The following is a 128,003-nucleotide window of genomic DNA, read 5'->3' on the forward strand; positions in this document are numbered from 1 at the left end:
CGGGTGGCCCACGGGACTGGATTGAGTGTCTTCACCTGTAGTTCACCTGTAGTGCATAAACTCTTGGACATACAGGTTTGGTTAATAAAACAGTTTCTTATTCGTCAAACCAATTAACAACATTTTTTTTTATTAGTTAATTATCCCGTAGGTCACATCCTATTCTAGAACACTATTTACCCATCCCCTTTTGTTACCTGGCTCTGCCCAGGTAACAACCTTGCCTTATTCTTATACAATGACTTAGATAAGATTTAGTGAATTATCCTTATGTCTGAAATTCCATTTAGGAGTGTCCCTTTCATTTTCCACATGTCCAATTCTCACTTTTGTCTCCACTCAGTAACTTATCTACCCACTATGTTATCTTTGCTCGTCCTGGCCCCCTTCTAAAACTTCTCTGCACTCCAACCTTCAAGGTCTCTGCAGTGCGGGGAGGGCTCCTCTGTATGTTTCTCATGTTTTCCAAATTTGAACTACATGTCTCACTGTTTGGCTCCATCCAAACCCATGGACCCTCTTTTAGAAAAAAAAAAAAACATGTCTATGAGCGGCTTTTCTCCAAATTCCTTAATCAATCTATCTTAATCCTAACAATAATCCTAACTCCTCATAGATGTCCTATATTCCTGTTAAATATAATACTATTTAAAAACTTATAATCTAATAAATGCTAACCATATTAAAAATCCTTCCTACACTAACAAGCCCTCTCCTTGGGGACCCTCAGTATTCTATCTGACAATAACATGGATTTAATGTGTTGCAAAGTGTGGAATAAAACTTTGGTCCTGTAAAACAGAGTAAAGCAGAACAAAGCATTCTTATAACCCATCTGGTCCTCTCAGCTATTCTTATCCAGCACCAGGTGGGCACCATGCCACCCTTCACGACAGGGAGAACAAACATACATGGGTCATCCTCAGTCAGTCTTATCCTCCCCTCAAAGCATGCTTCACCTCAGCCTCTCCAACTGGAGCATCAAGCAAAGGCATCATGCCTGAAGCCTTCACCACATCTGTAACAGACTTCTTAAAACACGGTATGATGCAAGCAGCACATCACATCAATAACAAATAATACAAGAATTAGGGTCAGAAATCCAGTAACCACCATACCAGTATACTTACCAAACCAGGCTCCCCACCAAGAGGACAGTCAGACTCCTCTACCCCCGCCATGGTCCTCATTTTAGCAGATCATCAAGCCCATTAAGGCCCTTAGGTATACTACCATCTGGACTGGTGTTATTAGGGATATACGTACAACATTGTTCACCGAACATCTTGCAGACTCCCCCCTGACTAGCAAGAAGCATCCCCTAAGCAAGTCTATTCTGTATAAGACAGCCACAATTTGTCCCTACCATCAAAACCAGTCTCCGTGCCTAATTGATCAATAGCTGAATAGTCTAACATTAATTACCTGAATGGGATTTTTAACACAGTGGTGGCAGGTTCGGTCCAGGGGTGGTAGAGGAGTGTGTCTGGCCCCCTGGCTCGTCTGAGACCTCTGTTTTTGGCAGTACCTTAATAGAAAACACACCCACCGTGTCTGTCCCGGTCCTTTGTAGTCCGGGGTGTAAGTGCCTGCATCAGAGAGCTTAATAGTTTTGATGGTTAGTAGGATTTCATCACCTTTACAAAGTTCAACAGTACTCCCAGGTTTCCCCCATATCATGGGAAACCTATCCACCTTTGTGGGATTCCCTATGCCATAAGGATATCCTCTTCTCCAGTCCCAGAACTGTCCCAAGTTGGTTATCATGTAATCCCCATACGGACACCCTCCCCCATTACACAGGTAATGTCCCCCGTCTTTTGACACTCCTGTACACGGGTGTTAAAATCAAATAAAAATACCTCAATTTCTTCCCTGCCCTGTTGGCTCAAAATATGTTATCTTCCCCTATTTATTCTCAATGATGAATATGACTTTCTCTCTGTTACAATACCAACTCCCCAATAGCCCATTCAAAAAAAAAACTTCACAGCTAATGTTATAAGACAGAATCCTGAACCACTTTCTCATTTGCGGTTCAAACAGTAATTCTAAACCCTCAACCAAAACTGCTTCATTTCTAATGAATTTACCTTAAAACAAGTAACTCAATATGACCCCATTCATTATACAAATGACTCTCCCCTGAGGCTGATCAGACCTCAGAAGCCAGTCATGATAAGGTCAAAAGGCCATACCATATTAGACATAAAGATCCCTTTATCCTTACAATAGAAATAGTCACCTGTATGATTCAAACCCATAAAAAAACATCTCATAAGGTTCCATATGTGAGCGTGCCTCTTTAAAATCTCCTTGCACTAAAACAAATCGTTCTAACAGTTGTTTTATATATATATAATTTGCAGACCTTTTTCAATTTGGTCGTTTAAAGCTGCACTCTCCCCCAAAATTATAATCCCAGGAGGCCTCTAAAAGTGAGCCACCACATCCCTAACTATCATTCACTAATGCTACCTCGAATCAGAAACTCAATAAGTGAACTATAACCTAATGATAATTCCCCTTTGACTCAAATCATTAATCATAAGTTTTAGACATCGTCTACGGATATGTTTACTTAAATGACCATGCTACCTTTAGATACAATTAACCCGATAACATTATTATCCAATGCATTACTCTTTCTCTCTTTTTTTTTTTTTTACCTTTATTTAACCAGGCAAGTCAGTTAAGAACAAATTCTTATTTTCAATGATGGCCTGGAAACAGTGGGTTAACTGCCTGTTCAGGGGCAGAATGACAGATTTGTACCTTGACAGCTGGGGGGTTTGAACTCACAACCTTCCGGTTACTAGTCTAACGCTCTAACCACTAGGCTACCCTGCCGCCCCTACCCTGCCGCAAATGTCGTACATTTCGCAGTGTAAGGAATCCGTCATTTAATCCCCGATATTTAATAAATATGCATTTGCATTCCCTCATGGCTCCTCCTTTAATTTACTTACTTATGGGTAACTTTCATCCGTTCCGGAACAAAGAGTTCTACCTAAAACCGCCAGAACACACTGTTCAACTAAGTTAAATCAAACCCTAAAATTGACTATAACCAATAAACAAATAAACAAAACACTTTTATCTCAACTTCTGAAAGGTTACTCGAAGCCTCGATACACACACTAACAGCCATACAGTTTGCTCCGTTATTCCCAGTCTTTGGTGACAAAAGTGTCTCGCTAGTGACGTCATCATCAAGCGCTCAACCTGCCAATTCGTAGCGACTTCAAATGGATTGTAAATAATTCTTGTTCGATTAACCAAACCTAATTTATCACATCTGTTCTAATCCTGAATTATAATTTACCACCCCAACCAACATCTCTAAATTCGCTAATTTTATAAAAGCTTTTCGATGGGCATAAACCATAATTGTCTTTTTGTTATCATTTAGAATCCATTTTGCTCTAAATACCTGTCTCGTCTTTGACTTAGTATTTTAATTACAACTCTATTCCCAATACGTTATTCACTTGTCTAATTACAACTCAGACCAGCATTAGTGAGTGCTCGCCTTAAAAATGCCTTGTCTCTGGGAACAGGGAAATCACCTTAACCCAAACATTTACTCCTACAATGACACCCAATAATTCTGATGATCCCTTCACGTCGTTCGTTTTAAATCTCTTGATGTATCATGTAACTTATTTTTCTATCTTCGAATTGTCGTCCCACAATATTTTTTCCCACTGTCATACACTCAAACCACTGTGATTACCGTGCACTGTCCCTTTAAGATAAGACTTTTCATTTGTTCCCCGCAACGAGAACGGAAATCAGATCATTTTTAGAATACGTTACTTTTTGTTCAAATTCACTGGTGTTACCTTAACCAAAAATCAATAATCAGAAAAACAATCACAACTTCTTACGATTCAACTATTCTTACCTAATTTATAGTCCAAAGCGTTGCACTATATAGCCCCATTGAGTGTCTAGCAATTCCGTTGCTTGGCTATAGACACAAATCTGCCCGCCTTTGTAAAATATATATTCCCTATTCAGATTGAGTTCAGTTTTAAATTCTAATCATCAGAGTAAACCCAACCGAACTTCTCAATGTACTATACCCTAACATTAAACGTACCATGTTTTTGTGTTAAACTTCTCATGTCAATTGATTCATAATTAGCCGTAACGTCCAGGCAGGCTGGAATTGTATTGTATCTCTCCGTTATCCCCTCCATTTAACTTTAGGTAACTCTCTTCTATGATACATCTATTTAAATACGACTCCCATCTCAATACATTATTCCACCAGATCATTTTGGGCGAAATAGCGTTTTACATCGGAATTGTTTCGCCGTTATTTTTAATGACTTCTTTTATCAATTCTATCTGGAACACATAATATCCGTTCAGTTATATCTTTTGCAAACACTGGCGACCGTATTTTTCAGGCAAAACATGCAAGTAGGTCGATTACGATCTAAAATCAATTTTAGTTAAACGGGAACCGAACCATGGATTACCGTTGGTGAAACTGCCGCGCTCACCACTCCCCTACCAGCACAATGGAATTTGACTGAGACTCTCCGCAAATATACACATTTTCACAGTTATCTGTATTTGTTACTCCGACATCTAGACAACAGAAAATAGCCCAAATTTAAACGCCCATATCTCTTTTATTGGAATCCTCATCTACTAAAGTCTGACATTAAGTCTCACCCGTATACAATACATTACTGTTCCTTTAGGACTTTTACTAAGATTGTCGCTCCAAATCAGCCTACTTGTAGGGTTGACCGAAGACAAATAGACCGAGTCTCAAGAGTCTCCGTCCACTCATCGTTCAATCTGATATTAGTTTTCACCCGTATACAGCGATCACTGCAGTAATATACAGTAATCCCTATTCCTATAGGACTTTGAACTAAAATATCGCCCCAAATATAGCTTAATCTGTAGAGTTGATTGAAAATGACCAACGGAAAAGCAACTCAATTGTTCCCCATAATCTAAATAAAGACCACCAACCTGCAGTATCTATTACCAAGATCTATATATCTATGGGGTCACTTGTTCTGTCTCTCCGCTGGATACTTTGTTCAATCTGACATTTAACTCACCCACACGATCACTTTTCACTATCAAGAACACTGACTACTAAAAACCGGGAAAGACCCCCCCATACATACATCGCTCGATCTCCCGTCAGTTCTGGGGCCTCTTTCGAGGCATTTCTCCCCATTCTTAATCCTCACCGTTACTAGTAGCTATGGTCTTTAAACACTTATCTATGCCTTTCTATATAATTTTAAATTCTATGTGCGTGCAGTTCTATAAATTTGTAATTTACCGTTACTTAGTTACTTCTAGTTACTATTCTGCTTGCCTATGTGTGTGTCCCTTTAAAAATAATCAGTATGTATTTTCCATCTGGTCGGGTGCGTTTCTCATGATTTAAGTTTAGCTCTTTTATGGAAATCTTACGAATAGCTTTGACTTTTGAATCAGATTTTTAGGTCTAACCTAACAACTATAAGCCCAGGGTTTGTAAGGCCCTAGTTAAAATCTTATTTTCCGGTTGTGTCAGTAAAGAACTCTAATAATCGTTATCTCACGCCGCTAATTGTTAGATTTCCCTCTCGCATTAGATTTAAGTTACACTCTCCTCCTTATTCGGCTAAACAATCCTTCCTTTTCTGTCTTAATCTCTCATGATTAAGTTTAGCTCTTTTATGGAAATCTTACCAATAGTTTTGACTTTTGAATCAGACTTTTAGGTCTAACCTAACAACTATAAGCCCAGGGTTTGTAAGGCCCTAGTTAAAATCTTATTTTCCGGTTGTGTCAGTAAAGAACTCTAATAATCGTTATCTCACGCCACTAATTGTTAGATTTTCCCTCTCGCCTGGAAACATCATGTCTACAAATATGGCTTTTATCTCATTTCTTTAGATTTAAGTTTCCCTCTCCTCATTTGGATATTTTCCGTAGTATTAGTTGAATCGGGACGGTGATCAATACTGCCACTATTCACATGACCAATCCAGTTATCTTGCGCTTGCCGTCTCTCTACGCCCAGTATTTGTACAAAATAACCGTCCTATCTCCCAGTAGCTATTTAATATCCCTTCTTAATCTCGGGCTGGTGTGCCACTCATGACTAAGTTTTAGTTTATTTTCGGTAGTGCACATTACCACAGGTTATTTTCGAACCTGCTTCCGTGTATATCGGTTCTACAAAACCCATTGTATGATGATCATACACCCTTGTGGGGATAGCAAAGTTCTCACTATTGATGAATTCTCAGAACATCAATTAAAGAACTCAAATCCCCCCAAAATCAAGAATAAAGGCTACTTTACCTGCTGCCGGCTGGGAAAACATTGTTCGTTTGAATCTAGTCACCCTCTCTGTCCTCTGTGATAATACGCAGGCCTGTTTCAATTTTAACCTCAATTCAGAGGTCAGGTCTTTAGTAAAACAAGTCAAAACTCGTCCGTGCACGATTTTCCAGCGTACTACCTACAGGCACAGAGAGGGATATTTTAGATCCGGCTCTTCGAAGGACCAAATTGATAGAGGAATTCTAAATTCCTTTATGCTTGAATTGCCAAAATCAATTAGCACTCATTTCTAATTCATTAATGAATTGTAAGTTCATTAATTATGCATGAAGTAGAGCGTTTATTACGAGAGAGTACTGAATGCTTACACACATTTCCACAGGTTATAAACTGAAAATGACGTCAGCGTTTTCCAAACGTTCCGTTTCACAAACAGAGGGCCCCTCTTAACTCTCAAGCCTCCACGTTATCAGCACGAAGTCAAGGCCAGTCAGCATAAATCAACATTCCCGACCATTTGGAGATGGCCCGTTCCCACCACCTGGAGATTTGTACAACTGAATGAACTAAGGAACAGACCTATATTGTTACTAACTCCTGACTACATTATATACAATTGGGAAATGGAGCAAGAGGGAAAACTCACATGTACCGTACATTATAGCATTTGGACTAGTCAGTTTCTGATTGGAATGTATACATAATTAGTCATTTCAACCATATTTTCCTCTATCAATGAGACAAAAATACACATACCACCCTCGTCACACCCTGGCCTAACCAAAATATATAAAGAAAACAAAGAATACTCAGGTCAGGGCGTGACAGCGCATGTGACAGATGAAATTTGATTTGACTTGATCCCCCTATGTGAATGTACTACACTATTACAGCCCCTTCCTAGATGTCCAGAATTTTGTGGTACAATTGATGCTCTCAACCATGAACCCCTGGATTACTGGATTAAGCCCCAGTCCATCTGTTCATAGTTTGTGGAGAGGCGAATGGTATTAAATGTTTTTCTAAAAATGTGGTGCATGCTTCCTCAGGTTTTGTCCCTTTTCAGTCATTTGAAATGTTTTTGTATTTTAACAAATTTAAGCAAGCTCAGTTGATCCAATGATGGCCTATAGACAATAGTGTGCAACTGCAGCCCTTAATTCGGGGCATTCCTGCATCTGCATGAACGCCCACCCCCCCCCTCGAGCATCCCATTGGTTTCTGAATGAAAGCACCGAATTAAGGGATGGAATTTTTTCGCCCCTGCCTAGACAGTGTCCTTCGCTCCTGCCTGCCGAACACCTGCCCTCACTGTCATTAAAAGAACTGCGGGAAAACAGTGCCCGACAGGTGTGGGCGAAGGACACTGTCTACCGGTGAAAGGAGCCTAGCCTCCGCCCCTTCTGTGGGGCTTATTGGAGGTTGGCATCCAATGTTATTGTGCATTAATGACACCTATTGTACTGGAGCGCCACCGCCTCCTGCCTGTCCTAATTTTATTATTATATTTTTTTTTACTTAGGGGGTAGATCAGCTTTAATATTGCAGATAGATTGTAGCTTCCATCAATGTAATTGTCTGCCTCATGTAAAAATCATGTAAAAATCATGTAAAAATATATATTTTTAAAAGTATATACAGTATCAGTCAAAGGTTTGGACACACCTACTCATTCCAGGGTCTTTCTTTGTTTTTACTATTTTGCCAGATGGTCCTAAGGAGGAGGACATGACGCACTCCCCTCATATCTTTCCCAGGCACAGGCAGGAACCAAGGATTGTTTATGACACAAAGACTGTTTCTTCACAAAGTCAAATTTCCTTCACATTCCACCCTTTTATCACTTGTGTGACAATAATCATTACATTTTAAGGTAGGCATTAAGATTTTAACTTCAATATCCTATTTCTATTCAAGTAAGGGAAATCAACACAAAAAACCAGACACTTCATCATTTCAGGCCCTTCATTCTGGGTTATACAATGTAATTAGTATGGTAATATTATCATCATAATAAAGGTTATACTTCTATTAATGAATGTGAATTCATCAAAAATGCACACACATATACAACATGTTAAGTAACATTGTTTAGACAAACTAAGAAAAAAAACACGCTGCAGCCCATTTGGAAATATGGGATCCCCAACTTCCAAACAGGGATTCCAACCAAGTCGCAGGCATCCACTCTGTTTGTGGGGAATTATTCATAGCAACAGCGGCAATGTATTCGGCGAGATCAGTCATATTAGAAGAGTGATCTGAGACAAAAGTGTAACTTTCATTGCTAATTATTGCACAAGTGCCCCCCTTAACCTGCTAAAAGAGAGTCAAGAGCCTCTTTGTTTTGCAGAGCCAATTTACGCAATTCTTTGAGCATTTCCAATTTCCTCTATGTCTCTAGAGATCACTTGAATTTGGTCTAGGGCACATGCATATTGACTTTCACAGGGAAGAGAGAGAGGACACAAGTAATAACAGTTTCAACCTTGCTACAATCTGATGGCTCTCCTCATAATTTAGGGACACAGCTCTGTCTCTAGAAGCCACGCCTTTCCAAATCATAATTAGAACTATTGATAAGTTATCCAACTCAAATTTAGAATGACAGTCCTTAGTGCTTCACGTTGGTTCTATCACTTTAATTTAAGACCCTCCACTTAGTACACGCCGATACTGGCAGAATGTACATTTACATTTACATACAGTATATTCATCTTGTATTTCTAGCATTAACTATTCTCATCACTTCCGGTAATGACATATTGGTATCTCAATGCACTCTTAGTCTAACTTACTATACATTTTGCAGTGTGCAGACCTCCACAATCAACCTGATACCCCAAATATTTTTGGGGGGTTAGGCCTAAATCAATTACAGGCACAGTTGACCACCCCACTTCCTCCGGGCACTTATCCTTCTGGCATTTATTCATTTCATTCTTCAGATAGTGTTTCAGTTTGTCCTCCCCATTGCACATGTTCAAAGTGGATGGCCCTTGATAATGTCTCTCACCTGAGCCGCCACTGTCCTTTACAGTCCATTAAGTCTTGTCTATTTTCCTACCAGTACACCAGCAAGTTTGGACGGGATTTCTCTCTCCATGCTCACTCCACGTGGACTCATGTCGCACTCCTGAGCGAAAAGGCATGAGAGAAAAGGCAGTTGATAGCTTCGACTGGATGCTATGTGCAGGTTGCTGGCTTGGGCTCAGGTCTCACGGTAGAAGTGGTGAAGGACCATACTGAACGCCATTGTCGCCATTACTTAAGCCGGTCGAGGTTCACACTGTTCTTGGTCAAATGATACCTTCCATGCATCTAGATACCATCTGAGGTCACCTTCGCCATTAACCCAGAGAGAGGACAGACCAGAACAACAGTTTAGTTTAGGGCATTTCTGATTCAGGAAATCCAGACAAATTATTACTACTACCTGGTTGAGTAAATCCAGAGAAATGATTTACTGTATGACAAATTAGTATTACTACCAATATTCTTAAAATACAATTTTCTAAAACCAATGTCAAAGAGAATAACAACACACAGTTGAAACCATTTTTTTATACTCCCCTATCATCTTGGCGATCTCACCGCAGAGTTACAGGGTCAGGGAGTCAGAGGGATAATCCTTAGGGAGAAATCCTGACCATCCAGCAGACACAATCTGGTGAGATTTGTTATTGAAGCCTGACAAAAACAAAGAAAACCAAACAACAACAGCAATACACCATGTATCACTCGAGGTGGGGAATACTTCAATCCATTTAGAGTAACTGTAAAACATGAACAACATCTTTTTCCTGAAAAACAATTAGCATATTTACCAAAGGCTATGGGTACCAAAGGCTATGGGTACCTTTTTATGCATTACTCGCCTTAAATTATTTTTTAAATAATTTATTTTAATTTTATTCAGATCAATTTAAATTGACTTACTGAAATCAGTTGCCGTCCCTCAATTGTTTGCGGATGATGTGTCTCCTCCTGGGCAGCTCATAGTAAGGGTCTGGTCTGGGCGGGTCTCATCCTCTTTTGGTCAGACAGGAATTTCCCCCATGCTTTATAAAATGTGCCACCGGTTTTCCTCTCAGACCACCAATGGAAAGCTCCTCAAGCAGAATCAATCATCCTATTCGTGATTCCCAATTGTTGTGGATATTCTTACACAGGGACACTCGAAGTCAATCTTAAATGAATCATTGTTTATTATCAGTACGCTGGAGAGGTTCCAACCAACTCAATGCACCAAGTACACATGTCGATCAGGAGCTCTACCGGGGAAGACACGTTAGTTCCCTTATATACTGGTTACAGACATGTTACATAGGCATAATTCATAGGGTTAGTTCCGGCATGTGTCTGGCACCGTGTCCTATCTTAACTTGAAGAACTTGGGCTTCCGAGTGGCACAGCAGTCTAAAGCACTGCATCTCAGTGCTAGGGGCGTCACTACAGACACCCTGGTTAGATTCCAGGCTGTATCACAACCGGCCTTGATTGGGTGTCCCATAGGGTGACGCACAATTGGCCCAGCATCGTCCGTGTTTGGCCGGTGTAGGCCGTCATTGTAAATAAGAATTTGTTCTTAACTGACTTGCCTAGTTAAATAAAGATAAAAAATGAATCATTTAAGAACATATTCTCGGTGATCTGCCAGATAAGGAGGAGGGTCATGACAGCCCCCCCTCATATCTTTACCAGCACAGGCAGGAACCAAGGGTTGTTTTTTGACACCAAAGCCAAGATGAACCCAAGGGGCATGAATTTTCGAGCTCTACCCATAGATTTTACGGTGACGTAGTGTCCCCATGAGTGACAGAACACTGTGCCATTCACGGCACAACGAGAGAGCATTACCAACCCCTATGCTTCGTATTTTTCGCTGGCTGCCCCACCACCACCACAGAAAGCACTGGGCTAGGCTGAAACACCTGCATTTTGAGGCTGCCTTACTCAAGAAAGCAAAAAAGAGACCAAGTTTGTATTCTTTCTTTTTTTAACGTTGTTGGCAAACTGATATGTGATACACATTACTATATACAGTATAAATTCCAGTCATAGTTTATCAAAAGCCTTTTCAAAGTCAGCTATGAAAACCAGGCCTGGTTTCCCAGATTTGTCAGTGTTCTATTGTTTCCAGAACTTGTCATATTATCTCCAATGTACACTGATCCAAAAAATAAAGGGAACACTTAAACAACACAATGTAACTCCAAGTCAATCACACTTCTGTGAAATCAAACTGTCCACTTAGGAAGCAACACTGATTGACAATAAATTTCATATGCTGTTGTGCAAATGGAATAGACAACAGGTGGAAATCATAGGCAATTAGCAAGACACCCCCAATAAAGGAGTGGTTCTGCAGGTGGTAACCACAGACCACTTCTCAGTTCCTATGCTTCCTGGCTGATGTTTTGGTCACTTTTGAATGCTGGCGGTGCTTTCACTCTAGTGGTAGCATGAGACGGAGTCTACAACCCACACAAGTGGCTCAGGTAGTGCAGCTCATCCAGGATGGCACATCTGTGGCAAGAAGGTTTGCTTTGTCTGTCAGCGTAGTCTCCAGAGCATGGAGGCTCTACCAGGAGACAGGTCAGTACATCAGGAGACGTGGAGGAGGCCGTAGGAGGGCAACAACCCAGCAGCAGGACCGCTACCTCCGCCTTTGTGCAAGGAGGAGCAGGAGCAGCACTGCCAGAGCCCTGCAAAATGACCTCCAGCAGGCCACAAATGTGCATGTGTCTGCTCAAACGGTCAGAAACATGAGGGTGGTATGGGGACTCCATGAGGGTGGTATGAGGGCCCGACGTCCACAGGTGGGGGTCCTGCTTTACAGCCCAACACCGTGCAGGACGTTTGGCATTTGCCAGAGAACACCAAGATTGGCAAATTCGCCACCGGCGCCCTGTGCTCTTCACAGATGAAAGCAGGTTCACACTGAGCACATGTGACAGACGTGACAGAGTCTGGAGACGCCGTGGAGAACGTTCTGCTGCCTGCAACATCCTCCAGCATGACCGGTTTGGCGGTGGGTCAGTCATGGTGTGGGGTGGCATTTCTTTGGGGGGCCGCACAGCCCTCCATGTGCTCGCCAGAGGTAGCCTGACTGCCATTAGGTACCGAGATGAGATCCTCAGACCCCTTGTGAGACCATATGCTGGTGCGGTTGGCCCAGGGTTCCTCCTAATGCAAAAGACAATGCTAGACCTCATGTTGCTGGAGTGTGTCAGCAGCTCCTGCAAGAGGAAGGCATTGATGCTATGGACTGGCCCGCCCGTTCCCCAGACCTGAATCCAATTGAGCACATCTGGGACATCATGTCTCGCTCCATCCACCAACGCCACGTTGCACCACAGACTGTCCAGGAGTTGGCGGATGCTTTAGTCCAGGTCTGGGAGGAGATCCCTCAGGAGACCATCCGCCACCTCATCAGGAGCATGCCCAGGCGTTGTAGGGAGGTCATACAGGCACGTGGAGGCCACACACACTACTGGGCCTCATTTTGACTTGTTTTAAGGACATTACATCAAAGTTGGATCAGCCTGTAGTGTGGTTTTCCACTTTAATTTTGAGTGTCACTCCAAATCCAGACCTCCATAGGTTGATAAATTTGATTTCCATTGATAATTTTTGTGTGATTTTGTTGTCAGCACATTCAACTATGTAAAGAAAAAAGTATTTAATAAGAATATTTCATTCATTCAGATCTAGGATGTGTTATTTTAGTGTTCCCTTTATTTTTTTGAGCAGTGTATTATACATGTAAAAAAAACCTGTCTGATTAGGATGAATAATATCCGACAATACTTTTTAATTCTATGCACTATGCATTTTACTAGAATTGACACTGAAGTGTAAGGGCCTCCATTTTTTTTTAAATGGACAGAATCTTTATATTTACCACTTGGATCCTGTTTCAGTAGTAATGAAATCAGGCTTTCTTGTTAAGTATCTGATAATCTGCCATTTTCATATGAGTGGTTAAAACATGCTAATAACAGTCATCTGAGTACAGCAAAAAATGTTTGGTATACCTCAACTGGTATTCCTTCCAGCCCAGGAGTTGTCCTGGACTTAAAGGCTTTAATTGCATCAAAATGTTCCTGCTCTGTAATTTGGCCTTCACACGAGTCTTTCTGTACAGCTGTTAATTTTACACTATTAATAGAACAATTAACTTTGGTTTGTGGAGACAGAAACATATGCTTAAAGTACTTTCCTTCGTTTTTCAAAATATAGCTTGGTGAATCATGGGTGACTCCGTCATTTGTAACAAGTTTCAGTAAATAATTTTTGTTAGCATGCAGTTTGCTTAATTTTTAAAATATATTACACTTAATATTTCTTGAATAAATTCCTACATTTCTTTTTTTTCTTGCTATCTATCTGTACTGTTAGTCCTTCTATTTCCTTTGTTAACTATGGACTCTTTTGACCTAAAGTGATTTTGTTTTAAAGATGAGTATTGAATTGCATGGCCTCGAAGGCACATTTAAAAGTGTCCTATACAATAAGAGGATCTGCTGTATCTATATTATTTCGGAAAAAAGTCTGTTATAAATCCTTTTGTCCTAGTTAAAAACAAGTTTTTTTTTAAATTTCCAATATTCTAACCCAAGTGGATATTCTGTAAGTCTAAAGTATATGCCAATGATTTGATGGTCCAACTACATTCTGTCCCCTATCAACTCTTTTTTCACTTTTGGTGCCAGCAAGAATGACATACAGTTGAAGTCAGACGTTTACATACACTTAGGTTGGAGTCATTGAAACTCGTTTTTCAACCAATCCACAAATTTCGTTAACAAAAAATTGTTTTGGCAAGTCGGATAGGACATCTACTTTGTGCATGACGCAAGTAATTTTTCCAACAATTGTTTACAGACAGATTATTTCACTTGTAATTCACTGTATCACAATTCCAGTGGGTCAGACGTTTACATACACTAAGTGTAACGATTGTCTGTGGTGGAAGAAGAGGAGGACCAAAGCGCAGCGTGGTATGTGTTCATGATGTAAATATTTAATGACTCAAACTGACCACTGACATACAAAACAACAAAGTGAAAGAACGACCCTACAATGAAACAGTCCTGTCTGGTGAAGACACACAACAGAAAATAATCACGCACAACTCAAGGGTGAAAACAGGCTACCTAAGTATGGTTCTCAATCAGGGACAACGATTGACAGCTGCCTCTGATTGAGAACCATACCAGTCCAAACACAGAAATCCCAAATCATAGAAAAAAGAACATAGACTGCCCACCCCAACTCACGCCCTGACCATACTAAAACAAAGACAAAACAAAGGAACTAAGGTCAGAACGTGACACTAAGTTGACTGTGCCTTTAAACAGCTTGGAAAATTCCAGAAAATTATGTCATGGCTTTAGAAGCTTCTGATAGGCCAATTGACATAATTTGAGATAATTGGAGGTGTACCTGTGGGTGCATTTCAAGACATACCTTCAAACTTAGTGTATCTTTGCTTGACATCATGGGGAAATCAAAAGAAATCAGCCAAGACCTCAGAAAAAAACTGTAGACCTCCACAGGTCTGGTTCATCCTTGGGAGCAATTTCAAAATGCCTGAAGGGACCATGTTCATCTGTACAAACAATAGTACTCAAGTATAAACACCACGAGACCATCCAGGAAGGAGATGCGTTCTGTCTCCTAGAGATGAACATACTTTGGTGCGAAAAGTGCAAATCAATCCCAGAACAACAGCAAAGGACCTTGTGAAGATGCTGGAGGAAACAGGTACAAAGTATCTATATCCACACTGAAACGAGTTCTATATCGACATAACCTGAAAGGTCACTCAGCAAGGAAGAAGCCACTGTTCCTAACCTGCCTTAAAAAAGCCAGACTACGGTTTGCAACTGCACATGGGGACAAAGATCGTACTTTCCTCTGGTCTGATGAACCAAAAAATAACTGTTTGGCCATTATGACCATTGTTATGTTTGGAGGAAAAAGGGGGAGGCTTGCAAGCCAAAGAACACCATCCCACCCGTGAAGCACAGGGGTGGCAGCATCATGTTGTGGGGGTGCTTTGCTGCAGGAGGGACTGGTGCACTTCACAAAATAGATGGCATCATGAGGGAGGAAAATTACGTGGATATATTGAAGCAACATCTCAAGACATCAGTCAGGAAGTTAAAGCTTGGTTGAAAATGGGTCTTCCAAATGGACAAATGACGCCAAGCATACTTTCAAAGTTGTGGTAAAATGGCTTAAGGACAACAAGGTCAAGGTATTGGAGTGGCCATCACAAAGCCCTGACCTCAATCCTATAGAACATTTGAGGGGAGAGAGCGAAGAGGCCTACAAACCTGACTCAGACTCTGTCAGGAGGAATGGGCCAAAATCCACCCAACTTATTGTGGGAAGCTTGTGGAAGGCTACCCAAAACGTTTGACCCAAATTAAACAATTTAAAGGCAATGCTACCAAATACTAATGGAGTGTATGTAAACTTCTGACCCCCTGGAAATGTGATGAAAGAAATAAAAGCAGAAATAAATCATTCTCTCTACTATTATTCTGACATTTCACATTCTTAAAATAAAGTGTTGATCCTAACTAACTTTTTACTAGGATTAGGATTAGGATTTACTAGGATTACAATTCAGGAATTGTGAAAAACGGAGTTTAAATGTATTTGGCTCAGGTGCATGTAAACTTCCTACTTCAACTGTATATACTGCATTTCATACTATTCTGCTGCATCTTAGTCTATGCCGCTCTGACATTGCTCGTCCATATATTCATATTTTCTTAATTCCATTCATTTATTTAGATTTGTGTGTATTGGGTATATGTTGTGAAATTGTTATGATATTGCTTATTAGATATTGTTGCATTGTCGGAACTAGAAGCACAAGCATTTCGCTACACTCGCAATAACATCTGCAAAACACTTGTATGTGACGAATACATTTTTTTAAATTGTCCTTCACAGTCCATTGATGTATTTAAATCCGTATTATCTGCCACCATAATAATATAGTCTTGTATTACTTGAAGGTTTGATAAATTAGTATATATGTATATACGTATATATACACAAAGAGGCGAGGATCATCATTATTTGGACCATATAGATTAATGAGGCAAATCTGTTTAAGGTCCAGTAACGTATTTGAAATATTCCATCTACCTTGGGGATCGTTTTGGACAATTTGCACATTCGGATTAAAATGATTGTTAATTAATATCATCACCCCTTTTGAGTGTCTTTGCCTGTAAACAATATATATTATATTCCTTCTCTTTTAGCTAGGTAAACACATCGTATTTTCTTATTATCTGCTAAGTCATTACAATTATAACTGACTATACTTATTTCACCATTTACCATAATGAGATACAAGTTTCAATTATATTTATCATAAGATATGTTTGGAAGCTTATTACTAAAAAGTCATGACTGGGTGACCATATAGCTGTACCATGATATTTGCCTTGCTACTAAGTAAACCTCCAATTGTTCTCCACTTTTGCATATGCTAAAACCTCCTCCCAAATGGGTTGTCATCCCAGCGACCGGTACACCAGCCCATCCCCCCGGAACCCAGGGCCCCCGAGAGACTGGGACCCATCCTTCAAAAAGAGCACACAGTGCCACCCACAGAATGCCTGTCCTAACTTAATAATGGACCAATAAAAGTATAAAGAGTGGTTTTTGCAGATGCAGGAATGGCAACATGCAGGAACGCCCCCCAAATTGCAGTCCACAATTGCACCCTTCTCCCAACAGATGGCCTGCCATACCATAATCAGTTGCATACCCAACCAAAAAACTCACTTTGATCAGAACCCTCATATACAGCCAAAGCAGTAGGTGGCGGCATGCACCTGTAGAATTTGTTTGCCGACACACATAATATCAAAGAAGAAGACCCCGTAATGTAGGTGGCGGCAATATGGAATGTTTTTTTGTTGTTTTTCTTATTCAACATCCCGTCCAGCTGGTGACGGTAATGCACCATTAACATTGGATGCCAACCGCCGTTAAACCCCATCGAAGAAGAAGAAGAAGAAGAAGAAGAAGAAGAAGTGGCGGCGGCAATACACCAGTCGGTGTAGTCTGCCATAAAACTTTGAAGGAGAAGAAGAAGAGCACGAGCACTCCTCAGGGTGTATAGTTCTTTTCTTTTAATGTTTTATCAAGACAAGCAAGTTGAAAATGACCTTTGCCTTTCCTCTACGAATGAATGTTTTTATAGATGAAGACCTAGACTAAAACTTTGAATAGCTGATGTCTTGAAAAGATAGAACATGTACCTGTTGCGCTTCTCTATTGCCATCATTCTTGGGTTTGTGTGGTATTTATTTGACCGCGGACAAGTAGCGGCTCAAATTGCTTTATGTTTACTATTTTGGCAATCAACCCCAAATGTTTTAATAAAGACCAGACGGGAAAGCGGAACTCAGACAGACGATGTGGCGGAAGAACATTTATTCCAGGTAATTTAAATATTCTATACATTTGTCATGACTGACTATTCAATTGCAGTAAGGTGTTACTGTTTCATCTGCACGAGAGATTATCATTGCTACAATTTAACGCTCATAATGAGATTCAATGTAACAGGGCAAGTGAGCCATGCACGTTACTTTTGTTTACATAATGACAGAAACAATGTAACCAGTTCATGATTCATGTCAGTGATGTCAATGTTCACTCATTAATACCACCAAACATTTTAATATTTCAACTGATTGCCTGTCTGCAATCTATTAAGTCGTTAGCCAATGAAACATTGCGGTTGTGGGGTCAAATGAAACGCATAAAATTAAAATGGAAAGTTATTGACATGGACCTCCTCATGTCCTATATATAGCTGGTGACAAATTGCCCATATTTTTACAAGTGGAGGGGAAAATAAGGTGATACATGGGTGATGAAAGGAGCGCAATGATTACACCCGCGAAATAATGGTGTGTCCCCTAGCCCAGTAATCTTTGTACCATCTAAATCGCTGTGAAATATATTTTCAATAACACCACCTGTTTTAAGGTGGTGGGTGGTTTTGGTCCACCAGCTTCAAACATCTGTGAAAACTATTTTGCGATTTAGATGGTTCAGTGCTTTTTTTTCAGTTGAAATTGAGCCAACAGTATTTTAGCAATCAGGAAATGACAGAGCGATTTCCGCTAGATAACACAACCACAAAGTCAGAACATTTTGACCTTAGATGCCGCTCCAGAGAATATTGATAAAAGTCCCCTTGTCCGAGAGATTTACATGGTTATCAAAATGTCACACCAGGGTAAGCCTACAAGAAACACAGCCCTTATTTTAAGTGTTTGTAAAATCTCCTATGGAAAAAATGAATGGTGAAAACCGATTGGAATCATTTAAATATTTGACCGCTAGGTGTTATGACACCTCCACTGTTGGACTTTATTAGCGCCCGGTATATTATGGACAAATAAATATAAGTCCTATGTGTAGCAACTTTAAACTTCGCTAAGTGAAGTGGACTGACACCTGGTAATAGATTTGCGGAAATGTAATTTCACCATGGGTCCCTGATGTGTACTACACAGAAATGCATAATTATGGATACGAAAGTCGTTCTCTTCATTGTGATGTATCCAAAACTTCTACCTGTTAAGCAAAGGTTGAAATATGCAATATCCTTCTTTGCCTATTTAGGTATTATTCTACAGACTGGCTATTATTTTAAAGCTGCACTATGCAAAAATAGCATAGCGTAGAAATAGCACACAGAACAGATCTACCGGTTCTTAAACTTGCTTTCAATGAGAATGACAGATCTATAACATACATTTCTATGTGAATTTGGTCAGGTCTCCAAAAAAGTGACACATTGCAGCTTTATTTGAGCTCTGCCACCAAACAAGAACAAATGATGTTGGTCCGGACTGGGCCAAGTCTTAACCTATCATAGACTATCATGTTTCACAAGTCTTAAAATCAAAGTAAAGCTCAGTAGGGTATTGTACAGTAAAGTAGAGCATAGTAGAGTACAGTACATTGTAGTGTATTCAACTGAAGTGTTCTCTACTGTGCACTGTACTGAACTCTATTCTACTCTACTGAACTCTATTGTACTATACGGTGCTGCCCAAACTTGTGAAACATAGACGTCTATGGTTGGTTCAGATTTACCGAACCAAATCTGAACCTATCATGGACGTCTATGTTAGGGCCAAATGTATGCCGGTCCAGGCGTCTGTGGGTGTTGAAATCTGCTTGTCAGTGTCCATGGATGTCCGGCGTTGACTACTATGATTTCCCATTGTAGCTCAATTGCAGAGATTCCATTACAGATTTTTCCAAAATTCTGTTAGCGATTTGGTAAACAGAATTTCTAGTTTTAATCATTTAATAAATTATCAACAAAATTGATATCAGTAACAACACTATAACTAATTGATAGGTCTACCTTGTTACTTCTGTGAACTTTCATTATCCTCCCTCATGAAGGAGAGAAATTAGAAAATACCTTGAAGGTATGTGGGTTTTTGGTAACAGAATTTCAAGGCACAAGGCAACGTGTCTTAAACATACAGAAGGCAGATTTTTTTTTTTCCCCCTGCTCGATGTTTTCTAAGACCCCTTTTTTAAATCAGTTTTACAAGAAGTCAAACTGACACCCAGTCATTTGACACCCAACTTCACATGTTAGTGCTCATGGGTCCTTTTACATTGAAAATGAACTTATGCCATCTTTCTACTTAAGCTACATGGTAAGGAATTAATGATGTCCAAACACTATAATCACCTCTTTACTGTGCCCTGAACTGTACTCTTTACTGTACTGAACTCTACTGTAATGTATCTGAAATGTCTTACAGGAAACCACTGACCATTTAGGTTGCGATGTGACTGATACAACAAGCACTAAAGCTGAAACATCACAGGAGACACAGTTTCCCCATGTGAAGAGATCTCTTCAGCAAGGTGTGCAATTTGGCTCTGCATAATTTGAGATCCTGCCAGAATGTTCCTAGACATTTTTTTGAAAGTAATCCTGTCAGGCTTTCTGCCAGGGTAAGAGATTTGTAAAGCGGAGTCTATTGTTAAGATCAAGGATGAAATAACGAAAACATTCTGCCCTTTTCCTTAGTGTACTTGGTCAGCCACATGTAGTTCTTCTGTATTCTGTGACACAGTTGAATAGGATAGCAAATGCAGCTGCAGACATATCTCATGTTACATGATCTGGGGCTTGGGTGACAAAGATGTTGAGGCAATAGACACAAAAATAACTCTGTCAATGTGCTGTGGATTATGGAAAGCGGGTGTTGCTTTACCAAAGCTCTGCTTGGAACGAGTTGGTTGGCATATTTTGTATAAGGCATGCTCAGACCAGTTTGGACTGTTTTCTGTCGGGAAGTGTTTTTGATAATCCTGCTAAAATGAATTTCCCAGCTCACTTCAACCTACACCTTTGAATAAATCATAAGTACCAAATGTAGCCTTTCACTTACAATACTCAGGGCTCTTTTGAAGTGTGTTCAGAAAGTATTCAGATCCCTTCACTTTTTCCACATTTTGTTACGTTACAGCCTTATTTTAAATTGTATTAAATTGGTCTCCCCCCCTCAAACTACACACAATTCCCCATAATGACAAAGCAAAAACAGGTTTATAGAAATTGTTGCAAATGTATATAAAAACAAAACCTGCAATATCACATTTACATGAGTATTCTTTACTCAGTACTTTGTTGAAGCACCTTTGGCAGCAGTTACAGCCTCGGGTGTTCTTGGGTATGACACTACAAGCTTGGCACACCTGTATTTGGGGAGTTAATTCCATTCTTCTCTGCAGATCCTCTCAAGCTCTGTCAGGTTAAATGGATAGCGTGGCTGCACAGCTATTTTCAGGTCTCTCCAGAGATGTTCGATCAGTTTCAAGTCCGGGCTCTGGCTGGGCCACTCAACGACATTCAGAGATTTGTCCTGAAGCCACTTCTGCCCTGTCTTGGCTGTGTGCTTTGGGTTGTTGTCCTGTTGGAAGGTGAACCTTTGCCCCAGTCTGAGGTCCTGAGTGCTCTGGAGCAGGTTTTCATCAAGGATCTCTATGTACTTTGCTCCATTCATCTTTCCCTCCATCCTGACAAGTCTCCCTGCTGCTGAAAAACATCCCCACAGCAGGATGCTGCCACCACCATGTGTCACCGTAGGGATGGATTGGCCAGGTGATGAGTTTTGCCTGGTTTCCTCCAGACGTGACACTTGGCATTCAGGCAAAAGTGTTCAATCTTTGTTTCATCAGACCAGAGAATCTTTTTTCTCATGGTCTGAGAGTCCTTTAGGTTCCTTTTGCCACACTCCAAGCGGGCTTTCATGTGCCTTTTACTGAGGAGTAGCATCCGTCTGGCCACTCTACCATAAAGGCCTGATTGGTGGAGTGCTGCAGAGATTGGTTGTCCTTCTGGAAAGTTCTCCCATCTCCACAGAGGAACTCTGGAGCTCTGTCAGACTAACCATCGGGTTCTTGGTCACCTCCCTGACCAAGGCCCTTCTCCCCGATTGCTCAGTTTGGCCAGGCGGCCAGCTCTAGGAAGAGTCTTGGTGGTTCCAAACTTCTATTTAAGAATGGAGGCCACCATGTTCGTGGGGACCTTCAATTCTGCAGAATGTTTTTTGGTTCCCTTCCCCAGATCTGTGCCTCGACACAATCCTGTCTCGGAGCTCAAGGTATAATTCTTTTGACCTCGCAGCTTCATTTTTGCTCTGACATGCACTGTCAACTGTGGGACCTTTTTATATAGACAGGTGTGTGCCTTTCCAAATCATGTCCAATCAATTGAATTTACCACAGGTGGACTTCAAGTTGTAGAAACATCTCAAGGATGATCAATGGAAACCTAATGCACCTGAGCCAAATTTCGAGTCTCAAAGCAAAGGGTCTGAATACTTATGCAAATAAGGTATTTCTGTTTTTTATTTTTAATACATATGCAAAAATGTCTCAACCAGTTTTGGCTTCGTCATTATGGGCTATTGTGTGTAGATTGATGACGCATAAACAGTAAAATAATCAAATTTAGAATAAGGCTGTAATGTATCAAAATGTGGAAAAAGTGAAGGGGTCTGAATACTTTCCGAATGCACTCTAAATGTACAATTTTCTTTTTGTCTTCGCCAACTATTTTGCCTTTGTTGATTTTGAATGTACGTTTTCCCCAGTGTTTGACTGTGCCTACGCCCAGCTAGTCCTCCCCTGGTACAGCGTCCCTGAGCCCTGTGACAGTCAGCTCCTGCACCAGGTGCTGTGGAAGGAGTTTGACCAAGTCATCGATCAAGTCATCAGCAAAGGCAAAGACTTTGATGTCTGTGCTGCAAGTGTGGGCTGCATTCACATCCTGACCCAGCACCTCCAAAATGCCAAACAGTCTCATAGGTAATACAGCTCTCCTGCAGTCCCTAGTAGAATATCAATAGAAGCAATAGATTATGGCATCACCCATATTGAGTTGCCGTTCTACAGCTGTATCGCTTGCCTATACTGTTGAAGTGGTTTATGTATATGTGATTGTTTTGGATAAATCATTAACATCCTCAGTTCTGAATTTCAAACATAAAAAAAAAAAGATTTAATGTGACCTAGGGTACTATGCAAGTTGTCACATGATGGAAGAATGGCCTGTATGAAGTATTGCGGTGATAGAATGTCTCGCTTATCAATGTGTTATGCTCTGTCCTGATATCATCAATCTAGGTATTGTTGCTCACTTTGTCATTATTCCAAATAGACTATTTTTATTAATTTTGTCTGTCTGTTTTGTTCTCTCTCTCTCTGTGTGTCAGAAAACCATTGTTCCGCTCTAGAGGAGAGGAGGTTGAAGTTCTCCGAGTGTTCTCTGAAGCACTGGTGCGAAACCTTTTACCCCAGTCCCTATGGGGACTGGCAGTCAGCCACTGTGCCTTAAATGAGATAGTTGCCTTAAAAGGTAAGCCCCACAATATAGGCCTATCAGTGCCTCATGTAAATCTCTCAGCACATTGCAGAAGTTTTGAAAAAAATTAGCATGAAACCATTGTTTCTTATCATTCTATCATGATGAGTAAAGGATAGAGGTTAGAAATACTGCACATACTGTTACTAAACTGGGGCTCTCCTTAGAGGAAAGCTAACACAATGTGTTGTTGAAACCTGCAGATAATGTAGAACACATTTCACTGCACCTATGTGACAATAAAACATATATTTTTTTTTATAATGGTCAGTGGCTCTGATCACAGGAGCCAGTGAAATGGCTTGGATAATTTACATTTATGGCTTTGTAATGGTAAGGGATTTTACTGTTGTAGATAAAACATTTAACTTCTGTCTTCTGCACCTGTAACCTTAATTGAGTCTCAATAATGTTCAGTGAAACTTGACCGTTAACACCATTTTTTTAAACCTGGAAGATGTGGATACTGGAGGTGGCCATTGGTATAAAAGTGAAACAAGTTGGAAAGGTTCTCCGTAATGGTCTGTTATTCTGAGCCAAAGTGTGTCTGCTTTTTACCTATATATACTGAGCAAAAATAGAAACGCAACATGCAACAATTTCAAAGATTTTACTGAGTTACAGTTCATATAAGGAAATCAGTCAAATGAAATAAATTCATTAGGGCCTAATTTAGGGATTTCACTTGACTGAGAATACAGATATGCATCTGTTGGTCACAGATACCTCAAACAAAATGTAGGGACGTGGATCAGAAAACGAGTTCGTATCTGGTGTGACCATGCCGCCTCATGCAGCGTGACGCATCCCCTTCACATAGAGTTGATCAGGCTTTTGATTGTGGCCTGTGGAAGGTTGTTCTCTTCAATGGCTGTGCAAAGTTGCTTGGTATTGGCGGGAACTGGAACACACTGTTGTACACCGCGATCCACAACATTCTCAATGGCAGACATGTCTGGTGAGTATGCAGGCCATGAAAGAACTGGGACATTTTCAGCTTCCAGAAATGATGTACAGATCCTAGCGACATGGGGCCGTGCATTATCATTCTGAAACATGAGGTGATGGTGGCGGATGAATGGCACGACAATTGGCCTCAGGATCTCGTCATGACATCTCTGTGGATTTAAATTGCCATCGATAAAATGCAATTGTGTTCATTGTCTGTAACTTATGCCTGCCCATACCTTAATCCCACTGCCACCATTGGGCACTCTTTTCACAATGTTGACATCAGCAAACCGCTCGCCCACACAATGCCATACTAGTAGTTTGCGGTTGTGAATCCAGATGGACATATTGCCAAATTCTCTAAAACAACGTTGGAGGCGGCTTATGTTAAGAAATGTACATTTAATTCTCTGGCAACAGCTCTATTGGACATTCCTCCAGTCAGTATGCCAATTGCATGCTCCCCTAATTTGAGACATCTGTCATTTGTTCCTTTTGCTTATTTTCGGAATAACTGTAAGATGTAAATATTGTGTCGTTCCTGGAAGCTGTTGCCTTAGTGATAACCAAAAGATACCTATGTGAGACAACTGCACATTTTAGAATGGCCTTTTATTGTCCCAAGCACAAGGTGCATCTGTGTAATTACCATTCTGTTTAATCTGCTTCTCGAAATGCCACACCAGTCAGGTGGATTGATTATCTTAGCAAGGAGAAATGCTCACTAACAGGGATGTAAACTAATTTGTGCACAAGATTTAAGAGAAATAAGCTTCCCAAATTAGATATTTGATTTCAGCTCATGAAACATGGGGCAGTTTATACTTTTGTTTAGTATTTATTGAACATGGTTTTGTCCCAGTACTATGTGGTTTTACTCTGTAGTAGGTATCCCATCACATTGACTTTGTCATCCATGCCCTCAGTACTGGACCTGCTGGTGCGTTGGCTCTCAGACCCTGACAACCTCAACCAGCTGGTGGTGAGTCAGCTGGATGGAGCGACCCGTAAAAGCTCTGTGGCGGAGCTGTGTGAGTCCCACTCTGACAGGGCCTCTCCAGCATCCCTGGAGAGCCAGGCCAGTGGAGCGTGAGTGGACCTTTTCCTACCAGGCTGCCTCTCTTGTCTTTAATGAACACACTTCAGTGCTGCAAGGGTGCAGAGAACACAGAAAGAAATTGTGCTTTGGTTTTGTTTGGTGGCCTTTTTAGGACTCAGGAAGAAACAGAGGATGCGCAAACCAGTGACAGCAAGTCCAAAAAGAAAGGTGAGGGTATTTGTGTATTTGAAACCATCACTAGGCTAATTAAAATGTCCAGTTTATTCTGTGTGTTTTCTTTCCCCTGCCTTAGAGTTATCACAGTTTGCAGTCAACTTGTGACATAGAAAAGGGCAATGAAAAAGGTTGACACTTAGCTAATCGGATATGGGTGTTTTTCCAGCTAACAAATTGAAGGAAGGCTGGTCTAAATTCCTTGACAAGATGAGATTGAAGAATGCTAAAAGGGAGAAGATGAAGAAAAGGGAGCAGGCGCTGGTTGTCACGGCCATGTCTATCCAGGGTCGTCCATCAAACGAAACTGAAGGGAGTAGCCGGGAGGGCTCCATCCGGAACCAGCAGGACTCTGACAGTGTAAGGACACTGCACCAGAAAGAGCAGCTCTGCAGTCATCACTGCACTATTCACCCTGTTCTAGCCTTTTTTTAATAGAAATTCAATCGATTTCTAAAGACCGTGCTGAAGACAGTGCATACGTACAGACAGTACATGTTTTGCCATCTATCCAATAGAAGATTATTTCATATTATTTCTGAATGTCCTCTCTCCTCCCCAAACATTGTTCTATTTATAGTCTGGTAACATTAAGTATCAAACTGATGATGAAATATAACACTGCTGACATTTTTATTTTGTCATTCATTTAGTCTTGTTTCACCAGGAGGACAGTGTTCTGGAGAGCTACTGGAACAGTGTACAAGAGGATATGATGGAATTCAATCTGTCGTATGAGCTGTGGCGGGTTGGCCACTGGGCTGTCAGCGTCCCTTGTGTAAAGTCACTAATTGCACACAAGTCACTTTGGAATGCTTTGAATGCAACTACTGTTAGTTATGAAACTGAGCTGTGTGAAGACATGTCCTTGGCCATTCTGTTACCTGTTTGTGCCAGAATGGTGTGTAAAGTAAGATGTTACTGTCTGTAGGTGGAGAGGGAAAACGAGGAACTGTGTTTTACAGTTCACCTGGAGGAGAGGGACAACCCTGAAAACCTTCACTGGAACGTGAGGAAGACCCAAACAGACATCATCCACTTCCGCAACCTATGGCAGGTTAGGGAATTATGAAGAGGGAGATTGTATTGTTGCTATTGTGTTGCACAAGGTACCATTTCACTATGTAACCTCATGGCCAATGAAATGATGTAAAGCCGCTATGCTGTTTGGTATTGAATTCATTCAGTGTAAAAGGTTTTTGAGAAATGAGACCAATGGTAACTTCCTTATTTTGTTGGGTCTCAAGATGACAAAACCACAGCACTGTTGTCAAAACAGACCGCTGCAGGACTTGTGAATGTAACAGATACCGTACTGTTTCATTTATCTCTGACATCGTATGGATGTTGCACAATTAGATACAACCAATGCTAATAGTCTGAGTGTATAGTCTCTTCTGACACTGGTCTCCCTTTTGCATCCTCAATATGGGTCCAGATTTACATTTGAGTCATTTAGCAGACGCTCTTATCTACAGATCATACAATTGATATTTTATTATAATTTTTCCCTTGTTTGGATTGTTTGTTTTAGGACTCTGCTACTTTACCCTCCCTATCCGTGTTAGAAGAGAGCACTAAGGTGAACATCAGTGAGGATTTTAAAGAAGCCAAAAAGTCCATCAAGCACTTCTTACAGGTACACTGGCATACTTCAGGCATGAGCATAAATGAACACAGATAGGTGATCTGATATGATAAAAATAAATGTCCTCTCCAGGAGCTGGTGTCTGATGATCTAGTGGGCCACACTCAGCCAGTGTTTCAGTTTCTGTGTCCTCTGGACAAGCTGCTGGTTGAAGAGGATCATGTGGGGGAGGTGTGGGGCCTCTTCAGTGGCCTGGCCTACTTCCTGACTCCGGGCCAAGAGGAAGATGAGGTAGGCATTTTAACAACCTGTTGAGCAAGGCCTGCAAGCCAGGTCGTCTTGTATCATGTCAGTGTCACCACAAATGGCAAATGATGCCCTCTGCTGGTGGATTAATAAACCAAACCAGTTGTGAGTCTAGCAGTCAGTCAGTATTTGTGATAGTGTTTCAATGCACAACTTTCAAAGACATTTGAAAGTAAGTATTAGGGTATTTATATATATTTTTTAAACTAAATACCTGGCCTCCTAAGGCACTGCATTGCGGTGCTAGAGGTGTCACTACAGACCTGGGTTCGATCCCAGGCTGTGTTGCAGCTGGCCGCAACTTTGGTCGCCAGCTGTACAGTGTTTCATCCTACACATTTGTGCGGCTGGCTTCCGGGTTAAGCAAGCAGTGTGTCAAGAAGCAGTGCGGCTTGATGGGGTTGTTTTTTGGACAATGCATGGCTCTAGACCTTCGCCTCTCCCGAGTCCGTACAGGAGTTGCAGCGATGGGACAAGACTGGAACTACCAATTGGATACCACGAAATTGGGAAGAAAAAAGGGGTAAAAAGTTTAAGAAAAACAAAATACCCTGTATTTTCAAATAATCTCATGCATTTGAAAGCAGGTCTGTTTGGTATTTGAAATAATGTATTTGGAAATATTTTCTAATAGTAGGCTTTTTATGGGAAATTATTAGAAAATACTTCAAAACACCTGGAACAGAAGTAGTAGCTAGTTGATTTGGGCCACATTATTTAAACATACTCATACCAAAAACAAGAATTTTAATAATCAAATGTACATGTATGTGAACCCAGGTCTGCAATGCACATTGAATTTTTCAGGACAAGCACAACAGCCTTGGAAGAGGGCCCAAACCAGATGATTCCAACACAACGGAGGCTGCAGACCCAACTGCAACTGAGAACCTGGATGGCGATACAAGGGATGACCTGGCCCGGGGCCCATGTATCATCATCTCCCAATGTGATGAGGATTCTCCTCCAGAACCCAGTTCCATTGAGTGCTGCAGAGATGATGAAACCGAACCAATAGAGAAATCTGACATTTTGGTTAATGCAGACAAAACCGAGGAATCTGAGAACCCCATAACTTCTCACCTAAAGATGGCAATCAAGAGGCTATCTAGATCAGAGGAGTGTCTGGCCCAAACAAAATCAGACACCCCTGAAGACCAGACTGACTCTTTCTGTAGACTGCGACGTTCCAGTGAAAATGGAAGCTCGCAATTTGACCTCGCTGGCAGTCCAACACATCCTTTTGGTGGAAAGTCGAATAAAAAGGAGAAACTCACTTTCAAAATGTCAGGAGGGATGCCCACGAGTAAAGGAAATGAAATGGGGAGTCAGCCAAAATTAGAAGACTCACCGTGTTTGAAAAAGGAACAATCCAGCTGGGAGCAAATGGAAGCAACCAAAGCCCTTTTTGATTTGTTGAAAGCAATATCTGGTTAGTTCTAACTTCCTAATTTGTTTGAAATTGTATACTGGGTTTGAGTCCAGGCTCTGTTGCAGCAGACCGCGACTGGGAGACCCATGGGATGGCGCACAATTGGCCCAGCGTTGTCCTGGTTAGGAGAGGGTTTGGCCGGCAGGGATGTCCTTGTCCCATCGCGCACTAGCGACTCCTGTGGCGGGCCGGGCGCAGTGCACGCTGACACGGTTGCCAGGTGCACTGTTTCCTCAGACACATTGGTGAGGCTGGCATCTGGGTTAAGTAGGCATTGTGTCAAGAAGCAGTGGGGCTTGGTTGGGTTGTGTTTCGGAGGACGCACGGCTCTCGACCTTCGCCTCTCCCGAGTCCATACGGGAGTTGCAGCGATGAGACAAGACTAACTACCAATTGGATATCATGAAATTGGGGAGAAAAATTGTTACATTTTTTAAAATAAAAAATGGTATACTGAACAAAAATATAAATACAAAAATATAAGTGCAACATGTAGTGTTGGTTTCATGAGCTGAAATAAATGCTCCCAGACATTTTCCATATGCACAAAAAGGTTATTTTTCTCTCAAATTTGTTTACATCCCTGTTAGTGAATATTTCTCCTTTGCCAAGATAATCAATCCACCTGACAGGTGTGGCATTTCAAGATGCTGATTAAATGGTATGGTCATTACACAGGTGCACCTTGTGAGAGGACAATAAAAGGCTACTTTAAAATGTGCCGTTTCGTCACACAACACAGTGCCACAGATGTCAACATTTTTGAGGGAGTGAGCAATTGGCATGCTGACTGCAGGAATGTCCACCAGAGCTGTTGCCAGAGAATTTAATGTTAACTTCTCTACCATAAGCTGCCTCCAATGGCACTTTAGAGAATTTGGCAGTACGTCTAAGCGGCCGCACAACCGAAGACCACTTGTAATCACACAAGCCCGGGACCTCCACATCTGGCTTTTTTACCTGAGGGATAGTCTGAGACCAGCCACCCAGACAGCTGATGAAACTGTAGTTTTGCACAACTGAAGAAATTCTGCACAAACTGTCTGAAACGTCTCAGGGAAGCTCATCTGCGTGCTTGTCGTCCTCACCAGGGTCTTTTTGACTGCAGTTCAGTATCGTAACCGACTTCAGGGGGCAAATACTCACCTTCGAATGGCCACTGGCAAGCTGGAGAAGTGTGCTCTTCACAGATGAATCCTGGTTTCAACTGTACCGGGCAGATGGTAGGCAACATGTATTGTGTCGTGTGGGTGTGTTTGCTGATGTCAACGTTGTGAACAGAGTGCCTCATGGTGGCGGTGGGGTTATGGTATGTGCATGCATATGCTTCGGACAATGAACACAATTAGCATTTTATCAATGATGATTTGAACACACAGAGATACCGTGATGAGATCCTGAGGCCCATTGTCGTGCCATTCATCCGCCGCCATCACCTCATGTTTCAGCATGATAATGAATGGCCCCATGTTGCAAGGATCTGTACATAATTCCTGGAGGCTGAAAATGTCCCAGTCCTTCTATGGCCAGCATACTCACCAGACGTGTCACCCATTCTGTATGTTTGGGACGCTCTGAATCGACTTGTATGACAGTGTTTTCCAGTTTCCGCCAATATCCAGCGACGACACACAGCCATTGAAGAGGAGTGGGGCAACGTTCCACAGGCCACAATCAACAGCCTGATCAACTCTATGTGAAGGAGATGTGTCGTACTGCATGAGGCAAATGTTGGTCACACCAGATACTGACTGGGTTTCTGATCCACACCCCTATTTAAAACAAAACAAAAAGTAAATGGTGTCTGTGACCAACAGATGCATATCTGTATTCCCAGTCATGTAAAATCCATAGATTAGGGCCTAATTAATTTATTTCAATTGACTGATTTCTTATATGAACTGTAACTCAGTAAAAAGAAAAATATTGGTGCATGTTGCGTTTATATTTTTGTTCAATGTCATTTTATATGTTTATATTTTAATTACGGTAGTCACCTTTTTGAGGATGGTTATGAATATTAATTACATTTTAATAGTGTGTAATAATCAGCGCCCTACTTTGCCCTCCAGGCAATTCCATCCTTCTGAACATATTTGATGCGATTCTGAAACCCGTCATGCCGATATTGAAAAAGTAAGAAGTGTGAAATATTCTCCCATTTTTCCACTGCAGTCCTGGTTTGTCATACTGACAGAGTAATAGGATGATCTACATTTGTCCTTTTGAGAATCCCAGCATGACGTTTTATAATATTCTCTAGGAAAGTGAACAGCTTCTTGAATAATATGAACCCAACGGAAGCACAGATTGCCTCCTATATCGACAACCTGCGTGAGAAACAGTGGCCCGGGGGCTTGCCGGAGGTGACATGCCCTATACCCCATCGCAGCAGTGAGGAGAAGCATGAAACCAAAGACAGAGCTCACCACCTCATCAATGCCAGATGTATGTGATACACAGTGTTTTTTTTTCCTTCTATCTAAATGTTTGGAATTCTGCTTTTCATGCTTGGACAGAAATTCGAGAAGTTTGTCACAGTTCACTAACAACATGTTCTCATTTTAGATTCAAACTATTTAATCTTGAAGAAGACCGATATGGAGTCAGCATTTAAGCTCTTCCAGGACTGTGAAGAAAACAAGAAGCTGGTCTATGTACGTATCTAGCCTCTTGAGTTTCTGTAGAGAGCACTGGAAGAGAGAACTCTGGCGTCAAGATCCTAATGTCCTCTCATCAATGTTGCAGTTCTGTCTCTCTATATTTGATATCTGTCAAATGTTCTAAAAATATACAGTACCAGTCAAATTTTTAGACACCTACTCATTCCAGGGTTTTTCTTTATTTTTACTATTTTCTACACTGTAGAATAGTAGGGAAGACATCAAAACTATGAAATAACACATATGGAATCATGTAGTAACCAAAAAAGTGTTAAACAAATCAAAATATATTTTAGATTCTTCAAAGTAGCATTGATGACAGCTTTGTACACTCTTGGCATTCTCTCAAATAGCTTCACCTGGAATGCTTTTCCGACAGTCTTGAAGCAGTTCCCACAAATGCTGAGCACTTGTTGGCTGCTTTTCCTTCACTCTGTGGTCCCAACTCATCCCAAACCATCTAAATTGGGTTGAGGTCGGGTGATTGTGGAGGCCAGGTCATCTGATGCAGCACTCCATCACTCTCCTTGGTCAAATAGCCCTTACACAGCCTGGAGCTGTGTTTTGGATCATTGTCCTGTTGAAAAACAAATGATAGTCCCACTAAGCGCAAACTAGATGGGATGGCGTATCGCTGCAGAATGCTGTGGTAGCCATGCTGGTTAAGTATGCCTTGAATTTTAAATTAATTACATGCAGTGTCACCAGCAAAGCACCATCACACCACCTCTTCCATGCTTCACGACGGTAACCACATATGCGGAGATCATCCGTTCACCTACTCTACATCTCACAAAGAACCAAAAATCTCAAATTTGGACAGATTTCCACCGGTCTAATGTCCATTGCTCGTGTTTCTTGGCTCAAACAAGTCTCTTCTTCTTACTGGTGTCCTTCAGTAGTGGTTTCTTTGCAGCAATTCGACCACAAAGGCCTGATTTCACACAGTCTCCTCTGAACAGTTGATGTTGAGATGTCTGTTACTTGAACTCTGAGTAATTTATTTGGGCTGCAATCTGAGGTGCAGTTAACTCCTCTAATGAACGTATTCTCTGCAGCAGAGGTAATTCTGGGTTTTCCTTTCCCGTGGCGGTCCTTTGAGAGCCAGTTTCATCATAGCGCTTGATGGTTTTTGCGACTGCATTTGAAGAAACATTCAAAGTTCTTGAAATTTTCCGTATTGACTGACCTTTATGTCTTAAAGTACTGCCATTTGTCTTTGCTTATTTGAGCTGTTCTTGCCATAATATGGACTTGGTCTTTTACCAAATAGGGCTATCTTCTGTATACCACCTCTACCATGATACAACACAACTGATTGGCTCAAATGCATTAGGAAGGAAAATTCCACAAATTAACTTTTAACAAGGCACACCTGTTAATTGAAATGCATTCCAGGTTGAGAGAATGCCAGAAATGTGCAAAGATGTCATCGAGGCAAAGGGTGGCTACTTTATAAAATATATTTTGATTTGTTTAACACTTTTTTTTCTTCGATTACTACATGATTCCATGTGTGTTATTTCATAGTTTTGACGTCTTCACTATTATTCTATAATGTAAGAAAAACCCTTGAATGAGTGGGTGTGTCCAAACTTTTGACTGGTACTGTATGTCTAGACTTTCTTGTACAGTTATGTTGATTCACCTTTTGCTTCCCTTTCTTTTCAATAGATGCTGCTTTCATTCCTATTGAGAGAGCTTCTGCCGGGTGAGGATGCCCTTAATGTGAGTGCCATAACCCTGCAGAAAGTCAACACCAACTAACTCATTTTTAGATGTTCTCAGGTGAATCATGCTTTTTAAATTAGCTTTAGTTCAGTGAACTTTCGTTCTGATGTTTTAGAAAATGTTCATATTTATTTGATTGGTTGTCAGGCCTTACAACAGTCCCATTTAGTAGCATTTAATCCATATGTCTACACTTGATTGGAGTATTATAATGAATACATCTTATGATACAATTCCAGGAAAACATATTTTACCTCATGCATTAAACATGCTGTGAATCATGCCTATTATTTAAAATGTATCATATGTTGACTATGAAATAAGTTGATCTTGATATGTATTTAGCAACATGGGCAAATTATGAGTGGTATAAAAATGTGTGGTTATTCAAGTTCAAGTGTCCTTTACCAGTGTAGAAAATGTAAATATTTGCTATCAAGATGGTAACAATGTACTCCCATTGTCAAACTCAGAGGGACCATAAATGCACTTTTATTTCGAAAAACATTACTGGTAGGGACAAACAGAGCACTGTGAATAAAATGTTAAAGTTTTGTCCAAAACGATTATAATCACGTTCAGAGTTGATGGGGAGATGTGTTAAATGATCAGAATCATTTGACTGAAGTTGTTCATATTGTGTTTGGTTTGGAGAATAGCCAGTAATTACACATGCGATCTAGGTTTTACCATGACTTCCGAAGCAACTGAATGTGATGTTTTCGGTGTTGATGTGCCTTCTTAATAAAGTAATTTACATTTTTCTTGCTTTTTTGACATATGCCTGTTATGCTTTCATTTTTTAAATTTAAATAGGCAAGTCAGTTAAGAACAAATTCTTATTTACAATGACAGCCTGGGAACAATGGGTTAACTGCCTTGTTCAGGGGCAGAACGACAGATTTTTACCTTGTCAGCTCTGGGATTTGATCTAGCAACCTTTCAGTTACTGGCACAACGCTCTAACCACTAGGTTACTGCTGCCCCTTTAGATTGTGTGGTAAATATATTCTGTCTTTTGAATATGGATTCATCCAGTCCAATGGGATTACTGAGTTTTAACTGTCTTTCTCTATGTTGATCATTATTAAAGTGGCAATATGTAACTTTTTGGGCGACCTGACTAAATTTACATAGAAATGTGAGCTATAGATTTATCATTCTACTTGAAAGCGAAATGATTTCGGCATAGTGCAGTTTTAAGAGATTAACGACTAATTTGGATTTTGTAGCTGTGCTTAAGGATACCCAAGATAATCGATGCTGGTGGGAGGAGCTATAAAACAGACTGATTGTAATGGCTGGAATGGAGCTAGATGCAGACACCAACCCCTGGACCTTCTGGCAAAAAATCTAAACAATCAACAGAGACAAAACCAATAACATCATACCTGTGCTAAAGTCTCAAAACCAACTCATCGAAGACAACGAAACAAAAGCAATCCCATTCAGAAACCACCTACAAAATGTTCATTCTTGTCCCAACGATCCTCTCTTTGACAAAGACTGGAAAACCATCATCAACAGAGAAATGCAGAAAACCGTGTACACCTCAAATCCGACACCAGTAGACCATCCCCTCACCCGCTCTGTTAGCATTGAAGAAATCAATGCTAAAAAAACAAAGCACCAGGGGAAGACAACATTGACAGCACACTCATCAAACAAGCACCTGATGAATACCTGCACCTCCTTTCCAACCTCTTCACAGAATGTCTCACGGAAGGCTACTTTCCCCTACCTTGGAAATCTGCAGTTGTCACAATGATCCACAAACCTGGCAAAGACCCATACAACGTCACAAGTTATAGACCAATCAGCCTCCTCAGTCATGTCGGGAAGCTGTTTGAGAGAGTAATCACCCAAAGACTGAGCGGACACACCGAGGAAATGGGCCTCCTTGGAATCCACCAAGCTGGCTTCAGGAAAGCAAGATCAACCACCGATAAAATTCTAAGACTGTCAGAGGACATCCTTCGGAACTTCAAGAAAAAAAAACTTACCCTGGCAGTTTTCTTTGACATAGAGAAAGCATTTGACAAGATGTGGCACAATGGACTGTGTTACCGGCTCGCAGACTCCAATCTCAAACTACCGCTCTCCATCAGAAACATCATCACCAGCTTTCTCCATAACCGTACAATTAAAGTGAAGGTCTCCACAGCAATATCCTCACCTTTCACCCCGGAGGCAGGTGTCCCACAGGGGGCAGTTCTAAGCCAGCTACTCTTTCTACTATACATATCAGATATCTACTACCATCCACCCACCATAGGTCAAGTCTCACAGTTTGCCGATGACCTCTGCTACTGGTCCAGCTCCAAATGTCCTCAACTTGCTGCAAAAAAACTCCAGAAGTCTATTGAAAGGATCGAGTCATGGTCTAACATGTGGCGAGTAAAATTGAACCCACAAAAGACCCAATGTGTCCTCTTCACAAGAAGCACCAGCAAAAAAACAGGAAACCCATAGATCTCAAACTCTACGGTGAAACAATAAAAGTAGAAAAAGAAGCAAAATTCCTTGGAGTTACCTTCCAGAAGAACATGCACTGGACAATCCATATAGCGAACATAGAGCGAGAGAGGGACGAAAAAGACTAAACCACCTAAAAACGCTGTGCGGAAGAAAATATGGAGCCTCACCTCAGACAGTGATGGAAGTCTACATCAGCTACATCTGATCCCTCTTTGAATACGCCCTGCCAGCCTGGATAACAGCTTCACCTCACAGTGCTGAAATTCTACATCAGCTACATCTGATCCCTCTTTGAATACGCCCTGCCAGCCTGGATAACAGCTTCACCTCAGACAGTGCTGAAAGTCTACATCAGCTACATCCGACCCCTCTTTGAATACGCCCTGCCAGCCTGGATAACAGCTTCACCTCAGACAGTGCTGAAAGTCTGCATCAGCTACATCCGACCCCTCTTTGAATACGCCCTGCCAGCCTGGATAACAGCTTCACCTCAGACAGTGCTGAAAGTCTGCATCAGCTACATCCGACCCCTCTTTGAATACGCCCTGCCAGCCTTGATAACAGCTTCACCGCAGCAGATGAATCGGCTACAGATAGTCCTAAACATGGCAATAAAAATGGCTTACAGACTACCAAGATACATCCGCAACCACTATGTTAACAGCATATCTGGACTGACATCAATAAACATTAGACAGTCAATCATTGGCCAGAAGTTAATCAACAGAGCCACTCACAACACATCATTGAAGGAAGCCGTGGGACAGGCCAAATGGACCACAGATACACCCATGTCCATAATGCTGAAACTGACCTAGAAGAGGGGAAGAAAAAAAAAAGAAAAAAATATATATCACAACAACAAAAAAATAATCATTTGTGTATGTATGAACATGTGTAGATATATGTGAATGCACTCCTTAGCGCCCCCACCCCTCTCCCCATGCACAGTTGTGAGCTATAATTTTAATTATGTTTTTTTATCCCTTATTTTTTACTTTTTTATTTTATTTTAGATATTTTTTTTACTTCTATTTTTAAAGCAAAACACCACAAACTCATGTCGGGGAAAGCAAAAAGGCGAAACTGACCACACCCTCCTTCCTTGCTCCTGGCCTGCCCTGCCTCTTCCACCAATCCAATTGTTTCTTATGGACAGAAAAGAGCAGAGGCTCTGAGCTGTCCGATCAGGTCCATTGTCTACTTACTTACTGGAATGGAATTCTTGGAACTGAGTCAAATGTGGTTTCCATGTTTGTTTTTGATAACTTTCTAATTATTCCATTCAATACCAGCAATTACAATGAGCCCATTCGCCTATCAAATTCTATTAGTCATATACACATGTTAAGCAGATATTATTGCGGATGTAGCGAAATGCTTGTGTTTCTAGCCCAAACAGTGCAGTAATTTCTGTAACTATATCCTATAGTTATTCTTTGAATGAGCATGTATATGAAAATACTTATATATTCTTGATTTGATAGCATGTATTGTTGAGCTCAGTGATTTTGCTCAGCTCAAAGTAACACGTTTTTAGCGTTCCTCTGCTCTGCTGAAAGCTCTTGCCTGCAATGCGATTCTTCAGTTTCACTCCAACACATTAGGTGGCAGCATTGTTGGTGGCGCGCTCACACCAGTGAGTGTTTCGGTTTAATTCAAAATGGCTGCGCCCTGAGCATTAGTTGAAGGTGTCTGCTTTGAGCATTGAATAACGGGAAGGTACGGTAAAGGGGACTTTTTTCTTTCTTACATCTGTGTCTGCTAGCTAGCTTAGTCTTTGCAGTTTGTCATCTTGTTTTAATGTGTATACATACTATTTATCTAACGTTAGCTAGCAAACGATAGCTCCTATTCTGCAATGTACCTAGCAAAAAGAGGATATTAGCTAAATGTTGTGTGCGTCTTTGCACTGATGCTCAAACTGTTTTGTAATCACCTTTTCTATGGTTGGTGTCATGTGCCGGCCAGGAATTAGCAGGACCACAGTGTTTCAATTGTTTTGACGAGTAGATATGTGCATGGTTTGTCAATAATAAAATAAAACACACTTTACAGACGTCAAATCTTCAATCACAGTGACGTCACTCGAACTCTCCAGTACAGCAATGTACTAGTTATGTCTTCCGTCTATGAAGAGCTGAAGGGAATACAGAATGGCATTTGCACAAGAACGAACCACCTCTCCCGTCTCAGTAACTGTCTTCTTTCCTTCATTCTGCACTCATCTGATAACACTGGCAATGGTGGATGCCTATTGGGAATGAGCTTTTCTCTGCTTCCATGCACATTCTCATCAGTGTATATGAGGCAAAGGAGACGAGGAAGCCTGCGGTGTTTCCATTAGTTAGATTCCATAAAAAACATTTGGTCTGTTAAACGTTTTGCAACGGAAATCGTTTACCATTTTAGGGAGCAAACGAAACGGGGAGGGACCTACCTGAATTTGTCCTATAGAAACTTATTTGCTAAAGGTTTTCCGTTTGGAGTAAACTGTTTCAAGTGAAAAACATTTTGCAACAGAATCCGGCTAATGAATACACGTATAATGTGCACCCCTATTTATAATATTAGGTCTGAACAGGACCCCATGGGCTTGTTCATGTAATTGAAACAACATGCGCTGCAGATGTCAACTGGAGCTGCCCCTGAGGCCTCATTTTATAACCGCTGAGTACATTTCACACTAAACTTCTGCGTGCACCTTTTCAGAAAAGTCTGCGCACCTACCAAAATATTGAGGTTTATTAACTTGGTGCACGCCATTCATACGCATGTTTCCCGTAATAAACCAGTCATGTTGTAAAACTGTGCGTGGAAACGAGCATTGATACTCCACCTTTTATGGTGACAACGCCTTTATTTGCTGTATAATTTGGAACTATTGACGTTATGCCATGACACGCAAAATACGAATGAAATATTTCCGGGACCTTCACATTTTGTTGTGGTGCAGCTTGCATAACATTTTATTTCGTCCATGTACACCCAATACCCCACAATGACAGGGAAAATTTGTTTTGAAAGAAATGCAGATCTCATTTACATAAGTTTTCACACCACTGAGTCTGAACTTTGTAGAAGCACTTTTGTCGGCAATTACAGCTAGGTCTCTATGAACTTGCCACATCTTTTCAAAAATGTTCAAGCTCTGTTAAATTGGTGGTTGTTCATTGCTAGACTACAATTTTCAGGTCTTGCTATAGATTTTCATGTAGATTTTAAGTCAATTGTAACTCGGCCACTCAGGAACGTTCACTGTCTTCTTGGTAATCAACTCCATTGTAGATTTGTTCTTGTGTTTTAGGTTACTGTCTTGCTGTAACATTAATTAATCTCCCAGTGTCTGGTGGAAAGCACACTGAACCAGGTTTCCCTCTAGGTTTTTGCCTGTACTTAGCTCCATTCAGTTTATTTTTTTATCCTGAAAAACTTCCCGGTCCTTAACAATTACAATCATACCCATAACATGATGCAGCCACCACTATGCTTGAAAATATAGAGTGGCACTCAGTAATGTGTTTTATTGGATTTGCCCCAAACATACAACTTTGTATTCAGGACAAAAGCGTGAATTGCTTTGCCACATTTTTTGCAGTGCCTTGTTACAAACAGGATGCATTTTCTGGATTTAAAAAAATGATGTACAGGCTTCCTCCTCTTCACTCTGTCAATTAGTATTGTGGAGTAACTACAATGTTGTTGATCCATCCTCAGGTTAAAACTATCACAGCCATTTAAGTTCTAACTGTTTTAATCATCATTGGCCTCATGTTGAAATCCCTGAGCGGTTTCCTTCCTCTTCGGCAACTGAGTTGGGAAGGACGCCTGTGTCTTTGTTGTGACTGGGTGTATTGATGCACTATCCAAAGTGTAATTTAATAACTTCACCATGCTCAAAGGGATATTCAATGTCTGCTTTTTATTTTATTTTCATCCAACTACCAATAGGTGCAAGTCTTTGATAGGTATTGGAAAACCTCCCAGGTCTTTTTGGTTGAATCGGTTTTAAATTCACTGCTTGACTGAGGGTCTCGACAGAGAATTGTATGTGTGGAGTACAACAATTTTAGGTAGTCGTAAAAAAATATCATGTTAAACACTTGAGTCCATGCAACTTGTTAAGTACATTTTTATTCCTGAACTTATTTACGCTTGCCATTACAAAGCGTTTGAAAACTTATTGACTTAAGACATTTCCACTTTCTGTGTGTGTGTGAGAGAATCTTTATCAGTAATTTATGCTGTATCTGGATGAGGACTGTTTCTCTTTCAGACACTGACAATGGACCTGAATTAGAGGTCGACCAGTTATGATTTTTCATCGCCGATACCGATTATTGGAGGACCAAAAAATGCCGCTACCGATTTAATCAGACGATTTTAAAATTTGTAATAATGACAATTACAACAATACTGAATGAACACTAATTTGAATTTAATATAATGCATCAATAAAATCAATTTAGCCTCAAATAAATAATGAAACGTGTTCAATTTGGTTTACATAATGCAAAAACAAAGTGTTGGAAAAGAAAGTAAAAGTTTAATGCCAGCTAGCAACTTACCTTGGCTTACTGCATTCGTGTAACAGGCAGGCTCCTCGTGAGGCAGGTGGTTAGAGCGTTGGACTAGTTAACTGTAAGTTTGCAAGATTGAATCCCCGAGCTGACAAGGTAAAAATCTGTTCTGCCCCTGAACGAGGCAGTTAACCCACCGTTCCTAGGCCGTCATTGAAAATAAAAATGTGTTCTTAACTGACTTGCCTAGTTAAATAAAGATGAAATAATGGTAGAATTTTTGGGGGGCAAATCGGTGTCCACAAATACAGATTTCCGATTGTAATAACTTGAAATTGGCCCTAATTAATCGGCCATTCTGATTAATCAGTCGACCTCTACTATGCATTCATGCAGGTAGCGTTATCCTGGCATCCGTCAAACCCAGATTCATCTATCTGACTGCCAGATGGTGAAGAGTGATTCTTCACTCCAGAGAACGCGTTTCCACTGCTCCAGAGTCCAATGGTGGCGTGCTTTTTACCGCCCCAGCCGATGCTTGGCATTGCTCATGGTAATTTTATGCCTGTGTGCAAGTGCGGCTGCTCGACTATGGAAACCAATTTCATGAAGTTCCTGACGAACAGTTCTTGTATTAACGTTACTTCCAGAGGCAGTTTGGAACTCGGTGGTGAGTGTTGCAACCGAGGACAGACGATTTTTACGCACTGCACGCTTCAGCACTCGGCGGTCCCGTTCTGTGAGCTTGTGAGGCCTACCACTTCGCGGCTGAGCCGTTGTTGTTCTTAGACGTTTCCACTTCAATAACAGCACTTACAGTTGAAAGTCACTGAGCTCTTCAGTAAAGCCATTCTACTGCCAATGTTTGTCTATGGAGTTTGCATGGCTGTGTGCTCGATTTGATATACGTCAGCAATGGGTGCGGTTGAATCCACTAATTTTGAACGGATGTCCACATACTTCTGTGTGAGATTTATTTATATATATATATGTGTGTTTTTGTTCAGTATAGATCAGCTGTTAAATTCAACTGTATATCGGTATTATAAACTGCTGCTTATGATAGTAAATATAGGCTAGACGTATTTACTAGGCTACTAGGGTCCAATTAAATGAGATGCACATGGTCATTTGTTGAAGGCTATGGCTTCTTTGGGAATATGAACCTATCACAACCAGAAAAGGTGAGGAATATATTCTGCAATGGTTATGAAAATTAAAGGAAAAAGATTCTTATGTCAAATTATTTTGGATTTTTGCTCTTCTCACTAGTGGTATATTGCTGCGTTCTGTTTGTTTTTTGTATGAATAAGCTTTTATAACCCCATTTTTGCACAAAATACTTACTTTCCAGCTTGCAATACAATATTTCAACCACTAGCAGATGTGAGTACGCATGGTCTAAAGTTTGCTGTGAGGTGAGCACATTCTTACGTCAAGTAAAATTTGTATAAATGCCAACTTTTGCATGAACTTGCGCGCACACACATTTTGGGGTATATTTGTACTTAAGCATGGTTTTATAAATGAGGCCCCTGAAAATGATCAGAGGCCCGTCAGCCCAGTTTCTAGCCAGTCTTAGCAGCAGCTGCCTGACATGATCACTATTTTGAGATTTCAGCTTTATCAATATTACGTTTGGGCTTGGTAGAGTGATCTACTGTATAGCCTTGTCTAGACATTGTCAGTTAGCATTTTGTGAGCATTTCTCCAAGACTTTACTTATTGAGTTCTTTGTCTGGCCTTGAGAATTGTTGGCAAATCTGATGGCCGAATGGTAAATAACATCTAGCCCCTCGAGAGCACCCTTACCTGCCGATCTATAAATGATGTCTGCGTAATCTAGCATGGGTAGGATGGTCATCTGAATCAGGGTTAGTTTGGCAGCTGGGGTCAAAGAGGAGCAATTACGATAGAGGAAACCAAGCCTAGATTTAACTTTAGCCTGCAGCTTTGATATGTGCTGAAAGGAGGACAGTGCACCGTCTAGCCGTACTTGTATGAGGTGATTACCTCAAGCTCTCAACCCTCAGAGGTAGTAATAACACCTGTGGGAAGAGGGGCATTCTTCTTACCAAACCACATGTTCGAAACACCTCCAAAACAAAGGTTAAGGGTAGAGAATGCTTGTTGGACACTAAGAAAGCTTTGTTGCAAAGCAGGCAGGCAGTGACTGAGACAACAGATTTTCTGACTTTATACACTGCACTCTTTGAGAGAGGTAGTTAGCAAACCAGGCCAAAGACCCCTCCGACACCAATACTCCTTCGCCGGCCCACAAGCATGGAATAGTCTATCGTATCAAAAGCTTTGGCCAAGTCCATAAAAATAGCTGCACAATATAGCCTAGAGGGGCAATGGTGACATCATTGACGACCTTTAAGGTTGCAGTGACACATCCACAACCTGAGCGGGAACCAGATTGCATACCAGAGAGATTACCAGAGGTGGGACCAAGTCAATGTTTTTCAAGTCACAAGTAAGTCTCAAGTCTTAGCATTCAAGTCAAGACAGGCAAGTCCGAGTCATCTCAAGTCCTAAACAAGTCATAATGTGCTCTTCACCAAATGTAATACCATTTCTTATTTAACAAGAGTAATAGTATATTACATTTATGCAAATCATGAATGCTTTTATAAATATGTATTACTTCCCAAAAACATTATTTCCATGGAAATACATGGGTAGCCATGAGAAGAGAAAACAAAATATTGTAGGTCTCTCTCTCTCTCCAGATATACTCTAGACACCTAAAATAATCCTGCCGTAAAGTTACAATCATTTACTAAAAGGTACATCTAAACAACTGATACTGAACTTCAAGTAGGCCTACAATTTGAACACTGGCCTGAATGTCTGAGAAAAAAATACAGATCCCAAAGATGGGAGATAAAACCTAGAACATGGAGACGTGTGTGTGTAATGCATAAACAGTTTCATTTTTTCTCTTATCTCCGGGCCCTATGATGCATTGCATTTGCAAAAGACCAAATTCGATAAAAGTCTGTCAGTCATTTGTGCACGATGAGGCCGCGGTATGATGCCACCATGGCTGAAGACACGCTCCACCGGAGCACTGGAGGCACTGCCAAGACCCTGATGGCCGCTCGGGACAGTGAAGGAAGAGCCTTCCTGTTCATTGCCCAGAAAAAAGAGGACATTCTGTCCTTCGCATATGTCAAGGTAGTGACTTAACTGTAGTGCTGGAGTTATCCCAACAGTTTCCTTCTGCCTCTTACAGTATGCTGCAAACGGCCCTTCTTCTTGTCTAAGACTATGGTCCTCTCGCTCTTCCTCATCAACAAGCTTGCTCAGTCCCTGTAGCATCTTGCAGAATCAGTTCTGGCAAAACATGTAAAAGCAGAAACAAAAAGGCCAGTATTAGAGTATTGGTGATGCAGTGGGTTAAACTGAAAAAGTATTATTGTTGCAGTCAATTGGATTAAATTATGAGAAGTTACATTAAACTCAATATTTACCTTTCACTCTTTGTGCCACCTCCTCCTTGACCAGCACATGGTGGTCCACCCACATCAGAGAAAAAGCCAGATCCAAGGCAGCTGCTTTGAGGTAGACTGGATCTGAAAAGGGGGCAGTGATTCCATCTTGTGTCCTGGCCATTTTCACATGGAAGATTCCAAGAAATATTTTGTTCATGGATGCCTGGAGACTTCTGACCATGCCGCTCAGGAAATGGACTTGAGGCTTCCGCTGCTCCAGGTGGTGATTCAGGGATAGGACCGAGGGAACCCCCTCCCCCTGTGTCATATCTGTTGCTTCTCCAAATGGCCTCAGGATGTCCACCAACTCCTTCAACTTATTCCACTCCCATACTGTGAACAACAACTCTGTGTGCCCAGCCTTTTCTAGAACATGACTGAGCTTTTGATGGTCACATGTCTGTGTTGAGTTCCACCTTGTGTTGACAGCAGCAGGGATGCCTCTTTCCCCAAATTCAGCCTCAAACACCTCTTTGAATGTTGTACTTGTATGTAGCAGTGAGCTGATTTTTGATAACTTTGAAAGAGAGAGTCATCACTTTTGTTTCTTTCAAGCAGTCTCCCACCACCAGCTGGAGAGTGTGGGCTAAACACTGCAAGCACAGTTTTTTTTTTTGCAATAGCAGCAGCAACTGTTTGCTGGTCTTCCAGGTTTGGGTCATTCCAGAGCTCTGGGTCATCAAGGTGACCTTCGTCATGTACTTCATCTTCTTGTTCAATGGGGAAGCACAACGTGAATCCTTTTCTCATGTTGGTAGCATTGTCACTAATGATATAGTCCTAATTTATCTTTAATGCTGTACTCACCACATATGGCCTCAAATTTCTCACAGATTATTTTGGCCTTGTGTGGTCACAGGAAGCAGTCACGGGCCAAGCGATTGAACTTGAGCTGTATCCTCTCTCCATCTTTCTCCATACAGTTCAGTGACACCAAGGAACCCCCTCGTCTTTCAGTGGACATTTGTCCACTGTCACTGAAACATGGTCGGTGTTCAGTTTTGAACATCTCTCTGTAACGAGGTTCTCTACTTTTTGATGTCAATGTTCTACGACATACTGGGCTGTGCTTACTGTCAACCACTGACAGAAAGTGACAAACTCTTGTTTTCCACAATAGACAGAGGCAAATTGCAATCGATAACCAGGTCGGACATTATTGCATTGTTGAAAGCTTTCTGCTGTTCATGATTCATGCTGTACTGCCCTACACGGGTCTCCATGAACTGTGAGATTGGAGACTGTTGGTTCACTTGTGACATGTTTGTTCATCTGGTTTTGTTCAAATCTGTAAGCATAACAAAACAAAAAAAAGTTGAGCGGGGCAGTAGCACAATCTTGCCTGGTCTCAATCTTGGGTGTAATGATCACGTTCCTGCACTGGCTGACTCTGGAGGCTCATTGATTTAATGTTATGTTAGCCTACATGCTATACTAGCAAAGTTAGATATAGCTGTTGGCTATATTAGCCACGACTTACCGTTCTTTGTGCAGCATCAAATGTCAAACAAAGCTGGAAGTTGTTGCGCCTCACTCTGTAATTTTCTTCCCGCATGTTTTGCAAGTTGCAATCTGTGTTTTGTTGACTACAGCGTAGTCTGTTGATAGCCAAAATGATTATTTTCGGATAATCTTTCTAATGGCTCAATCTGAATTGACCCGCTGACGTTCCTCTGCACTGCCACGCACAACTTTTTCTCCGCTCAAACTTAAATCCGTTAAAGGAAGAGTTGATACACTGCACACTTTTTTTCCCCCTCTTTTTTTTTCTTAACGGCATCATTTTTTATATTTGGGCTTGGAGGGTATCAAGTCAGGTCTAGTCATAAGGCTCAAGTCCAAGTCAAGTCACGAGTCATTGGTGTTAGTCTAGTTGCAAGTCATCATATTTGGGACTCTAGTCCAACCTCTGGAGAATACTATAGACATCAAGAAAGCCAGTCAGTTGTTTATTGACAAGTTTTTCCAACTCTTTTGATAAACAGGGCAAACTAGAAATAGGCCTATAACAGTTAGGATCAGCTTGATCTCCCCCTTTAAATAAGGGTTGAACTGTGGCTGCCTTCCAAGCAATGGGAACCTCCCCAGAAAGGAGAGAGAGGCTTGGCGTTGATAGGAGCGGCAACCTTGAAGAAGAAAGGGTCTAAACCATCTGACCCAGATTGATTTTTTTGGGTCAAGTTTAAAGAGCTCCTTTAGCACCTCGGACTCAGTGACTGCCTGCAGGGAGAAACTTTGTAGCGGGGCAGGGTGAGAAGCATCGGGGATAGTCGCATTAGAAGGGGTGGGAGATGAGGATATGTTGGACGTGCAAGGAGGCATGGCTGAGTCAAATGGGAATCCTGACTTAATGAAGTTGTGATTTAAAGAGCTCAGCCATGTGCTTCTTGTCAGTAACAATCACATCATCAACATTAAGGGACATGGGCAGCTGTGAGGAAGAGGGTTTATTCTCCAGGTCTTTAACCGTTTTCCAGAACTTCTTGGGGTTAGATCCACAGAGCGAGAACTGCTCCTTAAAGTAACTAACTTTGGCCTTCCGGATAACGTGAGTGCACTTATTTCTCATTTGCCTGAACGATAGCCAGTTCATGAAGGAAGGCATACTCATGAAAGTTTTTTAGCAAGCGTCTATGACAAATCAGGACAGGTAGTTTCACTGAGCCATTACGAACACAGGCTGTAAAACAGTGATCACTAAGGTCATTACAGAAAACACCAGACTGATACCTATCAGGATTATCTTGGACTTCGCCATCAATTGTCATCTGAAGTTTTGGCATCTTCCATAAATTGTGGCCATGAATCGGCCATAGAAATAGTTAGAAAGAATAAGATGACCCTCCGCACGGAAATTTGGATAACTATTGGAAGATGGTGTATATGCGTTTTTCTATTGTTATGGAAACAGTGCAGCCTCTGGTAGGTAGGCGGCTGGCAGGCTTCAGCTGCGGTACAGCAAAGCCAAGTCAGCCCGTGCTTATGGGGGAAGTGAAATGATGAGCAAAATCGTTGTAGCCTATGAACATGCACGCTGCAAATTCATGCACGCTGCATTTTCCTTATCTGGATAGACACTTGTGGTTTCTAGCTAACGTTACACCAATCAACGCAGTGGCGTGTGTAGTGAAGCAATTTTAGTGGTCAAAACCATTCCTCTGTGGGCAATGGGGGGGGAGTAGGTTAACAAAATGCTATCATATCACACAATTATACCATTTATAAAATGGTCATATACAAACATTGCCACATCCCACGAATCCCAGTTCCTGTTGCGTCATGATGATGGCAAAGTCAGGATTTGGTGTAAACAGCATGAGCCCATGGCCCCATCCTGCGTGATGTCAATTGTTTCAGCTGGTGGCGTAATGGCACACGTTAGGGTCCCTTAATACCAATTTAGCAACGTCTGAATTCCACACCGTATCAAAGTCGTTGCTGACCAGATGCATCCCTTCATGGCTACATGGGGGTTCGACACAGTACTAGATGGGTGTACTTAATAAACTGGCCACTTGAGTGTTTTTTTTAAAGTATTTTTGTAAATAATTCCTCTTAAGGATAGGCCCCCTTTTTAAATTTTCGCCTAAAATGACATACCCAAATCTAACTGCCTGTAGCTCAGGCCCTGAAGCAAAGATATGCATATTCTTGATACCATTTGAAACGAAACACTTTGAAGTTTTTCAAAAAATGTGAAATGAATGTAGGAGAATATAACACATTAGATCTGGTCTGGTACAAAGAAAAAAACTGCCGTTTGTATTTTTTCTTGTACCATCTTTGAAATGCAAGAGAAAGGCCATAATGTATTTTATTTTTCTGTTATTTTACCAGGTAAGTTGACTGAGAACACATTCTCATTTGCAGCAACAACCTGGGGAATAGTTACAGGGGAGAGGGGGATGAATGAGCCAATTGTAAACTGGGGATTATTAGGTGAACGTGATGGTTTGAGAGCCAGATTGGGAATTTAGCCAGGACACCAGGGTTAACACCCCTACTCTTACGATAAGTGCCATGGGATCTTTAATGACCTCAGCGAGTCAGGACACCCGTTTAACGTCCCATCCGAAAGTCTGCACCCTACACAGGGCAGTGTCCCCAATCCCCCTGGGGCATTGGGATATTTTTTTAGACCAGAGGAAAGAGTGCCTCCTACTGGCCCTCCAACACCACTTCCAGCAGCATCTGGTCTCCCATCCAGGGACTGACCAGGACCCAACCCTGCTTAGCTTCAGAAGCCAGCCAGCAGTGGTATGCAGGGTGGTATGCCAGCCCAGGTGCAGTTTAGATTTTGTCCTCTAGATTGCAGCAGTGTATGTGCAAAGTTTAAGACTGATCCAATGAAGCATTGCATTTCTGATCAAAATGTTGTATCAAGACTTCCCAAATATGCCTAATTTGTTTATTAATAACTTTTCATGTTCAAAACTGTGCACTCTCCTCAAACAATAGCATGCTATTCTTTCACTGTAATAGCTACTGTAAATTGGACAGTGCAGTTGGATTAACAATAATTTAAGTTTTCTGCCAATATCAGATATGTCCATGTCGTGGGAAATGTTCTTGTTACTTACAACCTCATACTAATTGCATTAGCCTACATTAGCTCAACCGCAGGGGACTCACCCGTCCTTTAGAAGTTTTAGCTAGGCAAGTCAGGTAAGAACACATTTTTGTTTACAATAACTGCCTACCCCGGCCAAACCCTAACCCGGACTATGCTGGGCCAATTGTGCACCACCCTATGGGACTCCCAATCACGGCCGGTTGTGATACAGCCTGGAATCGAACCAAGGTCTGTAGTGACGCCTCTAGCACTGAGATGCAGTACCTTTGACAGCTGAGCCGTGTGTGTGTGTGTGTGTGTGTGTGTGCGCACATTATATAAATAAAAATAGACTGGCAAAAAATAAGTCAACATTGACAAATGTTCGGGTAAAAAAAAAAACAAGTGGAGGTGCAGAAACACAAGTTTGACCCCCGTTTTTAATTTTCTCCAGGCAGCCAAGTGAACACAAGGCTTTGGCTCATCTCAGTTGCGTAGAGTAATAACTTTGCAGCTGTTTCTGATTAATAAACATGCTGGTGTGTGGTAACGTTTCAACTAAAACCCAGCCCTGAAACAAAATTTAGGCAGAAAAATAATTTGTATGCCGTATCATAGGAAAAGACACTGCATACACACGGATTTGCATGAAGTGAGCAGTTTGGATTTCTCACTTCATGCCCAAATATATCATACTTTGACTAAAACGAAGAATCGTTGATTTAAACCGTTGTGCAACCTCATGGGTAAGCTCTGGCCATAGTCTTTCAGTTTGAAAAGGGGAATTTGTAAGTCAAATTTTCTCTGTGAACGTGTCTGCTTTAATTGACATGTTTAGTTTTGTTCTTCATCTTGTCTATGTTCCTATCAGTATCGATCAGAACTTCAAGACCTCCTTTGCATTTGATTGACAGGCTAAACTATATTAATCTCATCCAGACCTATGGTGTGATTCATTGGGGTTCTATTGACTTTGGTGACAATTCATTGCTGTGCATAACATCACAATGTTTGACAGAGGACATGTAAGGCCTGTGTCCCTTGACTGATTACGAAGGCTGAGGGTACAAGGCCCCAAGCCTCTGTGTGTTTGCAGAAATATCTTCAAATTATGTCCCAATTTGACTGTTGTTCAATAAGAGGTTGATGCTTTCTTTTGTGATCAATGTTTGGCTAGGAAAAGAAAGTCGATTCCTAATTTGTTATTGATTATCCAGTCTCAAGTGTTTTAGCATGCTCATCAATGGTAGGTTGGCTCTAGAAGCACAGCAGGTGCAGAAATAGCAATACACATATCACCTCCCAATAATGTATCAGCTACATGTCTCCTAGAGAATATTGAGTTACAAAGAGCGGTATGATTTAGGAATGCAAAATGCAGTATTGTGAAATGTTGTCAGTTGTTGCCGTTATCTAGGTCAGTACTTCACGGCACTCTGTGCTTGGCCTTCTGATGAACAATTGAATTTTTAGCGGGAACTGCTGTTTTCATTATTCATACTCGGGCTTGGGTCGTGGTGCATTAAAGCATGACACGGTCACTTCCTCACTCTGCAAATGTTATTCCCGAACTCCCATATTTGGAGTACTAACTCCACATTTGCTGCCATTTCAAATGATTGTCTAGTGTATTTTACCATAATTCCACATCTTGCCTTGCATGTCTGCGTTTGTGTTAGGATGATGGTCCATTTATATATAAAAAAAGAGAGAAAAAAGGAATATAACTCCTAAGGCAGTTTGTCAGTTTCCTCAGTTTTTTGTTAATTTATTTTAATTTCTCTGTACTTTTTCTTTTATCGTTGCTTTTTCCCCCCACCTGAAATTGGGCAGATTACCCTGCTCATCTATGAATGCTGGACTCCTCTCTTTCTGACTCGCTCCCTAATCAATTTGAACTGCTACATGATTATTTTACAGTGGAATTACACGTTATGTGAGTAGCATGAAATTGACTGCCGAAATGTAGTGGCTGACCTGAGTAACATTTTCAAGGGCTAGAGTAGAGTTCTTAAAACCAAAATAATATTTGTGTTGCCCCACATTTAGCGACCCAGTTTGAATTCCGTTAACATTCTTACTAAGCCTCAAAATTGCTTTTAATTTAAGGACGATTCTGTGGAAAAGTCAACCTAGGCATCCCCAAATAAGGTTAGCATTTTCCGAATGATACCACGTTCATAATTGTCCTTAAGGTACAGTTAGAGTTCAGGCTTTATTTTAAATGTTTAAGTAGGACATTTTATGGATTTTGACTGTTAAGGATTAGGATGCCAAGTCTCAAAGGCGCCTCAGATTTTTTTGTGTTTTACAGTCTTGTAAAGGTGACTGGGACAGGCAGTCTAACATCCATGTTTTGGAGGATATATATATTTTTATTTTTATTTTACGTGCTCCTTACTTTCAATCATCTTGAAACTTTCTATGTAAAGCTGGCTTTCATCAATGTTTTAATATGGTCTATAATTGTTTTCTCTCTCTTCATAAAAAATGTCCATTCACCACATTTTGTGTGCTTGTTCTGAAATGTATTCGTCAGGCTTTTACTGACGCAACTGATAATGTTATTTTGGAAAATGTATGCTGAAATGAATTTCTCATACGTGGCAGTACTAGATAAGTGTTTATCAACGATTTGTGAATAGTCCTGGAGTGTCTTTTTCAACTGAAAGCTCCCCAAAATATACTGACTTCATCCAGTGTCCAGAAAAGTGAATTGGTAGTGTACAGTAGGCACATGTATAGTGGGTTGAAATTAGGGACACCCTTAACAAAGATGCGCAATAATGATTGTATAAAATAAATGATTCCAATACTGAGCTATATTGTATGGTCAACATTTTGGGGAAATTATGTTATGCTAATACATTTGCTCAGAAAGAGATTTTGTTTAACAAGTAATACTTTTTTTCCTCAAAGGTAGGGGTCAAAAATGATTAACACCCCTAAAAGTTGAAAAGTAGTCAAGTTTACTATTTGGTCCCATATTCCTGTAACGCAATGACTACATCCATACAGAGGGTCAAAGATCATACCCCCAAGACATGCTAATCTCCCCTGTTATTGGTAATGGTGAGAGGTTAGCATGTTTTGGGGGGTATGACCTTTTGAGCCTCTAACTTTCTCACTCATCTGTAATCATTGTAGCATCCACATTAATGTAGAGGTGTTTAGAAATAGCCTGTTTATAATAAAAGTCATTCCAAAATGACACTACATTATTTTTCAATTCTATTGGGCACAAATGATCTGAAACGCAACCAAAACAAGCTGCAAATTCTTCCAGCAAGTTTGCAGTCACACGCTTGATGTTGTCCTTGCACGTTACTGTAGGAATATGGGACCAAATACTAAATATTTTCTTATTTTCTAAGAATCTTTCAGGGGTGACCCCTACATTTTTGAGGAAAAGTATTACTTGTTCAACAAAATCTCTTACTCTGAGCAATTGTTTTAGTATGAAAAGAATGGGAAAATATTTCTCAGTATTTGAATTATTTTATACAGTCATTATTGCTCATCTTTATCACGGGTGTGAATAATTTAGGATCCCGCTATATTGTCTAATTTGGGTAATTTGTTACAATATTTCAGAAAAATCGTCATGCAAAAAAGTTGTATTTGTGTCTAGCTTCAACTGGTAAAGGTTCATTTTTATATGTATAAAGATAGAAAAATGAATACTTGTAAGGGTGTGGTGTATGGCCTTGTATACTATTCCGGCTGCCTGTAATTATGCAATTCTAGGTACTATACCATCTGCTGACATTTTTAAAAACCTTCCAAATGACAAATGTGTTATGATATATTTTGACCAAGACATTTGAATGTCCATTCCTTCTAAAATTGCTATCCATGATTTGATCTAAGACTTACAACCTCAGACGTTTGCTAATGTGTTCAGTCTCCCCAAAAAGCTTGTCCGTTTCATGTAACGTCCATAACACTTCTTATTTGCTTAATTTCTCAAATATTTAGAAGTCTGCTTATTTGGGTATACTGTACACAGTGCCTTCAGAAAGAATTCACACGCCTTGACTTTTTCCACATTTGGTAGTCTTACAGCCTGAATTTAAAATGGATCAAGTAACAAAAAAATGTGCCCGGCCTACACACAATACTCCATGACAAAGTGGCATTATGTCGTTTTGAAGTTTTTACAGATTAATAAACAATGAAAAGTTTAAATATCTTGAGTCAAGTTCAGGAGTAATTACGTGCATAACAAGTCTCATAATAAGTTCCATGGACACACAGTGTGCAATAAGTGTTTGACATGATTTTTGAATGTCTACCTCATCTCTGTACCACACACACACACAATTATCTGTAAGGTCCTTCAGTCCAGCATTGAAATTCCAACACAGATTCAATTATAAAGACCAGGAAGGTTTTCCAATACCTCGCAAAGAAGGTCACCTATTGGTAGATGTGTAAAAAAATATATATATATTATTGTGTGTGTATAAAAATAGGTATGTCTGTCCTCTGTTGCAACACTCACTCCGAAGTTCCAAATGACCTCTGGAAGCAACGTTAGCACAATAACTGTTTGTCGGGAGCTTCATGAAATAGGTTTCCATGGCCGAGCAGCCACACACAAGCCTAAAATCCCAATGCCAATGCCAACGTTGGTTAGAGTGGTGTACAGCTCGCCGCCATTGGACTCTGGAGCAGTGGAAACACGTTCTCTGGAGTGACGAATCACGCTTCACCCTCTGGCAGTCCTACAGACAAATCTTGGATTGGTGGATGCCAGGAGAACGCTACCTGCCCGAATGCATAGTGCAAACTGTAAAGTTTGGTGGAGGAGGAATAATGGTTTGGGGCTGTTTTTTCATGTTTTGGGCAAGGCCCCTTAGTTCCAGTGAAGGGAAATCTTCACGCTATAGCATACAATCATATTTACATTCCATACGATTCTGTGCTTCCAACATTGTGGCAACAGTTTGGGGAAGGCCCATTCCTGTTTCAGCATGACAATGCTCCCGTGCACAAAGCGAGGTCCATACAGACATGGTTTGTCGGAATCGGTGTGGAAGAACTTGACTGGCCTGCACAGAGCCCTGACCTCAACCCCATCAAACACCTTTGGGATGAATTGGAATGCCGACTGCGAGCCAGGCCTAATTCTCGTGTGGCTGAATGGAAGCGAATCCCTGCAACACTTCCAACATTAGTGGAAAGCCTCCCAGAAGAGTGGATGGGGGCTGTTATAGCAGTAAATGGGAGGGTTCAACTCCATATTAATACCCATGATTTTGGAATGAGATGTTCTATGAGCAGGTGTCCACATACTCTTGGTCATGTAGTGTATATTAGTGTTTTTCTTTTTATCAAATGTTTAGAATTTTTCTTCCACTTTGACATTAGAGTATTTTGTGTAGATCGTTGACAAGAAGACAATTAAATCCATTTTAATCCCACTTTGTAACAACAGAATGTGGAAAAAGTCAATAGGTGTGAATACTTCCTGAAGGCACGGTACACTTCCCTCAAGGGGTACTATCGACACACATCAGTTTTAATTTCTATTTTGCTTAACCATTCCGTGAGACATTAAAGTTTAGATTTTGCGTGCAAATGTGAAGTCCATAACGCTGAAATTGCCCTTAAACAAACCCAGCTGCAGTATATAGAACAACAACTTCACATTGGTAACTTCTTCTTTGGATCACCAAAAGTGCCCCGCTATGTCTTTTTAGGTTGGGCAAAAAATTTGATCAACAAGAGCAGACCCAAACGGAATTGTTTTTACGTCTCCTCTCCACTCCTTCGAAGTTCTAACTTTTATTGAATGCAGGTCTCACCCAATTCCACCCGGCTAAACCTTAGCTCCCTACTTGTCTCTTGTGTACACCCATTGATCTTTGGGTTTTACACCTGTGGTCTTTTCCAAGTGGGCATTACAGTCTACAGGCTTGCTATTTATGTGTTCTGGCTCTTTCTGCGGAGCAGGGCAAAGAGTTCAGCCCACTCTCCCCACTCCGCTAATTGACTGGTAATTTGGTAAATGCATTTGAAGGTGGAATGAAAAAGAAGACCCCTCTCTGCCCTTACTGTAGAGTGACGATGCTTATCCACCTGACCTTGCCTTGGCTAGGTTCCAAATGACCCCTTTACCTCTGCTGATGGGATCAGTACAGAGACATATGATGGAACTGAGTCCTACAGCTTACTATGGTTCTGTACTGGTTCGGTGATGGTATCAGATTAGATACAGTGGAGACATTTGGACTGCAACCCATGTTTAATCTCAGAATCCCTCAATCCAGCGAGTACTAAGGGTCCTTCTCCCAAGGCCTTGCTTTTCACCTAGACACACTGATCCACACAACGCCCTCCAGGTGACTTGCAGGGAGATCGAAGGCAAATTCCTTTTTAAATTACTAGACTGCTATGAAATAGAAACCCTCGGGCTAAACCCGGGTTGTCTTCTATCGATTAGACTGTGTGATATTTTAATGAGCCCATCATGTTTGTAAATTAGTTGTTTTAAGGTGATGTCTTTTGAAGTTAATAGCTTTTGTCTGCTCAAATTTCTTACACTGTAGTTTCTCTCTGCTTACAGACGGACGGATAGACGGCGTTCCATACAGAACGGGATGTCCAAGATCTCCAAGGCCGTGAAGAAGGTGGACATGGAGGGCGTGATCCGGGCCATCGTGAGGTTAGGACAGGCGGCTCCCGGACCTCCTCCTGGGTCCTGTCCTGGGACAGGTAAACTTACTGCTCAGACTCCACTTCCTGTCTCACCTATTCTATTTCCCTTCAAACAAGAAGAGAAACTCTGTGTCAGATCCTTAACATGTCTTCTCTTGAATGTCTTGGAGTGTCAGGCTCTTGTGCATCAGTTGGTGGTTGCTCTTGAAATATACTTTGGAAGTTCCTGCCAAAAAGAAAGTGTTGGGTCCTTTTGAGGGTTGAGCTATGATGAATGATTTAGGCTTCCTTCTGTTAAGTTTCTCCCTCTCCCACACTGTGGGGGTTGGAGAGCTCAGGAAAATATGCCTTTGTGTGGTAGAGAGAGCTGTAATGAGGTGGGATGAGTTGCATCCAGGCAAAGCCGAGCCGTATGTTTGTCTAAAGGTACTCTCTTAGTGGTTTCGTATGCCATATGTCAGTGTTGCGGCATGCCATGCCAGTGTTTTTCTTTACTCCCTTGCTCCATCAAGCGCTGTGTGTGTGTGTGTGTGTGTGTGTGTGTGTGTGTGTGTGTGTGTGTGTGTGTAAACGGTAAATGAGTGCCAGTCGGCAGCCACTAGGCTTTAGGCACCGGCCTTGGCCCTTAAATTTCCCTCTCTCCTCTTTCCCTGCCCTTCTGACTAACCACCCCTGACAGGGGAAGCGCAGAGAGGTAGGCTGTCGGCTGCGGGGCAAATTTAAACAAACGAGAGAAATAAAAGGGGACGCAAGATACAAAAGGGAAGAACTGACAGCTTTGGTGGGGGAGAATAATTACAGTCCATAGTGAAATTAGCACACTCCAATGAGGGAGGGAAAAGAGCGTGACCACTAATATCTCTTCAGGACCTCAGGAAGATGCTGAGGATTGTACATGGGGCTTAACAGGTGTAACAAATTCAAGGAAGTAGTCATTTTCTGCAGCTGTTTCCGATGCAGTTACTGCTTTTTATATCAGAAATATGAGAGACTTGGCCAACTGGGAGTGCATCCAGAATGCGTAGTTTAGAAATGGAGAGAGAGTAAGGGAGCGAGAGATGAAAGAGCGAGAGAGCGAAGCGGACTCCCGGTCTACTGAACTGAACACATCTCCGACGTTTCCCCGTCTCTCTCAAAACTACAGAGAAACTCCCTGGAGGAATGGCTTTACTGGTAACTGTGTGTGTGTGTGTGTGTGTGTGTGTGTGTGTGTGTGTGTGTGTTCAGTCTCTTAGCGCATCCTGTAAATCAAGCATAAAGCTGTGTGTATAAGCTCTTAGCATTTAGACAAATGGGTCCCAATTTCAGTGAATAGGAGCATTAATGGTTAGAGGGGAGGCAGAAGCGGTGCGGAGTGCATTAGGAACCACTGATGGAGATTGAATAGACCCTTTCCTATCCTAAAAACAGCACTTCCTCTCTCTCTCTCACACTAGTGCTGAGCGATTAGTGCTTTTTGAGGTCGGTTTCGGTTCGATCGTTTAAAAAAAAAAAAAAAAAAAACATGAAATGCATTACAAAATAATGTCGTTACTATGATTTCAGAGTTGATTAATTAATGGAACTTCCAAAGCCCCAAATGGTGAGCATTCAAAATATTATATTGTCTCTGATCAGGTAGACCTCTAGGATATTACTATGACATTCAATATTTCAGTTTATATTAGTTTGTTTTATTTGACTGCTTTATTCTTTTTAATTCCTTTCATTTTTAATCTCTGCTCAGGCAATAGCAGTCAGCCAGCCAGGCCATCTGTTATGTTCTCCTCATACTGGACTGTCTGTAGTCATCCTATTTAGCTTGCCTGCCTAAGTATGCTGTAGAGGTGCCTGTCAATCATTTGACTACTTCTTCAAAGTAGATGAGGCATACTTTCCAGAACTGTCTCTGTCCCTCGTTGTGTACATTCCTCTCTCATACGGTCTGTGTATATCTAAACCTAACATAGCAGGCGTAAAATTGTATCCGTCCAGAGATATGTATATAATGTTGATATGCTCATGTCGCTGCCCTAACAAGGGGTGTTGTCCCAAAGGCGGGAAGGCAGGTTGCAAGTTTAGCTTCAAAATAAGCCCATAGAAATGCATTGGGCTGATTTTTGGCGAGTGAAAAAGCTGGCGCAGTGGATTATGGTCATTGTAGTTAATTCAGCACAGAAATGTGGTAATTAAGTTGAATATTTGCTTAGTGAACACTACAACACCCTTCAGCCTAGCATCCCACATAGTTCTTGACTTGATTTCCTTCGTGAATGATTTGAGAAACAGCGTGTTGGGCTCACACAAAAAAATAAATGGAATTCAAGTAATTGAACCGACATCGTTCAATTAGTTGTTTAATAATTGAAAAAAATAAAATATGATGATTAATCGCTCAGCACACACACACACACAAACTTTAGCACATCTGCAGGCTCTACTGTTGAAACCTTAAAGCCGGACCAGCAGCCAGACGGCTGGCTGAAGGATCACTGCATGCCTATCAGGCTGGTGCTGCTGGTCTAATTGTGATAAATGATAGCTGTTCCGCTGTCTGTCACTCTCGCTTCTCACATTGCACTGCCTGCTTCAGATGTGTGGAGGGCTTCACCCCAGCAGCTCCCGATCCATAACATCGGCCTGTATCTTCAACAAAGAAATGCTGAAGTTTTCACTGAATATGTAAAGGGTAAACACATTTGCTTTGATGCAGTGGATGTTTTGAAAGTTAGTGACATCTAGTATACCCCTGAGGCCCTCTAACTGTGAATGGTCAGCCTCTGATCCTGTCTTCTCCAATGTTGTGGTGACAGGCTGCCAATACCCTCCCACACATGGCCAATAAAGTGTCCGAGCCTGTGAGTATGAAACACTTTATTAAAGTTTAGAAGCTGTCCTGGAGGTGTAGCTGACAAGAGCTGTGGAAGAGCTTTCACAGTACACACACTGACTCATACCATGGTATTATGTCTGAGTCCCATATGACGCAAATCATGTCTGTGTGGAACCAGTACTGAGGATTGTAGCTCCTTGAAAAGCGAGACACTTCTTCGCTGTACATCTCTCACTCTGCCCCAGCCCTGAGCCTTCTCTCTCCCTCGGATAACCAAATACTACAGGCTGCCAGGACCCAGGGGTGGATAAATCATCCCTTTAACCAAAGTGAGCTAATTGAATGAGTTACTGATGTGATTGCCTTGGCTGGTCCACAGAGCATGGGGTGTACGTGTTGTTTTTAGTTGGTCTGTGTGAGGCCAACGGTCTTCACTCTTCAGTGCTAAATGCTTCCCTAACTGGGGAGTTCCGATAGCTCGACTTCAGCTGTTAAGCTGTCTGTCTGGACAGTTTCTAGAGTTCATGGGAGATGAAGGAAGGGCCCAGAGAGGTCTCTGTGGGATCCAGACTGATGTGTGACACGGAGTGGCCGTGGCTGTGGGAGCGGGACATTGCGTGGTTGCGAGAGGGCGGCCTGGGGGTGGTTTTGCCTTGGGCTTGGACTTCTGTCTGCTCTGAGCTCTGGGTTGCCAGGGTGGAGTCCATACTTGACTCTACTCCCGCCCCGGCCCCCATCCCTGTCCCCCTGCTCCCACCTTGCTTGTGCCTCTCCCAGGCAGAGCTCAGCTTCACAGCCAGGGCCAGCAGGTTCTTCCCCAGGAACACTGTCGAGACCCGGGGGTCCCTGTACCACAGCATGCCTGTGCCCCTGAGGGCCATTGTGAACACGTTGATGGTGACCAGGCTAAGCCAGGGGTACAGGGCCTCCTTACGGGGCCCCCTCTGTCCCGGCAGGGCTGCGGCCCCCAGCTCTGTGAGGGCCACGCAGGGCAGCAGCAGCAGCAGGGCGTAACAATAGAAGAACACCAGGCCTTCGGCCCACAGGGGTACCCCCAGGTCAGTGGCCCCTGTGTGGGCTTCCCACAGCCCTGCCTGCAGGTCCAGAACATCCAGCAGGTCCACCACCACCCAGAGCAGCCTCCCCCGCACTTCCTGTTTCCTTCGCAGGGGCGTCATGTTGTCAGCCCCAGTCAGGATGAGGAACAGGGAGGGCAGGCAGACTGACAGCAGCAAGGTGAGCGTCTTCCTGGCCAGGGGGTCGGGCGGTCGGCGTTCCATTCGGTAGTTCTGGCAGACGAAGAAGAGTTTGAGCTGGAGCAGGGACAGGAAGAGGAACCAGAGTGCGTTGGCAAAGCCTCGGCGAGGCGAGTGCGCTTCAGACACCACTCCCGCCGACACGAAACGCAGAGCCAGCAGGAAGCCCAGGTCACCTAGCAACACAGCGGCGCACGGCCACACGCCGGGCCCGGCCTTGCCACGGGCTCCCAGCATGCTCTGTTCCAGCAGGTAGAGGTCGACCACTGCCATGGTGCTCACCGTGACCAGGGTTGATACGCACACCTGGGGCGTAGGCACCATGCCTGGGAGAGGAACACAGAAACATGACAAAGCTGAGAGAAGGGAAATAATACAAAATAGAGGAACTGTTTTGTTCCCGTCTAGACTCTGACCTCATTTATTTGCCAAAGTGAATTTCCCTTGCATGATAGACAAAAGCTTTCTTCACGACTCTTGTCTACTTAAGTGATGTTAGTCATTATTTTTTGCTTGTTGCTATGGATAAAGATAATTTTGATGCCAGTTCAGCAGTGAGCTTTGGGTCAGAGACCGTTCTTCCCTGGTCATACATCCTGAGGGGTGTTAGTTCTCACTCCTCTGCGGCTTTTTAATTTAAATGGGTCTCTTCGGCGATGAAAGTTTCAACCCCTCCCGGGGCCTTGGCTAAAACTCTTGAGTATGACACAGGTTTCCTTCCATGGTGTTTTACTTGGGTGGTCTTACCTTATTCATTATTAATGAATTGTGTTAAAGTGCAGTAAATCACTTTTTTCTCCTTCCTGTTTACTCGGCCTGTTTGATTCTCATTGTTGCTGCCTGCCGCAGTCTTAAATTGGCAGAAAATTGCCTTCTCATTTGGGCTGAATATTAATAACGTCTCTTATTAATATTTGTTCTGAGATGTTTTTGACGGTAATTGCTTGTGTGTTCATGAACACGTGTGTGTGTGTGCCATTCTAATTGGCTAATTTTGTGCCATATTTCAGCAGTGAACAGTATAAAACCTCAGTATTGATTGGGAGTGTGAAATTGTCAGACTTTACGGTGCAAACACTCCTCTCCTTATCGTATTGAGGAGCCAGGAGAGCTGAGGAGGGTTGTCGGCCATCTGACTAGCACCGTCGAGGGTGTCAACACCGCCATGAGATCTGGCATTTCAATATGAAATCGTTACCACCTCATATATCCCATAATGGCAACATTTGAGTGTGTGATCGAGCGAAACGATTGTGGGCTCCGCGGCCATAAGGGAACAAATGAACAGCGCTGATAACGTGTGTTTATGTCTGCTTCTGACTGACGACAGGCATCAATCTTTTCAATGCACCGCTCATCTGAGCCCTGTCATCCACTGAGCGAGAGGGACTGTCAAAGGGTCTGCAGGAGAGACTTGTGAGAGGGGATTGAAAGTAAGATATATGCTCTTGGCTGTCTACATGCCTAATAAAGTATTACTGCATGATGGTAATAGTTCATAAATTAACTCTGCTTGGAGAGAGTTGGAGGGGAGATGAGATGAAAGCCAAAAGTGATGAAGAGGAAGCTGCAGACATAAAGATGTTGACGCAGGCAGCTAAAGGAGACATGGGATCTTACGCCTGCTCTGTATATGAATAGATTTAAATGTATTCATCGCCAGGGATCAGAAGAAATTAAACACTTTAATATCTGGAACAGAGGAGTGAAAAATGTAATGGGTGAGAAAAAGACCTAGACTGACTGACTAATCCTCCTAGGGGCATGGTGAGGAAACGAAGAGGAGGGACACAAATGTCAGCTTCACTAATATCTGATTATCATACAGGGCTTTTTTTGTTTCACTGCGTCCTGATTATCAGTGCTGGAATTGAATGGATTCTAGTGTACCAAGCCGCTGACTGTGAGAATATTGGAATAGAAAAATGGTGTTTTATCTGAACAAACCCCCCAAACTGCAGTCAGTGGAAGGAGAAAGGTAGTCTGCCACCCCAGACAGTGTGTTTGCCTTTCTCATTCCCAACACGCCTGTTGGCAATTCTATGTGCGTCTTAAATTGTACCCTGGAACCCTGGCATTCCTCTGTCAGCCTGTGTTTTGTGTTGTGACGGCTTGTCAAAGCACATTGATTTTGTTCTGAGTGAGCGGCCTAGATGACTGCCGTGTGTCCACTCTGCTCATCAATAATGACCAGATTCATCATCCCTATCATTAGAAAGCTGTACTGTTACTGACAGGCTGATTCAGGCTATTCCGCTGCAAGTGTAAGGAATGGGGCCTGTAAAGGTGGACAGGTAAACAATTTGTTTGTGATTTTTCAGCCGACGGTGTACAAGGACAGAAAGACTTCCTTCTTGTTTGTTATGCGTGTCGTGTGTATTGTGAAGAAAGGAGTGTTTTTGCCAATCACCCAGGTAATCTGTTATGGTTTTCAAATGAGCTCCCCTACACACATGGAGACACACACACATACCTCGTCTGTTTTCCTCTCTAATATTGGTGGTCTGCCAGGTGCGCTGGGAGGCAGGTAAAAGGAAGATTAATTGCTCTGGACTTATAATTCATATAAAAACACCCCCAGGATATTTGTCTTACTACAAACTAAATCCAATGTAATCTTCCCCAGCAGGAGGGGAGATAGCTCAGTCTAGCCTAAGTTGTACAAGGAAGGGGTATATGGGGCTATGTGAAAGCCTGAGGGGCTTGCTTGTTAGAGAGGAAAAGGGATTTCTCTTCAATTAAATTAATTTATGGAGGTGTAACGTGGAGGGGAAAAAAAGATCCAACTAATGGAATAGTATTGGCAAATCGCGTCTCATCCAGGTGACTGAGTTGCCATCCAGCAGTAATATCTGATGTCTCATGAGGCATTTGTACGCCTATGGGAACAGCTATTACATGTGTAGGGGTTATAGGTATTGGAGCATGTACCCCAAATGATCATTTCAACAGAAATCTGTTTAAATGCCTTCTATATGGGCGATTTTGTCTACCATTATGTTGGTGCCACACACTTAACACCTAGTCACTCATTTATTTATGGTACATTTTAATGATGCACCACCTGTTACATAATCACTCTTTATTAATACGTGCATACATAATTCAACTCTTTCAAAGTAGTGGATAGCTAGTTACCCAAAGCATGCGTTCTTCGCTGCTCCTCTTGGCTTGATTGAGATCCACGTCGCCTATTAGTCGTACTAGAACGGTCCCTGGATTAACATTAAAGGTCAAAAATGATCATCTGTGATTCCTAAATTAGTCTTTACATCGGTTGCTTTGTGTTAGTCCTATAATGCTGTGTGTCTGTCGGGAATATTTGAACAAACTCCCACTCTGCTATGACGATCTTATCATACTGATAAAATAGGGGAAAAGTAATTGTCCATCTTCGAGTTTGTAAGATTTAAAACGCCAAGCCGCTTTTGCTTTTTCGGTCATCAGATAAACGTGTCATTTTGCACAGTTATCCCACAGTCATCGTGGGCGCAGAATTATCCATCTCTTGGTATGTCCGTATTGAATTTGACACCTTGGCTCTCCGGTCTGGCAGCCGAAGATCCAGTTATTCGGGAAAGAGCTGTGCGGGCTTGTTCGCCGGGCTCCGTATTCTGTGAGCTATCGAAGTCGCTCAGAAGTAGACGGCTGCTTGACGCGGAATAATGATCAGGAATAGACGGCAAGATAAGTATCGACAGTAAAGCAAACCTCGAGGACACGAGAGAGAAACATGAGGAAACTCGCCGCTAGAGTTTATGATTGCGGTGTTAATTTGTAGGCAGGTTACATACTCTCGGCTCCCCGCCTCGTTCTCTCTCACTGGGTGAGTTCGTTTTGCATCGCCCAGTGCCCCGGGTAGGCGGAGTTTAAAAAAAAAATATATATATATATATATATATTTTTTTAGACCATTCCATTGGTCCTTAAGTGAAATCTTAACACACCGAGGGTACCGCTGCATAAATATAGTTGCCCACAGTTATGTCCATCGGTTATGGTAATTATCATTATGCCACTTTGATGAAAACTAGCGTAATGGATTGGTATTAGATGGAAGTAGGTTACAGCCTTGATTGCCCTGCCAGTGCCGTACCCTAATGAAATTTATACGGAACCAAGTAGAGCGAGAGATGCCTGTAGCCTATGGACACATCTCAAAACGCAGATGTTACTACTTTAATTAGACCCCTTCTGTTTCTTACCGTCTTTAGTTACACAACAAAACCATCCTGTTTCTTGTTGTACTGTAGATTTAAAACAGTCCCAGCTGGCTGCCTTATGGCTAAAAGGGTTTAGGAATGGATGATTTTGATAGTCAAGGAGCATGCATTGCTTCACCTTGTCATTGTGTGTTCCGTTAAGTGAAATGCATATGCATATCAATCTCCACCTTCTCAGCATCACATCTAAACTCAAAGGCTTTCTCATTTAACCATCTCCCTTTTTATTATCTCGTCTCTGTGTGTGAGACAGGGGAAGGAGAGTCATCATTCTTGTCACAATCAGCTTCTCGCTCCACTGGCTTCCAGAGGTTTTCCATTCCCTTGGTTCAATTTGTTTGTTTTTCTCTCAGCTCTCCTCTTTCTCTCCCTTCTCATGCCTTCCAGTTTCATTCTCTCTGTCTCTCTTCTGCCTTTTTCCTTTGGTTCCCTGTGGGTGTGGTTGAAGGTCACTCTGCACTGGCTCTCTTTCAGCATGAAAAGGGGGAGCAGACATAGCGGGGGAGAGAGAGGGTGACAGAGGGAGGGAGAAAGGGAAGGCAGACTGTCCACAGCAGTGCATAGTCATCGCTTTCCCTCCTAAACATGAGGAAGTTTGGAAGGACGTGGGGTAAGAGACCATCCAAGAATGCTAAGGACTGATTGGTTCCAATCTGATGTCCACCAGTGGCAGAGGCCAACCACCACAGAGCCAGAATAGAATAGCAATCTCCTCTCCACCATCTGCTCTCACTAGTCTACTTTCCGTCACATGTATCAGAGCTCTACCCTCTGCTGCTATTCATGCACTGCTTTACCTACCACACTGAATAATTTAGTTTAATGTGGCAATTGGAATGCTTTCTAAATTGCACAAATGAGAAAGTCACTTTAACTCTAACTACATGTACATACAACTAACCGGTGCCCCCTCACATTGACTCTGTACCGGCACACCCCTGTATATATTGTTATTTTTTACTGCTGCTCTTTAATTACTTGCTACTTTTATCTCTTATTCTTACCTGTATTTTTTTTAACTGCACTGTTGGTTTGGGTCTCGTAAGTAAGCATTTCACTGTAAGGTCTACACCTGTTTTATTCAGCATTTCACTGTAAGGTCTACACCTGTTTTATTCAGCATTTCACTAAGGTCTACACCTGTTTTATTCAGCATTTCACTAAGGTCTACACCTGTTTTATTCAGCATTTCACTAAGGTCTACACCTGTTTTATTCAGCATTTCACTAAGGTCTACACCTGTTTTATTCAGCATTTCACTGTAAGGTCTACACCTGTTTTATTCAGCATTTCACTAAGGTCTTTTTTATTCAGCATTTCACTGTAAGGTCTACACCTGTTTTATTCAGCATTTCACTAAGGTCTACACCTGTTTTATTCAGCATTTCACTGTACTGGTCTACACCTGTTTTATTCAGCATTTCACTAAGGTCTACACCTGTTTTATTTCAGGTCTACACCTGTTTTATTCACTTTCACTGTAAGGTCTACACCTGTTTTATTCAGCATTTCACTGTAAGGTCTACACCTGTTTTATTCAGCATTTCACTAAGGTCTACACCTGTTTTATTCAGCATTTCACTGTAAGGTCTACACCTGTTTTATTCAGCATTTCACTGTAAGGTCTACACCTGTTTTATTCAGCATTTCACTGTAAGGTCTACACCTGTTTTATTCAGCATTTCACTGTAAGGTCTACACCTGTTTTATTCAGCATTTCACTGTAAGGTCTACACCCGTTTTTATTCGGCACATGTGACTAATAAAATTTGATTTGAAATTAAATGACAGAACCTTTCACAACCATAATACCTCACTACTTTTCTGTTGCTGCTACTACAGCTGCTACGACTACTACTGATGCACTCCAATGCAACACTACCAAATCAATACCCATGTGATACAGTTCCTGGCTCTCCCACTAGCTCCACCAGTTCCTGAGGCATCTTGTTGATGCCTCCAGTAGGCCATTCAGCTGCTGCTGCCTCTACACATGATTAATCATGAAGCACAACACTGTCGACAGTGTGAAGGGAACTTAATGGAGTCGAAAATACCATGTTTTCTTTGATATGGTGTAATCACTTGTTTTCCTGCCCTGCTTGCTGATCTGATTGGGCAGGTTCTCTGCTGTGTAGACTCAGATGGAGCCAGTATACGCCCTTGGAGCAGAGCTGTGCTGCTGGTTGTTGCTCGCCCGTTTCACTTGTTATGGAAAGGAGTTCTTTGGGAGTTTGGCCGTCACTGTCCGTCGTCATCATCCTGGTCATTTGGAAAATGTGCTTGAAGTACACTTATTTTAGTACAATATGTGAGAGTTGACTGTGGGCTTAGAGGACCTGAGCTGACCTGCTATTCTCTGTGGCAGACTGCCGTGTACCTACCCCCTCTCTAGGCGTGCCATGCAGGGGTAAGACGGGTCAACCCAATCAGCTGAATGACGTCCTGATAGGGATGAGTGATAAAACGGCAACATGGCAGCAGATTAAATGAACACGATAACGAATGAGTGTTTCACCGGAGTTTAATTAACCCCCAGCCGCATCCTACCCCCCCTCTCATGGCACACACCCCTCTGTAACTCCTCCCTTCTCCCTATCCCACCCAACCACCACACTGCCTGCCAGAGCAATTTATCCCCTGTCCTTCTTGTGTGCCCGGGGCAATTAATCCTGCCCCAAGGCCCCCTCCTATGTCTGTGTCCTCTACCTGCATGTCTGCCACACTTGCTTACACACATTCTGTTTTTCTTGCTGTCTCGCTCTCTCACGCACACAGGCTTCTAAGACACCTGTGAACTGGAGGACCCGTGCACTTCAATTATCAAACATTTTAGCAATATGCATAGAATTGAAAAAGTTATCGTCGGATATTATTCATCCTAATCAGACAGGTTTTTTAAATGGAAGATATGTAAGAGATAATAGAAAACAAGTATTAGAAACAATAGAACACTATGAAGAATCTGGGAACCCAGGCCTGGTATTCATAGCTGATTTTGAAAAAGGCATTCGATAAAGTATGACTAGAATTTATATATATATAATAAATGAATGAATACCTGACTATTTTAATTTATACAATGGGTTAAAGTTGTGTGGTAAATAATGAATACTTCTCAGAAAGTCTTCAACTGTCGGAGTAAAACGATGTTGTCCACTATCGGCATATATATCTGTTATGGTCATCGACATAACAAATAGCTATTAAAATGAGCTTCAACAATAACATCAAGGGGCTGGAAATCCAGGGCTTAAAATCAAAGGTGTCAATGTATGTGGATAATTAATGTTTTCTTTTATATCCACAACTTGTATCCCTGCACAACCTCATTAAAGGATCTAGATGATTTGTCTAACTTCTGGGATACAACCAAATTATGATGTACCATATTACATATTGGATCGCTAAAAAATGAAATAATTTTACCAATAAAATGGTCTGACGGTGAAGTGGTCATATTCTGTATTCATATCCCAAAATACACTCTCACAATACATTTAATCAGAAAGTTTGCAAAAATAGATAAGCTGATGCTACCATGGAAAGGGAAATACCTGTTTTTTTTAATGGAAAATCGACCTGCTTTTAATTGAGTCATATCCCAGTTTACCCATTTTTACTTATGGCCCTGCAAACACCGAATTACTTGTTTAAAAAAATATATATGCGCAAAACATATTCCACATTATTTGGAATGGCAAGCCAGACAATATTAAACAGGGTTATTTATATAATGAATATTAATTCGGAGGGCTGAAATGATTAAATATGAAAGTCTTGAACCTCTCACTAAAGGTTTCAGTCATACAAAAGTTAATTCCAAACTTATTAAAAGTGCCTTTTCCCCTTTATTCCAATTACAACCTTTCACTTTAAGTTATTTGAAAATGAAATGCGACCGACCGGCTCGATTTGGTATAATGTAACAAATTTTGAAATTGTGTTTTTTACATTGGATGAATGTATAGACTCTGAGCTAGAAAATTGAATATGATATACTACAATTGCAGAAAAATGGGAAAGTAATTCTGCATTGAAAGTTGATAAACTTGTAACTCCGCTTTTGGCTCTTGAATGTTTTGGTACACCTACTGGAGAGCTCTTCTTTGTCTACACCCATTCTGTAAGTGAGGACTTGGTGGACTGTATATTCTTTAGGTTAGGTTTTTACTTTGTGTTCCCTCCCATGTGCTGGTAAAGGCACAGATGACAGACAGGTAGGATTCAAATTGAGGTGGTTTAATAACGCTGAAGATGCACAGGCACGGAACAGCACTGCACAGTGTATGTAGTATGGATCTGCTAAAGTACTTAGTGGTCTGGCAACTTGCTTTAACGTGTGTGTGTGTGTGTGTGTGTGTGTGTGTGTAAAGAGAGAAATAAAGATGGTGAATGACAGAATACAATCTCTTATAAACAATATGCATGGCAATAACATACAGCGCAATAAAACAAATAAGTGTATTAATTTAAGATCAAAAGGGTGCTGCCGCACGTGTACTACAAAGCATAGGACCATCTTCAGTACAGGGCTACAATGAACTTGAATACCTCTAAACAGTGAAATGCAATGTTATACCCATATAATGATTTACCCTACACGTATACAATTACAGGGCATATAAACAACGCACTTGGGGACATTATCCTATACAAATACAAGGTTAAATGTCCAAAATTATATGGGGGAAAGGGGGATACCTAGATAGTTGTACAACTGAATGCCTTCAACTGAAATGTGTCTTCCGCATTTAACCCAACCCCTCTGAATCAGAGAGGTCCGAAGGGCTGCCATAATCGACATCCGCGTCTTCGGGGAACAGTGGGTTATCTGCCTTGCTCAGGGGCAGAATGACAGATTTTTACCTTGTCAGCTCGGGGTTTCGATCCAGCAACCTTTCAGTTACTGGCGCAATGCTCTAACCACCATAACAGAGCTTGCCAGCTCACAGTAGCTAGCTCGCAGTAGAAACGACTAATTAGTGTAACCATAAATAGGACATTGTCGCAGAGACAAAAACACCTGAAAGATATGAAATATGCAATCAGGACGCACACTGGCCTTGGCTAACACAATGAAAGCCAACTGGTGGGAAAACACAGGTGGCTGGAGCTTTCTCTCACTTGACTTCTCTAGAGCTGATCTTCTCTGAGCTAGAGATCGCCCAGCATGCTTTGCTCCACTTCACCAGTGGGCGGAGCTACATCTCAGATATGGTGAACTAACATTACTGATAACGGTTAACTACAAATACTTAACAGCGTTTTGTACACGTTCAGCATTGTTCACACCCTCTTAAGCCTTAGCCCCACCCATCTCTTTTTAAGGAGTCACATGTGAGGCCATGTGCTAAACAGAATGAGTACAGTAGTGTATTAAACAACCAAAGATTAAAAGCTGGTTTATACTGCGTCCATCGACATGTCTGTAGACAGTTGTTGTTCATGATGTCACTGCATTCTATTGTCGTCCGACATCAAACTTGTCATTGTTGTTATGAAAAAGTATAAACACAACTACAGGCTGCATGATATCAGCAGCCTGGTGGTCCAAAATAGCATCGCTGGTGTATTTTAACACCAACTGTTTAGAGTAGTACACAGCATTGTACGAGATCTTCAGTGTTTTGGCTATTCCATGTGAGAAACTGCCTTCATTTCTCAGAACAAGAATAGACTGAAGAGTTTCAGAAGAAAGGTCTTTGTTTCTGACCATTTTGAGCCTGTAATCGAACCCATAAATGCTGGTGCTCCAGATACTCAACTAGTCCAAAGAAGGACAATTTTTTTTGATTGCTTCTTTAATCAGGACAACAGTTTTCAGCCATGCTAACAAAATTGCAAAAGGGTTTTCTAATGAAACATTAGCCTTTTGAAAATTATAAACTTGGATTAGGTCATTTGTAAGTCGCTCTGGATAAGAGCGTCTGCTAAATGACTTAAATGTAATGTAAATGTAATACAACGTGCCATTGGAACACAGGAGTGATGGTTGCTGCCTATGTAGATATTCAATTTTTTAAAATCAGCTGTTTCCAGCCACAATAGTAATTTACAACATTAGCGATGTCTACACTGTATTTGACCAATTTGATGTTATTTTAATGGACAAAAAAATTCATTTTCTTTCAAATGCAAGGACATTTCTAAGTGACCCCAAACTTGAACGGTAGTGTATGTCTGTCTATTTCGCCAAATATCTCACAATGTGTAATTTAGTCGGACACCATTTTTAATCATGAGAATCTCCTCTTTCTAATTATGTAAGGCTGGGCAGTGTATTCCATTGTCATCAAACGCTAGTCAACTTCTGACTATTTCTGGACTTTTTTCCCCCTACTTCCTTGTTATGCAGACATAAGCACACTTGGCACCATTGAGGTACATTTACATTTAAGTCATTTAGCAGACGCTCTTATCCAGAGCGACTTACGGATGTTTTACTTCCAACACAAGTTATTTTTCAGTTTCGTCCTAAGAACAGATGGTAGTGGTAAAAAGAAAGGGATACAAAATGTTGGTGCCATGAAGGCAAAATGGAATTCTAAGTGTCACTCCAGTCAAAACAGGCTTTGCGAAGGTTTGATTCCATTAATTTGCTATGGGCTTGTGCTAGTGTTCCAGCTTAGGCAACGTTCTTTTGCCATTTTTCAGCCTTGGGTTAATTTTGACGCATTCTATTGTCCAGCCTTTCATAATCCCAACTCATAACTTTAATACCCTGCATGAATCTACAGGTAGCTCAAGCTAACCAACTAGCAATGCAGAGCCACTGAGATACAAATACTATTATACACAAGCTAACAGTACGCTTTAACTTGCAATAACTTTCTGACCAAAATTAGAAACGTATAATGCCCTAGACCACTGCGCCACCCGGGGCCGTCAAATCAAATTTTATTGGTCACATATACACATGGTTAGCAGATGTTAATGCGAGGTTTAGCGAAATGCTTGTGCTTCTAGTTCCAACAGTGCAGTAATATCTAACAATTAATCTAACAATTCCCCAACAACTACCGAATACACACATCTAAAGGGGTAAATGAGAATATGTACATATAAGTATATGGATGAGCGATGGCCAAGCGGCATAGGCAAGGTGCAGTACATGATATAAAATACACTATGTAATATGAGTAATGTAAGACATGTAAACATTATTAATTAGAGCTACCCCCTACTTTGTGCAATGAAGACCTACCCAAATCTAACAGCCTGTAGCTCAGGCACAGAACCAAGGATATGCATATTCTTGGTACCATTTGAAAGAAAACACACTGAAGTTTGTGTAAATGTGAATTGAATGTAGGAGAATATAACACAATAGATCTGGTTTATATAAAACAATGGAAAAAAACATACAATTTTTTTTTTCTTTTTGTATCATCATCTTTAACATGAACAAGATAAAACAAACATTCAGATAGAATGATGGGGACAATTTCAGTGAAAAATATAAGTGGCAACAGTACTTGTGCAAAGTTTCAGAATGATAACTTCCAAAATGAGTGTGCTACATGACATTTATCATGAAGTCACCCAGGTGTCCCACACAAGTAGCCAAAATGTACCCAAGTGTCCAAATTGGTAAAGGTATACATTTTGAAACAAATAACTATATACAAAATACCAAAATGGTATTCTAACACCCCCATGGGGAAAAAAATAATTATTTATAAAAATATATATACACTGCTCAAAAAAATAAAAGGAACACTAAAATAACACATCCTAGATCTGAATGAATGAAATATTCTTATTAAATACTTTTTTCTTTACATAGTTGAATGTGCTGACAACAAAATCACACAAATTATTAATGGAAATTAAATTTATTAACCCATGGAGGTCTGAATTTGGAGTCACACTCAAAATTAAAGTGAAAAACCACACTACAGGCTGATCCAACTTTGATGTAATGTCCTTAAAACAAGTCAAAATGAGGCTCAGTAGGGTGTGTCTGGCCTGTATGACCTCCCTACAACACCTGGGCATGCTCCTGATGAGGTGGCGGATGGTCTCCTGAGGGATCTCCTCCCAGACCTGGACTAAAGCATCTGCCAACTCCTGGACAGTCTGTGGTGCAACGTGGCGTTGGTGGATGGAGCGAGACATGATGTCCCAGATGTGCTCAATTGGATTCAGGTCTGGGGAACGAGCGGGCCAGTCCATGGCATCAATGCCTTCCTCTTGCAGGAACTGCTGACACACTCCAGCCACATGAGGCCAAACTGGTCATGCTGGAGGATGTTGCAGGCAGCAGAATGTTCTCCACGGCGTCTCCAGACTCTGTCACGTCTGTCACATGTGCTCAGTGTGAACCTGCTTTCATCTGTGAAGAGCACAGGGCACCAGTGGCGAATTTGCCAATCTTGGTGTTCTGCCAAACATCCTGCACGGTGTTGGGCTGTATAAGCACAACCCCCACCTGTGGACGTCGGGCCCTCACCACCCTCATGGAGTCTGTTTCTGACCGTTTGAGTAGACACATGCACATTTGTGGCCTGCTGGAGGTAATTTTGCAGGGCTCCTCCTTGCACAAAGGCGGAGGTAGTGGTCCTGCTGCTGGGTTGTTGCCCTCCTACGGCCTCCTCCACGTCTCCTGATGTACTGGCCTGTCTCCTGGTAGCGCCTCCATGCTCTGGACACTACGCTGACAGACACAGCAAACCTTCTTGCCACAGCTCGCATTGATGTGCCATCCTGGATGAGCTGCACTACCTGAGCCACTTGTGTGGGTTGTAGACTCCGTCTCATGCTACCACTAGAGTGAAAGCACCGCCAGCATTCAAAAGTGACCAAAACATCAGCCAGGAAGCATAGGAACTGAGAAGTGGTCTGTGGTCACCACCTGCAGAACCACTCCTTTATTGGGGGTGTCTTGCTAATTGCCTATAATTTCCACCTGTTGTCTATTCCATTTGCACAACAGCATGTGACATTTATTGTCAATCAGTGTTGCTTCCTAAGTGGACAGTTTGATTTCACAGAAGTGTGATTGATTTGGAGTTACATTGTGTTGTTTAAGTGTTCCCTTTTATTTTTTTGAGCAGTGTATATAGATTTACAAAATAACATGGGTAACTATTTACACACTTTCAATATTTGGAAGACCCTCCGTCCTCTATCAAATCAAATCTATTTCTATAGCCCCAGCCTAAAACCCCAAACAGCAAGCAATGCAGGTGTAGAAGCACGGTGGCTAGGAAACACTCCCTAGAAAGGCAAAAACCTAAGAAGAAACCTAGAGGAACCAGGCTATGAGGGGTGGCCAGTCCTCTTCTGGCTGTGCCGGGTGGAGATCAGTGGTTGTAGAGGGTGCAACAGGACAGCACCTCAAGAGAAAAAATGAACAGTTTAGGGTTCCATAGCCGCAGGCAGAACAGTTGAAACTGGAACAGCAGCGAGGCCATGTGGACTGGGGACAGCAAGGAGGAGTCATGCCAGGTAGTCCTGACGCATGGTCCTAGGGCTCAGGTCCTCCGAGAGAGAGAATTAGAGAGCATACTTAAATTCACACAGGACACCGGATAAGACAGAAGAAGTACTCCAGATATAACAAACTGACCCTAGCCCCCCGACACAAACTACTGCAGCATAAATACTGGAGGCTGAGTCAGGAGGGGTCAGGAGACACTGTGGCCCCATCCAATGAGAGCCCCGGACAGGGCCAAACAGAAAGGATATAACCCCACCCCCTTTGCCAAAGCTCTACACAATATTGTGCTGCTGATGCCAGGTGCCATAGCAGTCTCTTTCTGCTGTAAAGCAGAGGGTCACCAAGCATGTGGCGCAGGTGATGGGGGACTTAATTTAGCAAAGAACACAGAGACGCCTCCATGCTGTGCCCTTTTGGCCCGAGGCACATCCATGCCTGCAAAAATACATTTGGGCAGATGAACACCACTTGTGGCAGGAGCTGGATGAACCAGCTTCAGTGGGGGATGGAAACCTTGGTCCTGGGGGCTGCCATTCGGAGTCAGTGTCACTGTGAAAGAAAATGTTCAGTTAGAATAGTTTCACATATGAGCCCTGTATCAACAGGTATTATAAACATATATATATATATATATACATACACACAAGTACAGGGAACATGAGGTTGAATATATTATTATGACCTGCTAGATCTACTGTCTTTATTATATTACAACAGACCATCTGTATCTACTGTCTCCATTTCACTTTGGCCATTGTTGTGGGCCTGCCCTCCCCTCAACAGCCTCAAATAGGCTATTTCATGTGGGTTGGGGTGGGGCGGCAGACACAAGTAATGTCATGAAATGTGAGATGCATGTTTATATATTGCTTCTAAAATTTAAAAAAAAAATCACAAATAATATTTTATATTATTAATTTCAAACAAGGGCATTCGCATGATAAGAATTTACCCGTCCAAAACAATGTCCTCTCCCGTTCAAAAAATATTCCTCCACAATCGCTAAATGAATCGTCCTACAACAATCTGTCTCACTTAGATTTAGCTTTCCCTGCCATAATGATTGATATATAAACAGCTGAATCTGCGCATTTACCAAACAATGCAGTGCGTAATATGTTTCTCCTTCCGGTATGAAACTTCAATAGCGAATTACTCTCTTTTCGCTGGAGCTTACTACATGGGTTGGTCTTGCAACACATAAACATGACCTATTGCCGTTTACCTCAGCTCATTGGCTATCTACCCAGCTATATTTCAAGACGATCAGTGGTCATTGGGTTAGAATACAGTCAATCAACGAAACACCGGGCAAATCATTGGTGCACAATGATGTCATGACTTGTTGTCTTCAAATTGGTTTCTTTCAGTCAATACGTCCTGCGAAATGACCCATCAGGTTTGATTGTGTTACAAACAAACCAGTTGATTGCAGTGAAACCAAACATGACTGGAAAAGTCACGTTCTGTGTGGGTCATTTACCTGGAATGTGTCGTCGAAAATGGAATGAGACGGAATTCACGACACAAGCGGTTCACAAAATGTTTCGTGTTAGGCTATAAAAACGGATTTTATCAAACAGAAGATCATTCATTGTGTAACAATGAGCATTGGAATTGCAAACAGACGAAGATCGTCAGTTTGTGATTATGTTACGTCTGTGCTTGTTGAAATAGTTGTTTTTTATGGGGCTATATGCTCAGATAATCGTATTCTTTCGCAGTAAATCATTTTTTAAATCTGACAACGCAGTTGGATTAGCAAGATTCTAGGCTTTCGATACATGTGAGACACTTGTATTTTCATGAATGTTTAATATGACTATTTATGTAGCGATCACTGTATGTTGTGGAATTTCAGCCCGCTAGCGGGTTCCGTGCTCAGAGTGATTAGTGGCATTGTTTAAAGTGACTGGTGATCCATTTATTAAAGTGTCCAGTGATTGCGTCTCAAGCATAGTTTCCTAAGAACACGAAGCGAGGAGACCATCCCTGTCGGCACCATCTATCATAAATGGGACGGGGGGAGTTGTCACACATGCAGCTAACAAAACTATATGGAAATGTCTACTCTATAAAGAATTACAACCAAGTGATTGCAGCATTACTGGAAAAATGGAAAAGGCAAGTGGAAGGGGGAAAAAGTAAGGAACTTATGTTGGACCTACATTAAATACCAAAATTGGTTAAAGAAACATTATGATCAATGAAACCAGTATACTACTTGTTTTATTTAACTTCTTTGGGACTGGGGGCAATATTGAGTAGCTTGGATAAAAAGGTGCCCAGAGTAAACTGCCTGCTACTCAGGCCCAAAAGCTAGAATATGCATACAATTAGTAGATTTGGATAGAGAATACTGAAGTTTCTAAAACTGTTTGAATGATGTCTGTGAGTATAACATAACTCATGTTAGGCAAAAGCCTGAGAAAAAATCCAACCAGGAAGTGGGAAATCTGAGGTTTGTAGTTTTTCAAGTCATTGCCTATTGAATATACAGTGTCTATGGGGTCATATTGCACTTCCTAAGGCTTCCACTAGATGTAAACAGTCTTTAGAACCTTGTTTCAGGCTTCTACTGTGAAGGAGGAGAGAATGAGAGCTGTTTGAGCCAGAGGTCTGGCAGAGTTCCATGAGCTGATCAAGCGAGCGCCCGTGAGAGGTAGCTGTGTTCCATTGCATTTCTAAAGACGCAGGAATTCTCCGGTTGGAACATTATTGAAGATTTATGATAAAAACATCCTAAGATAGATTCTATACATCGTTTGACATGTTTCTTCGAACTGTAATATAACTTTTTTGACATTTCGTCTGAACAAGTGATTGTGCATTTGGATTACTGTGCTGAATGCGCAAACAAAAAGGAGGTATTTGGACATAAATGATGGACTTTATCGAACAAAACAAACATCTATTGTGGAACTGATCAAGATCATCAAAGGTAAGTGAATATTTATAATGCTATTTCTGACCTTTCTGACACTTCTCCTTCTTTGGAAAATGGCTGGGTGTTTTTCTGTGACTAGCGCTGACCTAACATAATCGCAAGGTGTGCTTTCGCCGTAAAGCGTTTTTGAAATCTGACACAGCGGTTGCAGTAAGGAGAAGTTTGTTTATATTTCCATGCATAACACTTGTATCTTTTATCACTGTTTTTATCATGAGTATTTCTGTAATTTGATGTGGCTCTCTGCACTTTCACCAGATGTTTGTTTGAGACAATGCATTTCTGATCATAACACACCAATTTCAAATGAAGTTTTTGGACATAAAGATTAACTTTATCAAACAAAACACACATTTATTGTGTAACATGAAGTCCTGTGAGTGCCATCTGATGAAGATCAAAGGTTAGTGATTAATTTAATCGCTATTTCTGATTTTTGTGAGCCCTCTCCTTGGCTGGAAAATGGCTGTATGGTTTTCTGTGACTAGGTGCTGACCTAACATAATCATTTGGTGTGCTTTTGCCTTAATGCCAATTTGAAATCGGACACTGTGGCTGGATTTACAAGAAGTTTATCATTAAAATGGTGTAAAATACTTGTATGTTTGAGGAATTTTAATTATGGTATTTCTGTTGTTTTGAATTTTGCGCCATGCAATTTCACTGGCTGTTAGCGAGGTGGGACGCTACCGTCCCACATATCCCAGAGAGGTTTTAAGGACCCAAAAATTGGCAGCTGCACCATACAGGTTACAAAATAGTTGAAGAGATTTTTGATGTGCCGATTCTACAGCACATACAGTTGAAGTCGGAAGTTTACATACACCTTAGCCAAATACATTTAATCTCAGTTTTTCACAATTCCTGACATTTAATCCGAGTAAAGATTCCCTGTCCTAGGTAAATTAGGATCACCACTTTATTTTAAGAAAGTGAAATGTCAGAATAATAGAGTGATTTATTTCTGCTTTTATTTCTTTCATCACATTCCCAGTGGGTCAGAAGTTTACATACACTCAATTAGTATTTGGTAGCATTGCCTTTAAATTGTTTAACCTGTTATGGCTGCAATCCCGATACCGGGATCGATATGACAACTACCAGTGAAAATCGAGGGCGCCAAAATTCAAACCACAGAAATTCCTAAAACATACATGTCTTATATCATTTTAAATCTACTTTCGTTATTAATCCCACCAAAGTGTCCGATTTTCAAATAGGCTTTTCAGAGAAAGCACTACAAACGAATGTTAGTTATCCACCAAACCACAATAAGCACAGCCATTTTCCAGCAAAATATAGCCTTCACAAAAACCAGAAATAAAGATAATTCAAGGTTAGTGATTAATTTTATCTTCATCAGATGACACTCATAGGACTTCATGTTACACAATACATGCATGTTTTGTTTGATAAAGTACATATTTATATAAAAAGTTTACATTGGCGCGTTAGATTCTGCATAGCCACATCATTCAACAGAAATACTCATCATAAATGTAGATGATAATATAGTTATACACATGGAATCGTAGATATACCTCTCCTTAATGCAACCGCGGTGTCAGATTTCAAAAAAACTTTACGGAAAAAGAAACGCATGCAATAATTTGAGACGGCACTCAATTTAAAAACACCACAGCCGCAAAGATGGCGTCTACATGATAAATATTCCCTTCTACATCAGAAAGCACTCCAGGAATCCCAGGTCCACAATAAATGTTTGTTTTGTTCAAAAATGTCCAAATACCTTCTTTTGTTAGAGCATTTGCTATACATATCCAAACGCTAATTCTGGTCAGCGTTATATCAGACAAAAACTTCAAAAAGTGATCTTACCGGTCAAAGAAACATTTCAAACTAAGTACAGAATCAATCATTAGGATGTTTTTAACATATAGCTTCAATAAAGTTCCAACCGGAGTACTCCTTCTTGTCTTCGTGAGCAATGGAACGCAAGTGACTACCATGAGGAAAAAGTGGGATCACAAAATGGCTGCTTGATGGACAGCTGATATATTCTGCTCTCATTCACTCCCACAACAACATAGAAGCCTCATTATAATTTCTATTGATGGTTGACGTCTAGTGGAACCCCTAGGCAGTGCAACATCATTCATATCTCAAGGGGATTTCATTGGGGACTCTGGTGAATACATACAAGCTCAGATTTCTGACTTCCTGTTTTGATTTCAACTCAGGATTTTGCCTGCCAATATGAGTTCTGTTATACTCACAGACATCATTCAAACAGTTTTAGAATCTTCAGAGTGTTTTCTTTCCAATACTAACAATAATATACAAATATTAGCGTCTATGACTGAGGTGTAGGCCGTTTGATATGGGCACCTTTTTATCCAAGCTACTCAATACTGCCCCTGCAGCCATAAAAAGTTAACTTGGGTCAAACGTTTCGGGTAGCCTTTCACAAGCTTCCCACAATAAGTTGGGTGGATTTTGGCCCATTCCTCCTGACAGAGCTGGTGTAACTGAGTCAGGTTTGTAGGTCTCCTTAAAATGCAGACTCTTTTTCAGTTCTGCTCTCAAATTTTCTATATGATTGAGGTCAGTGCTTTGTGATGGCCACTCCAATACCTTGACTTTGTTGTCCTTAAGCCATTTTGCCACAACTTTGGAAGTATGCTTGGGGTCATTGTCCATTATGGAAGACCCATTTGCGACCAAGCTTTAACTTCCTGACTGATGTCTTGAGATATTGCTTCAATATATCCACATCATTTTCCTTCCTCGTGATGCCATCTATTTTGTGAAGTGCACCAGTCCCTCCTGCAGCAAAGCATCCCCACAACATGATGCTGCCACCCTCGTGTTTCACGGTTGGGATGGTGTTCTTCGGCTTTCAAGCCTCACCCTTTTTTCCTCCAAACAGAACGATGGTCATAATGGCCAAACATATCTATTTTTGCTTCATCAGACCAGAGAACAATTCTCCAAAAAGTATGATATTTGTCCCCATGTGCAGTTGCAACCTGTAGTCTGGCTTTTTTTACGGCGGTTTTGGAGCAGTGGCTTCTTCCTTGTTGAGCGGCCTTTCAGGTTATGTCGATATAGGACTCGTTTTAGTGTGGATATAGATACTTTTGTACCTGTTTCCTCCAGCATCTTCACACGGTCCTTTGCTGCTGTTCTGGGATTGATTTGCACTTTTCGCACCAAAGTATGCTCATCTCTAGGAGACCGAACGCGTCTCTTTCATGAGCAGTGTGGCGGCTGCGTGGTCCCATGGCGTTTATACTTGCGTACTATTGTTTGTACAGATGAACGTGGTACCTTAAGTCGTTTGGAAATTGCTCCCATGGATGAACCAGACGTGTGGAGGTCTACAATTTTTTTCTGAGGTCTTTGCTGATTTCATTTGATTTTCCCATGATGTCAAGCAAAGAGACACTGAGTTTGTACAGAAACCCAGCCTAAAACCCCAAACAGCAAGCAATGCAGGTGTAGAAGCACGGTGGCTAGGAAAAACTCCCTAGAAAGGCCAGAACCTAGGAAGAAACCTAGAGAGGAACCAGGCTATGAGGCGTGGCCAGTCCTCTTCTGGCTGGGCTGGTGGAGATTATAACAGAACATGGCCAAGATGTTCAAATGTTCATAGATGACCAGCAGGGTCAAATAATAATAATAATCACAGTGGTTGTCGAGGGTGCAACAGGTCAGCACCTCAGGAGTAAATGTCAGTTGGCTTTTCATAGCCGATCATTGAGTATCTCTACCGCTCCTGCTGTCTCTAGAGAGTTGAAAACAGCAGGTCAGGGTCCGGTGAACAGGTCAGGGTTCCATAACCGTAGGCAGAACAGTTGAAACTGGAGCAGCAGCACAGCAAGGAGTCGTCAGGTAGTCCCGAGGCATGGTCCTAGGGCTCAGGTCCTCCAAGAGAAAGAGAGAAAGAAAGATAATTAGAGTTAACATACTTAAATTCACACAGGACACCGGATAAGACAGGAGAAATACTCCAGATATAACAGATTGACCCTAGACCCCCGACACACTAAATACTGGAGGCTGAGACATTGGAGACACTGTGGCCCCATCCAACGATACCCCCAGACAGGGCCAAACAGGCTGTATATAACCTCACCCACTTTGCCAATGCACAGCCCCCACACCACTAGAGGGATATCTTCAACCACCAACCTACCATCCTGAGACCAGGCCGAGTATAGCCCACAAAGATCTCCGCCACTGCACAACCCAATGGGGTGCGCCAACCAGGAGAGGAAGACCACGTCAGTGACTCAACCCACTCAACTGATGCACCCCTCCTAGGGACGGCATGGAAGAGCACCAGTAAGCCAGTGGCTCAGCCCCTGTAATAGGGTTAGAGGCAGAGAATCCCAGTGGAGAGAGGGGAACCGGCCAGGCAGAGACAGCAAGGGCAGTTCATTGCTCCAGTGCCTTTCTGTTCACCTTCACACTGGGCCAGACTACACTCAATCATAGGACCTAATGAAGAAATTAGTCTTCAATAAAGACTTAACTTCTTGGCGCACCCATCCCTTTAGCGGGATCATTTTCGTCAACATCCGCTGAATTGCAGAGCACCAAATTCAAATTAAATTACTTTTTTTTTTTTTACATTTTCATGAAATCACAAGTGCAATATAGCAAAACACAGCTTCGCTTGTTGTTAATCCACCTGGCATGTCAGATTTCAAAAAAGCTTTTTGGCAAAAGCAAACCAAGCATTTATGTAAGGACATCTCTCTCAGCAGACAAAACATTACAAACAGCTAGCAGCAAAGTAGATTGGTCACGAAAGTCAGAAAAGCAATAAAATGAATCGCTTACCTTTGATCTTTGGATGTTTGCCCTCATGAGACTCCCCGTTTAACAATAAATGTTCCTTTTGTTCCATAAAGATTATTTTTATATCCAAAATACCTCCATTTGGTTGGCGCGTTATGTTCAGAAATCCACAGGCTCGAGCGGTCACGACGGGGCAGACATTCCAAATAGTATCCGTAAAGTTTGTAGAAACATGTCAAACGTTTTTTATAATCAATCCTCAGGTTGTTTTTACAATAAATAATCGATAATATTTCAACCGGACCGTAGAATTTTCAATAGGAGAGAGAAAATGTCTGCTCCAAGCTGCTCGCTCATACAAAACTCTGCTGGCACCCAGCCATCCACTGACGCGATGTGATCTTTCTCGCTCATTTTCCAGAATATATCCCTTTTAACCTGTTGCTCCTACCCTCTACTTTTTTGAACATTTTGTTAAAAATCGCGCAACATTTCAGCGCCCTGCTACTCATGCCAGGAATATAGTACGTTCATATGGTTAGAATGTGTGTATAGGAAACCCTCGGACGTTTTTAAAACTGGTTAAATCACAACTGTGGCTATTACATAACGTGCGTTACATCGGAAAGCGCAGGAAAACCTGATCACAGAAAATGGAAATAAATATCCTTGCGCCACTTCCAGCAATTGTTAACAGTGAGCCGAATTAGATAAGACCGAGCATTCAACTCCCACAGCATCCCCATGTAGTCGAGTATCTTGTGAATTTAATCATCTTTGATTCTTGGTTGAACCGAAAGAGGGGCACCGCTTACCTCCGGTCTCCGCCCAGATCATTCCGGAAGAGCTCTCTCCTGAAATTTTTTTCCAAGACGACAGCTAATGATATATACATCGCCTACGGATGATTTTTATCGCTTATTAACGTTTACTAATACCTAAAGTAGCATTACAAACGTATTTCGAAGTGTTTTGTGAAAGTTTATCGTCTACTTTTTGAATTAAAAAAATGACGTTACGTTGTGAAATCGCTGTTTTTTCGTTTATCACACAGTCTACATATAACGATATCTTGGCTTTATATGGCCCGATTTAATCGAAATAAAGACCCAATAGTGTTTATGGGACATCTAGGAGTGCCAACAAAGAAGATGGTGAAAGGTAATGACTGTTTTCTATTTTATTGTGCGGTTTGTGTAACGCCGAAATGCTAATTATTTTGTTTACGTCCCCTGCTGTGCTTTTCTGTTGTAGTGTATTGGTGCATGCTATCAGATAATAGCTTCTCATGCTGTCGCCGAAAAGCATTTTAAAAATCTGACTTGTTGCCTGGATTCACAATGAGTGTAGCTTTAATTTGATACCCTGCATGTGTATTTTAATGAACTTTTGAGTTTTAACTAATACTATTAGCATTTAGCGTAGCGCATTTGCATTTCCAGAGCTCTAGTTGGGACGCAAGCGTCCCAGGTAGAGGTAAGAGGTTAAATGGAGGGAAGGCATGCAATGGAACAGGGAGCTTTCAAAATAGAAGACACTACCTCTTTGGGTTTTCCTCAGGTTTTCGCCTGCAATATCAGTTCTGTTGTACTTATGTTATAGTGTGAGTGTTTTCTATCCTAATCTGAATTATATGCATATTCTAGATTCTGGGCCTGAGAAATAGGCAGTTTCATTTGGGTACATTTTTCATACAAACATCAAAATACTGCCCCCTACACTCAAGAGGTTAAAGGTTGAGACCGAGTCTGCGTCTCTCACATGGTTTGGCAGACCATTCCATAAAAGTGGAGCTCTATAGGAGAAAGCCCTGCCTCCAGCTGTTTGCTTAGAAATTCTAGGGACAGTAAGGAGGCCTGCGTCTTGTGACCTTAGCGTACATGTAGGTATGTACGGCAGGACCAAATCGGAAAGATATTTAGGAGCAAGCCCATGTAATGCTTTGTAGGTTAGCAGTAAAACCTTCACATCAGCCCCAGCCTTAACAGGAAGCCAGTGTAGAGAGGCTAGCACTGGAGTAATATTGATCAAAGTTTGGAGTTCAAGTCAAGATTCTCGCAGCCGTGTTTAGCACTAATTGAAGTTTATTTAGTGCTTTATCCGGGTAGCCGGAAAGTAGAGCATTGTAGTAGTCTAATCTAGAAGTGACAAAAGCATGGATTACTTTTTCTGCATCCTTTTTGGACAGAAAGTTTCTGATTTTTGCAATGTTACATAGATGGGGAAAAAAGCGGTCCTTGAAACAGTCTTGATATGCTCGTCAAAAGAGATCAGGGTCCAGAGTAACGCCCGAGGTCCTTCAGTTTTATTTGAGACTACTGTACAACCATCAAGATAATTGTCAGATTCAAAAGAAGATCTCTTTGTTTCTTGGGACCTGGAACAAGCATCTCTGTTTTGTGAACTTCTGACCCAGTGAAATAATCTGTCTGTAAACAATTGTTGGAAAAATTACTTGTGTCATGCACAAAGTAGATGTCTTAACTGACTTGCCAAAAGTATAGTTTTTTAACAAGACATTTGGGCAGTGGTTGAAACACTTAGTGTGGAGTCATTAAAACGAATTTATGTAAACTTCCGACTTCAACTGAACTGATGCACAAAACAACGGTGAAATTCAGAACTTTGTTTTTCAGTTGAAATTATTATACAAAATTCTTGCCACCAATTGAATGTTATGTACAGTGGCAAAAACAAGTATGTAAACCCTTTGGAATTACCTGGATTTCTGCTTAAATTAGTCATAAAATTTGATCTGATCTTCATCTTAGTCACAACAATAGACACACCGTGTGCTTAAACTAATAACACACAAATTATTGTATTTTTCTTGACTATATTGAATACACAATTTAAACATTCACAGTGTAGGTTGGAACAAGTATTTGAACCCCTTGGCTAATGACTTCTCCAAAAGCTAATTGGAGTCAGGAGTCAGCTAACCTGGAGTCCAATCAATGAGAAGAGATTGGAGATGTTGGTTAGAGCTGCCCTGCGCTATAAAAAAACTCACAGCATTTGCTATTCACAAGAACCGTTGCCTGATGTGAACCATGTCTCGAACAAAAGAGATCTCAGAAGACCTAATATTAAGAAATGTTGACTTGCATAAAGCTGGAAAGGGTTACAAAAGTATCTCTAAAAGCCTTGATGTTCATCAGTCCACGGTAAGACAAATTGTCTATGGAGAAAGTTCAGCACTGTTGCTACTCTCCCTAGGAGTGGGCGTCCTGCAAAGATGACTGCAAGAGCACAGCGCAGAATGCTCAATGAGGTTAAGAGGAATCCTGGAGTGTCAGCTAAAGACTTACAGAAATCTCTGGAACATGCTAACATCTCTGTTGACGAGTCTACGATAGGTAAAACACTAAACAAGAATGGTGTTCATGGAGGACACCACGGAAGAATCCACTGCTGTCCAAAAAAACATTGCTGCACTTCTGAAGTTCGCAAAAGAGCACCTGGATGTTCCACAGCGCTTCTGGCAATATATTCTGTGGACAGATGAAACTACAGTTGACTTGTTTGGAATAAACACACAACACTCACTATGTGGAGAAAAAAAGACACAGCACATCAACCTCATCCCATCTGTAAAATATGGTGAAGGGAGCATCATGGTTTGGGGCTGCTTTGCTGCCTCAGCGCCTGGACAGCTTGCTATCATTGACGGAAAAACATTTTTCAGGAGAATGTAAAGCTATCTGTCTGCCAATTGAAGCTCAACATCAGTTGGGGGATGCAACAGGACAACGACCCAAAACACAGAAGTAAATCAACAACAAAATGGCTTCAACAGAAGAAAATACGCCTTCAGGAGTCCTGACCTCAACCCGATTTTAAAATGCTGTGGGACGACTTCGAGAGCGGTTCACACCAGACCTCCTAAGAATATTGCTGAACTGAAACAGTTTTGTGAAGATGAATGGTCAAAAATTCCTCCTGACTGTTGTGCAGGTCTGATCCGCAACTGCAGAAAAGTTTGGTTGAGGTTATTTCTGCTAAAGGAGGGGTCAACCAGTTATTAAATCCAAATGGTTCCCACCCTAAACTGTCAATGTTTACACGGTGTTCAATAAAGACTTGAAAATGTATAATTATTTGTTATTAGTTTAAGCAGACTGTTGTATATTGTTGTGACTTAGATGAAGATCAGATCAAAGTTTATGACCGATTTAATTTAAAAAAATGCTAGCTTTATTTAACCAGGTAGGCCAGTTAAGAATAAGTTCTCATTTACAACTGCGACCTGGCCAAGAGAAATCAAAGAAAAATCTATATACAGTGTGTGCAAATGAAGTAAGGAGGTACGGCAATAAATAGGCCATAGTGGCAAAGTAATTACAATTTATCAATTAACACTGGAGTGATAGATGTGCAGATGAAGATGTGCAAGTAGAAATACTGGTGTGTAAAAGAGCAGAAAAGCAAATATGGGATGAGGTAGGTAGTTGGTTGGATGGGCTATTTATGCATAAATCCAGGTAATTCCAAAGGGTTCACATACTTTTTCTTGCCACTGTATATGGGGGGGGACAACCATCCCAGCTTTGCAGATTTTGCTGCGAGGAGACCAAATCATTAGATCACTTGTTTTGGTACTGCCCATGTACTGCCCATGTGTCGCTTGTTTTTGGTCGCAGGTTCAGGAATGGCTGAAGAATTGCAACATTTACCTGGAGCTAACTCTTGAAAAGCATTAGTCAATCGATCAATAATGTAATAATATTTTTTGTAAAAATGTTTCTTTAAATTACAATCTGTAGAAACAATGAGAATAGAAAGATTCAGAACTTTTGTGAAAAAATACAGCAGAGTTGAAAAATATATGGCAATTATCAAAACTGGATGTTTACAGTGATAGATGGGAAGGGTTGAGGGTAGCTCATGGGTGGGACTAAAAACAAAATAAATGTATAAAAGATAACTGTAAAATGTGTGTGTATAAGCTGGAAGTAAAAGCCTAAGTATTATTGTCCATTATTTTACTCCAATTAGGGGAAGGGTGGTAGTGTTATGGGAACATTTCTAATTATATTTGAAAAAAATATATGTGGGGAATTGGAAATGATGCAGCAATTACATTGATGGAACCCACAATCTATGTGCGGTATTAAAGCTGGTCTACCCCCTAACAAAGGGAGAGGGGAGACGGAACACACACACCCCGCAGAGCCTCACTCCTCAGTATCTTTTCATGTCAACGTTTTGTTTCTGAAAGAAAACATGTGTTTCCATATTCTATCTCCATCTGACATTCTTGTCAGACTTAAATGTCTGTTTGCTTGCGCACACTTGATTGAGGATCTCCTGTGGTGCCTCTCTGTACTTCTGTTTTCTCCCCTTGTTCACCTTGGTCAAATGAACCTTTCCGTTGTTCAAATATTAATCCTGATGATCACGGTTCACGCTGAACACTCAAATCTACCTCCCGGCGATCTCTCCCTCTTCGCTTTCTCTCTTCTTTCATTCTCTGTCCATACACATTTGCAGTTACCCTTTCTCTCTCGCCCATGTCAGTGCTCGCTATATCTTGTTAAAAAGAGTTAGTGAAGCTGAAAGGCCAATCACATTAACATGAGGAGTGACAAGCACAGTGGAGAGAATATGGTGTGAGGGTCAAGTCAGGCGGACACTTCCAAGATTTTAATTGCATATGCCTAATTGCGCTCTTAATTATTATATATAATAACCCTCGGATCTGGAAATAAATTGGAGCAATTACTCACTACTGTCGCTGTGGCGTCTGACAGCTAAAATATCGCCAAAGATTAGCACTTAATCCTGATGCACAGACAGGATCTCAGAGAAACTCTTTGAAGATGAGGGAGTTAAATATCCCCTTCACTCGACAATGTGTAGGCCCGCCTTGGGTGATGGGTTCCAGCCATTTTGCGCTCTGGAGTCTAATCAGTCATGGTACAGGAGGAGAGAGAGAGAGCCGGCCGCTCATCTCGGACTGTGGGATGATTTGAATGTTCAGATGGAGAGGGAGCGTGGGGCAGGGTTGGCTATTTGGCCAGGGTGCAAATGCTCAGCGTCGCTCGCTCTCACTCTCTCTGCTCTAAATGTCCTGGGAAGTCAGGGAGCCGAGTTAACCTTGCTTTCATGGCATGCCAGCCTCCACTGCCAGTTTAAAGAGTCTCATTTACAATTACCAACACGGCTCAATCCAAATAATGACTTCAATTAGGCTATTAAAAAGGACCGGGGTGACAAGGAGACTCACCCTGTCATCTTCAAACGCCCCAATGACTGGCACCCTCAGGTAATGTTTTAATTAAAACGGTGGGGACTAGTCTGTTTGCCTGATATAGGTTGTGTTTTTTTCTTTGTGCCCACGTTCACTGTCTGGCATGTCATTGTCTGTTCACTGCTCTGCATCTCGCACTCTCTCTCTGCAACTCTCGCTCTGCATCTCTTGTGCGCTCTCTCAAAATTCAGTTCAAAGGGCTTTATTGGCATGGCAAACATGTTTTACATTGCCAAAGCAAGTGAAATAGATAACAAACAAAAGTTAAATAAAAACCGAACAGTAAAATTTATACACACAAGTTCCAAAAGAATAAAGACATTTCAAATGTCATTGTCTATATAGTGTTGTAATGATGTGCAAATAGTTCAAGTACAAAACATACATATAGGTTGTAGTTACAATGGTGTTTGTTCTTCACTGGTTGCCCTTTTTCTCGTGGCTACAGGTCACAAATCCTGCTGCTATGATGGCGTACTGTGGTATTTCACCCAATAGATATGGGAGTTTATCAAAATTGGATTTGTTTTCAAATTATTTGTGGGCCTGTGTAATCTGAGAGAAATACAGTTGAAGTCGGAAGTTTCCATACACCTTAGCCAAATACATTTAAACTCTGTTTTTCACAATTCCTGACATTTAATCCTAGTTCAAATTCCCTGTCCTAGGTCAGTTAGGATCACCACTTTATTTTAAGAATGTGAAATGTCAGAATAATAGTAGAGAGAATGATTGATTTATTTCAGCTTTTATTTATTTCATCACATTCCCAGTGGGTCAGAAGTTTACATACACTCAATTAGTATTTGGTAGCATTCCCTTCGGGTAGCCTTCCACAAGCTTCCCACAGTAAGTTGGGTGGATTTTGGCCCATTCCTCATTTTGGCCTCCTTGCTCGCATGCGCTTTTTCAGTTCTGCCCTCAAATTTTCAATAGGATTTTGAGGTCAGGACTTTGTGATGGACACTCCAATACCTTGACTTTGTTGTCCTTAAGCCATTTTGCCACAACTTGGAAGTATGCTTGGGGTCATTTGTCCATTAGGAATACCCATTTGCGACCAAGCTTTAACTTCCTGACTGATGTCTTGAGATGTTGCTTCAATATATCCACATCGTTTTCCTCCCTCATGATGCCATCTATTGTGAAGTGCACCAGTCCCTCCTGCAGCAAAGCACCCCCACAACATGATGCTGCCACCCTCGTGTTTCACGGTTGGGATGGTGTTCTTTGGCTTGCAAGCCTCACCCTTTTTCCTCCAAACATAACGATGGTCTTTATGGCCAAACAGTTCTATTTTTGTTTTATCAGACCAGAAGACATTTCTCCAAAAAGTACGATCTTTGTCCCTATGTGCAGTTGCAAACCGTAGTCTGGCTTTTTTATGGCGGTTTTGGAGCAGTGGCTTCTTCCTTGCTGAGCGGCCTTTCAAGTTATGTCGATATAGTACTCGTTTTAGTGTGGATATAGATACTTTTGTACCTGTTTCCTCCAGCATCTTCACATGGTCCTTTGCTGCTGTTCTAGGATTGATTTGTACTTTTCGCACCACAGTATGTTCATCTATAGGAGACACAACGCGTCTCCTTCCTGAGCGGTATGACGGCTGCGTGGTCCCATGGTGTTTATACTTGCGTACTATTGTTTGTACAGATGAACGTGGTACCTTCAGGTGTTTGGAAATTGCTCCCAAGGATGAACCAGACTTGTGGAGGTCTACCATTTTCTGAGGTCTTAGTTGATATCTTTTGATTTTCCCATGATGTCAAGCAAAGAGGCACTGAGTTTGAAGGTAGGCCTTGAAATGCATCCACAGGTACACATCCAATTGACTAAAATTATCAATTAGCCTATCAGAAGCTTCTAAAGCCATGACATCATTTTCTGGAATTTTCCAAGCTGTTTAAAGGCACAGTCAACTTAGTGTATGTAAACTTCTGACCCACTGGAATTGTGATACAGTGAATTATAAGTGAAATAATCAATTGTTGGAAAAATGACTTGTCATGCACGAAGTAGATGTCCTAACTAGAGGTCGACCGATATGATTTTTCAATACCGATACCGATTATTGGAGGACCTGAAAAGCCGATACCGATTAATCGGCCGATTTTTAAAATAAATTATTTTATAAATTATTATATATATATATTTGTGTTAAGGACATTTACAACAATACTGAATGAACACTTGTTTTAACTTAATATAATACATCAATAAACTCAATTTAAACTCAAATAAATAATAAACATGTTCAATTCGGTTTAAATAATGCAAAAACAAAGTGTTGGAGAAGAAAGTAAAAGTGCAATATGTGCTATGTAAGAAAGCTAACGTTTCAGTTCCTTGCTCAGAACATGAAAACATATGAAAGCTGGTAGTTCCTTTTAACATGAGTCTTCAATATTCCCAGGTAAGAAGTTTTAGGTTGTAATTATTATTGGAATTATAGGACCATTTCCCACTATACCATTTGTATTTCATATACCTTTGACTATAGGATGTTCTTATAGGCACTTTAGTATTGCCAGTGTAACAGTATAGCTTCCGTCCCTCTCCTCGTTCCTCCCTGGGCTCGAACCAGGAACACAACGACAACAGCAACTCTCGAAGCAGCGTTACCCATGCAGAGTAAGGGAAACAACGACTCCAAGTTTCAGAGCGAGTGACGTTTGAAACGCTATTAGCGCGTGCTAACTAGCTAGCCATTTCACTTCGGTTACACCAGCCTCATCTCGGGAGTTGATAGGCTTGAAGTCATAAACAGTGCAATGCTTGACGCACAACAAAGAGCTGCTGGCAAAACGCACGAAAGTGCTGTTTGAATGAATGTTTACGCGCCTGCTTCTGCCTACCACCGCTCAGTCAGATACTTAGATACTTGTATGCTCAGTCAGATTATATGCAACGCAGGACACGCTAGATAATATCTAGTGAAATCAAATGTTATTTGTCACATACACATGGTTAGCAGATGTTAATGCGAGTGTAGCGAAATGCTTGTGCTTCCCAGAGCGCTAAGAACCTTGGCGTGATCCTGGACAACACCCTGTCGTTCTCAACTAACATCAAGGCGGTGGCCCGTTCCTGTAGGTTCATGCTCTACAACATCCGCAGAGTACGACCCTGCCTCACACAGGAAGCGGCGCAGGTCCTAATCCAGGCACTTGTCATCTCCCGTCTGGATTACTGCAACTCGCTGTTGGCTGGGCTCCCTGCCTGTGCCATTAAACCCCTACAACTCATCCAGAACGCCGCAGCCCGTCTGGTGTTCAACCTTCCCAAGTTCTCTCACGTCACCCCACTCCTCCGCTCTCTCCACTGGCTTCCAGTTGAAGCTCGCATCCGCTACAAGACCATGGTGCTTGCCTACGGAGCTGTGAGGGAACGGCACCTCAGTACCTCCAGGCTCTGATCAGGCCCTACACCCAAACAAGGGCACTGCGTTCATCCACCTCTGGCCTGCTCGCCTCCCTACCACTGAGGAAGTACAGTTCCCGCTCAGCCCAGTCAAAACTGTTCGCTGCTCTGGCCCCCCAATGGTGGAACAAACTCCCTCACGACGCCAGGACAGGGGAGTCAATCACCACCTTCCGGAGACACCTGAAACCCCACCTCTTTAAGGAATACCTAGGATAGGATAAAGTAATCCCTCTCACCCCCTTAAAAGATTTAGATGCACTACTGTTCCACTGGATGTCATAAGGTGAATGCACCAATTTGTAAGTCGCTCTGGATAAGAGCGTCTGCTAAATGACTTAAATGTCATGTAAATGTAGTTCCGACAATGCAGTGATAACCAACAAGTAATCTAACTAACAATTCCAAAACTACTGTCTTATACACAGTGTAAGGGGATAAAGAATATGTACATAAGGATATATGAATGAGTGATGGTACAGAGCAGCATACAGTAGATGGTATCGAGTACAGTATATACATATGAGTATGTAGACAAAGTAAACAAAGTGGCATAGTTAAAGTGGCTAGTGATACATGTATTACATAAGGATGCAGTCGATGATGTAGAGTACAGTATATACGTATGCATATGAGATGAATAATGTAGGGTAAGTAACATTATATAAGGTAGCATTGTTTAAAGTGGCTAGTGATATATTTACATCATTTCCCATCAATTCCCATTATTAAAGTGGCTGGAGTTGGGTCAGTGTCAATGACAGTGTGTTGGCAGCAGCCACTCAATGTTAGTGGTGGCTGTTTAACAGTCTGATGGCCTTGAGATAGAAGCTGTTTTTCAGTCTCTCGGTCCCAGCTTTGATGCACCTGTACTGACCTCGCCTTCTGGATGATAGCGGGGTGAACAGGCAGTGGTTTGGGTGGTTGATGTCCTTGATGATTACATTTACATTTACATTTAAGTCATTTAGCAGACGCTCTTATCCAGAGCGACTTACAGATTGGTGCTTTCACCTTATGACATCCAGTGGAACAGCCACTTTACAATAGTGCATCTAGGTCTTTTAAGGGGGGAGGGGAGAAGGATTACTTTATCCTATCCTAGGTATTCCTTAAAGAGGTGGGGTTTCAGGTGTCTCCGGAAGGTGGTGATTGACTCCGCTGTCCTGGCGTCGTGAGGGAGTTTGTTCCACCATTGGGGGGCCAGAGCAGCGAACAGTTTTGACTGGGCTGAGCGGGAACTGTACTTCCTCAGTGGTAGGGAGGCGAGCAGGCCAGAGGTGGATGAACGCAGTGCCCTTGTTTGGGTGTAGGGCCTGATCAGAGCCTGGAGGTAGTGAGGTGCCATTCCCCTCACAGCTCCGTAGGCAAGCACCATGGTCTTGTAGCGGATGCGAGCTTCAACTGGAAGCCAGTGGAGAGAGCGGAGGAGTGGGGTGACGTGAGAGAACTTGGGAAGGTTGAACACCAGACGGGCTGCGGCGTTCTGGATGAGTTGTAGGGGTTTAATGGCACAGGCAGGGAGCCCAGCCAACAGCGAGTTGCAGTAATCCAGACGGGAGATGACAAGTGCCTGGATTAGGACCTGCGCCGCTTCCTGTGTGAGGCAGGGTCGTACTCTGCGGATGTTGTAGAGCATGAACCTACAGGAACGGGCCACCGCCTTGATGTTATTTGAGAACGACAGGGTGTTGTCCAGGATCACGCCAAGGTTCTTAGCGCTCTGGGACGAGGACACAATGGAGTTGTCAACCGTGATGGCGAGATCATGGAACGGGCAGTCCTTCCCCGGGAGGAAGAGCAGCTCCGTCTTGCCGAGGTTCAGCTTGAGGTGATGATCCGTCATCCACACTGATATGTCTGCCAGACATACAGAGATGCGATTCGCCACCTGGTCGTCAGAAGGGGGAAAGGAGAAGATTAATTGTGTGTCGTCTGCATAGCAATGATAGGAGAGACCATGTGAGGTTATGACAGAGCCAAGTGACTTGATCTTTATGGCCTTCCTGTAACATCGGGTGGTGTAGGTGTCCTGGAGGGCAGGTAGTTTGCCCCCGGTGATGCGTTGTGCAGACCTCACTACCCTCTGGAGAGCCTTACGGTTGAGGGCAGAGCAGTTGCCGTACCAGGCGGTGATACAGCCCGCCAGGATGCTCTCGATTGTGCATCTGTAGAAGTTTGTGAGTGCTTTTGGTGACAAGCCGAATTTCTTCAGCCTCCTGAGGTTGAAGAGGCGCTGCTGCGCCTTCTTCACGACGCTGTCAGTGTGAGTGGACCAATTCAGTTTGTCTGTGATGTGTATGCCGAGGAACTTAAAACTTGCTACCCTCTCCACTACTGTTCCATCGATGTGGATAGGGGGGTGTTCCCTCTGCTGTTTCCTGAAGTCCACAATCATCTCCTTAGTTTTGTTGACGTTGAGTGTGAGGTTATTTTCCTGACATCACACTCCGAGGGCCCTCACCTCCTCCCTGTAGGCCGTCTCGTCGTTGTTGGTAATCAAGCCTACCACTGTTGTGTCGTCCGCAAACTTGATGATTGAGTTGGAGGCGTGCGTGGCCACGCAGTCGTGGGTGAACAGGGAGTATCATCAACCATGCGTAGTTAACCAGTGAATATGTTTGATTGATTTGTTTTTTTATAAGATAAGTTTAATGCTAGCTAGCAACTTACCTTGGCTTACTGCATTCGTGTAACAGGCAGTCTCCTTGTGTAGTGCAACGAGAGAGAGGCAGGTAGTTATTGCGTTGGACTAGTTAACTGTAAGATTGGATCCCCGAGCTGACAAGGTTAAAATTTGTCATTCTGCCCCTGAATGAGGCAGTTATTAACCCACCGTTTCTAGGCCGTCATTGAAAATAAGAATGTGTTCTTAACTGACTTGCCTAGTTAAATAAAGATTAAATAAAGGTGTAAAAAATATATTTTAAAAAATCTGCAAAATCCGTGTCCAAAAAAATACCGATTGTTATGAAAACTTGAAATCAGCCCTAATTAATCGGCCATTCCAATTAATCGGTCGACCTCTAGTCCTAACTGACTTGCCAAAACTATAGTTTGTTAACAAGAAAGTTGTGGAGTGGTTGAAAAATGAGTTTTAATGAGTTCAACCTTAACTTAAGTGTATGTAAACTTCTGACTTCAACTGTGTGCGTCTCTGTGGTCATACATCTAGCAGGAGGTTAGGAAGTGCAGCTCAGTTTCCACCTCATTTTGTGAGCAGTGTGCACATAGCAGGTCTAATCTTGAGAGCCAGGTCTGCCTTCGGCGGCCTTTCTCAATAGCAAGGCTATGCTCACTGAGTCTTTACATAGTCAAACATTTCCTTAATTTTGGGTCAGTCACAGTGGTCAGGTATTCTGCCACTGTGTACTCTCTGTTTAGGGCCAAATAGCATTCTAGTTTGTTCTGTTTTTTGGCTAATTCTTTCCAATGTGTCAAGTAATTATCTTCTTGTTTTCTCATGATTTGGTTGGGTCAAATTGTTTTGCTGTCCTGGGGCTCTGTGGGGTCTGTCTGTGTTTGTGAACAGAGCCCCAGGACCAGCTTGCTTAGGGGGCTCTTCTCCAGGTTTATTTCTCTGGAGGTGATGGCTTTGTTATGGAGGTTTGGGAATAGCTTCCTTTTAGGTGGTTGTAGAATTTAACGGCTCTTTTCTGGATTTTGATCATTAGCGGGTATTGGCCTAATTCTGCTCTGCATGCGTTATTTGGTGTTTATGGCATAGAAGGCCCTTGTCTCTCAGATCATTCACAGCTTTGTCGAGGTTACCTGTGGCGTTGATGTTTAGGCTGAGGTATATATTGTTTTTTGTGTACTCTAGATGGAATTTGTTGTCCTGGCAATGGGACCTTTTTTGGAACACCATTATTTTTGTCTTACTGAGATTCACTGTCAGGGCCCAGGTCTGACAGAATCTGTGCAGAAGATCTAGGTGGTGCTGTAGGCCTTCCTTGGTTGGGGACAGAAGCACCAGATCATCAGCAAAAAGTAGACATTTGACTTCTGATTCTAGTATGGTGAGGCCGGATGCTGCAGACTGTTCTAGTGCCCTCGCCAATTTGTTGATATATACAGTACCTGTTAAAAGTTTGGACACACCTACTCATTCAAGGGTTTTTCTTTATTTTTACTATTTTCTACATCGTCAAAAAGTAGTGAAGACCTCAACTATGAAATAACACATATGGAATCATGTAGTAACCCAAAAAGTGTTCAACAAATAAAAATATATTTTAGATTCTATAAAGTAGCCACCCTTTGCCTTGATGACAGCTTTGCACACTCTTGGCATTCTCTCAACCAGCTTCACCTGGAATGCTTTTACAGTCTTGGAGGAGTTTCCACATATGCTGAGCACTTGTTGGCTGCTTTATGGTTCCAACACGGCGGCTGGAACTAAAGATCTCCAATTTGGACTCCTGATTAAAGGACAGATTTCCACGATCTAATGTTCATTGCTCGTGTTTTTTTACCTAAACAAGTCTCTTCTTCTAATTGGAGTCCTTTAGTAGTGGTTTCTTTGCAGCAATTCGACCATGAAGGCCTGATTCACGCAGTCTCCTCTGAACAGTTGATGTAGAGATGTCTGTTACTTAAACTCTGTGAAGCATTTATTTGGGCTGCAATAGCTGATGCTGGTACCTCTAATGAACTTATCCTCTGCAGCAGAGGTAACTCTGGATCTTCCTTTCCTGTGGCGTTCCTCATGAGAGCCAGTTTCATCATAGCGCTTGATGGTTTCTGCGACTGCACTTGAAGAAACTTTGAAGTCTTAAAGTAATGATGGACTGTCGTTTCGCTTTGCTTATTTGAGCTGTTCTTGCCATAACATGGACTTGGTCTTTTACCAAATAGGGCTATCTTCTGTATACCACCCCTACCTTGTCACAACACAACTGATTGGCTCAAACGCATTAAGAAGGAAAGAAATTCCATTATTTAACTTTTAACAAGGCACATCGGTTAATTGAAATGCATTCCTCATAAAGCTTGGTTGAGAGCTGGCTAAGAGTGTGAAAAACGGTCATCAAGGCAAAGGGTGGCTACTTTGAAAAATCGCAAATGTTTTGATTGGTTTAACACTTTTTAGTTTACCGTAATTGCTGGACTATTAAGCGCACCTGAATATAAACCGCACCCACTGAATTATTAAAAAATATGTATTTTGTACATAAATAAGCCGCACATGTCTATAAGCCGCAGGTGCCTACCAGTACATTGAAACAATGAACTTTACACAGCCTTTAAACGAAACACGGCTTGTAACAAAAATTCCACAGTAGCCTACCAAGAAAGTCATTGGTCACTATCTTCCTCCTCCTGTGCACTGAAACCACTGAAGTCATCTCCTTCGGTGTCGGAGTTGAATAGCCTCAGAATTGTTTCATCCGATGTTGGATCGCTGCCCTCTTCAACACGCAGCAGTCCAGCCTTTCGAAACCCGTTGATGATAGTGGATTTTTTTGACAATGCTCCATGCTGTCAGCAGCTCTATTTCCTTTTCCAACAGATTGATCGCCTTCAACTTGAAAGCTGCATCATATGCATTTCTCCGTTTCTTTGCCATGATGAGGGTGACAAAATGACTACCGTAATCAGAATGATGGGAAGTTTGAACGCGCTCGATTTACGTCACATTATGTGACGGTGCTCAGTTTTTTAGCGGCATGAATCTTGTGAAAGCGGGAAAAATCCATAAATTAGCCGCATCATTGTATAAACCGCGAGGTTCAAAGCGTGGGAAAAAAGTAGCGGCTTATAGTCCGGAAATTACGGTACTACATGATTCATGGGTTATTTCATCGTTTTGATATCTTCACCATTATTCTACTATGTAGAAAATAGTAAAAATAAAGAAAAACCCTTGAATGAACAGGTGTCCACACTTTTGACTTGGTACTGTATGTTGAAGAGGGTGGGGCTTAAGCTGCATCCTTGTCTCACCCCACGGCTCTGTGGGAAGGAATGTGTTTTTTGCCAATTTTAACCGCACTCTTGTTTGTACATGGATTTTTTATGTTGGATTTTTTCCCCTAACACCACTTTCCATCAATTTGTATAGCAGACCCTCATGCCAAATTGAGTCAAGCTTTTTTGAAGTCAGTGAAGCATGATAAGACTTTGTTTGTCAATTAGGGTGTGCAGGGTGAATACGTGGTCTGTTGTACGGTAATTTGATAAAAAGCCCAATTTGACATTTGCTCAGTACATTGTTTTTGCTGAGGAAATGTACGAGTCTGTAGTTATTGGGGTCAATTTTGTCTCCACTTTTGTGGTTTGGGGTGAGCAGTCCTTGGTTCCAAATATTGTGGAATATGCCAGAGCTGAGGATGATAAAACGTTTAAGGATAGCCAATTTGAATTTGTGGTCTGTATATTTTATCATTTCATTTAGGATACCATCAAACCCACAGGCCTTTTGGGGTTGGAGGGTTTGTATTTTGTCCTGTAGTTCATTCACTATAATTGGAGAATCCAGTGGGTTCTGGTGGTCTTTAATAGTTGATTCGAAGATTTTTAATATGTTTTTGCTGTTTGTTCTTTGTCATCGAGCCAAAAAGATTTGAGAAGTGGTTTATCCATACATCTCCGTTTTCCAATTTTCCCAGAAGTGGTTAGATTCTATGGATTCTTCAATTACATTGAGCTGATTTCTGACGTGCTGTTCCCTTTTCCGTAGTGTATTTCTGTATTGTTTTAGTGATTCACCATAGTGAAGGCTGCGGTTTTCTGGGTCTTTTTGGTTTCTCAATTTGTTTCTTTATGTTTTTACATTTTTCATCAATTCATTTGTTGTTAATTTTCTTAGGTTGTCTGCTTTAAATGTTTAGATTTGATAGGGAAGCTGAGAGGTCAAATATACTGTTTAAGTTTTCTACTGCCAAATTTACACCTTCACTATTACAGTGAAACATTTTCCAGGAAATCTAATAGTTTTTTTGGTAGATTTCAACACTGCTTTCCTTCCATCTATAGCATTTCTTAATATTCCTTTGGCTTTAATGCCTCGTGATTGAGCAAAGCTCTGTTCAAGTATAGTGTGATTTTGCTGTGGTCTAATAGTGGTGTCAGTGGACTGACTGTGAACTGACTCTGGGTTGAGGTCAGTGCTAAAGTTTTCTACAGTACTACTGCCTTAGAGATGAGCTATAGGTGTACCTACCATAGGAGTTCCCTCAGCATACCATTAACAATAAACATACCGTTGTTGATAAAAGGATATTAGAAGGGTGAGCCGGTTAAGGATCGATTCAGACCAGGTGTTAAAATTGTACGACAAGCGACAGTTTATTTCAGAGGGAGAATATCTGGTACACGTAAATACGGCTCTTCCGTTAGTTCGTGTTGGAACAGCAGGCAGAGAGAGCGTAAACAGTCAGCACAGCCCTTATATACGTCACAGAAAGTAGGTTGACCCTAGGAAGATCGGATCTCCGGATTGGTTCAGCTGGTTGTAGTCTGTAGTCTTCCGCCATTGGCTCAGTTGTCTGTCCGTCATCGTAGGATCTTCTTCGGGCACACAGTGTTCGGTTACATAGGAGATTATGTGTGTAATGTGGGAGCTATCCTGTAGGGGACCCCACAGGCTTTACTGTGAGTTGTAGCCATGTAATTAGCAGTAAGTTAGTCACCTGCATACGAAATAGCAATTCCTTACAAAACCCTCTCTTCACGTCTCACCAGAGACGTGACACAACCTAACTGGATCCAGACACAAAGAGAAACTTCTCCCAAAAGGACTATGAAATAAGGCACGGTATTAAACAGAAATAGATATTTATGTATTACCATCATGTTCTCCATTCAATCCCACTATGTACTAAATTGGCTTACAACCCTCATTTAACAGAGCAGAGAACAGCTCAAAATAAAAGTTAAATGATTGTCCACATTAGCCCACTTTTTCCAGCAGGAAAAAGTTTCTGATACCCTCTCTTCACATCTCCTAAGAGATGTGATATAGTCCAGATACATTACTCCAAGCTAAAACGAAGACATAATCCAAAAAGGAAAAATATCCTAAACTAGGTATGTCTATCCGGAAATGGCCCACAAAGAAAAATAATTTCCCCCTCTTCCCATCCCAGATGGGACACGACATACAATGGAGAAGCTTAATCAATAAAAGCAACTGGATCCCCCTTTTTACTCCTGCTAGGGTGTCACTCAATTATCCTTTATTTCAGCAGTCATAGCATTTCATGAAAATAATAAAAAGTTTATTATTAATAACAAGTTATATATGCCTTTGTTGTATGCCTTTGTTCCCCCCAAGGGTGTCACTTATCAAAAACAGGATAAAACTTTATTGTTATTGACATGTAAGATGTAGGATAAAACTTTGGTCATGGAAAACAGAGTAAAGAATTATTAGAAACCATCTGGTCCTCTCAGCTACTCCTATCCTGTACCAGGTGGTACCAGTCCCATCCTCCCCTGAAAGCATGCGTCCGTATCAGCATCGCCAACTGGAGCATCAAGCAAAGGCATATGCCTGAAGCCCTCACCACATCTGTAACAGATTTCTCAAAACACAGTATGATGCGAGCAGCACATCACATCAATAACAAATAATACAAGAATTAGGGTCAGAAATCCAGTAACCATCCTACCAGTGCACTTACCAAACCAGGCCAAGAGAACAGACTCCTCCACCCCCCCGTGGACCTCATCTTAGCAGATCGTGCATCAACCCCGCCTTAGATTGTGAAGTTTAAAAACTATCATCTGGACTGGTATTAGGAATATACGTGCAACATTGTTTACCGAACATCTTGCAGACGTCCCCCTGACTGGCAAGAAGCATATCCAAGGCAAGTCTGTCTGGAAACCCCAAATGTGGCCTCAAGCTGTTCAGACATACTAGTGAGTGCATCACGGGAGTAATTCACAAAACGCTGTTGATCATAGTAGATATAATTAATCCATGCAGTCTGTCCAGCATCCACCATGGCTGGACCCATAGTAGGTAGTAAGTGCCAGAGTCCATCATTCCTACCCAAGGCCTGAAACTCATGAGGAATCCCCACTGGCACTCCCAACAGGTTAGTGTATGTCAACTACATCCTCTGTCCATGGAGCACTACTACATCTGTCTCCCATGGGATGGAATGTTTTCAGGTCCCCTGGTTACAGAACTCAGCAGCTGTTCAGCAACAACATCAACAATGGTCCGTGGAATTATCAAACTGGTCAGACCACACGTACCTTGCCATTCTCCTCTAAGAATGGGTCTCAGCCCTCTTTTTGGCTCCACTCATCCAACATACATCAGCCAGACCACTAGTTTGGTTTAGGCCTGTAACTGGCCAAGTGGAATTAATGGTTATGTTACTCCTGCAATCAGCTTCAGGCAATCTCCCATAATCAATGCCATTACCTGTACCCGTGATGCACTCGTAATTGCCCCCATATGCCTCAACACCCCAAGAGGCCCGATGAGGAGGTACTGCAGGAAACACAAGGCTCAAAGAGGAACAGAGGGTTGAATTGGGCTTAACCTGGTAAAAACTTCTCAAAATACACAACCACCCCTCTCCTTCTCCTACAGCAAATGGGTGTAGCCAGAACAGGTCTAGCATAACTTCAAATAATACAGTCCTTTCCTCTCAGGGTTTTAGCTGTGTACCTCATATAAGACAGCCACAAATTGTCCCTACTATCAAAACCAGTCTCAGTTTCTAATTGATCAATAGCCGAATAGTCTCTAACATTAATTACCTGAATGGTATTTTTTAACACAGTGGTGGTAGAGGAGTGTGTCCGGTTACCTCTGGTCTTGGCAGTACCTTGATAGAAAACACACCCATCATGTCTGTCCTCGTCCTTTGTAGTCCGAGGGTGTGAGTGCCTGCATCAGAGAGCTTAATAGTTTTGATGGTTAGTAGGATTTCATCACCTTTACAAAGTTCAACATTGCTCCCAGGTTTCCCCATATCATGGAAAACCTATCCACCCTTGTGGGATCCTCCATGCTATAAGGATACCCTCTTCTCCAATCCTAGAACTGTCCGAAGTCGGTTATCATGTAATCTCTACTCTAACTTCTTGTCTACCCAGATCTAGGGATTTCTTATGCTTATTTTGGAACAAAATACACATCACTTAGCCAGAGCCAGACACATCTTCACTTCTATGAACAAAAACAGGGGTGATAGGACAGGTAGGGTTACTTCATTCGAGAGTTGGCCCCCGGAATTCTGTTAATTCCAGTTCTTCTCCCGAACTCTGTTTATTGTCCGACAGTGAAAAAAGTGTCTTACCCTTCCGCCGTGCGATATGAATCTGGGTAGCTCTTTCAGCTAGCTGTCACCGGGGGTCTTCTATGGTCCCCAAGCCTCTGGGACTGGATTGAGTGACTTCACCTGTAGTTCACCTGTAATGCATAAAATCCTGGACATACAGGCTTGGTTAACAAACCATTTCTCATATGTTTTATCTGATTATATCTTTAACTTCTATTCCCAATTGTTAGCTTACATTTTTTTAGTTTCCTATCCAATAAGCCCCATCCTATCCTAGACCACAATTTACCCATCCCCCTTTTGATACCTGACTCTGCCCAGGTATCAACCTTACCTACTCTAAATAATGACTTAGGTAAGATTAGTATATTATCTTTATGTCTGACATCATGAAGGAGCCCTTTTAGTTTTCCACATGTCCAATTCTCCCTTGGGCGTCAATCCAGTACCAATTCCCTGTCAAGTTTCTTATCTACTTAAGAACTATCTGCGCTACTTATATATTTTCTTAAATATATATTTACCAATTTAAACCTTTTCTCTCATATTTCTCAAATACCACTAAGCTTCTAACTGTTTGACTTTATCCAAAATCATGTCTATGAGTGTCAATCTCTAAAGTCCTTACATTTCCTTAATCAACCTAACAATAATCCTAAATCATCACAGATGTCCTATATACCTGTTAAATTTAATACTATTTTTTTTTTTTTTTTTTAAACCCCTAATGGTAAAAAAAAAAAATTCAAAACAAATGCTTATCATATCAAAATCCTTCCTTCAAGGACTCTCAGTATTCTATCTGACAATAACATGAATTTAATATATGTTGCAGAGTGCAGAATTCCTTGTCTACAGTGATTTATCACCCCTAAGAACTGAAACTTATTTTTCTATGTAATTCCCTGCCCTATGGCTTAATATATATCCTATCCTAACCTCATAACCTAAACTCCTTTATAATGAATTTACCTTAAAACTAGTACTCAATATGACCACATTCATTATACCAATGACTCTCCCCCAAGGCTGATCAGACCTTAGAAGACAGTCATGATAAGGTCCATGAGTCAACCCACCCTTTTATAGTCAAGTTCTATACTACACTAGACATATTAAAGAACCCTTTATCCTTAAAATCCAAATTCATGTGTAATTTAAAACTCATAAAATAAAAACTCATAAAGTTCCATATTTGAGCGTCTCTTTAAAATACCTTTGCACCAAAACAAATAGTCCTAACAAATGTTTTATGTGTATATATTTGCAAACCTTAATGATTAATCAAAACTTCCAGGCCTTTCCAATTTGGTCGTTTATGGCCTCATTTTCCCCAATATTATAATCCCTGATATTTAATAAAAATAACGTATTTTCCCTTGGCTCCTTCAACTCACATTTACATCTCAATAAAACAAAACACCATCTGCGTGTTCCTCAAGGAAAAACAACTTGCCCCTGTTACGTATGTCTACGTATCAAGGGAAATGTTCAAATAACCAAATTCAACCTCGCTAGTTTACCGAAACATGTACAATTATGTTTTACCATAGAGGTTGCTTTTCACCATTAATACCCTGACACCGTTCCACATAATGGAAACAGTGCTCAAATTCACTGGTGCTATTCAAACGATCAAACCAAAAATCAACAACCATCAGAATCCACCATCACGATGTTTTATGACTCAGACATCCAATCCCTCTCTCTCACGGCCCAATTACAGTCCAAATAAACGCCACAAATCAATGATACCCACCCAGCGAATCAGCTGCTAGTTTTTAGCATCTTTCCTGACGATTTACATACTCCTTTTAAAGGACACTAACCATTTTCTCTGTCACCCCCAGTCAAGACATTTCCGTGGCGACGGAAACCTCGCTAGTGATGTCATCAACAAGCGCTCAATCTTGACTCATTTCACAACGATTTTCAACTCATTGTAAATAATGGTTGGCTTTCTGCAACAGTATTTCGGGTTCGATAAACCAAACCTAATTTATCCCATCTGTTGAATCCTGATTTAGAGTTTACAACATCAATCAACATCTCTCAATTCGCTAATCTTATAAAAACATTTCGATGGACACAAATCTATCGTAATTGTTCCCCCGTTATTATTCAGAATTAATTTGATTTAAGTTACTGTCTCGTCTTTGCATTAGCATTTTTAATTACGACTCTTTTCCCAATGTATTATTCCCAACAAATCATTTAGTGAACAGACATCGCCTTGCATCAAAATCTCCGTTCTTATATTAAGTTGAATGAATTAGTCTTTCAATTTGAACCAAACAAACTATTTAAAACGTTCAGTTTATATCTTATACCAATACTAGTGACTATAACTTTCTCTGCAAAACAACCAGTTCAATTACAACCAAAGACTCAGACATATATAACTATTCTTTACACCTCAGCTGGGAACCGAACCCCGGCCTCCCACGTGGCAGGCGAGAACTCCACCACTGAACCACCAATGCTATGGAACTGAGATTCTCCGCAAATAGACCCAATTTACAGTTATCTGTATTTGTTACTCCGGCATCTGAACAACAGAAAATAGCACTAATTTAAACGCCCAAAGTTTTCCCTCAATTAGGATTCTCATTAATCTCGCTCCCTTCGTATCTGACTCTTCTTTCTTAAATACTTGAATTTTGTTCTTTTCTGCCTCTTTCTCTCTTAACCCACATTCCATTGTTTTCAACTGGACCCCGGTTGGCAGTCCCCCTCCTAGGTAACCTGCTTGCGTCCATCTTAACTTTACTCCCTCCCAGACTTTCTTTATATCCTTCCACTGTCCCTTTCCCCCTGACCTATATTCCATTTTTTTCTAGGAACTCATTAAACTTCAGCTTTGGAGTATTGGGGGTCGCCATTGTGAATTTTTAATCGTGATTCAATTTAATTCAATCGGAAATTAATCGTAACTTAATCGGAATTTTACCAGACTACTTGAATATAATTAGAATATACTTAGCCCGTCGTTAGTTAATAACAACGATGTATTCGAGGAGACACTATTGCTCACACTCTGCCTTATAGCTTTTCCTTGTATATTCAGTTCGAGAAAACGATTGGGTTGGTATAGCTTTCGTGGAGCGCGCAACCAAGGGATCTATTCGACTATATAGTCGCAATATTAAATATTATATTCAGATCTTATTTCAATTATACATCAGTCATTTTGTTCCTGATTATACATTTTACACAGAAGTTATAGATACACACAACATGGAAGTTTACATACAACACAGAATTTTCGGATTTATTCAATAACCCTTCTTGAGTTCTCTCTCTCTCTCTGTCTCTCAAACCATCAACAATCTTAATGGAGACGATTACAACCACATTACATTTTAATATAAACCGTTACAAATACACGTCATCTCTCTGACCCCTATCAGCTTATCTTTATCATTGGACCTCTTATCAGACTGGACTTCGACCGAGCCGCGGGACAACCTCGGCGCCAGGTTTAATGAATAGCAATTTGCTATCCCCTTACTGATATCTATCCCTAATCATTGGACCTCTTATCAGACTGGACTTCGACCGAGCCGCGGGACAACCTCGGCGCCAGGTTTAATGAATAGCAATTTGCTATCCCCTTACTGATATCTATCCCTAATCTCTATCGTGCTGATCCCTTATCAAAATTGTACACATGTCCGACCCCTATCGGAACTACAGGCCTCAAAAGTGATCCCTCATCATTGAAAGCTATCAGACTGCGCTGACCGGGTCACGGGACAAAATTACACAATCTATCCCCTCGGCGCCAGATTTAATGAATAGTAATCAGCTATCCCCTTACTGATATCTCATCAATGATTTAATCACCCGGCCGTCGCCGGTTCGTACCATATATGTTCACTCTACTGTTCTTTGACTCGTCAGCAAATTATAAATTTACACAAGAATTCATACTTACTCGGAAATACTGATCAGAATTTAGACAGACTATACGACAATATGCAAAGTTTGATTTAACAGGTTTTGCTTACCTTGTTTATGGTGCACCTTTTAGATCAGTTTCCCGAGTTGAGCAGAATTATTGTCCTCCCCCGAATTTCTTTCACCCGTCTCTTTTTTGGAACCGTCCTTCCGTCACTCTCCTTCTCACACCCAATCAACTCACTTCGACCGGACCGTTATTCAACCATCCTCTGGCTACCATGTTTTGTTGATAAAAGGATATTAGAAGGGTGAGCCGGTTAAGGATCGATTCAGACCAGGTTTTAAAATTGTACGACAAGCGACAGTTTATTTCAGAGGGAGAATATCTGGTACACGTAAATACGGCTCTTCCGTTAGTTCGTGTTGGAACAGCAGGCAGAGAGAGCGTAAACAGTCAGCACAGCCCTTATATACGTCACAGAAAGTAGGTTGACCCTAGGAAGATCGGATCTCCGGATTGGTTCAGCTGGTTGTAGTCTGTAGTCTTCCGCCATTGGCTCAGTTGTCTGTCCGTCATCGTAGGATCTTCTTCGGGCACACAGTGTTCGGTTACATAGGAGATTATGTGTGTAATGTGGGAGCTATCCTGTAGGGGACCCCACAGGCTTTACTGTGAGTTGTAGCCATGTAATTAGCAGTAAGTTAGTCACCTGCATACGAAATAGCAATTCCTTACACCGTCCAACAGAGCTGTAGGAGTTGTGACCCGTTTTCGTTGGTAATGTTGTCGTAATTGTGTCTGGGTGGCATATCGGGAAGGGAATGCTGTCACTTCCAGGTAGGTGTTTGTCAACCTGTGTGCTGAGGTTGTCTGTCGGGTTCTTGTCCAGTTCTGGCATTGAGGTCGCCACAGACTAGTACATGTCCTTGAGCCTGGAAATTGTTGATCTCCTCCTCTAGGATGGAGAAGTTGTCATCGTTAAAGTATGGGGATTCTATTGGGTTGTTGTGACGTGACTATCATTAATGTGATGACTGTTATTCATTGAATAATTCACGAATTGACCTACTACGTTTAATTGTTATTTGATTAAATTAATCATGTAACAATTAACTCATTAGGAATTTGGGGCACCACGGGAAAAGTTGTTTAACCAGTTACCGTCTCCCGAATTAAACTCAAGAATATATAGATATAACAGTCACTAATTAATCATTTCCTCATATCAGTCTCATTCTGAACGTTGCAGACTTCGTGAATCTGCACAAACCTGAGTCTCACTGACCATTCCGTACCACACACATTGATTTGATTATTTTACAAACAAACTAAATGATAACATAGGATACACACACACACACACACACACACACACACACACACACACACAGTAGGTTATTGATTAGTAACTTAGTCCGCTAGGGAGCTGTTGTCATCGTATTAACACAATATGACACTTGTTACACAAGATGGAGAGTTCGAAAGAGAAGCAACACTTGGATACATTTGGAAACTATGCTTACAATAGCGCTAATACATTGCCCCAAATTGCTGCTCTTTGGGTAAGAAGTCACGTATGTATTTACGTGTTGGAGGTCTTCGTTGGGCTCAGGCCATCGTGGGCAGGGTTGCGCTTCGTGAGTAGGGTTCGATTGGGCCCCAGTTCTTCGGATGGCCTTCACCTTCGTTCTCAGGTGTAAGTCTCTGATTGTTCACGAGGTCACAATGTCCTTCTTAGTTGTCTGTTTACTTGCACTCGTTCTGAAAGAGTGGTCTTCTGAGGACGGGCTAATCAGCCATGTCGATGATCCCGGAGTGGGGATGAGAGCAGTGTAGGCAACGATGATTTGAAGAGAATAACCGGATGGTCCTACTTAAATTCACTGTCTTAGATACAGTGCTTAGAACAGCTACTCAACAGTAGCATTGGATTGTTAGAGGATCTTTTGTCTTCAACCTTGTGTTGCGTTCCGGGGTCGTGACTAATGTGGACCAAGCTGCAGCTTGTGGTCCGTCTAGTCCGATATGTTTATTCTTAATTTGATCCTGTATACCCTCTGGTAAAAAGGGGTGTCTACGTCATGCTGACACAATCCCTGGGCTTCCTGGAGCATGGCTAGTTACAAAGCACGGTATCATAATTTACTATGATCTCGTTAGAGAACTAAAATCACAATCTTATCGTCACAAAAACATTCTCTTTATCATTGATATTTCTACACAACGTAAAGGATGTAAACCAGATGGACACAGTGTAAAAGCTCTAAGTTACAATGTTTTCTTTATAACGTCTTCATACAACTTTTAATGACATCACTAAATAGGCATTCATTTTCCATATTCAATCTCTCATCATTCCCAACAATTGGATGTTGAAATATATTGTCCCAGTGTCCATTGTTAGATGTTGAAGTTTTGCGCGGCAAACTCTTCTGTAACAAAGTGACAATCCATTCGTCCAAACTAGAGATCAGGATGGAGTTGGTCTGCTGCATTATAATTTACGATTGACGTGAGGTGTCATAAAATCTACAAACTCTCTTCATCTCTCTATCTCGCTCTCTCTCTCTCTCTCTCTCTGCCTCTCTCTCTCTGCCTCTTTCTCTCTGCATCTCTCTCTCTCTCTCTCTCTCTCTCTCTCTGCCTCTCTCTCTCTGCATCTCTCTCTCTCTCTCTCTCTCTCTCTCTCTCTCTCTCTGTCTCTCTCTGCCTCTCTCTCTCGCTGCCTTTCTCTCTCTCTCTCTCTCTCTGCCTCTCTCTCTCTGCCTTTCTCTCTCTGCATCTCTCTCTCTCTCTCGCTCTGCCTCTCTCTCTGCCTCTCTCTCTCTGCCTCTCTCTCTCTGCATCTCTCTCTCTCTGCATCTCTCTCTCTCTGCATCTCTCTCTCTCTGCATCTCTCTCTCTCTGCATCTCTCTCTCTCTGTCTCTCTCTCTCTGTCTCTCTCTCTCTCTCTGTCTCTCTCTCTCTGCATCTCTCTCTGTCTCTCTCTCTCTGCATCTCTCTCTGTCTCTCTCTCTCTCTGCATCTCTCGCTCTCTCTCTCTCTCTCTCTCTGCATCTCTCGCTCTCTCTCTCTGCATTCTCTCTCTCTCTGGATCTCTCTGCATCTCTCTCTCTCTGCATCTCTCTCTCTCTCTGCATCTCTCTCTCTCTGCATCTGTCTCTGTCTCTCTCTCTGCATCTGTCTCTCTCTCTGTCTCTGTCTCTCTCTGTATCTGTCTCTGTCTCTGCCTCTCTCTCTGCCTCTCTCTCTCTCTCTCTCTCTGCCTCTCTTTCTCTCTCTCTGCATCTCTCTCTCTCTCTGCATCTCTCTCTCTCTGCATCTCTCTCTCTCTGCATCTCTCTCTCTGCCCCTCTCTCTCTCTGCATCTCTCTCTCTCTGCCCCTCTCTCTCTGCCCCTCTCTCTCTGCCCCTCTCTCTCTGCCTCTCTCTCTCTGCCCCTCTCTCTCTGCCTCTCTCTCTCTGCCCCTCTCTCTCTGCCTCTCTCTCTCTGCCCCACTCTCTCTCTGCCTCTCTCTCTCTGCCTCTCTCTCTCTGCCTCTCTCTCTGTCTCTCTCTCTGTCTCTCTCTCTCTGCCTCTCTCTCTCTGCCTTTCTCTCTCTCTCTCTCTGCATCTCTCTCTCTCTGCATCTCTCTCTCTCTCTCTCTCTGCATCTCGCTCGCTCTCTCTCTCTCTCTGCATCTCGCTCTCTCTCTGCATCTCTCTCTCTGCATCTTGCTCGCTCTCTCTCTCTCTGCATCTTGCTCTCTGTTCTTTTAATCTGTTTCTAACACCATGGGACAACATCTCCACTGGTCTGTGGTCCTTTCATGTCATCCTCTCTGTCATCCTCTCTTTAGCATAATTGGCCGTCCGTTTGTCTGACTGCATACATGTCCCTCTGTCTATGCTTAAGCACTTTATAACGGCATTAGACCCATCTCCTCTAGTCTGCTAGTCTGTGTGGCTTTTCGTGTCATTGTTCATTGGCCGTAGAGTCTCCGACAGATCATTATCTTATGGGGGAGAACAGAAGGAACGAGGAAGAGAGAAGGGGAGCCCGGATCTGTGTGCGTGGAGCACAGCCTTTATATTAAGCCTTATTTAATTAGACATTTTCTTTCTGTCCTCCCCTCCTCCCCATTTGTTTGTTTAGCTCTGTTGTTTTATGGGAGGAAGGGGAAGGAGGGGAGGGAAGGCAGTAGACAGAAGTGAGGTTGACATAGGATTACTGTTAATAAGCAGCTGAGGGACATGGGGGGGCTCCAGGGACTTTATGGCTTTTCATTACTGAGGTTTTATCATTCAAATGGTTCTCATCTGCTCTGAAACAATATGAGTCTTGACGACACACGGTGTGTTGTAACTTCAGTCAGGTTGGGTTTCTATAAATGCTGAGATACATGGAGAGCATAGGAGGTTGGTGGCACCTTAATTGGGGAGGACGGGCTCGTGGTAATGGCTGGAGCGGAATCTGTGGAATGGTATCAAATACATCCAACACGGAGTTTCCATGCGTTTGCCATTCTATTGACTCTGTTCCAGACATTATTATAAGCCGCCGTCCTTTCAGCAGCCTCCTGTGATAGAGGCAGTAAGATAGATCGATGGGATTGACAGATAAATGGATGGATCGATTCACATTCATTCGTTTTTTTTTCTCACATAGAGTTAAGATGTTAAAAGAGCTTTTCTGCTCCATTAGTCCCAAATAAAGGTCCTCCTCATCCTCCTGTCATTGAATAATGTCTGCTGGGATGAATGGCTTTTCATTAGTGACATAATTAGGAACTGCAGGCAGTGTTCAACATGGTCCATCACGGCAGCACAGCAGCTCCATAGCACCATTAGACTGTGGTCAAAAATCTGTTTCTCGCTCTTTGCTTATTCTGAGAGAAACATTTCAATCAAAGCGTGCCCGTTGCCTTAGGGGAAAGATGGCTGTTGAAGGTCAGTTGAAATTTAAACTGCAGTAATTAGATTGCTGATTAGTCATTGCCTCCCAATGCAACTCTGAGAAATGGCTTATTGTGCTGTGGGTGTGTGGAGGTAGACTTGACAAGAGAATTGAATGCCAGTGGCGCGTGTTGACTTAATGTCACCCATCCATTTAGCTTCCGCTCTGGTTGGCCTGGCAGGCACTGGAAACGCCAGGCTCATTCATCTCAGGTCTCCCACTCAGCGGCCACGCACATGGATTCTGTCATACCCCCCTGACACACACACACACACACGTGTGCACTTTAACACAGACAGACGGACATAAACAACCACACACACACACACTACAGAAACAACGACACACACACAACCACCCACACCTGCAAATGCTCTCACTCCCCAGGGTGGTCATGCGTGCACATACACTCAGCCCACTCTGAAAAGCCCTGTGATTGATTGACAGACCCCAGCAGTTATTGGTATTCCAGCAGTGAGCCGCACCCACTATGAGTGACAATCGGATGGATGTTTTTGCAGGTCCAGACTCCTCATCCATTTTAAAACATTTCACCCGTCTCTCTGTCTTTTCTCCTTCTGTCTCCATCAGAAGGGCATCCCTATTGGCCAGTTCTGCTAGGACTTCAACGAGAAGACAGAAGAGCTCAAGGAAGGGAATCCCTCTGCCCATCCAGATTCATGTTAAGGTGTGTTAAAAATACTACTCACTCAGTGTACCCAGCCGTGCCCCCTACAGCTTACCCTTTCAGAGATCCTGCCTGATTTCACTGGCTGCATACCATTACCCAAGAACCTCCATTATTCATACTGTTCCACTGAAGTAAGCTTTTCCGTTTGCATTCATTAATCTAGCGTTTTCCAGGGGGACGTAAAAGTCTCCAAGAATTTCGCGTGTATAAGAGGATAGAATCATCATAAAGAGGATAGAATCATCGTAAAGTGTTTTTTATGATTTCTTTCCATATGGTATTAATTTTTCATATCTCATACAGCAGTGTTTTTTTGTTAATCATTTTCAAAGTCCTCTATCCAATTATACATGCATTGATGTCAGTGCATATGTGGAATATCTAATGAGGGAACAGATTAAGCCTTGTAAACCCCATAGGCATTGACTTTGACAGAAAGACTCAGAACTTTGTCCAACCCACCTGCAGCCTCGCTCTTACTCACGGGCTCCATCTGCTGGTCACTACAAGCATCTCCTCACTACCCAAATGTCATTTTGTGTATATAAAGGGGGATACCTAGTCGGTTGTACAACCGAATGCATTCAAATAAAATGTGTTTTAACGCATTTCACCCAACCCCTTTAAATCAGAGAGGTGCGGAGGGCTGCCTTAACCCTTTTAAATCAGAGAGGTGCGGAAATTAGTGGATTTGGATATTTCAGCTTCACCCGTTGCTGACAGTTGTATAAAATCAAGCACACAGCCATGCAATCTCCATAGACTAACACAGGCAGTATAATGGCCTTACTGAAGAGCTCAGTGACTTTCAACGTGGCACTGTCATAGGATGCCACCTTTCCAACAAGTCAGTTCGTCAAATTTTTGTCCTGCTAGAGCTGCCCCGGTCAACTGTAAGTGCTGTTATTGTGACGTGGAAACGTCTAGGAGCAACAATGGCTCAGCCGCGAAGTGGTAGGCCACACAAGCTCACAGAACGGGACCTCCGAGTGCTGAAAGGTACAGCGTGTAAAAATCGTCTGTCCTCGGTTGCAACTCTCGCTTCCAGAGGTAGTTTGGAACTCTGTAGTAACGTCGGCACAAAAACTGTTCATCGGGAGCTTTGTGAAATGGATATCCATGGCTGAGCACAAGCCAAAGATCACCATGTGCAATGCCAAGCGTCGGCAGGAATGGTGTAAAGCTCACCGCCAATGGACTCTGGAGCAGTGGAAACGCGTTCTCTAGTGTGATGAATCACGCTTTACCATCTGGCAGTCTAGTCTGACTGACAAATCTGGGTTTGGCGGATGCCAGGAGAACATTATTTGCCCCAATACATAGTGCCAACTGTAAAGTTTGGTGGAGGATGGTCTTGGGCTGTTTTTCATGGTTTGGGCTAGGTCCCTTAGTTCCAGTAAAGGGAAATCTTAACGCTACAGCATCCAATGACATTCTATACAATTCTGTGCTTCCAACTTTGTGGCATCAGTTTGGGGAAGGCCCTTTCCTGTTTCAGCATGACAATACTTGTCCTGGCCTCAACCCCATCAAACACCTTTGGGATGATTTGGAACGCTGACTGCAAGCCAGGCCTAATTGCCCAGACTTGGTTTAGCTAGTATAGTGCAAGTGTCTCTCTCACTGGCATGCCACAGGGCTGTTGGAACCTTGCAGCCTCGATCAGTCTTGTGTTCATTGTTCCTTCATTTCTTTCTCCCTGTCTCTGACTCATCCTGTTCAACAAAAAGGTAGGAGCAGTAGCAAATCTTCCTATTTTACAAAGTCACCATCCCTAAATCAAGAGTAATTCTCGGATGTTGCTATTGTCCTCCAGATCGATGCCAGGAGATTTAGGCCATCCCAGCAAATGGCTATTTCATAAAAGAAAATGGTGTCATTTCATTGTGAGGTCACTGATGATAGATAATTCCATTGACAAGTTAACGCAGAACAGAGGCTGTGAGAGCAACTTCCACTTCATACAGCTTCCGTTCCACTTTGATCACACCTTGATTGATGGATTAAAACGCATCTAAAATGAACTCTCTTCCCTACTCTCTTGATCTAGCTCTCTTTCATGTCTTACTCTTTCTCACTGCAGCCTGACAGGACGTATGACCTGAAGATCGGCCAACCCACAGTGTCTTACTTCCTCAAGCAGGTGGCTGGCATCCAGAAAAGGGGCCAGTAAAACCGGCTAGGTTTAGGACATTGTTCGCTGGTTTCCCCCCCTCACTCCATCTCTGTAGCCGGCTGTCTGAGGCCAGGCCCGTACCGGACGGGCAGACGCAGACGTCTCACACAGAGCGTTGAGGTGGAGATTGGACTTCTTTGATTGATGATATATTTATGATCGGGGGGGGGGGCTTTAAGCCAGGCAATTACAGGCAGGAGGAAGGTAGTAGGAAAAGTGGTGGGCTAAGGAAAGAGAATTATGGATTTCCTCCTTCTGTGCCTTCTCCTCCCTTTGATCACTTCCTCGTTTTTTCCTCCACTCTCTGCCCTCCTTTTTGCTCCTTACCCTTTCTCTTTCTTCTACCCTTCGCTCCCCTCGGTTTCTTCATCCTATTTCCACTTTGGACTTTTATCTCTTTCTCCATCTCTAGGCTATGAGACAGTCGGGAGGGTGTCTGTGGAGGGCTGTGTATGAGATCGCTCAGGTCAAGACACAGGACGAGGCCTTCAAGATGCAGAATGCTTCCTTAGAGACGGTCGTCAAGAGCATCATCGGTTTGGCTCGCTCGTTGGGTGTTGAGATCATCAACGAGTAAGACTCAAAGTGCCCAGTGTCATTAACATTGGAACAATACTTGGCATTGAAAAACTCATTCTCTGTTGTACTCCCAGGTACACTACCGTTCAAACGTTTGGGGTCTCTTAGAAATGTCCTTGTTTTTTAAAATAAAAACATGTGTCCATTAAAATAACATAATTGATCAGAAATACAGTGTAGACATTGTTAATGTTGTAAATTACTATTGTAGCTGGAAACTGCTTTTTTAAAAATGGAATATCTCTCTCTCTCTCTCTCTCTCTCTCTCTCTCTCTCTCTCTCTCTCGCCCTGTCTCTCTCTCTCTCTCGCCCTGTCTCTCACCCTATCTCGCCTTACCTTCCTCCCTCTCATCCCACCTTCAGTTTATCGGCAGAGGAGTCGAACACTTTCCTGGAGGAGAAGGAGAGGCTGAGAGCCGAGGCTGCGGCCGAAGCAGAATCAGTGAAGAAGAAATGAGGACCACCCCATATCCTACATATGCATTTATACTGACCCTGTACTGTACACATACCACTCACATACACACGTTCTGTCATTTACAGTAGATCTGTATTTCTTAGCAAAATAAACTTGTATGATTTTAAGTGTAGTTGAGTGTGTTTTTATGCCAATTTTCTCAACGAGATTCATGTTTTCTCTAGAGTTTATTAAATACAAACGATGTGCAGAAGATGATTTAAGGAATGTATCTCATCTCTCAATATTGGCATCAAACCAAGCTGTATTAAAGGAAAATTTGTTATAAAAATTGCTGCATCTTCTTTCATTTGCCATCTATCAAATTAAAAAATGGTTGAATGGTCCAGGAGAAGTGGTTTTCCTGTGCTTTATATACACTGAGTATACCAAACATTAAGAACACCTTAATATTGAGTTACATGGCCCATGTCTCCAGTGCTTCCCACAGTTGTCAAGTTGGCTAGATGTCCTTTGGGTGGTGGGCCATTCTTGATACAAAAGGAAACTGTTGAGCATGAAAAAAAACAGCAGGTTTGCAGTTGTTGACACAAACCGGTGCGCCTGGCACATACTGCCATACTCTGTTCAAAGGCACTTAAGGCTTAAAAGTACTTCTTTAACCTGTGTTGTGTCTTTGGCTTTGCCCAATTAAGTGATATGACGTGCTATTCTATAAAATAATTTCTCCGTAATTAATATTACCTGATTGAGCTAATCATGTGAATGTAATTAACTAGAGAGTCAGGGCACTAAAAAATCATATTTATAGAGCTGTTATCTTCTGAATAAACTCTTAAAAGACCTAGTAATATTTTACATCAATAGCAGTCAATATTAATAGTCACCTTAATTCAGTCTCATCTGAAAGTTGTAAATTCTTGGTTATCTTCACGAACCCTGGCTAACAAGTTGAATCAGCAATACAAAATTGGGTTTAATTATTTATTTACTAAGTACCTAACTAATCACACAGAATTACACATAATTAATCATAACTTGATTACAAATTACGTCATAAAGGAAAACGTCCCTAGCGGGCGGACCGATATGACAGCTTGTTACATGTCCCTTCACAGGGGCGGTCCACTGATTGAGCAGAGCCTTAACCTTATGAAAACCCAAATCTCTCAATAGGAATTCAAATACATTTAATCTCTTCACCAATCATTTATATTCAAACATATAAATTGAACAATTCCATGTGAATCCCATAACTACAATGTGCAGACTTTCCACTGTAGAGTTTGTCATCTTATCATTGATGAGAATGTCTCAGATGACAACCGAACTGACATATTCATTAAGTACCATATGTTCAATTGGTCGGATTACCAGAATATAGTTCATTTCCCCCCACCTTCTGATGTTCCCAGAATCTCTATGTTAACCAAGGGGTTTTCAAATTTCACATCAGTAGGGTAGAGAGAGGAAACAGGGGGGAAGAGGTATTTATGACTGTCATAAACCTACCTCCCAGGCCAATGTCATGACACCTGTTTCCTCCCCTTCATCTACACTGATTGAAGTGGATTTTACAAGTGACATCAATAAGGGGTCATAGCTTTCACCTGGTCAGTCTGTCATGGAAAGAGCAGGTGTTTGTAATGTTTTGTATACTCTGTGTATATTCCCACACAATGAGGTTGGAATAATAATGTGAAAATGATAATTACATTTTAGTGTTATGGCTGTTAGAAAATATTTAGTTTTAGGGATTGAAGTTTTGGCCTTCCTGGTGACATCACCAGGTGGTATAAGTTAATAGACCAATAACAAAGAGTTTCAAACCTCTGCCAATAACAGCTAGTTTTCAGGTTGCATATCCCTCCCATTAGGCTCACCCTTCACTACCAGACAGTCCTAGCAAAATTCTTATTAACAAATATTTACTACTTATCCTTTTACTGTAAAATATATTGCAAAACTAGTTAAATTCGTTTTTATAACTTTACACATTTACTTTATGATTCCACCCTTATAAATGTAATTTGCCTGATACAAGTGAAGGGCCATAGAGAATGATAGAGGCCTCTAGTGGCCAAAAAGGTCATATTAGCATGGGCAAGGCCATTGAGGGCTTCCACCATTTTAATGTAGTCAAACTTTATTGGTTTGAATGGTACCATAAATCGCTAAGGATCATGACGAAAGTGGCTGTAACTAGCAAAGGATCATGGTCAACGTAGCGGTTTTCATCCTACCTGCTTGCTAGTACTACAAACCAATCTAGCCAAATGTAGCAAGTTAGCTAGGTAGCTGTGTTTGCTATACCTAAAATGTACTCTAATCACAGGTGGCACTTTAATTGGGGTGGACGGGCTTTTAGTAATGGCTGGAGCGGAAATCAATGGAATGGTATCAAACACATCAAACATGTTATCCATGTGGTTAATACCATTCCAGCCATTATTATGAGCTGTCCTCCCCTCAGCAGCCTTCGGTGACTATAATCTAACGTTATAGCTAGTTAGTTAGCTAGCCTCTGTCTCTCATTGGGAGCAAAACTGGAGAAGTGTTTTGATGATGATGATGGCTGAGGGTAAAGGAATGGCTGACTTTATGACTCATATTAGCCTTGGAGGAACTATACCTGCGTTGTAGCTAGCTAACGTGTGTCTGCGATGTCTCATATTCTACACTATGCTGCTACAGTAGGAATACAGACAGTACACAATGATTGCCCATGAATGTGTAATAGCGATTTTGTCTTTAACTCACAGACAATACCGCTTGGATACAAAGAAGTTGATGAATCTCAAGAGGAGATGTGAAAGGTTCCAAAACAATCTCCCCTTGTATCAAAGTGACTCCGAACACTTCACTGCACCACCCAAACACACCAGCCTCAAGAATTCCCTTTGTAGAATTCTAGTATTTATTATAAGCGTTAGTAGTATATTTAGATTCTACTGTATATACACTTGAGTATGCAAAACATGAAGAACACCTGCTCTTTCCATGACATAGACTGACCAGGTGAAAGCTTTGATCCCTTATTGATGTCACTTGTAAAATACACTTCAATCAGTGTAGATGAAGGGGAGGAGACAGGTTAAAGAAGGATTTTTAAGAGACATGGATTGTGTATGTGTGCCATTCAGAGGGTGAATGGGCAAGACAGAAGACTGGCGTGCCTTTGAATGGGACATGGTAGTAGGTGCCAAGCGCACCGGTTTGTGTCAAGAACTGCAATGCTGCAGAGTTTTTCAGCCTCCAACAGAAGCATTGGAGTCAACACGGGCCATCATGTTCACTCCAACAAGAGGGGGACGGGGGGTGCAACTTAATATTCCTAATGTTTGGTATATTCAGTGCCATAACTGTTCCTCCGTACTGCTGTGTAAATTCACCTCGGTCTTCAGAGCAATTAAACGTTGTCTTGAATACAAGCCATGTCTATTTATTTGCTATATTGACAGACTAATCTACTGTTTTATTGAAACATGTTTACTTGCCAACAAATTCAAGTTTAAATTATACACCAACTCCATGCAGCTGGAATCATTTAGTCACTTGTCAGTACACTAGTAAAAAATATTTGAAACAATTATATACATATGTACGACAGCTAGCAATATCTAGACCACAATGCAGTTGTGAGCATACTTGGCATTCTATATTATACTACAACATCAGTCTAACTGAATATGGATGTTGTTGGTTGAATGTTCCAGAATGATCTTCATCTGGTGAACTTATTGTTTTGGGCAATGTCCGCTGGTTTAGCAGGCTTTGGTGATGTTCTTCACTACCCTCTATTTGACAGCGGGTATATTGGTTGGTACTGCACATCTCTTGGAAAGACATAAAGACTGATCATGAGGATGTGTAAAACATGAAGACTGATCATGAGGCTGTGTAGAACATGAAGACTGATCATGTGGATGTGTAAAACATGAAGACTGATCATGTGGATGTGTAAAGCATGAAGACATGAGGCTGTGTAAAACATAAAGACTGATCATGTGGATGTGTAAAACATGAAGACTGATCATGTGGATGTGTAAAACATGAAGACTGATCATGTGGATGTGTAAAACATGAAGACATGAGGATGTGTAAATCATAAATACTGATCATGAGGATGTGTAAAACATGAAGACAGGAGGATGTGTAAATCATAAAGACTGATCATGTGGATGTGTAAAACATGAAGACATGAGGATGTGTAAAACATGAAGACATGAGGATGTGTAAAACATGAAGACTGAGCATAAGGATGTGTAAAACATGAAGACTGAGCATGTGGATGTGTAAAACATGAAGACTGATCATGAGGATGTGTAAACCATGAAGACTGAGCATGAGGATGTGTAAAACATAAAGACTGATCATGAGGATGTGTAAAACATGAAGACTGATCATGTGGATGTGTAAATCATAAAGACTGATCATGAGGATGTGTAAAACATGAAGACTGATCATGTGGATGTGTAAAGCATGAAGACATGAGGATGTGTAAATCATAAAGACATGTGGATGTGTAAATCATAAAGACATGAGGATGTGTAAATCATAAAGACATGAGGATGTGTAAAACATGAAGACATGAGGATGTGTAAATCATAAAGACTGATCATGTGGATGTGTAAAACATGAAGACATGAGGATGTGTAAATCATAAAGACATGAGGATGTGTAAAACATGAAGACACAAGGATGTGTAAAACATGAAGACTGATCATGTGGATGTGTAAAACATGAAGACATGAGGATGTGTAAAACATGAAGACATGAGGATGTGTAAAACATGAAGACTGAGCATGAGGATGTGTAAAACATGAAGACTGAGCATGTGGATGTGTAAAACATGAAGATTGATCATGAGGATGTGTAAACCATGAAGACTGAGCATGAGGATGTGTAAAACATAAAGACTGATCATGAGGATGTGTAAAACATGAAGACTGATCATGTGGATGTGTAAATCATAAAGACTGATCATGAGGATGTGTAAAACATGAAGACTGATCATGTGGATGTGTAAAGCATGAAGACATGAGGATGTGTAAATCATAAAGACATGTGGATGTGTAAATCATAAAGACATGAGGATGTGTAAATCATAAAGACATGAGGATGTGTAAAACATGAAGACATGAGGATGTGTAAATCATAAAGACTGATCATGTGGATGTGTAAAACATGAAGACATGAGGATGTGTAAATCATAAAGACATGAGGATGTGTAAAACATGAAGACACAAGGATGTGTAAAACATGAAGACTGATCATGTGGATGTGTAAAACATGAAGACATGAGGCTGTGTAAATCATAAATACTGATCATGAGGATGTGTAAAACATGAAGACAGGAGGATGTGTAAATCATAAAGACTGATCATGTGGATGTGTAAAACATAAAGACTGATCATGTGGATGTGTAAAACATGAAGACATATGAGGCTGTGTAAATCATAAAGACTGATCATGTGGATGTGTAAAACATAAAGACTGATCATGTGGATGTGTAAAACATGAAGACATGAGGCTGTGTAAATCATAAATACTGATCATGAGGATGTGTAAAACATGAAGACAGGAGGATGTGTAAATCATAAAGACTGATCATGTGGATGTGTAAAACATGAAGACATGAGGATGTGTAAAACATGAAGACTGATCATGTGGATGTGTAAAACATGAAGACTGATCATGAGGATGTGTAAAACATGAAGACTGATCATGTGGATGTGTAAAACATGAAGACTGAGCATGAGGATGTGTAAAACATGAAGACATGAGGATGTGTAAAACATGAAGACTGATCATGTGGATGTGTAAAACATGAAGACTGAGCATGAGGATGTGTAAAACATGAAGACTGATCATGTGGATGTGTAAAACATGAAGACTGAGCATGTGGATGTGTAAAACATGAAGACTGAGCATGTGGATGTGTAAAACATGAAGACTGAGCATGTGGATGTGTAAAACATGAAGACTGCAGGCTTGTTTTCGAGTTGCTGTGCGTTTTGTTGCCAACCTATTTTGCTACCTGACAACTTTACGGTTTTCACTTTTTAATTACCGTTCATATATTTATTTATTATTTCCTCAACTTTTTCACTCCAGACGCTTTATCTGGACACGATTCGTCAGGACCTCCAACAGCCGAAGCTAAGTAGTAACATTAACTTGATGCCTTCTAATTGCAGTCGCTGTACTCGCCTTACGGCGAGGATAGCTGTGCTACAAGTCCAGCTTCAGACGCAATCGCTAGGCAAGGGTAATTTCAGTGTAGGAAAGGATGAAACAGCGTCTGTGCCACCAGTAAGTACAGATAGTAGTATAAATCCCCTGGCACAGTCCCCGCAGCCGGACAACTTTCTCACGGTTTCTGGAAGGAAATGCTGTAGGAATGCTCAACCGGTGTCGCGTCTCTACTCTTCCCGTTACGGGGTCTGAGACGCCGAAGCTTCCCACCATTAGCTCTGACAAATTGAAAACTCTAGTCATTGGCGACTCCATTACCCGCAGTATTAGACTTAAAACTAATCATCCAGCGATCATACACTGTTTACCAAGGGGCAGGGCTACTGACGTTAAGGCTAATCTGAAGATGGTGCTGGCTAAAGCTAAAACTGGCGAGTGTAGAGAGTATAGAGATATTGTTATCCACGTCGGCACCAACAATGTTAGGATGAAACAGTCAGAGATCACCAAGCGCAACATAGCTTCTGCGTGTATATCAGCTAGAAAGATGTGTCGGCATCGAGTAATTGTCTCTGGCCCCCTCCCAGTTAGGGGGAGTGATGAGCTCTACAGCAGAGTCTCACAACTCAATCGCTGGTTGAAAACTGTTTTCTGCCCCTCCCAAAAGATAGAATTTGTAGATAATTGGCCCTCTTTCTGGGACTCACCCACAAACAGGACCAAGCCTGACCTGCTGAGGAGTGACGGACTCCATCCTAGCTGAAGGGGTGCTCTCATCTTATCTACCAACATAGACAGGGCTCTAACTCCTCTAGCTCCACAATGAAATAGGGTGCAGGCCAGGCAGCAGGCTGTTAGCCAGCCTGCCAGCATAGTGGAGTCTGCCGCTAGCACAGTCAGTGTAGTCAGCTCAGCTATCACCATTGAGACCGTGTCTGTGCCTCGACCTAGGTTGGGCAAAACTAAACATGGCGGTGTTCGCTTTAGCAATCTCACTAGGATAAAGACCACCTCCATTCCTGTCATTACTGAAAGAGATCATGATACCTCACATCTCAAAATAGGGCTACTTAATGTTAGATCCCTTACTTCAAAGGCAATTATAGTCAATGAACTAATCACTGATCATAATCTTGATGTGATTGGCCTGACTGAAACATGGCTTAAGCCTGATGAATTTACTGTTTTAAATGAGGCCTCACCTCCTGGCTACACTAGTGACCATATCCCCCGTGCATCCCGCAAAGGTGGAGGTGTTGCTAACATTTACGATAGCAAATTTCAATTTACAAAAAAAAATGACGTTTTCGTCTTTTGAGCTTCTAGTCATGAAATCTATGCAGCCTACTCATTCACTTTTTATAGCTACTGTTTACAGGCCTCCTGGGCCATATACAGCGTTTCTCACTGAGTTCCCTGAATTCCTATCGGACCTTGTAGTCATAGCAGATCATATTCTAATCTTTGGTGACTTTAATATTCACATGGAAAAGTCCACAGACCCACTCCAAAAGGCTTTCGGAGCCATCATCGACTCAGTGGGTTTTGTCCAACATGTCTCTGAACCCACTCACTGTCACAGTCATACGCTGGACCTAGTTTTGTCCCATGGAATAAATGTTGTGGATCTTAATGTTTTTCCTCATAATCCTGGACTATCGGACCACCATTTTATTACGTTTGCAATTGCAACAAATAATCTGCTCAGACCCCAACCAAGGAACATCAAAAGTCGTGCTATAAATTCACAGACAACACAAAGATTCCTTGATGTCCTTCCAGATTCCCTCTGTCTACCCAAGGACGCCAGAGGACAAAAATCAGTTAACCACCTAACTGAGGAACTCAATTTAACCTTGATGCAGTTGCACCCCTAAAAACTAAAAACATTTCTCATAAGAAACTAGCTCCCTGGTACACAGAAAATACCCGAGCTCTGAAGCAAGCTTCCAGAAAATTGGAACGGAAATGGCGCCACACCAAACTGGAAGTCTTCCGACTAGCTTGGAAAGACAGTACCGTGCAGTACCGAAGAGCCCTTACTGCTGCTCGATCATCCTATTTTTCTAACTTAATTGACGAAAATAAGAACAATCCGAAATTCCTTTTTGATACTGTCGCAAAGCTAACTAAAAAGCAGCATTCCCCAAGAGAGGATGACTTTCACTTTAGCAGTGATAAATTCATGAACTTCTTTGAGGAAAAGATTATGATTATTAGAAAGCAAATTACGGACTCCTCTTTAAATCTGCCTATTCCTCCAAACCTCAGTTGTCCTGAGTCTGCACAACTCTGCCAGGACCTAGGATCAAGAGAGACGCTTAAGTGTTTTAGTACTATATCTCTTGACACAATGATGAAAATAATCATGGCCTCTAAACCTTCAAGCTGCATACTGGACCCTATTCCAACTAAACTACTGAAAGAGCTGCTTCCTGTGCTTGGCCCTCCTATGTTGAACATAATAAACGGCTCTCTATCCACCGGATGTGTACCAAACTCACTAAAAGTGGCAGTAATAAAGCCTCTCTTGAAAAAGCCAAACCTTGACCCAGAAAATATAAAAAACTATCGGCCTATATCGAATCTTCCATTCCTCTCAAAAATTTTAGAGAAGGCTGTTGCGCAGCAACTCACTGCCTTCCTGAAGACAAACAATGTATACGAAATGCTTCAGTCTGGTTTTAGACCCCATCATAGCACTGAGACGGCACTTGTGAAGGTGGTAAATGACATTTTAATGGCATCGAACCGAGGCTCTGCATCTGTCCTCGTGCTCCTAGACCTTAGTGCTGCTTTTGATACCATCGATCATCACATTCTTTTGGAGAGATTGGAAACCCAAATTGGTCTACACGGACAAGTTTTGGCCTGGTTTAGATCTTATCTGTCGGAAAGATATCAGTTTGTCTCTGTGAATGGTTTGTCCTCTGACAAATCAACTGTAAATTTCAGTGTTCCTCAAGGTTCCGTTTTAGGACCACTATTGTTTTCACTATATATTTTACCTCTTGGGGATGTTATTCGAAAACATAATGTTAACTTTCACTGCTATGCGGATGACACACAGCTGTACATTTCAATGAAACATGGTGAAGCCCCAAAATTGCCCTCGCTAGAAGCATGTGTTTCAGACATAAGGAAGTGGATGGCTGCAAACGTTCTACTATTAAACTCGGACAAAACAGAGATGCTTGTTCTAGGTCCCAAGAAACAAAGAGATCTTCTGTTGAATCTGACAATTAATCTTAATGGTTGTACAGTCGTTTCAAATAAAACTGTGAAGGACCTCGGCGTTACTCTGGACCCTGATCTCTCTTTTGAAGAACATATCAATACCATTTCGATGACAGCTTTTTTCCATCTACATAACATTGCAAAAATCAGAAACTTTCTGTCCAAAAATGATGCAGAAAAATTAATCCATGCTTTTGTCACGTCTGGGTTAGACTACCGCAATGCTCTACTTTCCGGCTACCCGGATAAAGCAGTAAATAAACTTAAGTTAGTGCTAAATACGGCTGCTAGAATCCTGACTAGAACCCCAAAATTTGATCATATTACTCCAGTGCTAGCCTCTCTACACTGGCTTCCTGTCAAAGCAAGGGCTGATTTCAAGGTTTTACTGCTAACCTACAAAGCATTTACATGGGCTTGCTCCTACCTATCTCTCTGATTTGGTCCTGCCGTACATACCTACACGTACGCTACAGTCACAAGACGCAGGCCTCCTAATTGTCCCTAGAATTTCTCAGCCTCCAGTATTTATGCTGCAGTAGTTTGTGTCGGGGGGCTAGGGTCAGTTTTTTATATCTGGAGTACTTCTCCTGTCCTATTCGGTGTCCTGTGTGAATCTAAGTGTGCGTTCTCTAATTCTCTCCTTCTCTCTTTCTTTCTCTCTCTCGGAGGACCTGAGCCCTAGGACCATGCCCCAGGACTACCTGACATGATGACTCCTTGCTGTCCCCAGTCCACCTGGCCATGCTGCTGCTCCAGTTTCAACTGTTCTGCCTTATTATTATTCAACCATGCTGGTCATTTATGAACATTTGAACATCTTGGCCATGTTCTGTTATAATCTCCACCCGGCACAGCCAGAAGAGGACTGGCCACCCCACATATGCTCTCTCGAATTCTCTCTTTCTTTCTCTCTCTCAGAGGACCTGAGCCCTAGGACCGTGCCCCAGGACTACCTGACATGATGACTCCTTGCTGTCCCCAGTTCACCTGACTGTGCTGCTGCTCCAGTTTCAACTGTTCTGCCTTATTATTATTCGACCATGCTGGTCATTTATGAACATTTGAACATCTTGGCCATGTTCTGTTATAATCTCCACCCGGCACAGCCAGAAGAGGACTGGCCACCCCACATAGCCTGGTTCCTCTCTAGGTTTCTTCCTAGGTTTTGGCCTTTCTAGGGAGTTTTTCCTAGCCACCATGCTTCTACACCTGCATTGCTTGCTGTTTGGGGTTTTAGGCTGGGTTTCTGTACAGCACTTTGAGATATTAGCTGATGTACGAAGGGCTGTATAAATACATTTGATTTGATTTGATTTGAAGACTGATCATGTGGATGTGTAAATCGTACAACTCATGTTCATCTGTAAACAACAAAGGGTACAGTAGACTGGTATGTGTTTTGTTACACTCAGAGGCAATAATGGGCGATTGAGATGGGTTTGAGTTGTAGACAGTCTAGTCGTGTATTGTTGTGTATGAGCACCTACAGTTCAAATCAAATGTATTTATATAGCCCTTCGTACATCAGCTGATATCTCAAAGTGCTGTACGGCTGTGAGGGCCGAGATGCCCACGCATTGACCTTTGTTCTCTATACATGTCAGGGGAAGCTATTCACGAGGACATATTGTTCTGTCTCACGATTCCTGAGCATGAACCCTCCATAGTAACCCTCCATAGTACCCTCCAAGCTCATCATTAATCTTGAGGCCCTGGGTCTGAACCCCGCCCTGTGCAATTGGGTCCTGGAATTCCTGACGGGACGCCCCCAGGTGGTGAATGTAGGAAACAACACCTCCACTTCGCTGATCCTCAACACTTGGGCCCCACAAGAGTGCGTGCACAGCCCCCTCCTGTACTCCCTGTTCACCCATGACTGCATGGCCTTGCACGCCTCCAACTCAATCATCAAGTTTGCAGACGACACAACAGTAGTATGCTTGATTACCAACAATGACGAGACGGCCTACAGGGAGGAGGTGAGGGCTCTGGGAGCGTCAACAGAACAAAGGAGATGATCGTGGACTTCAGGAAACAGCAGAGGGAGCACCCCACTATCCACATCGACGGGACAGCAATGGAGCAAGTGGAATGTTTTAAGTTCCTCGGCGTACACATCACGGACAAACTGAAATGGTCCACCCCCATTCCTTTACTTAGATTTATGTGTATTGGGTATATGTTGTGAAATTGTTAGATATTACTTGTTAGATATTGCTGCACTGTCGGAACTAGAAGCACGAGCATTTCGCTACACCCGCAATAAAATTTGCTAAACACGTGTATGTGACCAATACAATTTGATTTGATATTATTTGAAATGGCACAGGGGAGTTTCAGTGTGCTGCATGGCTATATTGACAAAAAAATGATTCCATGGGATAGAATTGTGTGCTATTGCACAGATGGGGCTTTATCTATGGCAGGACGGCAGGCAGGTCTCTGCACTCTAGTTATGAATGTGTCTCCTTCTGCCATATGGACACATTGTATGATGCACCGAGAGCAACTGGCGGCAAAAGAGCTGAGCACAGAACTCAGATTTGCTGCAGCAGGTAACTTTTATTGTAAACCACATCAACCCACATCAACCCACATCCACTGTGCGCACGCCTGTTCACTAAACTATGTGGAGATATGATGTCAGACCATGATGATGTTCTATTTCACACTGAGGCTTGGTGGTTATCGAGGGGGAGTGTTGGAAACATTTTTCGCATTGAGAGAGGAACTTTTGTCATTCACAATGGATGTAAAAAAAAACGTGGTTGACTTTCTGTGTCATGAAAAGAAAATGTCTCTCAAGACTTATTTGGGAAACTGTACGCAAGCATGCAGGGGAAATGCAGAAATATTCTACAGATGAGGGACCGAATCAGTGGATTCAGGGGAAATAATTGTTATTGGAGAGAAAGTGTTCTGTAAGTGAATCATGCCCCCATGTTTATCACAGACAACAGCATCTGTAAGTGTAACACACGAGTGATGACTGCTCACCTCCAACACTTGGAAGAGCACTTTGGGACCTACAGTACTTCTCAATCCTACTTCCCAAATCATTTTGAACGGTCATCCAACTCGGGCCTCTTTCTGGAGCTCAGACTTTCCGACCAGAAGATCACTGACGTTGTGATTTGACCTTGTATTTTTCAGAATTCCCCGTTGTCTTGAAAGCACTATGAAACTCATTGTACCCATCGTCATGGCAAAACGGTGTGAAGGTGGATCCAGTGCTCTCGTCTGTATTAATACCAAATATGGATCCAAGCTGGGACCGAGAGACTGAAAAACAGCTTCTATCTCAAGGCCATCAGACTTTTAAACAGCCACCACTAACATTGAGTGGCTGCTGCCAACACACTGACTCAACTCCAGCCACTTTAATAATGGGAATTGATGGGAAATGATGTAAAATATATCACTAGCCACTTTAAACAATGCTACCTAATATAATGTTTACTTACCCTACATTATTAATCTCATATGCATACGTATATACTGTACTCTATATCATCTACTGCATCCTTATGTAATACGTGTATCACTAGCCACTTTAACTATGCCACTTTGTTTACATACTCATCTCATATGCACTCAATACCAACTACTGTATCTTGCCTATGCCGCTCTGTACCATCACTCATTCATATATCTTTATGTACATATTCTTTATCCCCTTACACTTGTGTCTATAAGGTAGTAGTTTTGGAATTGTTAGCTAGATTACTTGTTGGTTATTACTGCATTGTCGGAACTAGAAGCACAAGCATTTCGCTACACTCGCACTAACATCTGCTAACCATGTGTATGTGACAAATAACATGTGATTTGATTTGATTTGAGGTTGGATGTGACAGCAGAGATGAGGTGCACACTGTCCACAACGCCCCCCGGCGCTTTGAGAAGCTCTGATGCAACATGCATCCGGCACACCAATCTCATTAGTGGTGGTGAGATAAGACACATTATGTCAGACTCATTTGCAAGTTGATTGCAGTTGTTGCTGCTGAGGGTGGCACACCCAGTTATTAGGTTTAGGGGGCAATTACTTTTTCACATAGGGCCATGAAGGTTCGGATAGCTTTTTTCCCTTAATAAATAAAATCATCACTTAACTGCATTTTGTGTTGTTTGATGATCTGAAACACTTAAGTGTGACAAATGTGCAAAAAAATAAGAAATCAGGAAGGGGGCAAATACTTTCTCACTGCACTGTAGATTCAATGGTTGTAGATTCAAGAGGTCTGTCCATAACAAAGAGATGCTCTGCTTTTTTGACACCACACTCCACAAAGCAAGTCCTGCAGGCTCTAGTTTTGTCTAATCTTGATTATTGTCCAGTCATGTGGTCATGTCCTGCAAAGAAAGATCTAGTTAAGCTGCAACTGGCCCAGAACAGAGCAGTACGTCTTGCTCTTCATTGTAATCAGAGGGCTAATATAAGTACTATTCATGCCAGTCTCTCTTGGCTAAGAGTTGAGGAGAGTCTGACTGTATTACTTCTCTTTTTATGAGAACCATTAATATGTTCTGACACTAGACATGCCACCAGGGGTCTTTTCACAGTCCCCAAATCCAGAGCAAATGCAAGAAAGTGTACAGTATAATATAGAGCCATTATTGCATGAAACTATCTTCCATTTCATGTTTCTCAAATGAACAGCAAACCTGAGTTAAACAAACAGTTAAAGAAACAATAGCTCTCTCTTATTTGACCTAAATATTGTGTGTGTATGTATTGACATGTAGGCTGTATGCGTCGATTTTAAATATATGTAGTTCAGTCCTTGAGCAGTTCTTATCTGTTAATGTTCTGTATTATGTCATGTTTCATGTTTTGTGTGGATCCCAGGAAGAGTAGCTGCTGCTTTCGGCAACAGATAAAGGGAATCCTATTAAGATACCAAATATGAGCATGGTGTAAGTCATGGCAAAATGTGTAGAATTGCAGGAATTTGCTTTATAAATGCTTTTTTTTTTCTCTGCCCCATGGAAGTAAACAAAGCAAGAAAAGAAACGTCCCTTTTCCAGGACTGTGTCTTTCAAAGACAATTTGTAAAAATCCCAATAACTTCACAGATCTTCATTGTGAAGGGTTTAAACACTATTTCCCACGCTTGTTCAATGAACCATAAACAATTAATGAACATGCACCGGTGGAACGGTCGTTAAGACACTAATAGCTTACAGACGGTAGGCAATTAAGGTCACAGTTATGAAAACTTAGGACACGAAAGAGGTCTTTCTACTGACTTTGAAAAACACCAAAAGAAAGATGCCCAGGGTCCCTGCTCATCTGCGTGAACGTGCCTTAGGCATGCTGCAAGGAGACATGAAGACTGCAGATGTGGCCAGGGAAATAAATTACAATGTCTGTACTGTGAGACGCCTAAGCCAGTGCTACAGGGAGACAGGATGGACAGCTGATTGTCCTCGCTGTGGCAGACCTCCCTCATGTGGTACCCTTCCTGCAGGCTCATCCTGACAAGACCCTCCAGCATGACAATGCCACCAGCCATACTGCTCATTCTATGCATGATTTCCTGCAAGTCAGGAGTGT

At 41.8% G+C, this 128,003-nt stretch overlaps 3 protein-coding genes across 9 annotated transcripts; 2 read left to right on the plus strand and 1 right to left on the minus strand.

Annotated features, from left to right (window-relative positions):
• Positions 1–17,345: 17,345 nt before the first annotated feature.
• Positions 17,346–33,993, plus strand: LOC115129428 (uncharacterized). Of its 5 annotated transcripts, XM_029659757.2 has the most exons (16): positions 17,365–17,798; positions 20,160–20,265; positions 22,503–22,716; positions 23,124–23,266; positions 25,150–25,312; positions 25,435–25,490; positions 25,666–25,856; positions 26,164–26,274; positions 26,428–26,553; positions 27,031–27,135; positions 27,217–27,375; positions 28,198–28,822; positions 30,895–30,958; positions 31,086–31,270; positions 31,391–31,479; positions 33,160–33,993. In XM_029659757.2, exons 1-16 carry the CDS (start codon positions 17,610–17,612, stop codon positions 33,250–33,252), a joined length of 2,619 nt encoding a protein of 872 aa, XP_029515617.2. In that variant the 5' UTR covers positions 17,365–17,609; the 3' UTR covers positions 33,253–33,993. The 5 variants fall into 5 exon arrangements, 1 of the variants encoding a protein (XP_029515617.2); XR_010463944.1 differs by lacking the exons at positions 31,391–31,479; positions 33,160–33,993 and adding an exon at positions 29,914–30,045 and having other exon boundaries at positions 17,346–17,798; positions 30,418–30,958; positions 31,086–31,121; XR_010463943.1 differs by lacking the exons at positions 31,391–31,479; positions 33,160–33,993 and having other exon boundaries at positions 17,346–17,798; positions 29,914–30,958; positions 31,086–31,121.
• A 90-nt stretch (positions 33,994–34,083) lies between these two features.
• LOC115129430 (large ribosomal subunit protein uL11m-like) lies at positions 34,084–113,172 on the plus strand. Of its 3 annotated transcripts, XM_065018618.1 has the most exons (5): positions 34,084–37,416; positions 54,838–54,986; positions 109,733–109,829; positions 112,421–112,581; positions 112,951–113,172. In XM_065018618.1, the coding sequence occupies exons 4-5, from the start codon at positions 112,424–112,426 to the stop codon at positions 113,042–113,044; spliced, it is 252 nt and encodes an 83-aa protein (XP_064874690.1). In that variant the 5' UTR covers positions 34,084–37,416; positions 54,838–54,986; positions 109,733–109,829; positions 112,421–112,423; the 3' UTR covers positions 113,045–113,172. The 3 variants fall into 3 exon arrangements, with proteins under 3 accessions (XP_064874690.1, XP_064874689.1, XP_064874691.1); XM_065018617.1 differs by lacking the exon at positions 112,421–112,581; XM_065018619.1 differs by lacking the exons at positions 34,084–37,416; positions 54,838–54,986; positions 109,733–109,829 and adding an exon at positions 109,836–112,128.
• LOC115129429 (transmembrane protein 121-like) lies at positions 57,258–62,828 on the minus strand. Its single transcript, XM_029659760.2, has 2 exons — positions 62,136–62,828; positions 57,258–59,323 (listed from the first exon to the last, which is right to left on the minus strand). The coding sequence occupies exon 2, from the start codon at positions 59,319–59,321 to the stop codon at positions 58,257–58,259; it is 1,065 nt and encodes a 354-aa protein (XP_029515620.1). The 5' UTR covers positions 59,322–59,323; positions 62,136–62,828; the 3' UTR covers positions 57,258–58,256.
• Positions 113,173–128,003: the final 14,831 nt, after the last annotated feature.

Source organism: Oncorhynchus nerka, linkage group LG5, assembly GCF_034236695.1.
Source record: "Oncorhynchus nerka isolate Pitt River linkage group LG5, Oner_Uvic_2.0, whole genome shotgun sequence".
Lineage (NCBI taxonomy): Eukaryota > Metazoa > Chordata > Actinopteri > Salmoniformes > Salmonidae > Oncorhynchus > Oncorhynchus nerka.

Coding starts and splice junctions, on each gene's coding strand:
- LOC115129428 (XM_029659757.2), top strand. CDS start 17,610: ATGTACCTGTTGCGCTTCTCTATTGCCATCATTCTTGGGTTTGTGTGG. Junction 28,823..30,894: donor TTTGTTGAAAGCAATATCTG/GTTAGTTCTAAC, acceptor TTTGCCCTCCAG/GCAATTCCATCCTTCTGAAC. Junction 31,271..31,390: donor CCACCTCATCAATGCCAGAT/GTATGTGATACA, acceptor TTCTCATTTTAG/ATTCAAACTATTTAATCTTG.
- LOC115129430 (XM_065018617.1), top strand. CDS start 54,872: ATGTCCAAGATCTCCAAGGCCGTGAAGAAGGTGGACATGGAGGGCGTG. Junction 54,987..109,732: donor TGGGTCCTGTCCTGGGACAG/GTAAACTTACTG, acceptor TGTCTCCATCAG/AAGGGCATCCCTATTGGCCA. Junction 109,830..112,950: donor CCATCCAGATTCATGTTAAG/GTGTGTTAAAAA, acceptor TCCCACCTTCAG/TTTATCGGCAGAGGAGTCGA.
- LOC115129429 (XM_029659760.2), bottom strand. CDS start 59,321: ATGGTGCCTACGCCCCAGGTGTGCGTATCAACCCTGGTCACGGTGAGC.